The sequence below is a fragment of the Coregonus lavaretus genome, assembly GCF_964263955.1.
Source record: "Coregonus lavaretus genome assembly, contig: HAP1_SCAFFOLD_863, whole genome shotgun sequence".
Classification (NCBI taxonomy): domain Eukaryota; kingdom Metazoa; phylum Chordata; class Actinopteri; order Salmoniformes; family Salmonidae; genus Coregonus; species Coregonus lavaretus.
The window spans coordinates 80001-217956 of NW_028160124.1; the positions used below are offsets into that span (position 1 = coordinate 80001).

The window sequence follows — 137956 nt, forward strand, 5'->3', positions numbered from 1 at the left end:
CCTCAGCTAGAGAAATCATCATCAGCCACCGTGGGGTATTCAAACACCAGCCAAGGGGGTACTTTGATATTCTCCCAATCTCCCTGACACCCTAAGCCCTGCTGATCTCCCAATGAGATGGGTGGAAACCACCGCAGACTTGGCAGAACGAGGAAGTATGCTAGTGGAATAATTGAAGTGGGGGCGGTAAAGGAGGTGGAAGGGGAAGTTAGGGGAATGACTTATTACTTTGACGTCTTACTACCCTACACCTCAGTGTGCCTTTAAGTGCAGTTGATTTGGAGCCGCCTGGGATTCCATTAGAAACATCCAAGCTTCATTCAACATCATTCATATCAAGCCTCTTTTCACAGCAATCTTCAATTCCCACCCAATATCTCCACAGATATGGTTATAAAAATCTAATGGATTCTAATCACAGCAACGGGGAGTTCTAGGTTTGAAGTCATGTCAGTTTTTCCAATTTAATTACATCAGTTTACTACATCTCTCCATCTCTTTCTTTTTCTCTGTCTCTCTATTTCTTTGAGAAAATATTGTTTTTTATTACTTTTATGAGCCACATAGCTAATTAAAAATGGAGATGTCTTTGGTATTGACTGTCTGCACAGCTATATGTGATGTGTGCATACAGTGTATAAATGTACACTGAGCATACCAAACATTAGGAACACCTTCCTAATATTGAGTTGCATGCCCCCCTTTTGCCCTCAGAACAGCCTCAATTCGTCGGGGTGTCGAAAGCATTCCACAGGGATGCTGGCCCATGTTGACTCCAATGCTTCTCACAGTTATGTCAAGTTGGCTGGATGTCCGATGGGGGGTGGACAATTCTTGATACACACAGACAACTGTTGAGAGTGAAAAACCCAGCAGCGTTGCAGTTCTTGACACAAACCGGTGTGCCTGTAACCTTATACACACGCCTTATAACAGTCCTTATAACAGTCCTTATAACAGTCTTATAACAGTCTTATAACACCTACCGTTCATGCCGTTGTAGATGCTCCGGTGATGCGGTGACAGCTCTTCAGCGGTGGCCGGTCTCTTCAGTACCTCTCTCCCAGGGCTGCCGAACTTCATGTGGTCCGGACTCACACTATACTGGTGCCTGTGAGTCTCTGGACTGCCCCCGGCCGACATCACACAGCCCTTCTCATGGTGCTGCTGGAGCTCGGGCGTCCCCAACCCTAGATGTGCCTGTCTGGGCTCGGGGCTTCCACAGCAGCTACTGCCCCCGATGCTCCCCCTGTGGTGCCTCTGGTAGAGCTCCCCGGCGCTGCCGCCCTGACCCGACCCCAGGAGGTGCTGCTGTTTCTGGGAGAGAAGCAGGTCGGAGCCGTGGAGGTAGTGGTGCTTGGTGGATGGGTGCTGGGACTCGGGGCTCCGGCGCCCCAGGTTGCGGCCATACTTCTCGGGGCTGAGCCCCCGCATGGAGCGGCCGCTGTGGGTGTGGTCGGGCACGGAGATGGAGCCGCAGCGGGGCCGGCAGGGCTGGGGCATGGCGTACGGATACTCCAAGCTGGTGCTACGGTGCCTGCCCTGGGGGTGAGGAGGTTCAGGGCTGGAGGGGATCTCACGTTCTCCACTCACACTGCCACCCCGGGGTTTTTGGAGATTCTCCGGGCTCCCAGTTCCACCGCCCCCGAGGCCACCGGCGTGTGTAGCCAGGTGAAGCTGCTTGTGGTGGGGGTGATCGGAGCTGTCGGCGCTCCCCGCGCTAGACGTACTACTCCCATCCCCCACGTCCCTCATCAACAACCCTGTCCCGGGGACCAGCAACAAACTACTCTGGCTATCGATAGAATTCCTACACCCTCCTACCACCCCCACCCCACAACCTCCCCCTCCTCCTCCTCCACCAACCCCCACCCCTCCACCACCTCCTCCTCCTCCTCCTCCAGCTTTCTCCTCGTCGAGTAACAAACAGAGTTCTTTGAGTTCCAGGTTTTCCCGGACCACCTCGTCCTGCCGCACCTCCAGCTCCTTGAGCTTCTGAAGGTACAACGTCACCTCCTTCCTCATGATGGAGGCACTGTAGCGCCCCAGTCGCTGCCACTCCCTGGACACCCGCTTGCCCTTCTGACGGTCGTCATCCAGGAAGCAACACAGGTCCCTCAGCTCCCGGTTGTCCTCCTGTAGTTTCTGGTTGATGTCCTGAGGAGAGGAGAGGGGATGAGAGGAGAGGAGTGGAGTGGAGAAAGAGAGGTGAGAAGTTTTTATTCATTCACTCTTATCTAGGTCCTACTGAGGTAGAAATCTCTTATTCGAGGGAACCTCGTATTAATATCATGTCAGTCAAAGAAGAGTCAAATAAAAATGAAATCCTGACCCCTTCAGCTGCTCATAAACCTCTGCATCACATAAATATGGATGTGAACCTTTTGGATGTAGGAGTGGTAGAGGGCAAATAGGCCGTGAGTGAGCTGAGAGAGGGCGCCAAGGAGGGAGGGCAAGCAAAGCACCAGGCCAGAACATACCTCTCTCTCTCTCTCATTTGAAACATGATGGCATATTTGCCCAAGGTTCTCCAACTCCTCTAATTATCCATAATAACATACCCCTCAGACCCTCCAGCACATGTAGTTTAATTAGGTACCATGGTGCTTCGGTCTGGGCTTTTGGGTCTGCTCTCTGAAGCAGCCAAGGATCCTTCCTCAATCCCCTTGTGCTTCATCTCAGTCTCTCCTATCTCATTTAAATGAAGCTCCGAGTATTGGAGGTGGATGTTAAATCAAGTCTATGTAGCTGGGAGAAACAATAAGATTATGCCAGGATTATTCTTGTTAGTTACACTGCACCAAATAAAGATTTGGAAGAGAGAATACATATATTTGGGGAGTTTAATGAGTATTCTGGGTTAAATAGGTTTACTCTTGTAGCCTAGTAGAATTAGTTGAAGATATTCCAAGAGCAAGCACCAAGGATGTGCCATAGGCCTACACACCAAAGCTTTTGCAATGGGGATGATGACTAAAGACAAAAGGTGAGTGAGAGAGAAAGCAGAAGAATGATGATGCTTGACATTCAGCCCAGATGCCTTCTCACTATGCTTTCTGATGGAAGATGATGGATGCACACAAAAGTAGGCATATGCACGCTCATAGATACATGCACACGGAGAGGGAGAAAGATCTTGTAAAATGAAATTAACTTATATACATCCTGCTTCCATTTCATCATGTGGACAGCGGCGCACTTTAAAGAAAGCTCCAGCTCTACCCCGAACCCCCTCTCATGCTGTGCGCGCTCAGGTGCGCCAGCGCGGCCTCCCCACTGTTAACTATGATATCATATTTTTAGAAATGCCGCGCGCGCCCATTCCTCACCTTCAGCCCTCTGATCTCGTTCAAGTGCAGCTGGAGGCTGCGATTGACCTCGCGGATCAGATTGCTGTGGTCCAGTATCACGCTCATTTTATCGGCTTCAGACCGCCGGAGCCGCCGCACCAAATCCTCTTTGGTCCACTTGAGAAGGTCCTCCTCTGGTATATTTGAGATGTCTTCCGCTGGACTTTCACTCTTTGTTATGGACAGTGAAAGCTGTGGCTGACTAGCTTTCTCCATCGCGACGGTTCCGTTGTCGGGAATACCGGCGACAACAGGCTTGAAATACAACTCAGAGGGAACTGACAGTCAACCTCCGCTCGCATCCGTGGCAAACTGATCCGGAATTACCGTTCGAAATCAAATCGCATAGTTGCCTGACCTCTCTCTGTTGCTCCGAACACTTCAGCCCCCAAATGCAACAGCTGAGGACGCCGCCGACTCCTTAGTCCAACAGTGAAATATAGCCTTAGAAAAGGCTACGTGCAGGTATCTAACATCCCCAAACCCCGGCATGGACTATTTTTTAGTTCATGCAAGTTTGCACCTGAAAGCATCCACATTTAGTCTCTTCCGTCCTGAAGTGGAGAGAGCTTCGTCGGGTAGCGGGTTGCTGATGCGCATCTCCCCGCCTCTTGTAGCTGCACAGTTTAATACATAGGGGAGGAGGAAACGCTGCAGGATCGCCAGGCAAGTGAACTGCACTGGAAAAGAGGGAGAGAGCGTGACTGCAGCGACTAGACGAACCTCCTCTCTCTCTCTCTCTCTCTCTCTCTCTCTCTCGCCATCCAAGTGACTCCATCAAATGATGCGGGAGTGATGGGGATGCTTTGGTACCCAGCGCCATCTACAGATCAAAAGCCATGGGCTACAGCATTTCGTCATCTTTATTATAGGCCTATAATACATTCAGGACTTCATTTCCCATGATCCTCCTGTGCGTGCTTGCGTCCTACGTCATGGACACGAGGGCCAATAGGAAACCGCAGAATATGTAGTAACACGTCATTCTACTGAAGGAGAGGAACACCGGCCGGGAGTTGCCCCCTCAGATTCTTCTCTCTCTCATTCTGTTTGCCCATCGGTATTTACCACCTAAATGCTGATGGGATTTGATTTATTAAAATCTAATATTTTTTTACCTTCGTCTGGATTTCCAACCGGATCTGTATAAAAGGTATGGTTCTCCGTCCGATCTTCCTGCATTAAATTGATGAAAAGTGTCTAGCTAGGCCACATCTGTATCGTTCATTTAGCTTTCATGATCTTGTTTTATATCAAGTTAACATGATGTCGATGGCAGATTGACTTTAGAAACACTCCCGGAATTTGATAAAATTCTAACTAACTAACGTTAACTACCTAAGATTTCAATTTTTCTAGCTAACGTCAGCTAGAGCCTGTCGCTAATTAGCTTGTTAGCTTGTTGCTGCTACTAGCATTCGCTTCCTTTCAGGAAGGCATCTCTACCAGGATCCTAAAATTTAATTTGTGATATCTGTCTCTAACCATTTAACTACTACAACATGCTTGTAGCTAAATGTTGGCAAATTGATCATCATTTAATTCCTAGTAATGGCCAGTAATAGCTAAGATGTGCCTGTAAATAGCATAACTAGAAGAGACCGTTTTAGTCTGTCCATGTAAGCACTCTGTTGTGTAATCAATGGATCAATACTACTTTGAGTTAAGGGTCCTGTAGGTCAGCTGTCAATCACCTGGTAGATTTGTTTGATGCAGAAGGTTCCCCTGAATGAGAGAGTGGAGAGGTGTGTGTGTGTGTGTGTGTGTGTGTGTGTGTGTTCATTTTTGTTCATATCTGGATTAGATATCTGAAGTGAACTAAGATTTGGAACAGACATTTTTACCTTGAAAAGTTTGTCAGAAGACCAATAAGGGGTGGTGGTCTGTTCCATAACATTACATGGAATTACATTACAAGGAAACATCACATTCCATAACTAGTGCCCTGTGTTTTGTGCAATCATGTGACATGCCTGGATTTGAACCTTTATTTAAAAGTATGTGGACACCCCTTCAAATGAGTGGATTCGGCTATTTCAGCCACACCCGTTGCTGACAGGTGTATAAAATCGAGCACACAGCCATGTAATCTCCATAGACAAACATTGGCAGTAGAATGGCCTTACTGAAGAGCTCCGTGACTTTCAACGTGGCATTGTCATAGGATGCCACTTTTCCAACAAGTCAGGTCGTCAAATTTCTGCCCTGCTAGAGCTGTTCCGGTCAACTGTAGGTGCTGTTATTGTGAAGTGGAAACGTCTAGGAGCAACAACGACTCAGCCTGAAGTGGTAGGCCACACCAGCTCACAGAACGGGACCGCCGAGTGCTGAAGCGCGTAAAAATTGTCTGTCCTCGATTGCAACACTCACTACCGAGTTCCAAACTGCCTCTGGACGCAACGTCAGCACAGGAACTGTTAGTCTGGAGCTTCATGAAATGGGTTTTCCTGGCCGAGCAGCCGCACACAAGCCTAAGATCACCATGCGCAATGCCAAGCACTGGACTCTGGAGCAGTGGAAACACGTTCTCTGGAGTGATGAATCACGCTTCACCATCTGGCAGTCCGACGGACGAATCTGGGTTTGGTGGATGCCAGGAGAACGCTACCTGCTAGTGCCAACTGTAAAGTTTGATGGAGGAGGAATAATGGTCTGGGGATGTTTTTCATAGTTTGGGCTAGGCCCCTTACTTCCAGTGAAGTGAAATCTTAACACTACAGCATACAATGACATTCTAGACGATTCTGTGCTTCCAACTTTGTGGCAACGGTTTGGGGAAGGCCCTTTCCTGTTTCAGCATGACAATGCCCCCGTGCACAAAGCGAAGTCCATACAGAAATGGTTGGTTGAGATCGGTGTGGAAGAACTTGACTGGCCTGCACAGAGCCCTGACCTTAACCCCATCTAACACCTTTGGGATGAATTGTAACACAGACTGCAAGCCATGCCTAATTACCCGACCTCACTAATGCTCTTGTGGCTGAATGGAAGTCCTGTGTGGCTCAGTTGGTAGAGCATGGCACTTGCAACGTCAGGGTTGTGGGTTCGATTCCCATGTGGGGACCAGTACGAGTGAAAATGTATGCACTCACTACTGTAAGTCACTCTGGATAAGAGCGTCAGCTAAATGACTAAAATGTAAAGTCCCCGCTGAAATGTTCCAACATCTAGTGGCAAGCCTTCCCAGAAGAGGTAAGGCTGTTATAGCAGCAAAGGGGGGACCAACTCCATATTAATGCCAATGATTTTGGAATGAGATGTTCGACGAGCAGGTGTCCACATACTGTTGGTCATGTAGTGTATATTTTCCGTAAGAAAAAATATTGTATATTCAGCTGTTTGAAGCTTGTGTACAAAACCGAAAGTAAAAGATGCAAAAAAACGAAACTTAAGAACATGAAGCATAGAAGTAGCACACATAGAACAGATCTACTGCTTCTTAGACTTGCTTTCAATGGGAATGACAGATCTATAACTAACATTTTTTATGTGAATTTGGTAGGGTCACCGAAAAAGCTTTGCAGCTTTTAATGCTTTTCCATCAAACTCAAACTCTCCCCTTTTTATTTTTATGTCAGATGTTCCAACACCATCCTCAGACAATTGATTTTATTTTTGGTGTAATTTCACATTTTTGGACAAGGTCAGATAGAATCTTGCTCTGTCACATGATCGTTCAAAACACAGGGCCCTATACTTAAGTTATGTCTTGACTAACATATGTTTGGACTTCCAAGGCTATAGAACTCTAAGACATCTGGTTACTGCTGTTCATACCTACTGAAGCATATAAGCCCAAGTGTCACTCGTCCCTGAAATAGTACATAGTTGAAATTGGTAGGATTCAAAAATAGCTCAGGGATTCCTATTCAGCTTAAGTATTAAAACATGCCAAACAGGTTTTGATGACTAACATCATCGTCATTGATATTCCACACAGGCCTTACCTTACCTACGTAGGAACTGATAACAAAGCAGTGAAGAGCGAGAGTAGCTCACACCGAACTCCAGACTCAAACAGCTCTCGGAGAAGCTAAGACAGACTACCTGTCCTTAGCAAGAGCTAGTTTAGCCATCGAACTAACTTATCTCCATATTTATTTATTTATTTATTTTTATTTAACCAGACGAGTTCATTAAGAATCTCTCTTCACTTTCTTTCCCATTGAAGTTGCCATGGCGACATACCAGGAGTTTATCCAACAGAATGAGGATCGGGACGGGGTGCGTTTTAGCTGGAACCTGTGGCCCTCGAGCAGGCTGGAGGCTACCCGGCTGGTAGTGCCTGTCTCCTGCCTCTTCACCCCACTCAAGGAGAGGCCAGACCTGCCCCCGGTGCAGTACGAACCGGTCCTCTGTAGCAGGGCCAACTGCAAGGCTGTACTAAACCCGCTATGGTGAGTATTTGAGTAGTGGAGGTGAATGTTGTTGTTTAATGAGTGTTTTAATGGTTGCTTGTTGAGTGTTTGCTTTGTTTACGTTTTACAAGCACTTAACTAAAAGCTAACCTATGTCCAACGACTTATATGGCATCTCTTAGTTTTCAGCTTCATCATTTATTCTTCTGAGTATTTACATTTAGGGTAACGGGAAGAGGAGGAGAGGAAAGGAATGTGTCATCAAGAGAATGGGCGTCCATAGTCAACAACGTTTTTAATATCATTAGGAATGATTTGGTGTAGCTATATCACTCAGGGACAGGTGTGGTGGATCAACCCTAACCACACCTAAACAATCCAATGTACATACGCTCTAGAAGCGCTAAAATCCCTAGGCTAGGCTAGGCTAGGTGGCAGGTTTGTTTGACCGTACGTTATGTCCTGTATCTAAGTAGCTCTTTCTTTTCCCCCTTTGTAGCCAAGTTGACTTCAGAGCCAAAATATGGGCTTGCAACTTCTGCTTCCAAAGAAACCCAGTGAGTACGCCACAATGGAATAAACTGAGCTGTAGGGATAATAGGTTATATTCCACCATAGAATACCATAGCCATATCTGTAGGTAGCCTGCCTACAATCCTGTGTTATAATAGTAATATTCCACAAAGGAACACAGCTGATGGTAATAGTAATATCTTCAATGTGCCATCTAGAACAGGAATATCTTTAAAGTGGCCCATCCACATTCCTTTATCAGGTGAAGCTGTTAGCTAACCGGTTTTGTCTTCCTGTTCCCTCTTTCACAGTTCCCCCCATCATACGCCGGCATATCAGACGTTAACCAGCCGGCTGAGCTCATGCCACAGTTCTCAACTATTGAGTACATAGTGCAGGTAAACACATACAGTACTACATAGAAATCACTGTCCTCTGAACTTGGTAATGTACACAGACACTATGTACTGTACACACGCCTGACTTTGTAGTTGTACGTCTCGACCCGCAAAATTGCTTCATCAAATATGAATGTTTCTTTAATCCTCAAGTTGAGTTACCACAGCCACAAAGAATGTATCTTGTATCACCACGTGACATTACCATCACTTTTAAGTTCATGATTGCTTTAGACATTCTTCGTCTTTGCTGTTGTATTGTAATGGTTGTCAATTTACAAAGTGACATCGGGTTACAACAGTCACTTGACCAAAGTGTGTCATGTGACACCTTCCAAACATGGAAGAACTCAAAACACTGCAACATAGAAAAACCATATAAACTAAAAACCAAGCACTTGTTTTTTTCTCTGTAAAATAACCTCTCCAATCCTGTCTTTGCCACCAATGTAGCGCGGCCCCCCGACCCCGCTCATATTCCTGTACGTGGTGGACACGTGTTTGGAGGAGGAGGACCTGCAGGCCCTGAAGGAGTCCCTGCAGATGTCCCTGTCCCTGCTGCCCCCCAACGCCCTGGTGGGCCTCATCACCTTCGGACGCATGGTGCAGGTCCATGAGCTGAGCTGCGAGGGCATTGCAAAGAGCTATGTGTTCAGAGGAACCAAGGAGCTTTCCTCCAAACAGATCCAGGTTAGTTAGTCAGTAACTGCTACATATGGGAAGGCACGTAGTCTTGAAAATGTATTAATTAGTTTTGGGAAAAGGTCTGGATTAGTTGTACTAAGATGACTGCAGGCTACATTTATGACGACAACCGTGGGCCGCATTAAATCTTTCATGGACCGCATTTGGCCCGAGGGCCGTATGTTTGAGACCCCTGATCTAGGTCATAGTCTGCTTTGTCCGTAGAAACGCAATAGGGTCTTTGTTGTGGTTGTTTGTCATACGATCATGTCTAGGTGTCCTTGTATCAATGGGAAATGAAATGACAATGAAACCGTAGAATGGGACAGGATACATGTCAAAGACAGCCAGGTGTCACCAGATAGAATAAGAATATATTATTGACTCTGTTTGGGATGGTTCTGAATGACATAGAATGGGTCTATGCCACTACAGGGGTAGTGTTTCATACAACAACAAAAAAGGCCTATACAGTGGACAGTGGACAGTGAAAACTCCCTTAGGCTGTCATGTAATATTCCAAATCATTGTCAGGTACTCAGAAATAGAGTCTTGTATAGAATATTGTGTACAGTCAAAGAGTGTTAGGCCTATATAGAATACAGTCAAGAGACAGTGGCCAGAACAAGATAACTCTCTTAGGCTGCTATGCAATATTCCACAATAACATTGTGGAAAGTCCTTGAGAGCTCATAGCTATATTTCTCTCTTTCAGGAGATGCTAGGCCTGACCAATCCAGCAGCATCAGGGCCTCAGGGTCGTCCCGTGGCCCCTCAGGATCCAGCCGCCACCTGTAGGTTCCTGCAGCCGGTCCATAAGGTAGACATGAACCTGACAGACCTGTTGGGAGAGCTGCAGAGAGACCCCTGGCCTGTACCACAGGGGAAGAGACCACTGCGGTCTACTGGGATAGCACTGTCCATCGCTGTGGGCCTGCTGGAGGTAATAACACTTACACACACACACACTCACTCTTACAGAAAAACACACACACACACAGTCCTATGTACACATTTTGTGCGGTATACAAATAACCTGTTTCTATGTACTCAGCATACACGTACACAACTGACCTTCAAGACTGAACTGAACCTTACCCTCTCTGACATGTCACAGGTTTCAACTAACCTTTCATACACTTTCTCTCTCTCTCACACACACTGACATTATCTCTTCACTTATGTCTGCCAATAGTACCACTCCTGCTTCCTTAGGTCAAAGGTCAGCTTCTTCTTTTTACCTTATTGCTCTCTCCCTCTCCGCTATCCTCTCTTCCTCTCTCTAGTATTCTACTGTAACGTACTGTACATACGTGTTAGAACAGCTATGTTCCCTACTGTCCTGTCCTCCGGTGCTGATATCTACTGATAATATAATGATTAGAGAAAAGACTTGGGCCCGGTTTCCTAAAAGCATCTTAAGGCTAAGTTAATCGATTTGATGGTTCTAATGATGAACTTAGCCTTACGATGCTTTTGGGAAACTGGGCCCTGGTCTGTATGGTAACATAATTGGATTGAGTTTCTTGAAGGAATACCGGTAGTTTGGTGAATCCTTACCGTGACTGAGGGAGCATTTGCATACAATTTCACAATCAAATCACTTAGGCTAAAACACAGTAGCATGCTATGTCACTGTAATGGGGATATTTAAGATGAATAAAGCTCATATTCAGTTAAGAGTAATTAACACAATACTTAGCATGTGTTTTCCATTATGTAATACAAATGATTTCCAGTGTTCTATTTGGGACAGTCATTGATGGTCACTAGACTTGATAGTGAATGTTCTGGATTGTTCTCATATCTGTTGATGGTGATGCCAGACTGGAGGTACAAGGACACAGGACACTGATTGTTAAGTTCTGTGATTCTGTAGCAGCTGATGTTGTGACTTCCTACAAGCCTCTCGGTGGGTGTTAACAGAACAGTGGTGCTGTGAGATTAGAATGGAAGGGGGCTGCTTAGAGAAGGCCAGTTAGACATTTCCTCTGCTTCTGTGCTGGAGGTGTCTCCCTGTTGCAACTTGTAAAACCGAAGTGATTTAGATTGCTGTTATCAACGATTGCGATCCTTTTTGTTCAGCTGGAAATTCCTGCTACAGTCAGTTATAGCACACTACAGTTAAATCAGACTACAATAGCCTAATGGCAGTTTCTGTGTTGGCAGTCATATCTCAATCAGAAATACCATATTTATGGTTTAATTAATACAATTATATAAATAAAGTCTTACTTAAAAGACATTGAATATCATACTGACCATAGCCACCATCTGTCCACCCCCAGGGTACGTTCCCCAACACAGGGGCCCGTGTGATGATGTTCACGGGCGGACCCCCCACCCAGGGCCCCGGTATGGTGGTGGGAGACGAACTCAAGATCCCCATCCGCTCCTGGCATGACATCACCAAGGACAACGCACGCCATCTGAAGAAAGCCACCAAGGTCAGTACAAGAATAATAGAATGAATAGCATAGAATACAATAGACACTGTGAAAAAGCCAACTTGTATGTGGGTTGGTTATATGTTGTAAAAGTAGTCGTTTTTATAGCTGTTTGTCCTGAGTGGGATAGTTTTAAAGCTGGAATCCTTAATGGTGAAACTGCCACGTTTGTTTAGGATATTACAACAACAATGAAGTTACTGGAAACAGCCAACACGGCTTTTTCTCCTTGGACATCATTGCACGCACCATTGAAGAGCACAGTATGTGGTGCTATTCACAGGAGGCTGGTGGCACCTTCATTGGGGAGGACCGGCTTGTGGTAATGACTGGAGCAGAATAAGTGGAATGGTATGAAATACATCAAACATATGGTTTCCATTTGCTCCGTTCCAGCCATTATTATGAGCCGTCCTCCCCTCAGCAGCCTCCACTGGTGCAATTTTCTTTACCATGCTGCGCGAAGCTCCTTAGCTCGGCAACAAAAACAATAACGGTGCTGGGCCGGCTAGTGGCGCTGTTTCCCACTACTGCGGATTCCATCCTTAAGAGTACGCTAGTTTTTAGAGCTAAGATGGATAAAACAACTTTAAGCGATTTTATCTTAATATAGTTTAGCTTAATTATTTTCTTTCACTCATGTCAAGCTCTCACGATGTGTCAGATATTTCGCTCAAGTTTGCGCTCTCTTCTCTCTTCATACCTCTTCTGTTGAGGTATGTTCATGGACACCAATGCTCCAAAGGGTTCTCAAGGTGTTACACAGCACTGTTTGTATATGTTGCAAACTGTTCCCTTGGTTGTGTTATTCAGTACTACGAAGCTTTGGCGAACCGTGCGGCAGTGAACGGCCACAGTATTGACATCTACGCCTGTGCCCTGGATCAGACCGGGCTGCTGGAGATGAAATGTTTATCCAACCTCACTGGGTTAGTACCAGTCTACACATGTCATTCATATATTATATATTATATATATATATGCTGCATTTACACAGGCAGCCCAATTCTAATGAATTGGTCTTTTGACCAATCACGTCAAATCTTTTCACATCAGATCTTTTTCAGATCTGATTGGTCAAAAGACCAGTTAGTGAAACAAATATCAGAATTGGGCTGCCTGTCTAAAACGCAGCCATAGTCCCTTAGCGTGTCATAATGACATATCTACTACGGTCCTTTCCTTAGTCTACTATACATCCCCATCTACCTACAACTGACCTATATCCTGTCTTCACCTGATATTCATTGTTGTGCTGATTACCTCATGTCCCTGGTGATTGACAGCTGTCTACTGAATATTTTATTATATCTGAATAAGAAGTTATTTATCTTTGTACAATTCCTCTACATTCCATAGAATGATTTTTCCAGAGACTTCATCCTCACTAGCTCAAATTGAAGTTTTGTTTGTATTTATATTAGATTTACCGTATCTACTGTAAAAAAAAAAGTCTGCTTTGCTTTTTTATTTATTCCGCTTTACTTTTGGAATTATGCAGCTAAATATTCATGTTTTTTTTCCTGGTTTCCCTCCTCTCAGAGGTCACATAGCAATGGGCGACTCCTTCAACACCTCTTTGTTCAAGCAGACCTTCCAGAGGGTCTTCAGTAAGGACTACAACGGAGAGTTCCGCATGGCCTTCGGCGGCACGCTGGAAGTCAAGACGTCCAGGGAGCTGAAGGTATCAGGGGCCATCGGGCCCTGTGTCTCCCTCAACGCTAAGGGACCTTGTATATCAGAGAACGTGAGTCTTTCAGGCCCACACAGAATCCAAATAGGGTTACAAAATTCCAGAAACTGTCCCTAAATTCCCAGGTTTTCCAGAATTTCAGGAACGTTTGCGGAATTTTGAAACCCGTTATTCGAATAGCTTTTTTCCCCTCTGGAAGTGAATTGAGTTTTCAATTGACTTCAATGGCCCTTTGTCTCTGTTACAGGAGGTGGGGGTTGGAGGAACAACCCAGTGGAAAATCTGCAGTCTCAGTCCCTCCACTACGTTGGCCATGTACTTCGAGGTCGTCAATCAGGTAAACACACTCCCTTTGATCAAATACATCTAATTTGTTCCTTGTTTTATTCTTACTCAAAGTAGTCATTGATTTGGGTCGACCATATCAATGTAATGTGACAATTCATTATTCTCAACTCAGTGATTACTTAGGACATGGTTTTTAGTATTCAAACAGGATGTTTAGCCATATTAAATGTACTCCTATCCTAACTATTGTAGTTATGTTCTCTGTGTAGCACAACGCCCCAATCCCTCAGGGTGGTAGAGGAGCGATCCAGTTTGTCACCCAGTACCAACACTCCAACACCCAGAAGAGGATCAGGGTCACCACCGTCGCCAGGAAGTAAGTCTTCTCTCGCTTTGAAACAGTAAACAGGAAGTGGGTTTGCAAAACTGCTACATCTTTCTTGACGAAAGTGTGACTGAACTGACAGCCCTTACGTATATGCAAGAGTCTGCGTTTTGTACACGTTGCATTTCTCACATTGTCCTTAAGCAGTGAGTTACCACAAAGTCAATATTGGCTGTACAAAGGAGGATGTCGACATTCGCCCTATCCTGTTAAATGACTGGAAGTGTATGTGTAGCCTACATTTGTGCTGACACACAGGTGCGTCAGTCTTGCCCTTCCCCTAACCTGCTCTCTCCCTCTTTCTCCCTCCACCCAGTTGGGCCGACGCCCAGTCCCAAATCCAGCACATCGAGTCGTCCTTCGACCAGGAGGCGTCTGCAGTCATCATGGCCAGGCTGGGCGTGTTCAGGGCCGAGTCGGAAGAGGGGCCGGACGTCCTGCGCTGGCTGGACAGACAGCTCATTCGCCTGGTGAGTGACAGCTAGGCTGACCAATGTGTGACAGGCTGTCTGTTATGTCATTGGGCATCGGTCCCACCTTGGCTATTTCAAGAGAGTAGCTTGTTGTTCTTCACATAGCTGAATGTACGTAGGAGTTGGTGGTGATTGTGGATAGAAAAATCCTTTGTATTCTTGTGTCTCTTTGCTCTTATTCATGGGAGAAGAATGTAGAATGGAGTCGTCTGGAATGTGTAGCAGTATGACGTCAATACTAATTTATTGACAGCTTAGTGGGTAAGAGCGTTGTGCCAGTAACCGAAAGGTCGCTGGTTCTAATCCCCGAGCTGACTAGGTGAAAAATCTGTCGATGTGCCCTTAAGCAAGGCACTTAACCCTAATTGCTCCTGTAAGTCGCTCTGGATAAGAGCGTCTGCTAAATGACTAAAATGTAAATGTAAAATGTTATATCCCTCTATGACGTTTCGGAAGTTGTTATATAACTAAACTATTATAATATAACACTACTTAACTTAAGTCTTAAGGTATGTATTAATGCCTTAGTTCAAGACGATAACATTTGTCTTGTCTCCTTGGTTACAGTGTCAGAAATTCGGTCAGTTCAACAAAGATGACCCCACCTCCTTCAAGCTCTCGGAGTCCCTCTCACTCTACCCACAGGTAAGACTGACACTTAGTGGTACATTCTGGAACTACATGAGCTATTCAATAAAAGACTGACACCAGGTGGTACACTCTGGAATTACACGAGCTATTCAATAAAATCCCTTCAATACAAATCCTTTTAATAGAGTAGCACTGGAATAGATTTAACTAGCTTGTCGAGATCTGAATCCTTAATTGATTATATACATGCTTACCTATAACTTTAGCAAAAAAACAAGATATTTATGTCAAATGGTATATATGTACATGAAAAACTAGTCAAGGGCTGTATCCCCTAACACCACCCAGCACAGAAGCAGAGAAAAATGTCTAATTGGACCTTCTCTGAGAAGGCCCTTATATGCTAATCAGCAGACAACTTTCAACACCAGCCAGAGGCCAGAGGCTTGTATGACGTTGAAACAAAAGGCAGTGTTACCGTGTAGCTCAGTTGGTAGAGAATGGCGTTTGCAACGCCAGGGTTGTGGGTTCGTTTCCCACTAAATATTCCCATTACACAGATACTCATAACTTTCACTTAGCCTAGTTGATGTCAATGGGATATGTACATGAACATTTGATGATGCTAGAAGCAATATCCCAAATATCTACAAATATTTTTGGGGATCTCAAAAAAAGCATATTTGATTGTAATCATTATAATAACTCCTCCCTCCTCCCTCTAGTTTATGTTCCACCTGCGGCGGTCGCCGTTCCTGCAGGTGTTCAACAACAGTCCAGATGAATGCTCCTACTACAGACACCATTTTGTCCGCCAGGACCTGACCCAGTCTCTCATTATGATCCAACCAATCCTTTATTCCTACTCTTTCCATGGACCACCAGAGGTCAGACTCCTCCCAAATAATATGGACAGACACACTAAATCAAATCAAAATGTATTGGTCACATACACGTGTTTAGCAGATGTTATTGTGGGTGTAGCGAAATGCTTGTGTTTCTAGCTCCGACAGTGCAGTAATATCTAACAATTTCACAACATATACCCAATACACACAAATCTAAGTAAGGAATGGATTAAGAATATATACATATATGGACGAGCGATGTCAGACCGGCATGGACTAAGATACAGTAGAATATTATAGAAGTAGTATCATGACACACACTGTTTCTATATACTATATTTCTATGTACTAGCTGGCGCCGAAAGACATGGTCGCCCTGTTTCTAGCTCCTAGCCAACTCTGCAGTATTTCTTGGGGTGTTATTTCTTACTGATATTTCTTAATTTCTTTCTTTTCATTTTTGGGATTTGTGTGAATTGTTCAGTATTACTGCACTGTTGGAGCTGAAAACATAAGCATTTCGCTGCACCTGTGATATCTGCAAAATATGTGTACGCGACCAATCAATTATTTAGATATTGAATTGAATTCTAATCAATAGTTTGGTCAATTATTCACATGCTCAATGTGTTACACACTACCTTTCTCTGTAAAAATTGGATGTGAGACTTATCCTGTTGTGTCCCGTCTGTCTGTTCTACAGCCTGTTCTCCTGGACAGTGGCAGTATTCTCCCAGACCGGATCCTCCTCATGGACACCTTCTTCCAGCTGGTCATCTACCATGGAGAGGTGAGCGGTCACACAGGACAACAACAGCGCTAGTGGTCTAATGCTAGTTATTAGTAGCTGGAACACCACTACTGTGCTGTAATAATAACAATTATTCATGGTTTCCAACATCACAAACTAAACATCATATAGAGCATAAACAACAATGTAAATCACTAACAATATTACAACTAGAAACAACACGTGTGTATGTACCTGCATGACGTGATGGGTTTGAAGAAATGGGATACATATTTCTAGATGTGTTATGTTAATTCATTCACAATGTCTTATCATTTTCTATTCTCAACATATATTATATATTTTTCTCACAAACAACAAAAAATAGATTAGCCGACAAACAGAGCTGGCACAACTAACACCAGCACACAACATCCTACCATGACCTTAACCCCGTTGTATCTCCATCTCTCCACCAGACCATCGCCCAGTGGCGAAAGGCAGGTTACCAGGAGCAGCCGGAGTACGAGAACTTCAAACATCTACTGGTAGCACCCCTGGATGACGCCCAGGAGATCCTGCAGACCCGCTTCCCCATGCCCCGGTACATCGACACAGAGCACGGAGGGTCCCAGGCCCGCTTCCTCCTGTCCAAGGTCAACCCCTCCCAGACACACAACAACCTCTACGCCTGGGGACAGGTAATAGAACATTTCATTCATTCATTAAATCTTCAAACTGTAAACTGAGAACCAGTTTTTATGCACAATAACAGCTGTGACAAACTGGACTTGATTTGGAAATAGGTGATGTCAAGGCTGGAGTTTCATCATGGGGAATCAATTGTATTTATTTTTAAGGAATTCTAGTCTTAGAAGTGGTAGAGCTTCATGTAACATCTGTCTCTGTTCTACTGGCCATTTTGGATCTGATCCAACGGCAGAAAGCTTTACTCTAGTGTTTCACCCTACTCATCGCGTTTCTATCTCTTCTCATTCTCTAGGAGACCGGAGCCCCCATCCTCACAGACGACGTCAGTCTACAGGTCTTCATGGACCACTTGAAGAAGCTGGCCGTGTCGAGCGCCGCTTAAATTCCCCAGCCAGGGACCAAAGTGATAGCCTCGTAACCAGACGGATATGCCCACTGTTCTGTTTCACTTCACGATACGTCTGGTTTACGAGGCTACCAAAGTGAAGATCGCGAAAGGAGAGACGGATGAGAAAGAGAGACATTCCTGTATTAATATAGGGACCTAGTAACATTTCCATTCCCCACATATGGCGTATGATGGTTTAAAATCCTTTCTGGAATTTTGCATCCCTAATATTGTGATTGACATGAACTTCTCCCCCATACTGGAAAAGCCATACTGCACCTCAGTTGTAGCCTGATCCCAGATCAGTTTTTCATGCCTTGACAATGACCGTAGGAGTTGGCTTATACAGCACAAACAGATCTGGGACCAGGCATCCTCAGTTGAGCCTTCTGGGGATATTTATCACAGTTCTTACATTCCCTCTCACCTGGAATAATAATAATTTGGCTAATGTTTATAATTTGTTGTGCTTGTTTGTCTGTGCTAAGGCATGTAGCTACTGTAGCAGTTTGGTCAATGATTACTGCTCGAGATGCTTTAAATATTTTAATGCGCTTGATAACGTCCTATAGTTTTGTATTTTCCAAGAAAATTCCCCGAAATAATGATTAAATTAAATAATGTTCTGATGAATTTGTCGATCTATCCTTGTAGTGCTACTGTTAATCCTTGTGAATACAGAAAGACTGGAAGTTCAATGAAAAACTTTATTGTATAAAACAAAACGACAATTTCTTTCTAACACGTCTTTTACATAGTCTAATCCACTGACCACTTTTTCCACATATCTGTTTTCGCACCATCTGGCATTTTGTCCTACTTAACCCGAAACCCATCATCACTGTTCTTTCACTCGTCTACTCTAGTCTGTTCCTGATGTTAACACTTGTACTTACTGTAAAAAAGGGAACGTAATTGATTGATTTAGTCTGACTGATTGTTTCTTAATGCTATGCATATAAAGTATGTCAAGACAACCTTATTCACCAGCTGATATGTATTTTATGTGTTTCCCTCATTATTGTTTTTGTATGTGTTTCTGTGTCATAGAAATGTGTCAAATAGATCAGCAATACCAGAGAATCATTAATCCTTCCATTTCTCTGGTCTGTGTAGACGGATACCATATTCACATTTTTTGTCCCTGGCAAGCGAGCCTAGGGTGTAGTTCAGTTGGTAGAGCATGGCGTTTGCAACGCCAGGGTTGTGGGTATGATTCCCACGGGGGGGCAGTATTAAAAAAATTATAATGTATGCACTCACTAACTGTAAGTCGCTCTGGATAAAAGCGTCTGCTAAATGACGTAAATGTAGGGTGTATATGCCTTTAGTGGAAGTGTGAGAACCATAGAATTAGGAATTAGAATACTAGCATTCTGGAACTTCAAGGGTTTATGACATAGGATCTCTATGGTGAGAACATCCTCATTCACACAGATGAGCTAGGGTTCAAAGGGAAGCTGTCTGGTTCATAGTGTAGCTGACCCCTGATTCCTGTATCGGCTCAGAGTTTCCTGGTATCTGGTCTTAATGGTCTGGCTAGTTCATCTCATCCTCATCAATGGTAATGTTCTGGTGATTTACTTAAAAGGGACTTGATGATCAAATCAGTCGCTTCACCGGGCAGTGAGCAAAATTGATCCGCATTCAAGTTTGGAAAAATAACTATCACAAATCCATCCAACAAAAACAATTGCCATTTCCACTGCATTCAAGATTGGAAAAATAACTATCACAAATCCATCCAACAAAAACAATTGCCATTTCCACTCTCACACCCAATGTCCCACAGCACATTAAAACCCCGTACACAATCACATCAAAACACAAAACAACAATAAAGCCTGTGACAAACACACACTGTTCTAGAAGCTGATTCTAAAGTGCCCTGCACACCCAGTCAGACAGTTTGATTTCGAGGGTCTGTGAAGTGCAGATTATACTAATCCGTGGTCTATCTGTTGAGACTAATTCCCCTCCATCTATCAGCTTCAAATGGAAGTCAAACAGCCAAACACAAGTGAAGCCCCATGTCTATGGCTGAGAACCAAAGGGCAATCTATTCCCTATATAGTGCACTGCTTTTGACCAGGACCCATAGGGCTATTTAGGGAATAGGGTGCCATTTGGGATGCATCTCATATCTGTGTTTACAATGTTGATGCTCTTACCTCTTTGGACTTTGGAAGCACATATGCTTTAAAAATGGCAGGGCTGGTGGATAAAAAAATTTCATGCAACATCATGATTTATATGCAGTAATCCGCTTGTGATATAGACACTCCTGCATAACATAACGGCGACCTTTTAAGCTCGTATGTGTGTGTGTGTCTCCATATGTTGGGCTATAAATTGCATGGGTATTTAATGTGAGGTCTCAGGATTGACAGCTTTTGACATGGCTTGAGCATTATTCAACCGAACAATCGTTTTTCATTGTCGAATCTCCCCTGCGTCAATTTATCAATTTTGCAGCATATTTAAGCTTTGCATGTGTTGATGATTGATATTTGCGTGTCTAGGACATTTGATTTCCTGTTTTATCATTCAACTATGTGTGCGTGCGTGGACCATTTCTATCTTTCTTGACAAATTGTATCAAAGCTTAGAGCCAAAGCTGTAAGAAAGTGTTTTTGTCTTATTATATGTGCAGTATATGTGAGCGCAATCAAAATGTGAATCCGTCCTATCTGCCACATACAGTTGGCCATACGTGTGCCATTTCAATGTATATCCTAGACATGTTATGTAAGCATAATGTATGTAATATGGGTTATACAATAATGGCCTATTTGCACTGAGTACAGATGCCTCCTATACAAGGGGAGTCGGGTCACTAATGTGATGGAATACTGACCAAATAAGTTCTGTATGGAAAGAATGACGAGCGCTTTGAACCAGCGGGTGTAGGTAGGACCTACCTACTAAATATAGTCTACGTACAAACCTGTCACTGACTGTCTAGACATTTACTCCACCACAGGAGGTTGGTGGCACCTTAACTGGGGAGGACGGGCTCATGGTAATGGCTGGAGGGGAATGGGTGGAACGGTATCAACTATATTAAACGGATGGTTTCCAGGTGTTTGATGCCATTCCATTTGCTCCGTTCCAGCCATTATTATGAGCTGTCCTCCCCTCAGCAGCCTCCTGTGTACTCCAACCTAACCCCAATCCATGTTTCCTACTGTACATAGTCTATTTATAATACCACGCTAAGCTCTTTGAAACTTTGAAATAATGCCTCATAAGTACTGCAATCAAGATATCTTCCTCTGTCATTAGTGGTGCTGCTTCGTGATCACCATAATGTATCAGAATAACTGTTGAATTCCACCAACGTCATTCACACACACACACACACACACACACACACACACACACACACACACTCTCTCTCTCTCTCTCTCTCTCTCTCTGACACACACACTCTCTGTCACACACAAGCACACACATTTTGGGTGAAGTATCCTGGCTTTATCTGTTGTAGCTTATCCAATCAGTGTCTCATGTGAGCGTGCTATCTCTCAAGAGTAAAAATGAGAAGAGCTGCTGTGCCACTGTTTTTACCAACCCAGTATCACAGATTATTGTGAAAACAAATTGCTTATTGGAAATTTGTGATAGGCACACGAAGAAGGAAGGAAGGAAGGAAGGAAGGAAGGAAGGAAGGAAGGAAGGAAGGAAGGAAGCGTTATGAAGAAAGAAAATCGTGTAATACACACAGTGGACTTTTTCATGTGCCTCACGAATTTCCAATAAGTAATTTGTGTCTATTTCACAATAAACTGTGATAGTGTGTTGGCTTTTACACTGTCAGGGAGGAAAGGGAGATAGAGTGAGAGGTTTGAGTGATTACCCATTGGCTGTGGTTGTGGCACTTCAATTAGAACAGAGCCCTCTTTGCAGAACATTGTGATATACTTTATGGTAACACTTATCAAGTTGAAGACTTAATGGTAACACTGAATAATGGCTATATAGATAGACTTTATGGTAGGCTACGGTAGGCTTGTGTTGTATGTTGTATTGATGTTATAATTCAGGTATTGCCAATGGAATAGTCCCAAAAGTGAAAACCCTGCGTGAAAACCCTGCCCATCTGGCACTCCAACCCAGACAGGCTCAGTCAAAGTACTGTATTTGAAAGATAAGAAATACTTTTGATCAGATTCCCAGTCAGATGCTATGGTTTGATTATTGTTCACACAAACTATAAAATATGCTATCAATAAACTGCAATGTCATCATCTCTGAGAGAGAGAAAAAAAAAAAGAGAGAGAGAGAGAGAGAGAGAGAGAGAGAGAGCGAGAGAGCGAGAGAGAACAGATTGAAGGCGAGCATCACCGACCCAAATCCCACAGATTTTGTGCGAACAAGCTCTTCAAATCTTTTGACAACGTGACAATCCCTCGGGGAATGGATGAGTGTCCTTTCGGGGCACTTCGTGTGAAAGGGATCTAATGGCCAACGACTCGGACAGATGATAATGATAGATTGAAGCTGAATTCAAACTCAGATTTTGCATTTGGTCAAATCGGGTCGGGAGAGTCATTTCAAGTCAACGGTTTGGAGTGCCAAGATGTTTTTGTTTTTTGCAGACATGTTGCACTTCAGTTTAAACTTATTTTCGGTGGAGCTTTTTCGTTACCTGTTTTGTTTCATATTGGATGGATTGTGAATGAGTTATCTAATAAGTTCAGATACCTATGGATGGACAATGAAGACCACTCGCAAGTACAGGGCACTGCTGTCCGTTAGTATGATTCTTTTAGCGCTCTTTTTCTCAATAACTGCTTTCATCACAACATACTGGTGCGTCGGCACGCAGCGCGTCCCCAAGCCGAAGTGCACTAAACTCCGCACGCACAACTGCATCGATTATGGAGTGAACGAGACGGACCCCAAAGTAGTGGTGTACAGTTGGGAAACGGGGGACGACCGTTTCCTATTCAGACAGTTCCACACCGGGATCTGGTTCTCCTGTGCGGAGAATATCCATGATGAAGGTGAGGTGATGAGGTGTTGTTGTTAATGACGTTGTCGCATATTGTTGTCAATTAATTATAGTGATGTCTCTGGAGTGTAAAGACTGAAACTATATGGATATTTATAGGAAGGAGGTTTGCAGGTGTGTGTGTTCAAACTATTCTATCAATACCGGTTTCTAAACAGGCATTCTTGCCATTCGAAAAGAACACCCTGGAAATTCAGAAATAGACAAGGATCTATAAAGGCTTGATTAGATTTTTGCACACACACGCACACACACACACACACACACACACACACACACACACACACACACACACACACACACACACACACACACACACACACACACACACACACACACACACACACACACAATTAAACTCTGAAGTATTGGATAGCCTAAAGAGCAGTTTATTCCTGCATAACAATCATTGGAACATGGGATGGGAGTTTCGAGTTACAGTACAGTGACCCCTTGGGAAGAAGTTTAGGGGACATGAGCTTAGTGCTCTTAGAAAGGGTCCCTACTGGCTCTGCTAGTAGTCTTCCTTAGCAGTCTATCTTCTTACAGGTCTATAGGGTACTAATAGTCTACCCTAGCAGTCTCTCTTCCTACAGGTCTATAGGGTACTAGTAGTCTACCCTAGCAGTCTCTCTCCCTACAGGTCTATAGGGTACTAGTAGTCTACCCTAGCAGTCTCTCTTCCTACAGGTCTATAGGGTACTAGTAGTCTACCCTAGCAGTCTCTCTCCCTACAGGTCTATAGGGTACTAGTAGTCTACCCTAGCAGTCTCTCTCCCTACAGGTCTATAGGGTACTAGTAGTCTACCCTAGCAGTCTCTCTCCCTACAGGTCTATAGGGTACTAGTAGTCTACCCTAGCAGTCTCTCTCCCTACAGGTCTATAGGGTACTAGTAGTCTACCCTAGCAGTCTCTCTCCCTACAGGTCTATAGGGTACTAATAGTCTACCCTAGCAGTCTCTCTCCCTACAGGTCTATAGGGTACTAATAGTCTACCCTAGCAGTCTCCCTCCCTACAGGTCTATAGGGTACTAGTAGTCTACCCTAGCAGTCTCTCTCCCTACAGGTCTATAGGGTACTAGTAGTCTACCCTAGCAGTCTCTCTCCCTACAGGTCTATAGGGTACTAGTAGTCTACCCTAGCAGTCTCTCTCCCTACAGGTCTATAGGGTACTAATAGTCTACCCTAGCAGTCTCCCTCCCTACAGGTCTATAGGGTAAACTGAATGTCTGTACCAAGAAGTAAAAACGTCACACAGCTTTACTCTTGAGTCTAAACAAATGCACAAGGTGAAAGTGCAACATCTGGATCCGATGACATGCGTGCGTAAGCGTTGTTACCATGGGAATGACAACACCATTAAGTCAAAGGTGTCTCAGGAGATTATATAGCTAGATTAGTTACACTGAGTCTGACTCAATCAAGAACATTTTGCAACATTCCCACCTTTAAAACAGGAAAAATGGCAGCTTTCCCATCTCCAAACATCGGTCTGGACTTCCAGGTACTGCATCAGTTATCAGGATCAGAGCTTCTGGTTGAATACAGTAGACCTGGTCTGGTGATAGCATATTAAAGAGACATTAAGAACATAAAGAAAGCACCACAGTTTATGCAAGAATAAAAACTTGGAGCATGTTGTCTCATCAGGTCTGGAACTGTACACATACACAGACGTGCACACACACACACACACACACACACACACACACACACACACACACACACACACACACACACACACACACACACACACACACACACACACACACACACACACACACACACACACACACAGCTTGAGTTAACTAATAAGGATTACATAACGGCCCTTGATGAGTTTTTCCTCTAAACATCTGTCACCATCTTCCTGATACCTGATTATGCATTAGATTTACGACAAATCCAGCAGCCGCGGCGGGCGGCTACAATAGACAGCTGACGGAAATAATAAATCACGCCTGGAAGAGGGGAGGAAAGGAGGGAGGGATGGGTGGATGAATAAGTGCATCATGCTATCAAGTGTTGATCAGGTGACATAAGGTCTTATAGGATCCTAGAAGGTCCCAGTAATGTCCTGGAAGAAGAAGTACCAGAAGGATGTCATTTGGGAAGGATTGAACTGGAAGCTCTGTGGTGATGGTAAAGTCATTGACCTCTGTGAACTCTGGCTTCTTGTCCTTGACCTCGCTGTGCCGTTTCTCATGCAAAGCACGCGATGGTTGAACTTTAACCTTTTTCCTCTAAAATAGCTTCTACCGATGCATTAGACTAGATAGGCTACTCTCAATGTGTTGAACATGATCTTCTGCTTGTTTCTGACCTCTTGATTTGCAGTTTTGTCTCTTTGCTTTGCTCATGCCAAGCACACGTCACTATTTATTTTGAACAACACACATTTCCTCTTAAATACCCACTGGGCACAGATGTCATTTCAAAGTCTAGTTTTGATTGACATTTGGTTGAGTTGTCAACTACTGTGAATTCACCATGAAATCAACAAAACATTTCACCAGGACATTGGATTTAGGTTAAAAGTTGGGTGAAAAAAATGATTAAATTGCCTTACATTGATGACTTTCTGCAAATCCAATCAGTTTTCCACGTTGATTCAACGTCATCACATAGATTTTTTGTTGTTGAAATGACTTCATCACATTTATTTTTTGTTGTTGAAATTACGTGGAAACAATGTTGATTCAATCAGTTTTTGTCCAGTGGGTACAATCAAGTAGACTAAATAATCTGAATGACTTGTGTGTGCCTTGAAGCTGCTTGTAGGCTATTTAATCTATATTGCATGCCAAGCTCGCAGTGTGTCTCTTCTTGAACTTTTGAACCTCACCTAAAATAGATTATTCGTACTATTGTAGGCTAATAGATACTCTGAATGATTTGTGGCTAGAATCCAGTGAACTTTGCTTGTATTTTACTTCTTTCAGTTTTGGGCTTTTCCCTTTCTCCATGCCAAGCATGCAATGTGTCTCTTCTTGAACTTTTGAACTTCCACAAATTTCGAAAATCAAGTCAACTAGACAGGATACTCTGAGTGAATTGTGACCCTGAAGTACCCATGCGATGTATTACAGCTTGATATGAAACTACATTTTCTCCATTCGTTCCAGGTGAGAAATGCAGGAGCTTTATCGATCTGGCTCCGGCTTCGGAGAGAGGTGAGTGATCACTGCATACATCAGGAGGTAAACATATCTGCTATAGAGCTGTACATCCCCCATACCAAGAAGATTACATATAGAGGGAGAGCAGGGGCAGACTGGGACCAGAAATCGGCCCTGGCATTTCTAACACACCGGCCCATTTTTTTCCTTGAGGCCCCCACACCAGGCCATATTTTTCTTCAGGCCCCCATTATTAGCCAGATAATGATCATATTGTGAGAAAAAAAAAAGTTAGACAGACCCACTTGGCAAAAAATGGACCAGCCCATCTGGCATTTGCCAAAAATGCCAGATGGCCAGTCCACCTCTGGGGAAGAGGATGTTTTTATGAATAACAGAATAAACTCATTTTCAATTACATACCTACAGTAGAAAAGAAGAGAATATCTACTTTATTTCTCAACTCCTAATATTGAGCAAATTACACTCCTTGGAGCTAATTACACTCACTGGAGTATCTGATGTAGGCTTTGGAAAAGGCTACCAGTGCAGCAAGTGCCGCAGGCTGATGGTAAGCTTTCTTGACTTGGACATTTACTTTTGCCAACACATGGCTAACCTTTGTTTAATCAGCTAAACAGCTGCTCTTAGTCAAAATAATGAAAAACGATCTACCAAATCTATTCATTAACATTTTTTGAGTACTTGCCCTTCCCATTATCATTCACCTAATGATAAGACAAGACAGCACATTTTTTGCTAACGTATGATGGGGTTCCCTGGGTCGCCGGTTTGCCTGGGAGGGGGTCCCTGGGCAAAAAACAGGTTGAAGACCCCTGGTCTACAGGGTTGCATAAAGTATAAAAGGATGTTGAGCTATACTCTTGCGGTATGAAGGGGTCTGCATCCTGTCTCAACTGCCATCTTGCACTCAAATGTCATCTTTAGCTGCTCAAATGTTATAACAATGGCTGTCATGACACCACCATACAGGAGATGTTTGCAGGGTGCTGTGGCTGCATCAAGTTTTATCTGCCTTCTTATATTTAGTTACTTTGTTGGCCTTTGTTGTTCCAATTGAGGAAATTACATTTTGACACAATCTTTTCCCCCTCATGTATATTAAATATGAACATACCACATCATCAAAGTTTAATTTGATTAACTTTAATTGTGTCTGAATTTGGATATAAAGAACAATATGAAGTATTTAACTGCTACCAATGTTGCAGATTAAAGTAATGCATGGAGCAATAGGATTGGTGTGACTTTCTTAGTTAATATATTAAAAAGGAAGGAAGGAAGGCAGAGTAGATTTAATTGAGCTTCAAAATGAAAAATCCACCCATATGCTTCTACTGATTGTTTTTAATGAACATTCTTGAGAAAGTTCTCCTGTGAGACTTATAACTAAATGCTTTTTACATCAGATCATCTATCTATAAGCTTTGGTTTTACACCAGTTATTACAACTTGTTCTGTATCTCTGGTATACTTTTTTGCATATTCATTAAACTTGAACATTGACATCACAATAGTTGATTGATATATTGACTATATCAGCCTTGATGTACAGGAGGTAATATAAACTCATCCCTATTCCAGACGTACTGTGGCTTATGTTCTCAAACAACCTTGGCATCATCCGCTGTGTTGTCAGGGACACGGGATGTGGGGTTGCTATGGTCACACCCACTCTGTCGAAGGAGAAGGTTATGATGACAGCTGTGAAATGATCCATGAGCAAATTGTACTTTGCATTGTTCGTATAGCCGACTTTGTTGCTATACTCTACTCACAAGAATACTTCTACAGTAATAAGAACGCTGTACAGTGTTCATACTGTCTCCAAAGCTAAGTACCACCAAAGTTAAGTACCACCAAATCACCAAAATTCCATTATGAAACAAGGCACTGTCTCAGTCTTGGTACATTCCATCCCCAACCCCATCCCCGCCAACGCCCCTGACCCTCCGTCCTATCCCGTTGACAGCGTCTCTGGGGAAATACTGGTACCAGCCAATGTTCACTTCCTGCAATGAAGTGTCAAGAAGGATTAATAGCAGACAGGCGAGGTAGGAAGAGATGTCTGACTCCAACCTGTCTCGTAGCGAGACAGCGTGAGGGTTTGACTCGCTGGAAGGCCTGAGAAGATTCCTGATACTTTTAGCTTCAGAGATGAATTACATTAATTGGTTTTGAGTGGCCTTTCGGTCCTGAGATATATTATCAACAGGTCTGTTCTCACTATGGATGTCAGAAATTATGTAAGAGATGTAAGATAGGCAGAGACCAAAAACTAAAACAGACAAACTTGTACCCGAGTTAAGTTAGGACACAATCGTCAGACATCAGGAATTACTTTTTGGGGAATAAAACATTTAGTGTCCATGACAGGACTTCAAATAGGCACCTGTCAAATACAGTCCTATGATTTATGAATGAAACAGATGGGTGAAGTATACACGATCAAAGAAATCAACCCTTTTCTCCACAACCATGAGATATCATTATGAGAATACTATCAGCGATTCAAATTCGACATCATATCATGGTTATAAAAAATTGCTCACTGATTTCCAATACCCTTGTTTGTTGCAGGTGTCCTATGGCTGTCGGTGGTCTCTGAGATGCTGTACATAGTGCTGTTGATAGTGGGCTTCAGCCTTATGTGTCTAGAACTGGTCCACTCCAGCACCAGCAACATGATAGATGGACTGAAACTGAACGCCTTCGCTGCTGTCTTCACCGTCCTCTCAGGTACAGAGGAACAGTTTAAAACAACCTCTTCAAGACGGCACAAACAGATCTGGGACCAGGCTATTGTTTCATGTGTAAGGGCCAGGAGTTGTCCCAGACCACATGACCTGACCAGGAAAAACTCCTGACAACTATAGAGCTCAGATTTCTTTCTGTTCATGACACATTTTGATTTTTGTTGAAATTATATATGTTACGTCACATGGCCAGGCAAAAATGCTATCTGTTGTTGAGTCTGGTCTGGGAAAAACTCCTGGCCCTATTTATGTGAAATCTGTGGAGCAAACTAAACAAACACAGAAATACTTGTATACAGTACTATGCAATTGTTGACACTAGCAGACATGGAAAAAGTATTAGAAGGTGGTGAACATGATGAAAAGTGAAGCTAGCAAGTAGAGAAGTTCATTTTGTACGTCTTGACTTGGAAATAACCTGCAACCTCTCCGAATGTAGAAGCATCAGCTATCAGAGAGGGATTTTGAAAAGTCACCGTCACAGCGGTCACAAGTTCCTGGCATGTGTGTGTGTGTCTGTATGCCTGTGTACATGCATGTATGTGTAAGTGTATGTGTGTGCGCGCCTACATGTACACTAAACATCTAAATGTATTCCGGTATCTGTGTATTTCCAGGTCTCCTGGGTATGGTGGCCCACATGATGTACACACAGGTGTTTCAGGTGACAGTCACCCTGGGCCCTGCAGACTGGAGGCCCTATAACTGGGACTATGGATGGTCCTTCTGGTAGGGTACACACACACAAACACGCAATTCAAATCAAATCCATTTGTATTGGTCACATACACATATTTAGCAGATGTTATTGCGGGTGTAGTGAAATTCTGTGTCTCCCTACGTAGCGTCAATAATGAAAACCCCAAAGCTCTCATGTTACCAGGCGGATTAGGCTTTGGTGTCCCAAAGCCCCAATATATGTATGGTAGATGCGATTGGAAAATTGCAAAAGGGGATCAAGGGTGAAGTGTAGCCCACATAGACATATGTACACTGTTCAGAATGTTAATCTTCCAGGCAGAACATCTTGACCATTGTGACATAGCTCTGGATTATAACATATATAGTAGTGAATGAATATGGGAGCTACAATGTATAGACTACCGTACAGTAGTGGCCTATTACATTGGGATGTATCCATACTGACATACTACCCTATTGGGATGTATCCATACTGACATACTACCCTATTGGGATTGACAGATTGACAGTAATCCTGCAAAGCTATGATCCTTCCATTTTTTACATGGGAATAATCATATTTACAAAAAGTATGCCAAAAATCCCCAAACTCAAAATGATTATATGTTTTCCGCAGTATTTTGCACTGTTTCATCAAAACATCCTATTTCTTTGTGTAATATTTGTCTGAATTACTTGAGCTGTTGTCAAGTGATTGATAACTTTGATATTTAACATTTCTTAGCTTTTAAAGCCATTTGTTTGTTTTAAGCCATTTGTTTGTTTTAAAGTCATTTGTCATTTGTTTCTCATTCAAACAGCTGCCCTATGAACTGACCATGAACAACGATAGGCCTAAATATGCAGATTGCACCTTTAATGGACTCTTCCTTGCTTTTTCCTCTCTATGTCCCCATCATTTTCCTCTCCTCTATCTCTTCCATCTTTTCCATTTCCTGTTTTCCAGCATGGCCTGGGCATCCTTCACCTGCTGCATGGGTGCATCAGTCACTACCCTCAACTCCTACACCAAGACTGTCATCGAGTTCCGACACAAACGCAAGACCTTCGAGCAGAGCATCCGCAAGGAGCAGGCGCGGGAGACGTTGGGATACTACCGCGATCACTCCCTACACTCCATCTCCCAAACTGTGGAGGTGTACACACAGACCCCGTATAGCACTGGTATTATGACACACATACCGGCAGCGTCGTTAGACCTGAGTGAGGTACTAGACACTCTGGGGGAAGACCAGTGCTGAAGGGAGGGATCCCAGCGGGAAAAATTGGTTACAAATGGTTCACATTTTGTCACAATTATGTCATTCTTAACCAGTTTCTGGTTGTGCTGATGTTATTTCAACATCATTTTAACTAGTTTTGCCCGCTGGGATGTGTCAAAAGTAACTGCTGTTCAATTGTGGTCCGTTGTCTGTGTTGGGTCTATTGGGGATTCTGTAGCAACTGAATCAGTTCCATCTGGTTGAATTCATCACTGCCTTAATTGAGCCAGGAAATTCACTCCCTTCTTCCCAGTTTGGGCATTGATAGTCATGGAAAGACAGCCTTGTACACACTGATCATACAACTACATGATCTGACACAAGGATTATTTCCCAGAAACCAGAAAAGGCCAAACTATTAAAGCAGCAATCAGCAGTTGAAACAATAACAAAGTGTGTTCCCCGCCCCTGTTTTGGTAAAAAGCTGAGGCATGGAGCTGGAGAAATGTTACCACTCTCAAATTCATAGACAGAGCTATGGATGCAAGGACTGAATATCCATGATATCAAAATGATAGTTGTAACCATGTTTTGAGGCTATATAGTGTTTGTTTACATTTACTTTGTAAAACAAGCTTATATTTTCGGTTCTGATGAGGTATGACAGTTGAACTAAGCTCATGAGGCATTTATAATTTATATTCTTCAAGAATTAATGATTACATATCATTCATTTATACATCCAAAAATGGATGACGCAACTGCAGATTACCCCTTTAAACAAGATTTGTATTAGAATACCCTCAGATTTACCTGGAACATCATAGGACTGTTTATGTTATGTTTTTGCATGCTATTAGCCTTATTAAATTTGAAATTAGGCAGGGGTGACAGTCGGCTTTTAACTCGTATTTTAAGAATGTGGACTGCAAAATATAGCTACAGTGAGGGAAAAAAGTATTTGATCCCCTGCTGATATTGTACGTTTGCCCACTGACAAAGACATGATCAGTCTATAATTTTAATGGTAGGTTTATTAGAACAGTGAGAGACAGAATAACAACAAAAAAATCCAGAAAAACGCATGTCAAAAATGTTATAAATTGATTTGCATTTTAATGAGGAAAATAAGTATTTGACCCCCTCTCAATCAGAAAGATTTCTGGCTCCCAGGTGTCTTTTATACAGGTAACAAACTGAGATCAGGAGCACACTCTTAAAGGGAGTGCTCCTAATCTCAGCTTGTTACCTGTATAAAAGACACCTGTCCACAGAAGCAATCAATCAGATTCCAACTCTCCACCATGGCCAAGACCAAAGAGCTCTCCAAGGATGTCAGGGACAAGATTGTAGACCTACACAAGGCTGGAATGGGCTACAAGACCATCGCCAAGCAGCTTGGTGAGAAGGTGACAACAGTTGGTGCGATTATTCGCAAATGGAAGAAACACAAAATAACTGTCAATCTCCCTCGGCCTGGGGTTCCATGCAAGATCTCACCTCGTGGAGTTGCAATGATCATGAGAACGGTGAGGAATCAGCCCAGAACTACACGGAAGGATCTTGTCAATGATCTCAAGGCAGCTGGGACCATAGTCACCAAGAAAACAATTGGTAACACTACGCCGTGAAGTACTGAAATCCTGCAGCGCCCGCAAGGTCCCCCTGCTCAAGAAAGCACATATACATGCCCGTCTGAAGTTTGCCAATGAACATCTGAATGATTCAGAGGAGAACTGGGTGAAGTGTTGTGGTCAGATGAGACCAAAATGGAGCTCTTTGGCATCAACTCAACTCGCTGTGTTTGGAGGATGAGGAATGCTGCCTATGACCCCAAGAACACCATCCCCACCGTCAAACATGGAGGTGGAAACATTATGCTTTGGGGGTGTTTTTCTGCTAAGGGGACAGGACAACTTCACCGCATCAAAGGGACGATGGATGGGGCCATGGGTCGTGGATGGGTATTCCAGCATGACAATGACCCAAAACACTCGGCCAAGGCAACAAAGGAGTGGCTCAAGAAGAAGCACATTAAGGTCCTGGAGTGGCCTAGCCAGTCTCCAGACCTTAATCCCATAGAAAATCTGTGGAGGGAGCTGAAGGTTCGAGTTGCCAAACGTCATCCTCGAAACCTTAATGGCTTAGAGAAAATCTGCAAAGAGGAGTGGGACAAAATCCCTCCTGAGATGTGTGCAAACCTGGTGGCCAACTACAAGAAACGTCTGGCCTCTGTGATTGCCAACAAGGGTTTTGCCACCAAGTAGTAAGTCATGTTTTGCAGAGGGGTCTAATACTTATTTCCCTCATTAAAATGCAAATCAATTTATAACAATTTTTGACATGATTTTTTCTGGATTTTGTTATTGTTATTATTCTGTCTCTCACTGTTCAAATAAACCTACCATTAAAATTATAGACTGATAATTTCTTTGTCAGTGGGCAAACGTACAAAAACAGCAGGGGATCAAATACTTTTTTTCCCTCACTGTACAAGTGTTTGCAGAGTATACTGTGCCTATAACACATACCTATACAAATGTAAATAAATGGCGTAAAGTATAATGGTTTTGATCTGTGGAATCACTGTAAAATGTGTATTCTTTTCCTCTTGAAGTTACATAGTTTGTTATGCCTCAGTGATAAGTTTACTGCACATTACTCAAAAACTGGCCACTGGAAACCAATGTTACTTGAGTATCATTACGGCCAATGACTGTGTATGCTATTTAAAGTACTGTATACTTATAGGGATTTAGGATTCTGAAATGAATTACTCAATAAACAAATTATGTTGTCTTCCATAGCAAGCTCAGAACGTTTAATTTTGTACAGAAAATATTTGCTGTAATTTTCTTTCATTATGTTCTATATTTGTTTTTGCTTTGCTCTGAGAACAAAAAAATTACTTGGATGTATTCTCAAAGTATATATTTGATATCTACCCACCTTTAATTGATGAACATCCGGACCAAGTTCATTCCCTACCACTAGAGGACGGTGCTGTTCATGGAAGAACATACAGTATCACAATTTTATAGTATTTACAATTTAGTACAGATCATAATTTTCATACATTTATACAACATTCATTGACATTATTTTACAGGCTAAGCACATATCATGTATACATACAGTACAGAAATATATTAAAACAATTCCTTCCAAAAATGAAAGAACAAAAACAATTTGTTATTTTATTAAAAGGGAATACATTATTAGATGTATCCTTTCACACCCCATTGGCTACCCTCTTTTAGGTCCAATAGAAACAGTCTACATAGAGGTGGTCCTGCCCTCTCTTGATGCCAGTCAGAATCTCTTCTATTTCTCTGCTTTCTACAGCTGGTCACATTTCAATTGTGTCCGCCATCTTTTTTCCCCAAGTGGTTCAGTTCTCGATCATGCTCAGTATCTGTCACCATACTCCTCCTCTACCTGTTGTCGGGCTAGCATGGCCTGTATCAGAGCACTACCAGAGCCTGACGCATCTGGGTGCTGTGAAGAAGCAGGCGCCCGGTAAAACTCGCTCTCCTCCTCCTCTGCTCTCTGCCTGGCTTGCATGACCTGCATCATCGCACTGGACGTTGATGACACTGGGTGTTCAGAATGAACTGGCGCCCGGTAAAACTCGTCCTCTTCCTGCTGTGACTCCGCCCTCTGCCTGGCTTGCATCACCTGTATCATCGTACTGGGTAATGCGTTTACTGGGTTCTGTGACTGAACTGGCGCCCGGTAAAACTCGTCCTCATTCTGTGACTCTGCCATTTGCCTGGCTTGCATGGCCTGTATCAGTGCACTGGAGGACGCAGGTGCTGGGTCTGCAGGAAATGGCACCCCGCGATAACTGGCTACATCCTGGTCCTCTGCGTGTTGTCTGGCTTGCATGGCCTGTATCAGTGCACTGGAGGACGCAGGTGCTGGGTCTGCAGGAAATGGCACCCCGCGATAACTGGCTACATCCTGGTCCTCTGCGTGTTTTCTGGCTAGCATGGCCTGTATCATAGCACTGGATGTGGTGGAGACTGAGTGGTCGGAAGGCATGGGCACACCGAAAGAGCTGCTGCTGTCGACGTCCTCTTGCTCCAACTGCTGTCGGGCGAGCAGAGCCTGGAGCATGCCAGTGGAGGATTCATTTTCCTGTCTTTTCCTGACCTGATAGAGAGAAAGGGTCATAGTTCAAGTATGACATTTGAAATAAGGTATTTAGGTATTTATTGTAAGTTAGATAGTCTCAAAGTTAAGTTAGATAGTCTCAAAGTTAAGTTAGATAGTCTCAAGGTTAAATTACATAGTCTCAAGGTTAAGTTAGATAGTCTGAAAGTTAAATTAGATAGTCTCAAGGTTAAGTTAGATAGTCTCAAGGTTAAGTTAGATAGTCTCAAAGTTAAGTTAGATAGTCTCAAGGTCATTGCTCTTTGATCCTCTCACCTGTTTTTTCTTTTTCGGTTTGTTCTGCTTGGATTTCTGAAGGTTCTGTAGCTTCTCCAACAAGAATGCCTTGTCCTTCCCTTCCTAATAAAGGGAGTGAGCGAGAGAGAGAGAGAGAGAGAGGGAGAGAGAGAGCGATAGACAGACAGACAGAGAGCGAGAGAGAGAGAGAGAGAGAGACAGAGAGAGAGAGAGAGAGCGACAGAGAGAGAGAACGTTCTACACAGTCAACACAATTCATAAAAACAACAAATGAACAACATCAACACTATACATACAAAAGAAATATACATTACACCAGCAAAAACAAAGACAAGCAGTTCTAAATGATTCCTTACACTTCAACAACATCACACAACCACTTCAGACACAACAGCTCTGATGAGCGTGACACACTTCAGACCAGACAGACTCACTAAAACTCACATTAACAATCTGCTGTCTCAGCAGAATGATAAGCAGCTTGCGACCCTGAGTGATCTGCCTGAAGACGTAAATGAAGACACTGTGGAAAGGAGGTCAGTCAGTGACTTCATATTACAGCATGTGAAAGGGCAAAGTTGCCACTTGATGTCATAAAGTGCCACTAGATTGTATTTGAAGGCTTGATCCGGTAGAAAGTGTTATTAAAGCTGATTTTATTGCTTGATAGGACTTCAGTATACTGCTTCAAGGCTGGTAGCCTAGCGGTTAAGAGAGTTGGGCCAGCAACCAAAAGGTCACTGATTTGAATCCCCGAGCTGACTAGGTGAATAATCTGTCGATATGCCGTTGAGCAAGGCACTTAACCCTAATTGCTCCTGTAAGTCGCTCTGGATAAGGTGACTAGCAAATTGTACAAGTCTAGCTTTTATAGTCAAGCTTTTGACAAACAGCTCAAATGACCAATAATTTCAAGTTAAGTTCATGACTTACAGTACCAGTCAAAAGTTTGGACACACCTACCCATTCAAGGGTTTTTCTTTATTTGTACTATTTTCTACATTGTAGAATAATAGTGAAGACATCAAAACTATGAAATAACACATACGGAATGATGTAGTAACCAAAAAAGTGTTAAACAAATGAAAATATATGTTATATTTGAGATTCTTCAAAGTAGCTTTATGAGGTAGTCACCTGGAATGCATTTCAATTAACAGGTGTGCCTTGTTAAAAGTTAATTTGTGGAATTTCTTTCCATCTTAATGCGTTTGAGCCAATCAGTTGTGTTAGGACAAGGTAGGGGTGGTATACAGAAGATAGCCCTATTTGGTAAAAGACCAAGTCCATATTATGGCAACAACAGCTCAAATAAGCAAAGAGAAACGACAGTCCATCATTACTTTAAGACATGAAGGTCAGTCAATACGGAAAAGTTCAAGAACTTTGAAAGTTTCTTCAAGTGCAGTCGCAAAAACCATCATGCGCTATGATGAAACTGGCTATCATGAGGACCGCCACAGGAAAGGAAGACCCAGAGTTACCTCTGCTGCAGAGGATAAGTTAATTAGAGTTAACTGCACCTCAGATTGCAGCCCAAATAAATGCTTCACAGAGTTTAAGTAACAGACACGTCTCAACATCAACTGTTCAAAGGAGACTGCGTTAATCAGGCCTTCATGGTCAAATTGCTGCAAAGAAACCACTGCTAAAGGACACCAATAAGAAGAAGAGACTTGCTTGGGCCAAGAAACACGAGCAATGGACATTAGACCGGTGGAAATCTGTCCTTTGGTCTGATGAATCCAAATTTGAGATTTTGGTTCCAACCACTGTGTCTTTGTGAGACTCAGAGTAGTTATCAACGAACCTACCAGATACAACCCTAAATCCGTAAACATGGGTACCCTCATAGATATCATCCTGACTAACATACCCTCTAAATACACCTCCGCTGTCTTCAACCAGGATCTCAGCGATCACTGCCTTATTGCCTGCGTCCGTAACGGGTCCGCGGTCAAACGACCACCCCTCATCACTGTCAAACGCTCCCTAAAACACTTTAGCGAGCAGGCCTTCCTAATTGACCTGGCCCAGGTATCCTGGATGGATATAGATCTCATTCCGTCAGTAGAGGATGCCTGGTTGTTCCTTAAAAGTAATTTCCTCTCAATCTTAAATAAACATGCCCCATTCAAAAAATACAGAACTAAGAACCGATATAGCCCCTGGTTCTCCTCAGACTTGACTGCCCTTGACCAGCACAAAAACATCCTGTGGCGTACAGCATTAGCATCAAATAGCCCCCGCGATATGCAACTTTTCAGGGAAGTTAGGAACCAATATACACAAGCAGTCAGGAAAGCAAAGGCTAACTTTTTCAAACAGAAATGTGCATCCTGTAGCACTAACTCCAAAAAGTTTTGGGACACTGTAAAGTCCATGGAGAATAAGAGCACTTCCTCCCAGCTGCCCACTGCACTGAGGCTAGGAAACACTATCACCACCGATAAATCTACAATAATCGAGAATTTCAACAAGCATTTTGCTACAGCTGGCCATGCTTTCCATCTGGCTACCACTACCCCGGCCACCAACTCTGCACCCTCTGCTGCAACTTGCCCATGACCCCCCCGCTTCTCCTTCACACAAATTCAGACAGCTGATGTTTTGAAAGCGCTGCAAAATCTGGACCCCTACAAATCAGCTGGGCTAGACAATCTGGACCCTTTCTTTCTAAAACTAGCCGCCGAAATTGTCGCAACCCCTATTACTAGTCTGTTCAACCTCTCTTTCATAACGTCTGAGATCCCCAGAGATTGGAAAGCTGCCGCGGTCATCCCCCTCTTCAAAGGGGGTGACACTCTAGATCCAAACTGCTACAGACCTATATCCATCCTGCCCTGCCTTTCGAAAGTATTTGAAAGCCAAGTTAACAAACAGATCACCGACCATTTCGAATACCACCGTACCTTCTCCGCTATGCAATCCGGTTTCCGAGCTGGTCATGGGTGCACTTCAGCCACGCTCAAGGTCCTAAACAATATTATAACCGCGATTGATAATAGACAGTACTGTGCAGCCGTCTTCATCGACCTGGCCAAGGCTTTCGACTCTGTCAACCACCGCATTCTTATTGGCAGACTAAATAGCCTTGGTTTCTCAAATGACTGCCTCGCCTGGTTCACCAACTACTTCTCAGATAGAGTTCAGTGTGTCAAATCGGAGGGCCTGTTGTCTGGACCTATGGCAGTCTCTATGGGGGTGCCACAGGGTTCAATTCTTGGGCCGACACTTTTCTCCGTGTATATCAATGATGTCGCTCTTGCTGCTGGTGACTCTCAGATCCACCTCTACGCAGACGACACCATTTTGTATACATCTGGCCCTTCATTGGACACTGTGTTAACAAACCTCCAAACGAGCTTCAATGCCATACAACACTCCTTCAGTAGCCTCCAACTGCTCTTAAACACTAGTAAAACTAAATGCATGCTTTTCAATCGAACGCTGCTGGCACCCGCCCACCCGACTAGAATCACCACTCTCGACGGGTCTGACCTAGAGTATGTGGACAACTACAAATACCTAGGTGTCTGGTTAGACTGTAAACTCAACTTCCAGACTCACATAAAGAATCTCCAATCCAAAGTTAAATCTAGAATCGGCTTCCTATTTCGCAACAAAGCCTCCTTCACTCATGCTGCCAAACATGCCCTCGTAAAACGGACTATCCTACCGATCCTTGACTTCGGCGATGTCATTTACAAAATAGCCTCCAACACTACTCAGCAAATTGGATGTAGTCTATCACAGTGCCATCCGTTTTGTCTCCAAAGCCCCATACACTACCCACCACTGTGACCTGTACGCTCTTGTTGGCTGGTCCTCACTACATGTTCGTCGTCAAACCCACTGGCTCCAGGCCATCTATAAATCCCTGCTAGGCAAATCCCCGCCTTATCTTAGCTCATTGGTCACCATAGCAGCACCCACCCGTAGTCTGCGCTCCAGCAGGTATATCTCACTGGTCATTCCCAAAGCCAACACCTCCTTTGGCCGCCATTCCTTCCAGTTCTCTGCTGCCAATGACTGGAACGAATTGCAAAAATCTCTGAAGCTGGAGACTCTTATCTCCCTCAATAACTTTAAGCATCAGTTGTCAGAGCACCTTACCGATCACTGCACCTGTACACAGCCCATCTGAAATTAGCCCACCCAACTACCTCATCCCTATATTGTTATTTATTTTGCTATTTTGCACCCCAGTATCTCTATTTGCACATAATCTCTTGCACATCTAGCATTCCAGTGTTAATACTATTGTAATTATTTTGCACTATAGCCTATTTATTGCCTTACCTCCATAACTTGCTACATTTGCACACACTGTATATATATTTTCTGTTGTATTTTTGACTTTATGTTTTTTACCCCATATGTAACTCTGTATTGTTTTTATTGCACTGCTTTGCTTTATCTTGTCCAGGTCGCAGTTGTAAATGAGAACCTGTTCTCAACTGGCTTACCTGGTTAAATAAAGGTGAAATAAAAAATAAAAAATAAAAAAAGGTGAACGGATGATCTCCGCATGTGTGGTTCCCACTGTGAAGCATGGAGGAGGAGGTGTGATGGTGTGGGGGTGCTTCCTGGAGACACTGTCTGTGATTTATTTAGAATTCAAGGCACACTTAACCAGCATGGCTACCACAGCATTCTGCAGCAATACACCATCCCATCTGGTTTGTGCTTAGTGGGACTATCATTTGTTTTTCAACAGGACAATGACCCAACACACCTCCAGGCTGCGTAAGGGCTATTTGACCAAGAAGGAGAGTGATGGAGTGCTGCATCAGATGACCTGGCCTCCACAATCACCCGACTTCAACCCAATTGAGATGGTTTGGGATGAGTTGGACCGCAGAGTGAAGGAAAAGCTGGTTGAGAGAATGCCAAGAGTGTGCACAGCTGTCATCAAGGCAAAGGGTGGCTACTTTGAAGACACTTTTTTGGTTAATACATTTATTTTTTATTTAACCAGGCAAGTCCATTAAGAACAGATTCTTATTGACAATGACGGCCTACCCCGGCCAAACCCGGATGACGCTGGGCCAATTTTCGCTGCCCTATGGGACTCCCAATCACTGCCGGATTGTGATACAGCCTGGAATTGAACCAGGGTCAACTCTAGCAGTGAGATGCAGTGCCTTAGACCGCTGCGCCACTCGGGAGCCCCGAGAGTTATTCCATAGTTTTGATATCTTCACTATTATTCTACAATGTAGAACATAGTCAAAATAAAGAAAAACCCTTGAATGAGCAGGTGTGTCCAAACCTTTGACTGGTACTGTATATGCCTTATATCACGTTTTCAAGACAACTGTCACTTACCGTAAGACTGTGCTTTAAAACAACTTGTTACTGTCATAAACACAACTTTAACTCAACATATAACCACCACAGTATGAGGGGCAAAGTTGAACTCACAGGGTGATGAGAGAGACCAGGAAGTAGAATATCTCACTCCTGATGACGTGCTGGTAGATCCAGACAGTCCACTGAGACGCAGCCACCCCCTCCAGCCCGTCCATCCAGATCTGTACAGCACTGAAGGTGGTACTGAGGTCCCTGAAGGGCCCACAATCTTTTGAGGGGGGCAGACTGGGGACGGGATCAGGGGAGACATAGCAAGTTGAAATGGTTGGGTCAGTGGAAAGGAGCCAAAGTCAACCAAATTTCAATCAACCAACTTCAACACATTTTCATCTTTCTTACTAATTAAACAACACGATTCAACTGACTATCTCAGCCCTTAAAATGCAACCAAACTGAATCAAGTTTAGCTCTTGGTTATCAATTAATGACAGACTGCAGTTCTTCTGAACAAGGCATATCTATCTAGAACTAGGTGGAATCTGAACTACTCCATATAGCTCCAGGTGTTTGTTTGGCCTTGCCTTCATCTATGACAGCCTTAACATAACTGATTTGATTCTGAGTGCCTAGATTAGCCTTGACCTGACCCCTTCTATACGTACGTCCACACGGTGTAGGCCACCATGGACAGAGCCCCCACGAAGGAAGGGAAGAAGAGGATAGCGATGAAGATAGTCTGCATCTGTGCCGCTCTACCGGCTCGCCTGGGGGGCTGGCAGTTCTGGGTCAGGCTCACCTGGAGGACACAAAGTATAGACAGGGCATTACAGAGCTGGAGAGTGAGATAGAGAGAGAGGAGCCTGTTGATGGTGTCTTGGCAACGGCACAATTGGATGAACGGGTGAATAAACAAAGACCTTTGACAACAAGGGACAACAGAGAGTAATGATTAACCTGCACCTTAACCAGGAATAAAGTAATTATTGATTTGTCAGGGAGGTATCATGTTCTTGTATTTGATCAACTGAATCCTCAATTGCAGACACCTTCCACTTATAGTTTTGAACATGTAATGATTTCCCTGTATATACAGTGAGGGAAAAAAGTATTTGTTCCCCTGCTGATTTTGTACGTTTGCCCACTGACAAAGACATGATCAGTCTATAATTTTAATGGTAGGTTTACTTGAACAGTGAGAGACAGAATAACAACAAAAACATCCAGAAAAACGTATGTCAAAAATGTTATAAATTGATTAGCATTTTAATGAGGGAAATAAGTATTTGAACCCCTCTCAATCAGAAAGATTTCTGGCTCCCAGGTGTCTTTTATACAGGTAACGAGCTGAGATTATTAGGAGCACACTCTTAAAGGGAGTGCTCCTAATCTCAGCTTGTTACCTGTATAAAAGACACCTGTCCACAGAAGCAATCAATCAATCAGATTCCAAACTCTCCACCATGGCCAAGACCAAAGAGCTCTCCAAGGATGTCAGGGACAAGATTGTAGACCTACACAAGGCTGGAATGGGCTACAAGACCATCGCCAAGCAGCTTGGTGAGAAGGTGACAACAGTTGGTGTGATTATTCGCAAATGGAAGAAACACAAAGAACTGTCAATCTCCCTCGGCCTGGGGCTCCATGCAAGATCTCACCTCGTGGAGTTGCAATGATCATGAGAACGGTGAGGAATCAGCCCAGAACTACACGGGAGGATCTTGTCAATGATTTCAAGGCAGCTGGGACCATAGTCACCAAGAAAACAATTGGTAACACACTACACCGTGAAGGACTGAAATCCTGCAGCGCCCGCAAGGTCCCCCTGCTCAAGAAAGCACATATACATGCCCGTCTGAAGTTTGCCAATAAACATCTGAATGATTCAGAGGAGAACTGGGTGAAAGTGTTGTGGTCAGATGAGACCAAAATCGAGCTCTTTGGCATCAACTCAACTCGCCGTGTTTGGAGGAGGAGGAATGCTGCCTATGACCCCAAGAACACCATCCCCACCGTCAAACATGGAGGTGGAAACATTATGCTTTGGGGGTGTTTTTCTGCTAAGGGGACAGGACAACTTCACCGCATCAAAGGGACGATGGACGGGGCCATGTACCGTCAAATCTTGGGTGAGAACCTCCTTCCCTCAGCCAGGGCATTGAAAATGGATCGTGGATGGGTATTCCAGCATGACAATGACCCAAAACACACGGCCAAGGCAACAAAGGAGTGGCTCAAGAAGAAGCACATTAAGGTCCTGGAGTGGCCTACCCAGTCTCCAGACTTTAATCCCATAGAAAATTTGTGGAGGGAGCTGAAGGTTCGAGTTGCCAAACGTCAGCCTCGAAACCTTAATGACTTGGAGAAGATCTGCAAAGAGGAGTGGGACAAAATCCCTCCTGAGATGTGTGCAAACCTAGTGGCCAACTACAAGAAACGTCTGACCTCTGTGATTGCCAACAAGGGTTTTGCCACCAAGTACAAAGTCATGTTTTGCAGAGGGGTCAAATACTTATTTCCCTCATTAAAATGCTAATCAATTTATAACATTTTTGACATGCGTTTTTCTGGATTCTTTTGTTGTTATTCTGTCTCTCACTGTTCAAATGAACCTACCATTAAAATTATAGACTGATCATTTTTTTGTCAGTGGGCAAACGTACAAAATCAGCAGGGGATCAAATACTTTTTCCCTCACTGTACTACAGGGAAAACGTCTATTTTAATTTCCAGGACACTCATATATGTTTCATCATTGTATTGGAAAATCATAGTGACCATCGCTACCATCTATAAATAGAGCTAATTCTATGTCATCCATGAAACATTCAGCACCCTCTTCAGAAGAGAGTAACATGAGCCTGGCCCATTCTGCTATGGCATGGGACCTAGGGCAGTGAATCAACACAAAGGTTCAGCTTACTGTCACTCGAGTCAGCCATGGTCCTGTGTGGCTCAGGTGTGGGTTCAATTTCCACAGGGATCACATACAAAAAATTTATTCACTCTCGGTACTATAAAATACTATTCACTGTACTGAATATGTACTCACTGCTTTGGATAAGAAGTGTCTGCTAAGGGGCCTATATTATCTACCATAGTGAACAGGTTACCTTCTTTAGGTAGATGAAGAACCATACTGAACAGGTTACCTTCTTTAGGTAGATGAAGAACCATACTGAACAGGTTACCTTCTTTATGTAGAAGAGGATGAAGAACCATACTGAACAGGTTACTTTCTTTAGGTAGATGAAGAACCATACTGAACAGGTTACCTTCTTTAGGTAGATGAAGAACCATACTGAATAGGTTACCTTCTTTAGGTAGATGAAGAACCATACTGAACAGGTTACCTTCTTTAGGTAGATGAAGAACCATACTGAACAGGTTACCTTCTTTAGGTAGATGAAGAACCATACTGAACAGGTTACCTTCTTTAGGTAGATGAAGAACCATACTGAATAGGTTACCTTCTTTAGGTAGATGAAGAACCATCCTGAACAGGTTACCTTCTTTAGGTAGATGAAGAACCATACTGAACAGGTTACCTTCTTTAGGTAGATGAAGAACCATACTGAACAGGTTACCTTATTTAGGTAGATGAAGAACCATACTGAACAGGTTACCTTCTTTAGGTAGAAGAACCATACTGAACAGGTTACCTTCTTTAGGTAGAAGAGGATAAAGAACCATACTTAACAGGTTACCTTCTTTAGGTAGAAGAGGATGAAGAACCATACTGAACAGGTTACCTTCTTTAGGTAGATGAAGAACCATACTGAACAGGTTACCTTCTTTAGGTATAATAACCATACTGCACAGGTTAACTTCTTTAGGTAGAATAACCATACTGAACAGGTTACCTTCTTTAGGTAGAAGAACCATACTGAACAGGTTACCTTCTTTAGGTAGAAGAGGATGAAGAACCATACTGAACAGGTTACCTTCTTTAGGTAGAATAACCATACTGAACAGGTTACCTTCTTTAGGTAGAAGAGGATGAAGAACCATACTGAACAGGTTACCTTCTTTAGGTAGATGAAGAACCATACTGAACAGGTTACCTTCTTTAGGTAGAAGAGGATGAAGAACTTGATTATCTGTATCACTGGGAGGAGAGGAGAGAAGTAGATTCCGATCCTGTAGACAGAAAAACATGGTTATAAGAACTGACCATAGCTCATCCACTTTTACAGTACTGTGTTATGTTTTACTATGAAAATAGATGGAGCTATAGATGTACAGAAGATTAGAGTCGAGTACAGTAGAGTAGAGCACAGTTCAGTACAGTAGAGTACATTAGAGTACAGTAGAGTAGAGTACAGTAGAGTCCAGTACAGTACAGTACAGTACAGTAGAGTACAGTAGAGTACATTAGAGGACAGTACAGTGCAGTAGAGTACAGTAGAGTCCAGTACAGTACAGTAGAATACATTAGAGCACAGTACAGTAGATTACAGTAGAGTCCAGTACAGTACAGTACAGTACAGTAGAGTATAATAGAGTAGAGTAGAGTAGAGTAGATTACAGTAGAGTACAGTACAGTAGAGTACAGTACAGTACAGTACAGTACAGTACAGTGCAGTAGAGTACAGTAAAGTAGAGTACAGTACAGTACAGTACAGTAGAGTAGAGTAGAGTAGAGTACAGTACAGTGTAATGAGATAACGTCAGTACCATGCCAGGGTCTGTGCATAGATCAGGTCAAGGACATTCCTGGCAACGTCAAACTCTGGAACTCCCAGGCTCTGTATGCATTTAGTCCCAATGACTCTGGTGGAGAAAAGAACAAAGGAGTTACAGAAGAGCATTTTTCAAATAACCCTTATGTGATGCCTCATTTAATTCAACTTTCCCTCACAACAGACAGATGAGTTACAATATAGAATTCTACTGCATACTGTAGGATTTTTAGCTTTAAGTGAAACCGTTATGGGAAAATGTGTTTTGAAAATGCCACTCACTTGCTCAAGAACTCTCCAAAGAAGGATCCTAACATTATGAAGAGGAAGTCCATAATAACCAGTCTGTACAAGGCTTGTCCTACTCTGGACTCCCAGCACTAAGACAAAAGATTGTAATGACAGAGGTGAATGAACATACAGTAGATATTAGTGACAATCAAAAACATTTTGGAAAGGATGTATGTGATTTGGTTTAAAAGAACTTACTGAAAATGTATTGGCCACATCCTTCATCCAGTAGTGGCACAGAATGCCCAGAATGGACATCTTGAGAATGACATTTCTAAAAAGGAAAAAGGCATTCAAAACAGCATTCAAAACATCAGTCTTCTAAAACATTGTACAGTATATGATATTTCTGTTTTTTCCTGATATTTTATTAAGCATATTTATTCTTTATGCATTACTGTAATATTTAATTCATCTATTGCTTTATATTGATCATTGAGCAAATTGTTTTGATCAATCGCTTTCAATATTTGTATTTTTAAATGTGTTTTGTATCCATCTCTAACCTGACTATCATGGCATAGACCTGCATGCGAGGGTTGGAGTAGTGTTCTATCTTCTTGAACAGAGAGTAGCAGAGAGGGATGACCAGATTGATCAGGGAGACCACGAAGGGGAGGAGGAGAGTAGCGGCCTCATCCAGGAGAGAGCCGGAAGCTTTGTCCGCTGATGGCGTCGTCCGCTGCAAAGATACCATAGTAGGTCAGTTTGTTCTGATCTAAGGTCAGTTTTGTGTTTCCCCCATGTTAAAGAGAGGATTTGGAGAGGGTAAGCTGATCCTAGATCAGTGCTTAGAAGCAACCAACCTGGATCAAAGATAAGACGCTGAAGTCAGGACATAATCAATCACAGCTTTAGCAAGATAAATTGTCCAGTTTCCATTTGAGATTTACCCCGGTGTTTTACCCAAAAGGCTCAGACATTTCTGTTTCCATCTCACTGGGCCATGGCTCCGGGTGACCTGCTCTGACTTGGAGCCAAGGCAAGGCCCTGGGTACTTTTCGGCTGGCATTTACATAACAACGGCTAACTGTGGACTTTAACACCTCACAAAGCAACAGTCTTGATGATGCAGAGGTTGTTGATTCTGCTCGCCCCAAGTTTTTAGTGTCACACTCCTGATGGAAACACAATAACACTAGTTTACATTAACATAAATCACTGGCGACACACTGGTGTGGGGTAAGTCTTAGGTGGAGGTTTAGCAATGATGTCCCAATAACACCTTTATAAAGACTACACCCTGTCCTGCCAGGAAAGTAGTATTGTATTGACGCTATATGAGTCAGATATGTTCAGGTACACTCAGACGCTACGACACACTTTGAATTATTGTACACAAGGGTATGTCTTATACCAAGGTCATCGACACTGGTCTCGGAGCTACACAGTGTGCAGGCATTTGTTCTAGCCCAGCACTAACACACCTGATTCAACATGGTCCTCGTCATACTTAGTTGGATAAAGTGTGTTAGTGCTGGGTCAGCTGATCCCGGGATCATACATTAACAAACACAAGCTTTATAAGGAAGCAACTGGAGTCATCACGTCACAATGTTTATGTAAGGTCTTCCTTGAGAAAGAGGTCTTCTGACCTCAATGGGACTTCCTGGTTATATAAAACTTTGTAAAATGTACCACACCCTTTTGTCATATTGACACAGGAAGTAGACACCGGCGCCACAGCCTAAGGTCACGCCCGTGGAGAGGAGCCAGGTACCCAGGAAGACCCCGTAGTGCTTCAGCCTCTCTGTCAGAGGCAGCAGGGCTACCTGGATCTTCTCTGACAGGGACTCCTGGAGGGGAATGGAAACATTATTTCAAAGTTATTTCACAGTTGGTTATCTGAGAGGTCCTATTTGGTCCCCCTAACAAGTCAGAGTGCAGAGTATTCTATGTATGGAAGAGCAGATAAGTACTGAGTCACAAGTATTGGATATTTATCTAGTCTCGAAAATGTGGGATTTGTTCAGCGATATTATATTATCTTTCTTGTAACAAAGCTACAGTAATGTTATCGCCATGAGGTCAACAAAGCTACAGTAATGATATGGCAATGAGGTCAACAAAGCTATAGTAATGATATGGCCATGAGGTCAACAAAGCTACAGTAATGATATGGCCATGAGGTCAACAAAGCTACAGTAATAGTTTATCAAAAACAGTGAGCCTGATAACTGGCCAGCTCACACGAGATTTGGTTCTGGTTTCCGAGATTACAGTGAAAGTGACCTTGAGTTGGATGCGCAGATTGTTCTTGCGCTGTCGTACGGCTCTCTCGTTGGTCACACTGAAGTCCCAGCTACACAGGAGCTGCCAGGCTCCACCCAAGCCTGAGTCTGCAAGGACATACTTCTTCCTGAACGAGCTGGCCATGCTGCAGAGAGAGAGAGAGAGAGAGAGAGAGAGAGAGAGAGAGAGAGAGAGAGAGAGAGAGAGAGAGAGAGAGAGAGAGAGAGAGAGAGAGAGAGAGAGAGAGAGAGAGAGAGAGAGAGAGAGAGAAGCAGGGTCACTTTACTGAACTATTACAACATGAAGGAAAGGTAATAAATATCATGAGGGTATGATGTGAATGTCAAGCATTGGTGATTTGATTGACATCATACATGTGTGAGCTCAACTGGCTTTGATAAAGTATTTACTGGGGCATGAAAACAATAGCAGCACATTGAAACCAAACGATGCATTACATTCAATGACACTCCTAAGTAGAGTTAATAGTGGTCAATAAAAAAAGTATGATATAGATATAATTAAAAGTTACTGTTATCAAATCAAATCAAATCAAATTTTATTTGCCACATGCGCCGAATACAACAGATGTAGACATTACCGTGAAATGCTTACTTACAGCCCTTAACCAACAATGCATTTATTTTTTAAATAAAAATGTAAAATAAAACAACAACAAAAAAGTGTTGAGAAAAAAAGAGCAGAAGTAAGATAAAATAACAGTAAGGAGGCTATATATACAGGGGGGTACCGGTGCAGAGTCAATGTGCGGGGGCACCGGCTAGTTGAGGTAGTTGAGATAATATGTACATGTGGGTAGAGTTAAAGTGACTATGCATAAATAACTAACAGAGTAGCAGCAGCGTAAAAATATGGGGTGGGGGTGGGGGGGCAGTGCAAATAGTCTGGGTAGCCATGATTAGCTGTTTAGGAGTCTTATGGCTTGGGGGTAGAAGCTGTTGAGAAGTCTTTTGGACCTAGACTTGGCGCTCCGGTACCGCTTGCTGTGCAGTAGCAGAGAGAACAGTCTATGACTAGGGTGGCTGGAGTCTTTGACAATTTTGAGGGCCTTCCTCTGACACCGCCTGGTATAGAGGTCCTGGATGGCAGGAAGCTTGGCCCCAGTGATGTACTGGGCCGTACTCACTACCCTCTGTAGTGCCTTGCGGTCGGAGGTCGAGCAGTTGCCATACCAGGCGGTGATGCAACCAGTCAGGATGCTCTCGATGGTGCATCTGTAGAATTTTTTGAGGATCTGAGGACCCATGCCAAATCTTTTCAGTCTCCTGAGGGGGAATACCCTATAGGCTGTCTCAACATTGTCGGTGATCAGGCCTACCACTGTTGTGTCGTCGGCAAACTTCATGATGGTGTTGGAATCGTGCCTGGCCATGCAGTCATGGATGAACAGGGAGTACAGGAGGGGACTGAGCACACACCCCTGAGGGGCCCCCGTGTTGAGGATCAGCGTGGCAGATGTGTTGTTACCTACCCTTACCACCTGGGGGCGGCCCGTCAGGAAGTCCAGGATCCAGTTGCAGAGGGAGGTGTTTGGTCCCAGGATCCTTAGCTTAGTGATGAGCTTTGAAGGCACTATGGTGTTGAACGCTGAGCTGTAGTCAATGAATAGCATTCTCACGTAGGTGTTCCTCTTGTCCAGGTGGGAAAGGGCAGTGTGGAGTGCAATAGAGATTGCATCGTCTGTGGATCTGTTGGGGCGGTATGCAAATTGGAGTGGGTCTAGGGTTTCTGGGATAATGGTGTTGATGTGAGCCATGACCAGCCTTTCAAAGCACTTCATGGCTACAGACGTCAGTGCTACGGGTCGGTAGTCATTTAGGCAGGTGATCTCAGTGTCCTTGGGCATGGGGACTATGGTGATCTGCTTGAAACATGTTGGTATTCCAAACTCAGTCAGGGACATGTTGAAAATGTCAGTGAAGACACTTGCCAGTTGGTCAGCACATGCTCGGAGTACACGTCCTGGTAATCTGTCTGGCCCTGCGGCCTTGTGAATGTTGACCTGCTTAAAAGTCTTACTCACATCGGCTACGGAGAGCGTGATCACATAGTAATCCGGAACAGCTGGTGCTCTCATGCATGCTTCTGTGTTGTTTGTCTCGAAGCGAGCATAGAAGTGGTTTAGCTCGTCTGGTAGGCTTGTGTCACTGGGCAGCTCGCGGCTGTGCTTCCCTTTGTAGTCTGTAGTAGTTTTCAAGCCCTGCCACATCCGACGAGCGTCAGAGCCGGTGTAGTACGATTCAATCTTAGTCCTGTATTGACTCTTTGCCTGTTTGATGGTTCGTCGGAGGGCATAGCGGGATTTCTTATAAGCGTCTGGGTTAGAGTCCCGCTCCTTGAAAGCGGCAGCTCTACCCTTTAGCTCAGTGCGGATGTTTCCTGTAATCCATGGCTTCTGGTTGGGGTATGTATGTACGGTCACTGTGGGGACGTCGTCATCGATGCACTTATTGATGATGCCAGTGACTGATGTGGTGTACTCCTCAATGCTATCTGAAGAATCCTGGAACATGTTCCAGTCTGTGCTAGCAAAACAGTCCTGTAGCTTAACATCTGCGTCATCTGACCACTTTTTTATTAACCGAGTCACTGGTGCCTTCTGCTTTAGTTTTTGCTTATAAGCAGGAATCAGGAGGATAGAGTTATGGTCAGATTTGCCAAATGGAGGGCGAGGGAGAGGTTTGTATGCGTCTCTGTGTGTGGAGTAAAGGTGGTCTAGAGTTGTTTTTCCTCTGGTTGCACATTTAACATGCTGGTAGAAATTAGGTAGAACGGATTTAGGTTTCCCTGCATTAAAGTCCCCGGCCACTAGGAGCGCTGCCTCTGGATGAGCGTTTTCCTGTTCACTTATGGCCTTATACAACTCATTGAGTGCAATCTTAATGCCAGCATTGGTTTGTGGTGGTAAATAGACAGCTATGAAAAATATAGATGAAAACTCCCTTGGTAAATAGTGTGGTCTACAGCTTATCATAAGATACTCTACCTCAGGCAAGCAAAACCTCGAGACTTCCTTAGTATTTGATTTGATCTGATCACTGTGGACTATGCTTTGCAGTCCCATCCCATACTGACCTGTAGATGAGGGCGGCTCCACACAACACCATGTAGGCTGCTATGGTGAAGAAGTAGGCCAGCTGCATGTTGTACTCAGACCAGCCCTCTGTCCCTTGTGTTTCATTACTGTAGCCACCATAATACATCACTGTGTCGCTGAAATAACCCTGTGGGGAAAATATAGGTACATACAAATATATATATATTTTTTATCACACAGTAACTGTTCACTGTATGCTGACTTTCCAGTATGGGGTGTAGTATAAAAAACATTTTGATCAAATTAGTAGCTTATGCTGCTATGGAATGATTCATTCAAAAGCATCTACTGGAAGTAGTGTGAATAGTAAACAATAGCGATAACAACAACATACCGCTCCGGTCAGTATCTCTAGCCCTTTGAAGCTGACCCTACTGGGGATATCTGGCTTGGTGTCATAGATGAGCTGGGGGATGGTGATGAAACCAAAGTTGACCAGAAAGGAGAAGATGTTGAACATCAGCAGCCATTTTAAGAACTTGAAGTAGGAGAGGACCCCTGTGCCAAATTTACCGCCGACCTCCTTCATGGTACCCCGCCACAGTTCCAGGGTCTGCCTGGCTAGAGTCATGTTAGCACCGCACCTGCGGAAAGACTGAGGGGGAAGACTGATCTGAGAACAGTGGTGGGGCCTTGTATGTCACAAATGCGCTTTCATCGCATAGCTGTCATAGAATAGGTGAAAATGTCAATAGATGAGGTGGATGATGGAACAGTAATAATGTTCAATGTAAGTAGAAAGATATTGTTCTGTAGCCTGCCTGGTGGCAGTCTGTTTCTGCTTTTGCCTAAATTCAAGTGTCGCTGAATGCAGAGACAGATTGTCACCCTGGCAAATTGTATTGCTCATAAAAGGCATAATGATTTAGTAATAGGAGAGCTTCAGTTCAGCCAACCACAGGAAGTGTTGCACTTTGCCAATAGTCTAATAGGGCACTGCTTGTGCAGTACAAGGACACACAGGAAGTAAGGTTGGGCATCAGGACAGGAGGACACAGAGAGACACAAAGATGTCAGAGAGTCAAACCTCTCACCAATGAGACAGTCTTCGAGCAGTCTGCAAAGCAATTCAGTTGCCGGGACTTTTTGAACGATTTGAACGCCAACACTTGGCCCCTAGGAGATATGAGATCAAACAAACATAAAGACTACAGTCTGTTGGAGGTATGTAGCGTATGGTAATAACATACGCGCATCACAGCGTTATCTCTTCATAAAATATATGACCTGTCAAAAGTGGCACAGTGCTCTTGGCTGGCTGTGTGGCTGTGTGGCTGTAAACTTTGGACTTGGCCGATGCAATGCGCTTATGGTAAACACTTCTTCCTTACCCACATACTGCAAGAAGGTGTGTGTGTGTGTGTGTGTGTGTGTGTGTGTGTGTGTGTGTGTGTGTGTGTGTGTGTGTGTGTGTGTGTGTGTGTGTGTGTGTGTGTGTGTGTGTGTGTGTGTGTGTGTGTGTGTGTGTGTGTGTGTGTGTGTGTGTGTGTGTGTGTGTGTGTGCGTGTGTGTGCGTGTGTGTGTGTGTGTGTGTGTGTGTGTGTGTGTGTGTGCCTACATAACTGCACATTCGATAACCTACCTACCGTTGTACATAGTACTTATTTTACTACCCCTAGTAATAAGTTAAACTTTCCATAGTAAAACTGTAAGATAACCTTTTGACCTATGAGGGTGACATGACAACTATACCTGATGTGTTTCTTGTCATCAAAGCTCATAGGGAGGTCTCGGATGGCCTTGATTCTGTCCCTCGTTGACATGGCAACCAGCTCTTTGACCAAGTTCTGTTCCTCTGTTGGACAAAGACATGATAAGACAGATCTGTGAGATTATTCATCATAGTATGCCTTTAAATCAGAATTGTAATGTAATATAATATAATAATATATAATATAATATATGAGTTTGTCATTGTGATTTAATTATAAGAAGTGATGTAGGGTTATGATTGAGTTATAAAGTCATTATATAGTAGGAAACGTAAAATACTTCAATCAGTGAGTGTATCCAGAATATGACTTAAATGGATAACATTGTCCTGAACCGATTGAAAGAAGAAACGTCATATTTCTACAGGGACAATGGACGGGCATTCTCAACAGTGGTTGTGCCCATAGGAATACAATTCTAGTAATTCCATTTCTATGGATGTTTCTAGGCTCTCCCTCCTTCATCCCTCACCATTTTCCATCTCATTCCTGATGTCATCCTCAGAAAGGCCCAGATTGCCCAGAGCTGCCTCTCCTACAGGGAAGAGACTCATCCTCCTCGACCCCCTGAACCTCATCGAAACATGACCTGGGAGACACGAGGACATCAAATTAAACACAGCTGACAGCCTAGCTACTACTGAGGAATTATGAGCTTAATAATGTGTGTTGAGAAATAGAAAGGAATCAATCATAGGCTTACTTTCAGCACTACACAATACAGAGGATATATAATATGTTAAGCTAATAGAAAGTACTGCATTTATTTGTTTCAGGTCGTGTCCACCCATTGACTTGGCAAACACAATTAATTCCCATAATTCCAGTGCAAACAAGTGAACATACAAAGAATGGCATGCACATACAGCTCACAATATATAATGGTTTATTAGTTCACGCACTGACATGGTGCTTGATTGCACAAGGAAGTGGCTTTAGGTGGCTTGAAAAGGGGAGACCCCCGTCACAGTGTATTGGTGTGCCATGAGTCAATATTTACACTGTGTAAATAAGCGTTAGCTGCTGCTGATGAACTTTGATTAAACCAAATCAAATAGAGGTGGTTAAAAAAACGGTTTCAAAAGGGTTCTTAGGTTGTTCCCATAGCAGAACCCTTTTTGGTTCCAGGTAGAAACATTTTTGGTTGCGGTTAGAACCCTTTTGGGTTCCATGTAGAACCTGGAACCAATAAGGGTTCTTCAACACACTGTAGATAACACACTCTAATACAAACTAACTTCTTTAGAGAGTGTGATTGTTTCCTCCCAGCCTTACCTGTCCCATTAGAGTTAGCCATTATAACCATCATGCTAACCGAGTAATGCTGCTACACCTGTGACATATTGTGTGTCTTTGTTAAGGCTGAATCACTGAGAAAGTATAAAAGGCCAAAGAGGCAAAAACTCTTGAGATGTCGGATCTTAATTTTATCACTTTGTTTCAGGAGAACTTTCCTGTAAAACTTGTAGTGCATTTGAAGTTTAAAAAGGCTTCTGAAGTTTGTAATTTTCATTTTGATATTTCAGACAAATGTATCAAACCCTAAAAAAATGTCTGTTAATTATAATCCACATTATAATTCACATTTCCTATTGCTGCAGGATCATTTTCCTGCTGTAGAAAACTGTCTCAAATTAAGATACTACATATGTACATTTCTTGGTTAGTTTTCAGCAAACACCTAATAATCATCAGTCCTTGTGATGAGGCAATATTACCTGGGATATGTTCATTAGACAACAAATGGAAGAAAACAGACTGAAACAGGGAGGGACTACCTGGACTTGTCCAATAAGAAACGCTAACGTTTTGCTACGTTTTGCCCTAATCAATATGACCCTGTAAACCGTTAGCACAATACCAGTTTCCCGGGATGGTATTTATCTGCCAACTTCCTTGTGCTGCCTGTCTACCTTTAGGTAATGTTCTATTAGACATTGGATCGTCATAAACCATCAGAACAATATTGCAAAAGTTAGCTACACGAAATCTGTCATGATTAACAATCTTGATTTTATTTATTTATTTGAGTTGTGTGTCTCTTTAATGATGGCATACTGCAGTGCAACAACCAACTTCAATGGTTCTTATGATCAAATGGACCAACTGAAAGCTGAAGAAGTAAAGTAAGGAAGTAAATAGAGAGTAATATACTGTATGTGCTTTATAAGTGGTTTGAACAGTACCTGAAGTTGCGGATGGAAGTCGTGCAGGAGGGGTTGTGTCATAATGCGTTGCCTGGTCGATCTGGTACCCACTGTGATCTGATCATAGAGAACAGAACACTAGATGAATTAATCCCATCCACCTCATTTTCGACCGTTGCTATGGGCACAGCCAAACAACGGAAGTGATGGATTCGATTTCTGCTTTCTTTCCCTACTGCAGCGCGCCGGTGGCACCTTTGCTAGAGTCAATTATTTGAAGAAGTCAATTTATAGAGTATAAAAGTCAAGTAAACAAGTGTAAGTGTAATTGTATATGTATTTCATTCAAGTTCTCAAAAGGTTAGCTAGACCTACTAGTAGTTCTGTTGTGATAATTACGTTAATTGTGTTGTGTAAGAGATAAGGGCCTCCACAAAGCCAATAACTATAACGATAACTATAATGATAAACTATAGTCTACATAACTATACAACGTTGGTGAGCATCCACACTAGAGGAAAGTTTATCGTGTATTGTTCTACAGTCCTGCACCTGTCAATCAACTGATCAACGCATTTTACTGCACACTGCGTATCACAAGACCATTCATGAGGACTCTAACGCACAGAGACTGGTTCAGACCATTCAGTGCTTTCAGGGTGTGTTCATTGTCATAGTGACTTCAAAAAGAAAAGGAAATCCGCACACTCTAGGAGCTCAGATGCAATAATTGAATATCTTAATAACCAACGTTTCGACAGACAAGCTGTCTTCATAAGGGTATGTTCATTGTCATAGTGACAACTGCAAATAATACTTCAATGTACATGGAGGCCTAATGAAAAATAATATAGTAACTCGTATTTCAATGTAGCAGTTGAACAACAAAAGCCGAGCCTGCACATCTTTTACAGCATGTCATTGCCTCGTTGCTCAAGTGGTTTGCAAGTGATTTCCATTTTTCTAATGGTTGTCAATTCCTTCTGTCTTCTTTTTCACTGTGCTCATCTAGGATATGTCCTGTGTAACTATTTACAATGCATCAGTGCTACAATGTTATAATCATAACCGGCCAAAAGTGATCAATCACACCAATGCACTTTCTCTCCTCAACTTTCCCCGAAATTGATTGTCTATGCTGTAGACCTGTTTTACATTCAGCAATTAGTAAAAGCAAGCCTGCTTCTTTACCCGAATAGGCTATTAAGGTTTAGTATAAAAGAAGTATACAAAATAAATGTCCTATAGCTTTTGTAGCCTATAGCTTTTCCTGGGATTCACGAGAAGAGGAATCGCCTATTGCGGAGAGGCTTGCGTAGCCTATAGTCTGTTGCGCACGGGAACAGCTGGAAGACAGAGGCTAGTGATGTGTAGCTGAAGTAAGAAGCTAAATATTAGCTCGATGTTAGGCCATGCATTAGGTAAATATTAGAGCTATAGGCTAAATATTTACCTGTCAAAGTGCAAGAAAAAAAAGTTACACGATGATGAAATGGCAAATCTGTAGTGCGCTCCTCCAGGCTGCGCTCTGTGGTCCCCGGGCACGCAAAGTTCCACTGTTGATTAGGCATAGGCCTACGTTTTTAGACAATACATTATTGTACCTGGGCTACAACAACACAGTGCAATGAGGAATGTATTATTGTTATCAAGTGAGTACACAATTATTATACATAGGCTGTAAACTGCAGTGATGTAGATCCTCTGTAGCTCAGCTGGTAGAGCACGGCGCATGTAACGCCAGGGTAGTGGGTTCGATCCCCGGGACCACCCATACACAAAAATGTATGCACGCATGACTGTAAGTCGCTTTAGATAAAAGCGTCTGCTAAATGGCATATTATGTAGGCTAATTTCAATAACCACTCAAACATCCTGTTTTGTTTCATTCCGAAATAACTGCATAGGCCTACAGCCTAGGCCTGATTATGCAACCATTTGGATCAGTTTGGATCTATTCTCGACAGTTTAGAAGGACAAGAAAGGTACATTAGCAGGCCACTCATATGGTGTATTTTGTCAGGATGTAGCCCGGTGTTAAGATAGGCCTACTATAAAAAATATGGGCTTCTCCTTTCAAACTCCCCGCCCGTTCTTAATGCTGTAGCCTATTTTACATTCAAGTGCACCTGTCCTCCGATAGGCTGTCGAAATAAGTGTCCAAAATCTGCTTAGGGACAATAAATGTATCCTACCTAGGCTACAACAACACAATGTAATGAATAATGTTATTATTGTTTTCAAGTGAGAACAAAACTGTGCTCCATTCCAGCCATTATTATAAGCCATCCTCCCCTAAGCAACCTCCACTGATGTTGTATCAATAGTTTGAGCGTTTGGCTTACATGTTTTAAAAGCATTCGAAAATGAGGTGGATATGGTACTTATAACAACATTGAGAACACAAATAATTAACCAACCAGGAGGCAGGAAGTAATAGAAGAAATTCAAAGTCACTTAGCAACACAGAATCTGAAGACCTGCCACAAGGAAATACTACTCCATTCCCAACCTGGACTCAGGGGTAGACGTAACATAGTAAAGTAAATCCGGGACACTCCAATTAGTATGATATGTTAGGTTTTGTATGGTCATCCATTTCATATGATGTGTTATGAATGACAATTCGTATGATATGTTAAAAAATTGCAATTCGTACAATATGTTACGAATTGGAAAAGCAATTTTTGGTATGGCTAACGTTAGCTAGGTGGCTAGGCTAGGGGTTAGGGGTTAAGGTTAGGGTTAAAGTCAGGGTTAAAGTTAGGAGTTAGGTTAAAGGGTTAAAGGGATGAACTTGTGGATTCCGTTTTTATGTGTCTGTGTGCAGTTTGAAGGAAGTTGCTAAGTAGCGTTAGCGCAAATGCTAACTAGCGTAAGCGCTAACGCTACTTAGCATTGGCTCGCGAAACTACCTCTAACTTCCTTCATACTAGACTTATGTAAACATACCAAACGTAACATATCATACTAATTTCAGTGTCCTGGATATATATTTACTATGTTACATCTAGTCTATGAGACCAGGCTGCCATTCCAAACAAAATCATGGCCATACTATCATCTCAGAACCCAGAATCAAATCTTGTAGGAGAGACTACCCATACTATAGCACAAGGGATCATATTTCTCTGATCTGTTTACAATACAATCTCCCATCAGAAAACGTTTGTACTGCCATTACATTGGTGTGTGCTGTATATTACTTGTATCTATTGTCTAATTAATCAATGAAATCAAACATCGACTTACTGAGGTCATGCTGCTGCCATTGTGGGCTCTCCGACCGGGGAGGAAGGAGACCCATGGGAATGCTGTCTCTGCCCCTCCAGCTCCCCTCCTGCCACCCGCCCCAGGGCACTCTCCCCTGGGCTTCATCGTAGCTGGACTGGCCCCCTCCTGGGAGCTGCTGGAGGTCGGACCTGCCCCTCTGCCCCACGGCTCCATCATCCCTGGGGTAGGGGTTACCATGGGGGTTACTGTGATGGGATCGGGATTTCCTGGAAGGACTTTGGCGAGGAGGACAGAGGAGATAACATTACTGGTGTGTTGTTGTTTAAACCCTGCATCAGTCAGTTCAACACCTTAACCATTAGACTCATAAGGTTGCTGATGTGGTGCTAAGGATCATGCTACAATATTATTATAAACATGATATGACATCTGTCATAGACAATAATGTTTTTTTCTGAGGCGCTGTAAAGTGAGTCTCTTATAAGAAATACCATTACTTTGGTCACACCACTGAAGGTTCATGACCATCTCTAGTACTTAGCACAACAATAACTTCAAATGACAACAAACTCCTTGTATTGTCACACAACCTTTAACACACAATGGAGGAGGAATGGACCACTTTGACAGTATTTATTTCAGAGATAGCTTCCTGCTACAGTATGTGACGGCACTGGCATTATAAGAAATCTGACACCAATTGAGAGATTAGAGATGATGTGCACAAGTACAATGATGGTCTTCATTTAAATATACAGAACAAAAGACCCTCTCAGAATTATTTTCTAATCCTGGAAAATTAATTTTTTACTTCTCATATTTGTGTTTTTTGTTCCCTCTCATTTAGCCTATATGTGCAAAATAAATGCAAACTTTTTTTTAAAGTGCTGTCCGTCAACATTTCATTCAGGTCCTCTCCCCACTGTGCAGAGGTGTGACTAACTGTACACAGTTAAAGCAGAATTCTAACAAACATCACAACACAATCGTACAAGTTGACACACATACCTCCTATCTATCTCCAAGGTGTCACTGTCATGATAGGCAAGGTTGTTACATCCTCCACTGTTGTTGTAGTGTGACATAGGGATCCTTGGCTTGATCTTCTTCTTCTATAGTGGTTAACCGGGCGGTGGTTTCTGTCTGTCCCTCTCTTCTTCTTTAGTCCCCTGGAGGTCTGAAAGGTCCTCCTACTGTATTTTCAGTAAAACAATTAGTGAGAATCAGCTTGCCATTACATAAAATGAGAACGTGAAACGAGACATAAACGTGCCACTAGCAACAATACCCCCTTTTGGTATAAAGAAGGGGCAAATACAAAACTTCTGAGATCATACCTCGATGCTATTCCATTCTTTTTTTCACAAATAAAGCTGTTCTATCTAATACACATCATATGTTTTGGATTGAATGGCTGTCTTCAGTAAGATATTTAACTCCCCTGTCCTATCCCTGTGTGTATATCATTATTTATTAACACGGGGATATGGTTTCTGGGGAGGGAATGGCCGGCAGAGATGTAGCTCAGTTGGTAGAGCATGGCGTTTGCAACGCCAGGGTTGTGGGTTCGTTTCCCACAGGGGGCCAGTATGAAAAATAAATAATGTATGCACTAACTGAAAGTCGCTCTGGATAAGAGCGTCTGCTAAATGACTAAAATGTAAATGTGTTGCCATGGTCTGTGCCTCACAGTGCTGCCATATAGCAGTAAAGTAGGCAAAGTAGAAATAACAAATTCCCGAGCAACAGAGTCTGGAAAGAGATCTGACCAACAAATACGTTGACATGGTAGTGTATTGTGGGAAAAACACATAGAAGTCATATATGACAGTGAATCTTTGTGTTGTCAAATTAAGAGAATCTCTACAAATATAACCATGTTCCAAATAATAAGAGTATACACTGCTGTTGGACAAGGTAACAATTTAAATCTATTGTATCAAACCATTAAAAAAATAAAATAATCCACAGAGTGTAATTACCTGGTTATTGTGCTGCTTTTTCAGGGAAATCTGATGGCTGCTTGAACAGATGCTGTAGTCCGAGGCTGCCTTCCTTTTTCCTTGTAATCCAGGTTTGAAGTGCTAACTGTGGCAGCTAGAGTGCAGCTCTGAGAGATCTACCTTTGTTGAACTTTCTGACTAAGTGTGTCTGTCAGACTACCCGGAACTGTGCACTTGAAATTAAGGTAAACGTTTCTAAATGCCGTATGCAAATCCAATAGGCTGCTATGGTTGGCATAATGACAAGTATTTCGAAATCTGAAATGACTCCCATAGCACCTGAAAATTAATTGGCGTAATAAGATATGGGATGGCCAAAGGCTCAACTGTGTTATTACTAATGACTGCATGTGCAGTGTGCAATAGGATAGGGAATTGCAATGAAGAGCCATAATGATTAACTTGTGACTTCGACTCTATGTAAAACACAATGTAAAACAAAATGTTGTATTATGTGAATAATAGCATAATAACCAATAAAATTGTTATTTTGACATTTTTATTATTTCATCTTAATATAATATTACCCAATTTTAAGCGTTAATAATAATTGATGCTCCATCATTTAAAACGTTTATGGGTGTGGGATTTGAGGACAGTAGAGCGCGACAAATGTTGTTATAGAAATATAAAAGCTAGCTAACTAGCTAGAACAAATACACGTCAAATTGTTGGTCGGTCGTTTGTCAGTATTGAAATTAGATTAAATTCCAGTCATACATACCATTAAATAAGCTTATTGTTTATAATTGTGGGAAAGCATGCTATGCCGATCTAGTATTTATATATCTAGCCTCCAGAGTTGCGTCGCTTTGGGATTCAGGAAAGCGAATGCTGCTTTGTTTTCCTTCTGCTGACTGTGACAGCCAAAGTCAGCTAGCTACGCTAGTCAGCCAGCTGGCTAACAAAGTTGTTCATTAAACGTTCTTTGATATTAAAAGTGCACGAGGACAACTGAAAATGGAGAGCGACTCAGGTAACTAAGCAAACTCAATTTCATATGGACCTTCTCAGCAAGTAAGTTGGTCAACGTAGCCAGCTATCTAGCTAGATGAGGCAGGTAAACTTTCCTAATGCTAAAAAGCTAGCCAGACAACGTTAGCTAGCGTGTAGCTAAAACTGAGCCAATTGTCGTTGTTATTGTTAGAAAAATTCCCTTACTTTTTGAGTTCCATGACATTAAATAGCAACAGTAACTTGATAGCTGAAGTTATGTTTTGATAGTTGTAATTGTTGAGGTGTGGTTTTTCATGTGTACCTGACTGTTGCAATGACTGTATGGCTACACCACTTCCTGTACATTCACAGCCAAATAATTTAGTGAGTTCAATTATGATATTAATACAGTGTATTGCATTCAAGTATTGCTCTTTAAAACACACATTTTACTCTCACTTCATGAACTTGAACCCCCAGCCTCTTTCCCCAAAACCCATGTTTTTACCATATTTCTCTCTGACAGTGTTCTACACTGACCGTCTGGGAGCACCACGTAACCCACTACTGGACCAGCTCCCCAGCTACCAGTCTCTGCTGTACCGGAGAAAGCCCTCCGCCTCGGGCAGTACCAAGCGCCGTGGTAGCTCACGGACCAGGGTGGGCTCCTCCAACAGCGGGAAATGGGGACAGACCACAGTGGCCAGACAGCATGAGGAGAAACTCAGGACTCAGACCATACAGAGACCGGTCAGGGAACTGCCCAAATCTATGGCGGAGAAACGCAGAGACAAGTGAGATCTCTGACATATAATACAGTGGCTTGCGAAAGTATTCACCCCCTTGGCATTTTTCCTATTTTGTTGCCTTACAACCTGGAATTAAAATGGATTTTGGGGGGGTTTGTATCATTTGATTTACACAACATGCCAACCACTTTGAAGATGCAACATATTTTTTAATGTGAAACAAACAAGAAATAAGACAAAAAACCAGAACTTGAGCATGCATATCTATTTACCCCCCCCAAAGTCAATACTTTGTAGAGCCACCGTTTGCAGCAATTAAAGCTGCAAGTCTCTTGGGGTATGTCTCTATAAGCTTGGCACATCTAGCCACTGTGATTTTTGCCCATTCTTCAAGGCAAAACTGCTCCAGCTCCTTCATATTGGATGGGTTCCGCTGGTGTACAGCAATCTTTAAGTCATACCACAGATTCTCAATTGGATTGAGGTCTGGGCTTTGACTAAACCATTCCAAGACATTTAAAAGTTTTCCCTTAAACCACTCGAGTGTTGCTTTAGCAGTATGCTTAGGGTCATTGTCCTGCTGGAAGGTGACCCTCCATCCCAGTCTCACATCTCTGGAAGACTGAAACAGGTTTCCCTCAAGAATTTCCCTGTATTTAGCTCCATCCATCATTCCTTCAATTCTGACCAGTTTCCCAGTCCCTGCCGATGAAAATGTTCTTGGGGTGATGAGGTGTTGGGTTTGCGCCACACATAGCGTTTTCCTTGATGGCCAAAAAGCTCAATTTTAGTCTCATCTGACCAGAGTACCTTCTTCCATATGTTTGGGGAGTCTCCCACATGCCGTTTGGCGCACACCAAACGTGTTTGCTTATTTCTTTTTTTAAGCATTGGCTTTTGTCTGGCCACTCTTCCATAAAGCCCATCTCTGTGGAGTGTACGGCTTAAAGTGGTCCTATGGACAGATACTCCAATCTCCGCTGTGGAGCTTTGCAGCTCCTTCAGGGTTGTCTTTGGTCTCTTTGTTGCCTCTCTGATTCATGCCCTCCTTGCCTGGTCTGTGAGTTTTGGTGGGCGTCCCTCTCTTCGCAGGTTTGTTGTGGTGCCATATTCTTTCCATTTTTTAATAATGGATTTAATGGTGCTCCGTGGGATGTTCAAAGTTTCAGATATTTTTTTATAACCCAACCCTGATCTGTACTTCTCCACAACATTGTCCCTGACCTGTTTAGCGAGCTCCTTGGTCTTCATGGTGCCCCTTGCTTAGTGGTGTTGCAGATTCTGGGGCCTTTCAGAACAGGTGTATATATACTGAGATCATGTGACAGATCATGTGACACTTAGATTGCACACAGGTGGACTTTATTTAACTAATTATGTGACTCCTGAAGGTAATTGGTTGCACCAGATCTTATTTAGGGGCTTCATAGCAAAGGGGGTAAATACATATGCACGCACCACTTTTCCGTTATTTATTTTTTAGAATTTTTTGAAACAAGTTATTTTTGTCATTTCACTTCACCAATTTTACATGAAATCCAAATAAAAATCCATTTAAATTACAGGTAGGACAAGATAGGAAAAACGCCAAGGGGGATGAATACTTTTGCAAGGCACTGTATGTCATCATACAGTGTTATACTGGTGTAACATGTATTGTAAATATAATATGAAAAGGGTTGCACTGTATAATAAAAACATACAGTGGGGAAAAAAAGTGTTTAGTCAGCCACCAATTGTGCATGTTCTCCCACTTAAAAAGATGAGAGAGGCCTGTAATTTTCATCATAGATACACGTCAACTATGACAGACAAATTGAGATTTTTTTTCTCCAGAAAATCACATTGTAGGATTTTTAATGAATTTATTTGCAAATTATGGTGGAAAATAAGTATTTGGTCACCTACAAACAAGCAAGATTTCTGGCTCTCACAGACCTGTAACTTCTTCTTTAAGAGGCTCCTCTGTCCTCCACTCGTTACCTGTATTAATGGCACCTGTTTGAACTTGTTATCAGTATAAAAGACACCTGTCCACAACCTCAAACAGTCACACTCCAAACTCCACTATGGCCAAGACCAAAGAGCTGTCAAAGGACACCAGAAACAAAATTGTAGACCTGCACCAGGCTGGGAAGACTGAATCTGCAATAGCTTGGTTTGAAGAAATCAACTGTGGGAGCAATTATTAGGAAATGGAAGACATACAAGGCCACTGATAATCTCCCTCGATCTGGGGCTCCACGCAAGATCTCACCCCGTGGGGTCAAAATGATCACAAGAACGGTGAGCAAAAATTCCAGAACCACACGGAGGGACCTAGTGAATGACCTGCAGAGAGCTGGGACCAAAGTAACAAAGCCTACCATCAGTAACACACTACGCCGCCAGGGACTCAAATCCTGCAGTGCCAGACGTGTCCCCCTGCTTAAGCCAGTACATGTCCAGGCCCGTCTGAAGTTTGCTAGAGTGCATTTGGATGATCCAGAAGAGGATTGGGAGAATGTCATATGGTCAGATGAAACCAAAATATAACTTTTTGGTAAAAACTCAACTCGTCGTGTTTGGAGGACAAAGAATGCTGAGTTGCATTTTTTCTGCAAAGGGACCAGGACGACTGATCCGTGTAAAGGAAAGAATGAATGGGGCCATGTATCGTGAGATTTTGAGTGAAAACCTCCTTCCATCAGCAAGGGCATTGAAGATGAAATGTGGCTGGGTCTTTCAGCATGACAATGATCCCAAACACACCGCCCTGGCAACGAAGGAGTGGCTTCGTAAGAAGCATTTCAAGGTCCTGGAGTGGCCTAGCCAGTCTCCAGATCTCAACCCCATAGAAAATCTTTGGAGGGAGTTGAAAGTCCATGTTGCCCAGCGACAGCCCCAAAACATCACTGCTCTAGAGGAGACCTGCATGGAGGAATGGGCCAAAATAACAGCAACAGTGTGTGAAAACCTTGTGAAGACTTACAGAAAACATTTGACCTGTGTCATTGTCAACAAAGGGTATATAACAAAGTATTGAGAAACTTTTGTAGGTGACCAAATACATATTTTCCACCATAATTTGCAAATAAATTCATAAAAAATCCTACAATGTGATTTTCTGGAGAGAAAAAAATCATTAAAATGCAAATCAATTTATAAGTTTTTCTGGATTCTTTTGTTGTTATTCTGTCTCTCACTGTTCAAATAAACCTACCATTAAAATTATAGACTGATCAGTTCTTTGTCAGTGGGCAAACGTACAAAATCAGCAGGGGATCAAATACTTTTTACCCTCACTGTATACTATGTAACTGTATAAGTTACAGGACATCATAGATTTGTATGTTTTTAACTGAGTCTTACTGTGTTGAAATAATTGGTTATCTGCCTTCATTGCCTTCACTCACTGTAGGGGCCAGCAGTGTATAGCTATTGCTGGGCAGGCAGCATTTCATTTTCTCGTATCAATTTGAGACATTACAGGAAGAAAAAAAATGTATGCACTCACTAACTGTAAGTCGCTCTGGATAAGAACGTCTGCTAAATGACTAAAATATAAATATAAAATATAAATATAAAATATTAGTGAAGGAATGCTCTCTGAATCTCTCCCAGATATGGGACTTCTCAAGCCTTAGGCCAATAACAGAGCACAACATTCACTACAAGTAGGCTACAATTTCATGAACATAACCATCGGGCTAGAGATGGTTATGTTCATGGAGGACACTATATTGAGTTTCTGTCAAAGCTCTCTTGGTGGATCCTGGTGTGATGTTAGCATTCTTGAAAAAGGCTTGGTATGTAAACATTGACTGACTGATTGATTGCTTAATATATTGACTGATTGATCATCTGACAGGGACCAGCGTTTGGAGCAGGCCAAGGATCTGAGCAGTTGGAGGCAGTGGAGACAGAGCACCAGACGGACCCTGAGGAGGCTGAAGGAGGATGGGTTTGAGATGCTCAGCAACCTGGAGCTCTGGAGGGGAGACATCCACGTCATTGAGGGTAGGAGAGTAGATGCCAGGGACAAAACAACCTGTTACTCCTATTGACTCCTATTGACATCAATACATGATTTATGTCAAAGGCTGAGTTACACGAACAAAGCTCAAAATTGGATTTGTGAGGGACAAAGGCTAAAGTGTCAACAGAGATTATGTAATATCTCTGATGATAATTGGGCAATTAGAAGTTTTCTTGCTCATTTGTGTGTCTTCTGTTGGAAGCATTGAAATAAATGAGTGCATTGACATTGATCTCTTTAAGATCCAAGATGGTATCTAAATCACTCATCCCTTCCGCTCTCCGTATCCCAACATAGGGATGTTTGGCACAGGGATCCTGTCCTACTTCTCCTTCCTCCGTTTCCTGGTGCTGCTCAACATCGTCATGTTCCTGCTCATGTTCGGCTTCGTCATGCTGCCCATCATCACCGCCCCCCATGCCTCAGGGAACACCACCTTCAACCACGTAGATGGTAACACAGGCCTTTATATGTTATAGTAAAGTAGACCATATTATACATGTAACTGTCAAGAGAAAGGAAACACACACCCTTTAAACCCCCCTATGCTCCTTTGAGACCCCTCTTTCAAAGTCACTTCTTCCAGCCATGGTAGCCAAAATAATGGGCAACTGAGCATTTTTATACATGACCCTAAGCATGATGGGATGTTAATTGCTGAATTAACTCAGGAACCACACCTGTGTGGAAGCACCTGCTTTCAATAGACTTTGTATCGTTCATTTACTGAAGTGTTTCCTTTATTTTGGCAGTTACCTGTACATCACAGGAGGTTGGTGGCACTTTAATTGGGGAGGATGGGCTCGTGGTATGGCTGAAGCGGAACGTGTGTAATGGTATCAAACACATTGTTTCCATGTGTTTGATGCCATTCCATTTACTCCGTTCCAGCCATTATTATGAGCCGTCCTCCCCTCAGCAGCCTCCTCTGCTTTACATGTGTTATATAATATTTATGTAAACTGTAGTTCAGGAAGAGATTGACACCACCTCCAACCCTGTAGATGGTAATAACATGGGCTTTATTTATCATAAAGGTTCAGATAGAGAGTAGAGATATGGGCCATGTAGTCAGTAACTGTTCTGAGACATCAAGAGCATCACGATCATGTTTACATTAGATGATGAATGTTGTATTGTTAATCTCGTCTATATATATTTTTGAATTCAGTGTTAATGGACTTCTAGCTAGATGTCTTACTAGCATTGTATTGTTCCTGTGGGTTGCTTTTGTTGTGTTCCACAGGCAGTGAGTGCAGGAACTACCCCAGCACCTCTCGCCATGGCCTGGTGGTTTTCCACCAGCACATTACAGACCTCCTCTCAGGGACGGTACGGACTACCCTCCTCATATACCACGCTCTATTATTCATGTAATTCAGTCACTCATTGTACGCCTGCATAGAACTGTAGATGATGTTCTGTGACTGAAAATGACTCCCTTGTTTGTTTCACATCTTACAGGGCTTTCTGGAGCAGACCTACCTCTTCTATGGTTACTACAAGGTAGAGGCCATTCACTTCCCTAAGTTCACCTACAACCTGCCTCTGGCCTACCTGCTGGTCACTATAGCCTACCTCTTCCTCAGTCTCATATGGATCGTCAAAAGGTAAAAAAGTGCCCTACCTTACTGTATTCAGACTAGTAATTATACTAGTCTTTTGGATAAACCGGTCCTCAAAAGGCACATTTTCTCAAACATGCACATGCTGTCCAATAGTTTTTCATGGTCATGCAACATACATAGAAGTCATATACAGTTATAGAAATACTTATGTTTTTTTAGTAATAGACTGAACTTTCCAAATCTGCATTTCTTGTCGTTCCCCAAAGGTCTGCGACTGGCTTCAAGCGTAACCTGGTGCAGGACGAGGATCGCTTCCAGAGTTTCTGCAACAAGATCTTTGCCGGATGGGACTTCTGTATCGTCAACGAGAACGCAGCCAGGCTCAAGAGGAGCAGTCTTCTTTATGAACTGAAGGTGAGGTGTCAGTAGTCAGTCGAAAGTAAATGATAGCATAGGTTGACTCAAAACAACAGGGAGCAATGTGATTCAACACTATTGACAAAGTGAATTTACAGTTTTTCTCAATTGTTTACACACAAATACTGGTACTTGAGACACAATGACCACAACATGTAACTCATGCACAAAACCCCTGAACCAATTCTGCTAAACTACAAGCACAATTCCTGCTTTACAATCAAATTGCAGTTCTACAACACACTTTTTTCAAAACACTACACACAAATCTTTGCATTTGGCACAATTTTCATGCAGAAAATCTCTTGTTTTCACAATGAACACACTGCCATTCAAATATGCACACTGACTCATCACATGGGCAAACACCCGTCACACAGTTTTACAATTAGCAATCAGAGCTTTAGCATAAAAGGACAACAGGTGAGCTCTTCTGTTTTGGAGCAATGGATGCCAACATTGGAAACAGAGGCAGAGCCAGAGGAGTGAGAGTAAGAGGAGGAGGACAAGGACGAGGACGAGGACGAGGAAGGCCAAGGACCGTAATCTCTGATGAGATCCGAGCCACTTTGGTTGATCATGTGGTCAACCATGGTCTTACAATGAGGGAGGCTGGGCAAAGAGTACAGCCACATTTGAGCAGGTACACTATAGCATCCATCATCCGGACATTCCGAAATGAGAATAGGTAAGAAATCTACTCTCACTAGAAAATTGCAGTACTGCATATCAATACTGTTCTGTAGGACTGTAAAAATAAAGTATGTTTCAAGTATTTGGGAAATGTATTTCTACTTTGTATTTACAGCATTTTACTATTTGTTTGGCAGAACTGAAAGATTACCAACACAAGGTGGTCGGGAACGTGTTCTGTCTCCTGAACAGGAAACTGAAATCATGAACATGGTCCTAGAAAATAACGCCATAACATTACGGCAAATACAATTTTTTTTTATAGAAAACAATGAGATATTTCAAAATATTGATAGGGTAAGCTTATCAACACTGGACCGTGTCTTGCGCAGAAATAATCTCAGGATGAAGCAGGTCTACAGGGTGCCATTTGAACGCAATTCAGAAAGAGTCAAAGAATTGCGATATAACTATGTGCAAGTGAGTCCTATACAATCCCACAATTGATGCATACTCTCAACACTGTGTGTATACATATTTCAGTATTGTAATCATAATGATTGTGCTTCACAATAGTGACCACTCCATGTCTATTTCTGATATTGTCATGTGTGTTTCAGAGAGTCCTTGAGCTAGAGGTGGCTGCAGTGGAGCACCAGTTCATCTTCATTGATTAGGTTGGATTCAACCTCACAAAAAGACGAAAGAGGGGAAGGAATATCATCGGCCAGTGTGCCATTGTTCAAGTCCCTGGCCAGCGTGGAGGGAACATCACAATGTGTGCAGCGATTACCCACCACGGCGTCATCCATCACCATGCTACCCTTGGCCCCTACAACACCGCCCATCTGATCACATTCCTGGACACACTAAACAACACACTCATTCCACCAGATCAGGTAGATGGCCCAGAGCAGCTCAGGTACGTTGTCATTTGGGACAACGTAAGTTTCCACAGGGCTGCTCTGGTTCGTAACTGGTTCACTGCCCACCCACGCTTTTTAGTTGTTTATCTCCCTCCATATTCTCCATTCCTGGAGATGGAAAGTGTATGACCGAAATCCACAAACGCTTATACCTCTTCTCCAAGCTATGGAAGACGCATGTGGAGATATAGCAGCTGATGCTTTTCATGGCTGGAATCGCCATGCTAGGCGATATTTCCCCCGCTGCTTGGCCAGGGAAAACATTGCTTGTGATGTGGATGAGGTGCTGTGGCCAGACTGCAACAGAAGAGAGGATGCAGCATAGTTTTATTTTTATTTTTATTTTTTTTACTGTAACTGTATACATTAAATTCTTCTGTTTTGTATGTAGACCACTGTATGTGCAACTTTGTGTTGGTTGGGAATGGGATGTACACTGTGTACATTGTTTTTGTGGGAAAAATGAAATATATTTGTTACCGTGTATTTGTGTGTTCTGAGTATAAAAACAATATTCTCAAATATTTTACAACACACTTATGTATGTACTGTCTGTAGTAATGGCAACACTGAACCAAAAAAAGGCCTAAGTCATTATGATGAATGGAGAAGAAGTGTTTTCCATTCATCATAGTGTTTTATATTGAGCACATCAGTGTTCAACTGGTTCTTATAAATGTCTATTCATATGATGGTTTGTGTGTGTCATTTGAAAACAAAATACAATTTTGATAAGAAATAACATTGTTTTGAATGTAAAGTTTCATTTTGCTGGATAATTGAGGGGTTTTGCCCATTGTGTGTGTGTTTTTTGATTTGTGTGTAGAGTTCTGAGAATATAAGGCATGCTTTCAGAAAATGTGTGTAAACAATCGAGAAAAACTGTAAGTCCTCAGTTCACACATTTCGGTTACAGCCATATAATGTAACAGAACCATATCGGTTCACTTATCTTTACCACTCTCGCTTCTCACTGACTGTTCTACTAGTCTTTTCCTTTCAGAAGTAGCTGTGTTTATTTGTTTATTCATATATACAGTATAAATGCTTATAACTGCATATAATAGAGATCCTATATTAATTCCTCCGTCTTCTCTATGTCAACAGACTGATCTGGAAGAGGAGCGGATCAAGCAGAAGATAGCAGACAGGACACGGAAGGAGAAGTGTAGGATCTACGTGATCCGACTGATCCTGAATCTGTTTGTCATCGCTGTACTGGCTGCCTGCTTCTACTCCATCTACATAGCCACCAACTTCTCCCAGAAAGCACAGATGACTAAGGTACTATAGCTAACATGTATTGGAGGATTCTTTTTAAATCACATTGTGATAAACCTTTAAACAGCAATATTAGTTTAGTTCAGTTTAGTTTAATTTCATGTGTACTATAGCAGCTTAAAGCTGAATTGCAGTAGAACATACGAGAATACAAATTTAAATCAATAAATGGAGATGCAAGACGATGAAAAGGTCATGAAGGGAGTTGAAGCAGGAGTGGAGGAGGGAGCATCTTGGTCACAGCCACGGAGGATAGATGGTCAGAGTCAGTCAGAGACAGGTCTGGAGTCTCCTCAGCACACCTTGCTGTCTCTGATGTCCTCAGCCTCTCCTTAGGAGGTACAGTTGAAGTCTGAAGTTTACATACACCTTCGCCAAATACATTTAAACTCAGTTTTTCACAATTCCTGACATTTAATCCTAGTAAAAATTCCCTGTCTTAGGTCAGTTAGGATCACCACTTTATTTTAAGAATGTGAAATGACAGAATAATAGTAGAGAGAGTGATTTATTTCTGAAGTTAGAAGTTTACATACACGCAAAAAATGTTTTGGGGGGTGGATACATACACTCATTTTGGTATTTGGTAGCATTGCCTTTACATTGTTTAACTTGGGTCAAACGTTTTGGGTAGCCTTCCACAAGCTTCCCACAATAAGTTGGGTGAATTTTGGCCCCTTCCTCCTGACAGAGCTGGTGTAACTGAGTCAGGTTTGTAGGCCTCCTTGCTCACACACGCTTTTTCAGTTCTGCCCACACATTTTCTATAGGATTGAGATCAGGGCTTTGTGATGGCCACTCCAATACCTTGACTTTGTTGTCCTTAAGCCATTTTGCCACAACTTTGGAAGTATGCTTGGGGTCATTGTCAATTTGGAAGACACATTTGCAACCAAGCTTTAAATTCCTGACTGATGTCTTGAGATGTTGCTTCAATATATCCACATAATTTTCCTTCCTCATGATGCCATCTATTTTGTGAAGTGCACCAGTCCCTCCTGCAGCAAAGAACCCCCACAGCATGATGCTGCCACCCCCGTGCTTCACGGTTGGGATGGTGTTCTTCGGCTTGCAAGCGTTCCCCTTTTTCCTCCAAACATAACGATGGTCATTATGGCCAAACAGTAATATTTTTGTTTCATCAGACCAGAGGACATTTCTCCAAAAAGTACAATCTTTGTCCCCATGTGCAGTTGCAAAACGTAGTCTGGCTTTTTTATGGCGGTTTCGGAGCAGTGGCTTCTTCCTTGCTGAGCGGCCTTTCCGGTTATGTCGATATAGGACTCGTTTTACTGTGGATATAGATACTTTTGTACCTGTTTCCTCCAGCATCTTCACAAGATCCTTTGCTGTTGTTCTGGGATTGATTTGCACTTTTCGCACCAAGGTACTAGGTCTCTAGGAAACAGAACGTGTCTCCTTCCTGAGCGGTATGACGGCTGCGTGGTCCCATGGGGTTTATACTTGCGTACTATTGTTTGTACAGATGAATGTGGTACCTTCAGGCGTTTGGAAATTGCTCCCAAGGATGAACCAGACTTCTGGGGGTCTACAATTTTTTTTCTGAGGTCTTCTGAGGCTGATTTCCTTTGATTATCCCATGATGTCAAGCAAAGAGGCACTGAGTTTGAAGGTAGGCCTTGAAATACATCCACAGGTACACCTCCAATTAACTCAAATGATGTCAATTAGCCTATCAGAAGCTTCTAAAGCCATGACATCATTTTCTGGAATTTTCCAAGCTGTTTAAAGGCACAGTCAACTTAGTGTATGTAAACTTCTGACCCACTGGAATTGTGAATTATAAGTGAAATAATCTGTGTGTAAACAATTGTTGAAAAATTACTTGTGTCCTAACCGACTTGCCAAAACGATCGTTTGTTAACACGAAATTTGTGGAGTGGTTGAAAAACGAGTTTTAATGACTCCAACCTAAGTGTATGTAAACTTCCGACTTCAACTGTAGCTTGTCAATAGACCTATACTTCTTTTAGGGGTGTCAAACATACGGCACGCAGATGGTTTGAGTAAATATAAAATACATGCATATTAAAAATTCCCCAGGGGGAAACTATCTTAATCGCCATTTAAATTACTAAAACCAAATCTAAACTGTGTAGAAATGATAATGGACCTGCATGTATAGTCTCTTCACTCTGTCCAGCTTGCTAACAGTCATCAAAAGGAAAACTAGACAGTCAGGGAGCATTGAAGAGTGAGGCCCTCCAGACCTCGGTGAAGACCGAATGCGGCCCTTCCTCAGTACTGTATACTTAATGACATATGTATTTTCTGTTTTGCTTCAAACGCGTCATCATAACAGGTGAATTTCATCCTGGACCTGATCTATGAGTACCTACCGTCCATCGTCATCACCCTGGCCAACTTCATCACCCCCCTCATCTTCTCCCTCATCATCCAGTATGAAGACTACTCCCCCGCCTTCGAGATCCGCTTCACTCTCATGAGGTAAACAACAGGACTGGGGTTGTTTTCATTTCAATTCAGGAATTAAAATGAATTTACATTTTTCAGTTTACTTCCTGAATTGATATGAAATTTACCCCAGCCCTGGTAACCAAGCACTTCCTTCTGTGGAAATCAATGAATGATGCTGTTGATGTTTCAATTCGATTCCAGTTTGCATACTGATTTAGTAGTGTTTTTCTAGCATCCTGGTTTGGATAATCTAATTTTTTAAAATGTCAATCTTTCCACAGGTGTGTGTTCATGCGCCTGACCAGTATCTGTGTGCTTCTCGTCTCACTCTGGGGTCAGATCACCTCTTGCCAGGAAGGCGACTGTGTCTGTGGGTACAACCACGTCCTCTACCCGGTGAGTGGGGGTCAAAGGTCACCGTAAATATACAGTACATATTGATGTTGGAAGGTACCATTGCGCAGTGGTGGAAAAAATACCTTATTGTCATACTTGAGTAAAAGTAAAGATACCTTAATAGAAAATTACTCAAGTAAAAGTGAAAGTCACCCAGTAAAATACGACTTGAGTAAAAGTCTAAAAATATTTGGTTTTAAATATACTTAAGTATCAAAGGTAAATGTAATTGCTAAAATATACTTAAGTATCAAAAGTTAAAGTATGAATCATTTCAAATGTCTTATATTAAGCAAACCAGTAGGCACGGATAGCCAGGGGCACACTCAGACATCATTTACAAACGAAGCATTTGTGTTTAGTGAGTCCGCCAGATCAGAGGCAGTAGGGATGATCAGGGATGTTCTCTTGATAAGTGTGTGAATTTGACAATTTTCTGTCCTGCTAAGCATTCAAAATGTAACAAGTACTTTTGGGTGTCAGGGAAAATGTATGGAGTAAAAAGTACATTATTTTCTTTAGGAATGTAGTGAAGTAAAAGTATAAGTTGTAAAAAATATAAATAGTAAAGTAAAGTACAGATACCCCAAAAAACGACTTAAGTAGTACTTTAAAGTATTTTTACTTAAGTACTGTGAGAGATGTATTATTTTTATAATTGATGGGATGACTAACTTAGAAAGAATGCATTCTTGACTGGGCTAATGTAGGTTGTGTCACCTGGCAGGCTGTGATTGATGTGAAGAGCTGTTTTGGGGGGTAAGATGAGATAGGGATTTGTGTCTCCAGATACTGGAATATACTGGTTCTTTGTGATCTGTGAACCTTCCTTGGACGTAGGAATGGTGTCTAAGGGAGCTGGCTCTTCTCACTATGACAGGTTGTTATGATATGGACTTATGCCTGGCAACAGGGGTGCATCAACGGATAGGCTGAGTAAGTCTAAACCACGCTCAAGTCTTTGCTCTGATTGGCCAGCAGAGAGGTGGGAAACTCTCTCTGTCAGAGTATTTGAACAAGAACCTAGAACAATGGGTTAGTTCTCTGGGGTGCCCTGCGAGGTATTTCAGAGAGCCCGTATATACGAAACATCATATTTACCATTGAAGGTTTTTGCATTAATTAAAATAACTAGTATATCTTAGAAGTCGTGTTGACCTCTTTTGTTCCTAATACCAGATTTGAATTGACGCAACTTTGACAGTACTTTACAACACTGCCATTGCGTTACTATGATCTCATATGATTCTGCCTCTGCCTACAGTGTTGGGAGTCTCGTGTGGGCCAGGAGATGTACAAACTCATGATCTTTGATTTCATCATCATCGGTGCCGTCACTGTCTTTGTGGAGTTCCCTAGGAAGTAAGTCATCTTTTCTCTTGTCTTCTCTCCTCTCCTCTCCTCTTCTGACGGTTCTTTCTCTCCCTCTCCCCCCTCCCTCCCCTAGACTCATAGTGAACTACTGTGACTGCGGCCTGGCCAAGTGGTGGGGCCAGCAGGAGTTTGCCATCCCCCAGAACGTCCTGGATATCGTGTATGGCCAGACCATCTGCTGGATCGGGACGTTCTACTGCCCCCTGCTGCCCGCCATCTGCACCATCAAGTACTTCATCATCTTCTACATCAAAAAGGTAATATACCATAGAAAAAGAAATACTAGAACGTGGGCCGGTGGACATAATTGTATTTCTATGTAATACAGCATCAGGAAGGTACTTTATATGAATGACTGTTGGTGTTTTTGGTTGTAGCGTATGGTTTAAGCTGGGTCTAAACATCTGGTTACATACTCTAGGTAACCGTTGTTCCCTGATTGAGTTGAATGAGACATACTGTACCACATAGGTAATAGTATAGGTCAGGATATTTCCTTATCCTAATTCCTTCAGCCAACTGATAGAGAAAAGGACAATCACATACATGTGTGTATTATGTTGACTGAAAGGGAATTCTCACCCACAGATATGTTGATTAATGTATGTATTGTCTACCCTGCAGGTAACCCTGGTGAATAACTGCCGCCCGACCACCCGTCCGTTCCGAGCCTCCAGCTCCAACTTCTTCTTCCTGGCTGTGCTGCTGATTGGCCTGGCCCTGGCCTGTGTACCTGTCACCATTAGCATCGCACAGTAAGTACATGGTTGCAGTTAGCCTAGCATGCATCTTTGCACTGAAACTCACCATGCACCAATCTCATACCTTTTTCACACTGCTGAGCCTAACTGAGCTGTACTGCTTTACTGTTGCTGAAACTGGGCTGGAAAGGAAAATATTTGAGTCAGCACAGTACAGTTTGGCTTGGGACCGTAGTGTGAAATAGTATCAATCTGCTCCTAGATCAGTTGTTGGGGACATAAACGAACCCTCCCTGTCTCTCCCTTATCAGGATCAGCTGTTCCCAGGCCTGTGGTCCCTTTGTTAACTACACCACGTCCTGGGAGGTGCTCCCCCGGGCCGTGTCCCAGCTGCCTGCAGGAGTACGCACATTCCTCCTGGCCATCTCCTCTGAGGCCTTCGCCGTCTCCTTCTTTGTCATCACATGGTACGGGTTCCGGCCAATGATATCACTCCTTGTTTTATTTATCTTAGTTCAATCAGTCTGTCTACGGTTCATTGCCATTTGATATCCAGGCTCATAGATTGTGTTTTCAGCCAATCAATCAATAAAATGTATTTATAAAACCCTTTTTACATCAACACGTCATCACAAAGTGCCATCAAAATTCTGTTTTGTTAACCCTTGTGTCTCTTTCCTTCCTCAGCCTGGCTATGTTTTATGTCATTGCTCTAGCTGGAGCTCACAAGCGAGTTATCAACCAACTGAGGGAACAGCTAGTCATGGTGAGTAGCTACAGTAAGCAGTCTACTTACAGGGCTGCACAGCTCTATACTGTACAGTAGCTACAAAGGAGTTAGGGTTAGGGTTAACACTTTTTTTCCTGACCATATAACCTGACCAGAAAAAAAATTGACGTCCTAGTTATCTGGCATAACATTGTTATAGGGCATAGGGTAAACTTAGGCACTAACCCTCCTCTTCTCCCTGTTCGGGCCAGGATGGGCGAGACAAGCGTTTCCTGATCCAGAAGCTGTGTCAGGCCCAGAGGACCTGTGCTGTTAGATTCCCAGGTTCTGGTTCCCAGTCCCACTCCTCAGACAGAGTCAGCCCCAGCTACCGCTCCAACTCTGGGGTCTTCCTGGTCCATCCACCCCCAGACTCTGCTACTCATGTCTGAAATGCTAGGATTAGGCCCCTGAGTTTTACCTGACCAAAAAACTCAGGGCCCTTGATATTACTTGTAACTGGCTGTCTAAACACTATTACTGGCAGACACTATAGGGGCTGGTTTCCCAGATATAGATTAAGTCAAGCCCTGGACTAAAATGCATGCCCAATGGAGAATCTCCATTAAAGTAGCTTTTTAGTCCAGGAAACCAGCCATATCACTGGCAGACACTAGATTTGAGGAACACTAAGTAACTGGGAGATTAGCTTTGCCAATCAAGACTCTTTGGTTTTGTTCCAACGCAAATTGAGATCTGAGGATGTTCAAACGTTTTACAATATTGGACCAATAGTTTGAACTCAAAGCTGGCAAAATAGCTACTTACTGCCTTTGGTGGGGAATATCTTGTTGTCCTGTTTGTTGTTGACTACTAGAAACACTACTATTTATTTGTGTTGTCATGATGAGAATTCTGCTGACTATCACATTTTCCCTTCCAAGAAGGACTCTTCTTATGACAATAACCACTATAAAGCTTTGAATCTCCCTTTTCAGTAAGTTAATACTATTTTTTCAAAGCTGATCCCATATTGTTCCACGCCTATGAACACAACATTCTTCTTGCACTTTAAGTGTGACCTTACTGGTTTATCTTTTAAAGTTATACTGTATTGATGTGTCAACTTATATTCCTTATTCTCTTGTTTACTATTTCTATTAACTCCCTTTAAGTATTAACTTTTAATGACCATGACAAGCTACATGGGATTCAACATTTCAAAATGTATTTGAGATCTACTGTCCCAACTTCTGCTACATACCAAACTGAACTAATACTTTGTACTGTACTCTGTCTCCACTGCCTATATTCCATAAAGGGGAAGCTTTGTCATTTAAAGTATTGTATCCATTGCAAACCTTTGTTTTTGGGTGAACTGTTACATTTTAATCAACTAAAAAGATATCATTTTGGCAAAAGGTTTTGTTTTGTATCATTCCAAAATATGTGTGTTATTCATCATTGAATTGAGGATGGAAAAGGAAAATAAATAATGGAAGTATTTAAAACGTATGTTATTACTTGTTATATTTTGTGTGAATATAACTTGTTTAATTTGTTCAATACGGAAACCCAAAAGACAAGATTGTGTTCATAGGCACCCATCATTTTCATAAGTACATACTATGTTACCTCCGCACCAGCAGGTGTCGAAACCTCCAGAATAGCTAGCTAGCTACTGCTCCTTCAACGGCTCAGCTGGTACGGAACCGGAGGCAGCGTGCACTGTCAGTTCGGTTATCCAGAAAAATATTCTGCCGAAAGCTCGGAATAACGGAACCGGCAGACATGGCAGCGTTCTGGATATTATTTGGAATCATCTGCTGCCAGTGTATTACAGTGTCAGCGGATGACATTGTGGTGGCATGCGGAGGGTTCGTGAAATCCGACGTTGAAATCAACTACTCGCTGATCGAGGTGAGAGTGCAGAGACGGCCTACCGTAGTAGGCATAGACAGAATATTGTTGGGGGTCTTGGGTGGTGAAATGACAGTTGAGTTTGAATTAAATAACATTAGCCCTAAGGTGGCTAGTAAGATGATCTGTATGACTAGCCACAGTAATCTTACGAGCCATCAAATCTATCTTGCAGGTTTCCCGTGCACAACCATGTCGAATTTCAGAACTTGTTAGCATAGCATTGCACTAGCTAGTTATCCTTACAAAACGCATCAGAAACACCAATAGCTTGCAGCAATTTCAAAGTAGCTAAATGTGTTTCACTGATTTTAAGCCCTTTCTACATTTAAAACTCTTAGCGAATGGTAATTTACGCACTTGCTAGCTAAAGTTAGCCTAACTAGTTGCCAGTCCACTTAAACCCCGCAGTACTGACGAGGTATTGTTGCACCATACACACCCCATTCACAGTTATAATAGGATTAACGTTACTTTTTAGTCAAATCATCTCAGACTGGACAACCCTCACCCTAATGACTGCCGGCGCAAGTCATTCACGTTAGCTAGCTACAGTAGCTAATTTACTTGATTGCAAAAGCATATAGAACTGTTCAGCATGCATTGCATGAAATCATTATTTTGGTTCTGTTTGTGTTGCTAAATAAATATCGTCTTTCTTGTCTCTCACAGATTAAAGTGTACACAAAACAAGGGTCTTTGAAATATCAAACCGACTGTGCTCCCATCAATGGATACTTTATGATTCCCCTCTATGACAAGGTAACGTATTGATCAGAGTAGGCAGGTGGGCTCATTGTAAGGGCTGGAATGTAAATGGAACAGAGTCAAACGTGGTTTCCATACCATTGATGTGTTTGATACCGTTTCATTCATTCCATTCCAGCCATTACAATGAGCTCATCCTATAGCTTCTACAAGCCAGAATGTTGAATACAAAGATATTGAATCGTACTTTACCGGTTGTGAGCGCTGTTGGTCCTTTTGGCGGTATCAGATGTATAAGGTAACCACAGGAAAGTGTTGTTTACCCTACTTATTGCAGTGCTGGTTCTGTTGCTTGTATTTCCCATCTCCTGACACATTTCACATGATGCACAATATGTAAACAGTAGCTGAACGTTGTCGACCAAAGCGCGTTACCTCGCAATCAGCTAGACATGCTTGTGAAATTTGCCAGTTGATTGCGTGGGACAACGTTCAGTCTGTGCTTCGGGTAAACTCGGCCATTGTTGACATATTGTGCAGTGTCCCGTGCGAATTGAGTCAGCATTGAAAATACAAACTGACATACAGACCAGCGTACTGAAAGTTGGGTTAATAACACTACTCTGTGGATATTTTGTCTCAGATTACCTCCTATATAAGGACAAAATCAGTGGACAACAGGCAATGTACTTTCAAATGAAATGTATTCAACAGTTTGAGTTTCATGTTAAAGAGGAGAGAGGAGTCTTCCACTCTCGGATTCATAGAGGCAGTTCTGCTAATATTTGACTCTCTCTTATTCACAGGGAGACTTTATGTTGAAGATTGAGCCTCCTCATGGGTGGAGCTTTGGTAAGGAGAATTTCATGTGTATTTTTACCACTTGTGTATTGCCAGCAGTGCTGTAACATAACACTCTGTATGTCTGTGTTTTTGCAGAGCCCACCAGTGTGGACCTCTATGTGGACGGGGTTAATGATATCTGCACCAAGGAGCAGGACATCAACTTTGTCTTCACTGGCTTCTCTGTCTCTGGAACGGTGAGAGGAACTCTTCTTCTTCAATAAGCCTTGGCCTAGTCCTTGTGGTAATGGTGCTGGCTAAAATACATTTACGTTTTAGTCATTTATCAGACGCTCTTATCCAGAGCCACTTATTGGAACAATTAGGGTTAAGTATCTTGTTCAAGGGCACATCGACAGATTTTTCATCTAGTCGGCCCGGGGATTCGAACCAGCGACCTTTCGGTTACTGGCCCAACACGCTTAACCCCTAGACTACTTGCCACCCTCCCAAAGACTCAATACATAGCTATTTACTGACTAAACAGAATGGCACAGAGATCTACCACTTTTTAAAATGGCTGTTTAGTGTTAATACTTACCGGATATACAGTATGTGCATTTGAGAAATAATTGTTGACTTTTTTGTGACGTTAATGTGTTGTGTGTGTGTGTGTGTCCCTGTCCCAGGTGCTGAGTAAAGGCCAACTCCTGGGCCCAGCTGGGGTGGAGATCAGCCTGACCAGGGAGGGAACAGGAGAGAAGCTGCAGACTGTGCTCTCTCAGCCTGGAGGAAAGTAAGGGACTACAAACTCTTTTAACAGCATTACTTTTTAAACTACAAGGCAATATAACTTTATTTGTCCAATTATTACATCAGAAATGTGTCTCCTGATCAGCTCTTAACTACCCCTTACAACACAAACAAACCCACACACACTGGCTTTTCTTTTAGTGGTGGCAACTCAAGCCATTCATATCAATGCAAATGTTTATGTACACATCCGCTGTTGTTTTGTATCAGGACAATATAAGTGAGGGTGGTACAAGCACTAGGCTTCTAACACAGAATGTTTTGGGTCATTTCACAGGTACACCTTCTCCAAAGTACTTCCTGGAAATTATGACATCATTGCTTCTCATCCATCCTGGACTCTGGAGCAGGTGAGTTTCTTTCCGCATGGCTCATGATCTCAAGACATCTCAAAGTGTAGCTATAGGCGTTATTGGCACCATTTTAGTTGGATGCAATTGGAACTCAACAATCATATTGCGCAAGTAATATAAGCAAACAAAATAAGTGATTAGAGATAGCGTAAACTATGCAAAAGAATTAGAGCAAAAACCTCCAAATAATCCACAATCATTTTGCATTGTCTTTCCACAGAGCACTATGTCGGTGCGTGTGTCCAGTGCCAATGCGGCGGCTGCAGAACATCTAGTGGTGGGAGGGTATGATGTCTCTGGGGAGGTCCGGAGTGATGGGGAGCCCATGAAAGAAGTCACCTTCCTCCTCTACTCTGCCACAGTGAAGAAGGAGGTCAAATATATTTGTATTGAATTGAATGGCAAATCGAATGAGCAGTGGTGTCCAGCCCCCTGTATTTCTATACACATTGTGGTCCACTATAGTGATATTTTATCCTTAATGTTGGCTGTCTATGAAGCTGGGCATTTTACCTCATGATTGGTTGAATTATGATATAGTAACCCAGACGGATACATACCGTTTTTACCCAAAACGGGAATTTCAAGTTTCAAATATATTTATGCTTATCTTACATGTATTTCTTGTGTTTCCCAGGACATCAGGGGCTGTAACACATCCCCAGTGGAGGGAGCCGTGTCTGGAGATGACTCCTTGGTCTACCTGTGTAGCGCCCTGTCCCGCGAGGACGGCACTTTCTCCTTCCCCTCACTGGCCAGCGGAGAATACACTGTGGTAAGATGGCCGCCACAACACAACACACCCGAGTTGTTCACACTGCATTTAGCCCATGGCAAAATAGCCCTGGAATAAGAAAATGCTCTGTGAAAAGGCCTTCTGAAGACCACATATTCAGCACATATCCCTTCCAGCTAATGTGTGTTGCTGATATAGCACAGTTGGTGTTCTTATGTTGTTTTTAATGTGTAAAATGTCCTTGGGATCTGGAAGGCTCTATACAAAAATCTGGATGGCTCTATACAAATCTAATGTATTATGTACTTTTTCTGGTTTCTTGTCCTTCACTTTGTTTGACTATTTTGGACAAATTTGTCTGTGTTTCAGATTCCCTTCTACAGGGGAGAGAGGATCACGTTTGACGTGGCTCCTTCCAGAATGGACTTCAGGGTGGAGCACAACAGCTTGAAGCTGGAGGTAAGTTTACAGTGCTCCAGCTTCCTGGTTGGCTGTTAATTATGGGTTCAAATCATACAGCATTGTCCCTTGTCATGTGATAAACAGTGGTTATGGTACTGTACATGACCCTGGAGGTGTTGTGTAAATAATGATGTGTTTTGTGTTTCTCTCCGTAGCCCATCTTCCGTGTCATGGGTTTCTCTGTGACCGGCAGGGTTCTCAACAGCCTGGAGGGGGAGGGGGTACCTGACGCCACGGTAACCCTCAACAACCAGATCAAAGGTAACCATAATGACATCATCCACCACCCCATTTCCCTTCCATTATCTGTGTTCAAATTCGGAGGAGAAATATCAGAGCATTGTTTGATTAATGTGTAGACAGTATCAGGGCGATGCTATGTCCATTTGCGTTGGGATTGTTCTTCTGCTGAACCCTTTCTTTCTCCCACGCTCTCCTTCCCCTCTAACAGTTCTGACCAAAGAGGACGGCTCCTACCGCCTGGAGAATATGACCACCGGTACCTACACCCTCCGCACGCACAAGGACCTCATGTTTTTTGTGCCAATCACGGTGAAGATAGCTCCCAACACACCTCAACTTCCTGACATTATCACTGCTGGGTGAGTTTAGACTTTTGACCTTAGAAGGACTGTGAAAAAGCATCACCAATGTGTCCTATTGTTGCCTCCATAGGCAATTCATACATCTATAATCATACCATACATCTGTCATAACAGCTACGTAGTTGTTCTGTTGAGGCATTATAAATGCTTATGTCATGTTCATTCCCCTCTCCAGGTTCAGCGTGTGTGGTCAGATCGCCATCACCCATCTGCCAGAGGGCATGAAGCAGCAGGGGCGTTACAAGGTGACCCTTACTCCTCTTGGACAGGACAACACCGCCACCCGCACAACCGACTCAGACCAGCAGGGGGCCTTTTGCTTCCAGGCCAAACCTGGAGACTACAGTGTTACCGTATGTTACAGAAATACAGCTTGTTCTGACTATGAAATGAATTGTCTGTATTTTGGTAGTATTGAGCGAAGTTGCTCTTAGGCACTTATCTAGGATCAGCTTACCTGCTCTGAATCATGTCCCTATAAGTGTGAAGAAAGCATACTAAAGTGGCAATTTCATCCTACTTCCAGTCCTATTTATGTGAGATCAGCTCTTATGGATGTTCCCGTCAAAATACAACCAAACAGGATTTTTCCATTTACCATGGCTGTACATAGGCTAATGTTTCACCCTGTCTTCCATCCTTCCCTGTAGGTGTCTCTTCCTGAGGTGGAGGTGAAGGCTGGCCTGGCCCTGCAGCCTGCTGCTCTGGAGGTCTCCCTGGTGGACAGGCCCCTCTCCGACCTCCTCTTCACCCAGTTCATGGCCTCGGTCTCGGGCAAGGTCTACTGTCTGGGTAAGCCTGCCCTGGAGCTCTCTCCCATTAGGCCTGTTTAGATGTCAAGTAGGAATAATTCAAGGTTAACAATTACCCCTTGGGGAGAAATAACTCTTATTCAACAGGGGAAAGTAGGGGGCACTTTCTGTTGAATGAAACAGTCATGGTTAAAAGTGCTTTTCTATTAGACAGACTGAGTGTGTTTTGATGCCTAACTGGGTCCTTGACAAACACTGAAAACACAGTCAACCTGAATACTCTATTAGTCCTAACATCCTCGTTAGACAGCCAATCATCGACGGTCTCATTTTCACGTCTTCACCACTTTGAATAACCTTTGACCTCTTGACTCCCAGCGAACTGTGATGACCTGTCGGTAACCCTGCAGCCGGTGAGTCGTCAGGGGGAGAGGAGGAGCGTGCTCCTCTCAGGGAGCAGTGACACCCTGGAGATCTCCTTCGACAACGTCCTGCCTGGCAAATACAAAGGTACAGACCTCCTGGGTCATGTTCATTGGGGCAAAAGGTTTTTAAAAAATGTTGCTACAGAAAACAAAAATGTCTTATTGGACAATATATTTTTAGTACCTCCTTGTTTCGCTCAGTTTTCTTCCGTTATGTGCCTACTGAAAAGTAGGTTATAGTATGGTCAATGTTGTAAGTGAAGAAATCCATACACTAAAGCCATGCTGTACTCCAATCTCTCAGGCTAGGTTATGTATTGTCCTTATGTCAATATTGTAGCAATGTCTGACTTACTGCTCTCCTCCTCCCAGTGAGTATCTCCCATGAGGAGTGGTGCTGGAAGCTCAAGTCAGTGGAGTTGGAGGTGCTGGACTCAGACGTGCTGGGAGTTGAGTTCAGACAGATAGGATACATCCTCCGCTGCTCCCTGTCCCACGCCATCACCCTGGTCAGTAGTAACACAGGGGAGGGCTGTGTGTGTGGCTTTAGGTTTGTTCATATGTGTTGTTGTGTGCATGTGTACTGTAATGTGTTCCTGTGTGTATTTATGTTTGTGCTTGTAATACATACACTACACGGCCGAAAGTATGTGGACACCCCTTCAAAGTAGTGGATTCGGCTATTTCAGCCACACCCGTTGCTGACAGGTGTATAAAATTGAGCACACAGCCATGCAATCTTCATAGACAAACATTGGCAGTAGAATGGCCTTACTGAAGAGTTCAGTGAATTTCAACGTGGCACCGTCATAGGATGCCACCTTTCCAACAAGTCAGTTTGTCAAATTTCTGCCCTGCTAGAGCTGCCCCGGTAAGTGCTGTTATTGTAAAGTGGAAACGTCTAGGAGCAACAACGGCTCAGCCGCGAAGTGGTAGGCCACACAAGCTCACAGAACGGGACCGCTGAGTACTGACACGCATAGCGCGTAAAAATCGTCTGTCTGCGGTTGCAACACTCACTACGCTACCTGCCCCAATGCATAGTGCCAACTGTAAAGTTTGGTGGAGGAGGAATAATGGTCTGGGGCTGATTTTCATGGATCGGGCTAGGCCTCTTAGTTCTAGTGAACGGAAATGTTAACGCTTCAGTATACAAAGACATTCTAGACGAGGTCCATACAGAAATGGTTTGTCAAGATCGGTGCGGAAGAACTTGACTGGCCTGCACAGAGCCCTGACCTCAACCTTATCGAACACCTTTGGGATTAATTGGAACGCCGACTGCGAGCCAGGCCTAATAGCCCAACATCAGTGCCCAACCTCACTAATGCTCGTGGCTGAATGGAAGCAAGTCCTCGCAGCAATGTTCCAACAGCTAGTGGAAAGCCTTCCCAGAAGAGTGGAGGCTGTTATAGCAGCAAAGGGGGACCAACTCCATATTAATGCCCATGATTTTGGAATGAGATGTTCAAACTTTTGGCCATGTAGTGTATATGCTCTAATAAGAAGAGTATGAGTGAATTGCTGAGCGTTATGGTTCATAAATAGCTCATAAGTTATTTAACATACTCGTGGTTGCTGGTGTGAAGTCTAAATGAGTGTGTATGTATCTTGGCAGGAGTTCTTCCAGGATGGCAGCAAGCCTGAGAACGTTGGCGTCTATAACCTCTCCAAGGGGGTCAACCGCTTCTGTCTCTCCAAGCCTGGTAGGAGAAACTCCTCCTCTCCTCTCCTCTCCTCTCCTCTCCTCTCCTCTCCTCTCCTCTCCTCTCCTCTCCTCTCCTCTCCTCTTTTTCTTTACTTCTCTTCTCTTCAATATCCTTACTGAAAGATCTCTCTTTGAAAAAGCAAATGTATCTCAGTGAGACTAACCTAGGTTAATATAGGTTACCGTTAGGTAAATGAGTAAAATATATATGCTTATTAACCATCTAACCTTGTCTTTGCCAGGTGTGTACAAAGTGACTCCTCGATCTTGCCACCAATTCGAGCAGGACTATTATACCTACGACACGTAAGTATGTTCTATTGGATCCATTTCTATGTTTTCCTTTATATAGCCACACCAAAGTGAATGACTCTACTTGTCTAAATGTCTCCTTCAGGTCAGCCCCCACTATACTGACCCTGACTGCAGTGAGACATCACATGACTGGCCTAATCACCACCGATAAGATCCTGGATGTCACTGTGACCATCAAGTAAGACCACACCACCTGTTAAGACCTGCTGTCATTCCCCTATCACTCTACCATCACTCTACCTTCACTCTACCTTCACTCTACCATGTCCAAACAACCTGGCACAATGTGGACTGATGGCATTGTCGTTGTTTGTAAGATGAATATTTGAAATTCTGTGTAAGATTTTCTGAGCAGTACTGTATTCAGAATATATGTTGAACTCAAAGGAGTGAATCTGTGTGCATAATTTGATTCAACCACCTCCTATTTACATAGAACAGTACAGTGTACATCATTCATAAAAAGGTTGGAGTTTTGCATGCATATCCAGAATTAGGGTTTAAACATGAATTACTTGATTGTTTTCTGAATATGACGACTCAAAAAACCTGATTATCACTGTGTTCCTCCTGTAGGTCGTTCATAGTCTGGTCCAGCTCTGGTCCTGCTGTATAAACCTAAACAATGTTTGTGTCCTGCATCAGATCTTCGATAGAGTCTGAGCCAGCTCTGGTCCTAGGCCCTCTGAGGAGCCAGGAGGAGCAGAGACAGGAGCAGCAGCTGCAGGAGATGGAGCTGCGGCGCCAGGAGAGGGAGAGACGTGCCCAAGAGGCTGAGCATGGTGGAGACAGTCAGCCCCCCGTCCAGGAGAGAGCTGACGAGCTCACCGGACCCTTCCACTACGAGTTTTCTTACTGGGCCAGGGCTGGGGAGAGGATCACTGTGATTCCCTCCTCCAAGGAACTGCTCTTTTATCCGCCGGAGGTCGAGGCTACTATCACTGGAGGTCAGAGTTCACTTCCTTGTGATCCTCTTCTTTTGTGTATGTTATTGTCTTTGTGTGTGTCTTGTCTGTCTGCATATCACTGTGGCTGTGGTGTAAAACCTGTTTTTGTCTGTCTGCCTGTGTTTATATGTGGGGTAACTCTATTCTCTGGTCCACCCAGCACCCGTCCACAGAGATCTGTCCAGGCCGTGTGGTGGACATCACCGGCCATGCAGCTCGTGTCTGTCTGTAGCGGTTATCTATAGAACTCTTATTCTGTCCCCTCCTCACAGAGTCTTGTCCAGGGCGGGTGGTGGACATCGCAGGGCGTGCTGGTCTGTTCCTGGAGGGCCAGGTGACTCCAGAGCTGCAGGGGGTAGAGATCTCCATCACAGAGAGAGGAGCCCAGGCACCCCTCATCACCGTCGCCACCAACGAGAACGGGGCTTACAGGTATACCTGACTATCCCCTAACCGTAACCTCAGTCACTGCTGTGTTAGTCGTGAGGCTAGCATGGCCTAGTACCTTGCCCTAGTCATCAGGTAAAACATCTTGCAAGCTGGGGTTGCTAGTTTAAATCATGCTCTTGTTGTTTTTTAACAATACATTTGACCACTTTGCATTTAATCTAGCCAAATGAAATATACACCATGTAACATATTTGTTGCTTTAGATTCGCTTCAGGCAGGTGTTTGGTAAATGCTCCTTGATTGTGACATTGTAGGAAACAAACGGTAATACAAGTCAATCTGAATAACTTTCTATTGGTTGTTTCTCCCTCCCCAGTGTTGGTCCCCTGCACAGTGACCGTCAGTATGACATCAGTGCCAGTAAGGAGGGCTTCATCCTCAGCCCTGTAGAGGGACACCAGGGAGACTTCAAGGCCTTTGCCCTGGCTGGAGTCACCTTCAAGGTACAGAACACACACACATGCTACTAGCTAGCTCAGGGGAAAACAATCCTTTTATTAGCATTTGGCTTAGAGCTAGCTTGTTGTTTAATTAGTAACATTATCCCTCCTCGGTAGGGTGAGGGTTGTTTTAATAAATATTTGATGAGTCTGCTCTCAGAATGTATTGCCATTCAACAGTGTTCTTTGGAATTTGTCTTGGTGTCGAACTACAACTTAAATGTAGTTTTGGCTGCAGCAGGGTTTGATATGTATAGTCTTATGCAGTGTGTTTATGTTCATTCTCATATCTCATATCTTTCTCTGTGTGTCGTAGATCAAGTCAGAGGATGGTCAGGCTCTGTCTGGAGTCCTGCTGTCTCTCAGTGGAGGATCGTTCCGATCCAACCTGCTCACCCAGGACACTGGTGTCCTCACCTTCAACAACCTGGTAAGGACCTCAACGTTCTTTACTGAACTCAACACCTACTTCATATCTGTATTCTCCTCCTCCTGAATGATTGATTAGCAAACACACCGGGCTACTAGTTGGAAGTCTATATGCTGTGTGATGTGAACTGGTGCTGTGTGGATTGGTGCATCTACACTGCAGGTGCCATTTATTGATCACATCTCTTCTATTCTTCCTTCTCTCCATCCCTCCCCTCAGAGCCCAGGTCAGTACTACTTCAAGCCCATGATGAAGGAGTTCAGGTTTGAGCCAGCCTCTCAGATGATCACCGTAGACGAGGGACAGAGCCTCAGCATCGACATCACCGGATTCAAAACAGCATACAGGTATTGGAGACGGGCCTATCAAATCAATCTTTATCTATATAGCACATTTCATGCAAAGTGAGTGAAATCCAATGAGCGTTAAACTAAATGAAAAAATTTACTAAACAAGGTAGAATGAAGTTCAATTCCCCCCCCAACCATCTTTAGCCACTTATTTTTATTGTAACAAATCTTATTCAGGCATGTTCTTGCTTACTTACTTGGCAAGGAAGGTACAGTCCCATCCCCGAAATGACGGTGTGTGTAATTATTTTCCTGTGTCCTATCAATCCCCAAAATGGCTGCCTGTCTGACCAGTTTCCTGATTTACTGCGTCCTATCTAGCTGCTACGGGGCTGTTCAGTCCCTGAGTGGGGATGCTGAGAGGGACGTGTCAGTGGAGGCAGTGGGACAGGCAGAGTGTAGTATCTACAGTGAGGACACAGTCACTGACGAGGAGGGACGCTTCAGGCTCAGGGGCCTGCTGGTGAGTCGGGCCTTTTTGAGGCTTCATAAGGGCTACATAAAGCCATTATAAAGCCTGTATACAAGCACATAAAGTAGTTATGAAGCCTACATAGACAACAGATACAACACATTTGTAAGAGATACTTTGTGCGGAATGGGTCATAGCATGCTCACGTTGCGTTTGATACCCCAAACACTGCTGTGGCAATTGCTAATAGCTCTGCGATTATTTTTGTGTTGCTAACTTTGAGATTCTCTCACAGCCGGGCTGTAGATACCTGATCCAGCTGAGAGCAGAGGGCAATGATCACATTGAAAGAGCCCTGCCTCAGCACCGCTCCATAGAGGTTGGGAGCACCGACATCGTGGGAGTCAACATCATCGCCTTCAGGCAGATCAACCAGTTTGACCTGAGTGGGAACATCATCACCTCACCAGAACACCTGCCCACTCTCTCTGTAAGATCCCCTCGTTAAAATACCCATAAAATCACCTCATAACTACCTATTTACTTTTAAGTATCTCAGTCATAAAACATTTTCAATGTTATTTCTATGTTAATTCATCATATTTGTTTGCAAATGTGTCATAAGGAACTAATTCATAGATAAAGCCTAAATATAGCTGTTAGATATCCCATGTAATGTTGTGATGGTATGATGCCACTTTGAGCAACACCTTTATGTGCTCATACATAAGAGTTAGATAGAGGAAGAATGTCAATGCTAAAATGGATTATATCCATCTAGAGTCCTCTATCTATTTCTATGGCTCCATATAATCTTATTTTTCCTCCTGTCCCCTGCAGGTGAAGCTTTATAAGAGTGACAACCTGGACAACCCCATCAACAGTGTTTCTCTGGGGCAGTCCCTCTTCTTCCACTTCCCGCCTCTGGACAGGGACGGAGAGGTATGGACCTGCTACAGAAATGTACTATCATTCAGTATGTAATGTGGTATAAGGCTGGCTAGAAATGAGTGTGTAGCAGATAGCCAAGGAAGCATCACTACTGCCTTCCTGAGAGCTGAAGTACTGTTGTACCCAACCCAGAAATGGCTCTTCTAGGTCAATAATAATAATAATAATATTATTATTATTATTATTTAAATTAAATCACAATTTATTTAAATGATATTTAACAAATTCACAATACACTTTACAGAAAGAAAAAAATCTAAATGATAATAATTTACAAATTTAAAGCAAGAGACAACGGAGAAATCAAGAACAAAATTAATCAGTTTATTTTGGGATTGCCACCTTTTTTTTTTTTTTACAATGTAAAACATATACAAATAAATTTTCTCAAGTTAACCTCTACAGGATCGGTTTCCCGTATACGGGACGGTTGAGCTAACGTGCAGTAATGTGATTAGCATGACTGTTGTAAGTAACAGCAAACTTTCCAGGACATAGACACGTCTTATATGGGCAGAAAGCTTAAATTCTTGTTAATCTAACTGCACTGTCCAATTTACAGTAGCTATTACAGTGAAAAAATACCATGCTATTGTTTGAGGAGAGTGCACAACAACAAAAAACTTATCACGGCAACTGGTTTGATACATTCACCTCTGAAGGTAAATAATGTACTTACATTCAGTAATCTTGCTCTGATTTGTCATCCTAAGGGTCCCAGAGATAAAATGTAGCATAGTTTTGTTTGATAAAATCAATTTTTATATTCAAATGTAGGAACTGGGTTCTACAGTTTGAACCCCTGCTGTCTCTGGCTCCACATCCACTCCTCCTGGCCATCTAGATGTGTGAACGTCTATAAGCTTGATCCATCATGTATGACATTCCTGGGAGTGTGTAAACTTACATTTTGTATTACCATATAATTTTTGTATGTTCTCTATAGTTATGTACTTGAAAATGTATCAATTGACCAATTCGGCACATTTGGGCAGACTTGATACAAAATAGTCCAGTATTGCAATACTTCACTGGATCAATCTGAAACTTTGCACATACACTGCTGCCATCTAGTGGCAAAAATCTAAATTGCGCCTAAACTGCAATATTATAATGTGGCATTTCTCTTGCATTTCGAAGATGATGGAACAAAAAAATATATAGAAAACGCGTTTTTTTGTTTGTATAATCTTTTACAAGATCTAATGTGTTATATTCTCCTACATTAATTTCACATTTCCACAAACTTCAAAGTGTTTCCTTTCAAATGGTATCAAGAATATGCATATCCTTGCTTCAGGTCCTGAGCTACAGGCAGTTAGATTTAGGTATGTCATTTTAGGCAAAAATTGGGGGGGGGGGGGGGAAAGGGTCCGATTCTTTAAGAGGTTAAATTGTAGTTTTTTCAAGATATAACATTCAATTGGAAAGGTCTTCTCTCTATGAAAATTCATAATATATTTTTTTCTTAGAGTAATACCAGCTCAGATTTCATCCTGTGTAGAGGTTGAACTCCATCTATGCTGTAGATAAATGTATCTATAGAGAAATAAAAAGGAATGTTCATCAGAGTTTTTTTTGCATAGAAAAGTCTTGGGCGGCCTCCTAAGTGTATTTTTGGGCCACATATGTCAAAAAAATTAAAAGTAAGTTATTTTCGGGATGGAAAAACATTTTCAGTGTGAACTTAAATTACTAACACCAGATATTAACTATGTAGAAAAAGATAATGGACCTAAACTCAGCAAAAAAAGAAACTGCCTCTCACTGTCAACTGTGTTTATTTTCAGCAAACTTAACATGTGTAAATATTTGTATGAACATAAGATTCAACAACTGAGACATAAACTGAACAAGTTCCACAGACATGTGACTAACAGAAATGGAATAATGTGTCCCTGAACAAAGGGGGAGGGGGGTCAAAATAAAAAATAACAGCCAGTATCTGGTGTGACCACCAGCTGCATTAAGTACTGCAGTGCATCTCCTCCTCATGGACTGCACCAGATTTGCCAGTTCTTGCTGGGAGATATTACCCCACTCTTACACCAAGGCACCTGCAAGTTCCCAGACATTTCTGGGGGGAATGGCCCTAGCCCTCACCCTCCGATCCAACAGGTCCCAGACGTGCTCAATGGGATTGAGATCAGGGCTCTTCGCTGGCCATGGCAGAACACTGACATTCCTATCTTGCAGGAAATCACGCACAGAACGAGCAGTATGGCTGGTGGCATTTTCATTTTCATGTCAGGATGAGCCTGTAACGCACAGCGTTGAGATTGCCTGCAATGACAACAAGCTCAGTCCGATGATGCTGGGACACACCTCCAAATTGATCCCGCTCCGGAGTACAGGCCTCTGTGTAACGCTCATTCCTTCGAACGATAATCACGAATCCAACCATCACCCCTGGTGAGACAAAACCGCGACTCGTCAGTGAAGAGCACTTTTTGCCAGTCCTGTCTGGTCCAGCGACGGTGGGTTTGTGCCCATAGGCGACGTTGTTGCCGGGGATGTCTGGTGAGGACCTGGCTTATAACAGGCCTACAAGCCCTCAGTCCAGCCTCTCTCAGCCAATTGCGGACAGTCTAAGCACTGATGGAGGGATTGTGCGTTCCTGGTGTAACTCGGGCAGTTGTTGTTGCCATCCTGTACCTGTCTCGCAGGTGTTGTTACACGTGGTCTGCCACTGCGAGGATGATCAGCTGTCCGTCCTGTCTCCCTGTAGCGCTGTCTTAGGCGTCTCACAGTATGGACATTGCAATATATTGCCCTGGCCACATCTGCAGTCCTCATACCTCCTTGCAGCATGCCTAAGGCACGTTCACGCAGATGAGCAGGGACCCTGGGCATCTTTCTTTTGGTGTTTTTCAGAGTCAGTAGAAAGGCCTCTTTAGTGTCCTAAGTTTTCATAACTGTGACCTTAATTGCCTACCGTCTGTAAGCTGTTAGTGTCTTAACGACCGTTCCACAGGTGCATGTTCATTAATTGTTTATGGTTCATTGAACAAGCATGGGAAACAGTGTTTAAACCTTTTACAATGAAGATCTGTGAAGTTATTTGATAGACAGGATCCTGATAAAGGGACGTTTCTTTTTTTTGCTGAGTTTATATATATATTTTTAGAATATAATCTTTGAGAACTAACAATCACCAAAATAAAAGCTAGACAGTTGGTGAGAATCAGGAATGTCCACCAGAGCTGTTGCCAGAGAATTTAATGATAATTTCTCTACCATAAGCCGCCTCCAACGTCATTTTAGAGAATTTGTCAGTACATTCAACTGCCCTCACAACCACAGACCACGTGTAACCACGCCAGCCCAGGACTGACACATCCGGCTTCTTCACCCATGGGATAATCTGAGACCAGCCACCCGGACAGCTGATGAAATTTAGGAGTATTTCTGTCTGTAATAAAGCCCTTTTGTGGGGAAAAACTCATTCTGATTGGCTGGGCCTAGCTTCCCAGTGTGTGGGCCTGGCTCAGTATAGTTTAAAGTATGTGTGTGCGTGCATGTGTTTGAGAGGGAAGGAAGAAGTTGCGTGCACATTACGTTACAGTAGACAATGGTGTTATGGTATTAATAAACCACTTTCTCACAAATCCCTTGGAATTTCACGTCACACCCGAAGTCATTCCATGCGTGTAGATTAATATGTTGTACACCTTCATACATCATAGCACAGTCTTCCTCTCCAACTTCTCAATCTGGTTTTGACCACCACCAGTACGCTATGGTCAGTGCTGTGCCGTCAACCCATTTCCAGGTCCCTTCCGTCTCTCTGTCAGTCAGACCAATCCAGATCCATCGGTCAAATGTAGTGAGAAATACCTGTTCCTCTTGGCTGTTTATGATCACCAGGTCTGCTTTTCTCGCCAGACAGTCATGTCTGCTCTCATTCCAGGATTTCTGTTCAGTAGTAACAGCTGCAGTAAAACTTCAGCCATCCTTCGGGACAGGCTTTCGCACAAAGCAAATTACGAAAGTAGTCTCTCTCCCCCTGTAGGTTGGCTGTATAAATGTGGTAGTGGACAGATGCCGACGATCCCAGCCAGTAGGAGAAAGAACAGCAGGCCCAGACACACTGTAGCAACAACAAAGGGTCTCCTCCCTGAGCTCTCAGAATCGGAGTGTTCAGGTTGTATTGTGCTCCCTGGGGTAGCATCCTCAGTCTTGGTTCTCAAGTCAGGACACGTGTCTGGAGTTTCATAGTAGGGCTGTTTCTAGACCTCTTCATAGGCGTCGGCTCCATTACCAAACAGGTCCTCTGAGTGTTCAGCTTGTGGTGTGTTCCTTTGGGTCACTGCATCCTCAGTCTCGTTTCTCAAGTTAGGAGCCATGTCTGGAGTTTCATAGTAGGGCTCTTCATAGACATCGTCATAGTTGTCGGCGCCATTATCTTCATTGGTAAAAACAGTGGCCCGAGACATCTCCATGGTCTACCACTGTCCAGTCTGAGACTTGCTATTTTAACTGTCATACCAGGAAGATATATGGAGGGAAAATGGAAAACAAAGGCTAGCTGTTGACATAATTTAAATGTCATTTCTGTCAGCCCCAAGCAATTTCAGGGAGTTTCCCGCTCCTTCCTTTTCACCTTTCTGCAGATGTGTACCCTCTGTTTACTCCCAAATATACACTACATGACCAAAGGTATGTGGTCACCTGCTCGTCGAACAACTCATTCTAAAATCATGGGCATTAATATGTAGTTGGTCCCCCCTTTGCTGCTATAACTGCCTCCACTCTTCTGGGAAGGCTTTCCACTAGATGTTGGAACGTTGCTGCGGGGACTTGCTTCCATTCAGCCACAAGCATTTGTGAGGTCGGCCACTGATGTTGGGCGATTAGGCCTGGCTCGCAGTCGGCGTTCCAATTCATTCCAAAGGTGTTTGATGGGTTGAGGTCAGGGCTCTGTGCAGGCCAGTCAAGTTTTTCCACACCAATCTCAACAAACCATTTATGTATGCACAGGGGCATTGTGATGCTGAAACAGGAAAGGACCTTCCCCAAACTGTTGCCACAAAGTTGGAAGCACAAAGTAAGGGGCCTAGCCCGAACCATGAAAAACAGCCCCAGACCATTATTCCTCCTCCACCAAACTTTACAGTTGGCACTATTCATTGGGGCAGGTAGCGTTCTCCTGGCATCCACCAAACCCAGATTAGTCCGTTGGACTGCCAGATGGTGAAGCGTGATTCATCACTCCAGAGAACGCGTTTCCACTGCTCCAGAGTCCAATAGCGGCGAGCTTTACACCACTCCAGCCGACGGTTGGCATTGCGCATGGTGATCTTAGGCTTGTGTGCGGCTGCTCGGCCATGGAAACCCATTTCATGAAGCTCCCGACAAACAGTTATTGTGCTGACGTTGCTTCCAGAGGCAGTTTGGAACTCGGTAGTGAGTGTTGCAACGGACTACAGACAATTTTTACCCGCTGTGCACTTCAGCACTCAGCGGTCCCGTTCTGTGCAGAAATGTGACTAACTGACTTGTTGGAAAGGTGGCATTCTGTGACGGTGCCACGTTGAAAGTCACTAAGCTCTTCAGTAAGGCCATTCTGCTGCCAATGTTTGTCTATGGAGATTGCATGGCGGTGTGTTTGATTTTATACACCTGTCAGCAACGGCGTGGCTGAAATAGCCGAATCCACTCATTTGAAGGGGCGTCCACATACCTTTTGTATATATAGTGTACATCAACATGTTCAGGGCTCAGGTCCAGGGCTACAAACATGGGTCATTATAATATTCATAACATTGATTTGACTCTACAAACTTGCTCTAAGTGGACATTGAGGGTGGGTGGGCTTGACCAGTAGGATGAGATGTAACAGGAACGGCTGGGGCTCTCTTACTCTCTTAATGAACCTGATTAGTCGAGATGTCAAATACAAATAAAACAATTTTTCCAAACCGTCGTGGTGCAGCCGCTCCCCCCTCCCCCATAGAAATGAAACTAATGGGTCATACAATAGTGATGGAATGATACATTTTGTTGAACCGTCTCTCCAAGTGTATTGACCAACTGTTACCGATCTAGTTCTCCCCCCTTCTAACCCCCACGTGAACATTGGTTGAGAAATGTCTGAGGAAAAGTTGCAAACAAAGCAGAGCAGATTTTAAATGACACAAACATATTCAATTTAGGAAAAAAATGTATTTAGTTTCCTTATTTATCATTGATATCGTTGCTTTTTGTCTTGCAATGCTTTTTGATTCGTTTTTGTTTACAATGTTGACATTTTTGCTTACAATATGTATTTTTCTCCTCAACTTTTTGGGAGAAAAAAAAAATACATTTTACGACATAGGAAAAATAACTCACAATTGAATTTTAATCAAATGTAATGCCATAGATATGTAACCTGAAAACTTGCTGTTATTGGCAGAGAGGTTTGAAACTCTCTTTGTTATTGGTCCATTAACTTAAACTTCACCCATGCAAAACCTGCTGATTAGAATGTCCTGTGTAAATTGTATTTTTCACCATCAACTATCAGGAAATTACACTGCTCACATTTGTCACACTTTTACAGTGTTTGTTTCATCAGCTGTTGTAAAATATGATACAAAACACAGGAAAAACAGAATTTTGACTGCACTGATAATAGAAAGTAGTATAGGTTCATCCAGTGATTCTGGGTCAGTGGTATTAACAGAGCTTTGCAGAGTAAGTTGTCATCACCATAATTCTACTGTTTTTGTGTCATCTCCCCCAATACAGAGCTATGTGTTGATGCTGTACTCCACACTGTCTCGCTCCCAGTACGACTTCTCTCTGCCACAAGTCTCCTTCACCTCTACAGGCTACCACAAGCACATCACTTTGACCTTCAACCCCAATGTAAGTACACAGTACCTACTCTGCCAGGGCTGAATGCTCCGGATAGTTGTCCGCAGCCACAGATCTAAGATCAGCTTATCCTGTCCACATTCTGACCTTATCCATTATGTGGGAAAGCACAAAAACTATTTTAGATCAGCTTCTACAGGCAACTTCATCCTACTTCGGAAATAACTGTCATGTAATATATTTACAATATTCTCATTACAGTGATAAAAAAAAAAAAATGCCTTGTGTGTGTGTCTTCTGAATATTGAATGAGAACCACATTTGATGTTCTTCATCACAGCGTAAAGTGCCTGACCAGGACGTAGCCCAGGGTTCGTACATAGCTCTACCCCTCACTCTACTGCTCCTGCTGGCAGCCTACAACCATGAGAAGGTACACTGCCTCAACTCCTATTGCATAGCCATGTATCATTATTCCAATGTACTGTAATTGAGTGGTCTGGTAAATGTTCAAGCAGACGACCTATTGCCTCTGTATTATGGGATAAGTGCTCAAGTATACAGACTTTGTATTGAAAAACAACAACATTCTATTGGTCTCTGGGATCTTCTTGGCATTTTAGTACACAGAAGACAATCGAAAGTGGCATCTCATCCTTCAATGCCCTATCTCTCCTCAGGTGATCCCCCTGCTGCTGCAGCTGGTGAGCCGTCTCCAGGGGGTGCGTAGCCTGAGCCAGGCCAGTGGGGACAACACTGCCCTGGACGAGGCCAAACGCCAGGCCAAGAGACAGAAGACCCGACGCACATGATCCACAGACCTAACTTCTAGCATGTAAACTACCCCAACAGGAACCACAGACATACTGTGTCTGAAATGGCACCCAGTTCCATATATAGTGCACTACTTTTGACCAGAACCCTATGAGACTTGGTCAAAAGTAGTGCACTATGTTGGGGATGGTGCCATTTCTGGGGCAGCCATACTGTGCAATAGCATACTTTACCATACTATACCCATAGCAACCCTGCTTCAGCCAACCAGGCTCTATCTATGGACTGATGTCACTAGCATGGGTTCTATGGAAGGTTCTATGGACGACTGGCTGTGTAGTTCTGTTCTGTGGGACTCCTTCGTTTTGTAGAACACTCTCATCAGAAATATTAAGAAGAATCCATTTTGTCGATATGTATATGAGCCATTGTTGCTTTTTTAAAACATTTGTAATTAATGAATTGTCGATTGAGATCAAAAAAACTATCGAGGTCTTATGGGAGATGGTTACGTCTGTGGGTTTCATGGGGATTTTGGGGTTCAGGGTCACACTTTGTGATAACGATGCATCATGAAAGCTTTATAACTCATTATGAAAGTGACAAACTGTTCATGACAATTTATTTACTATGACGTGCAGTGGCACTAATTTTAAACACTGCCAATTAAGCCAACTGTTCAAATCCCTGCATGTGTCATAAGGAGGGCCAGGAGTTTTTTCCTGACCACATGACCTGACCAGAAAAACATGTGTTGGTCTATAAATGGTTCCTGGTCAGATTACATGGTCAGAAAAAACTCCTGACCCTAGTATGGAATGGTTTGTCATAATGGTCATTAATTTTTATGTCATATTTATAATGGGTTCTACAGGCTTTGGTAGTTTGAAGTAAGATGGATTTTATGTGTTGGTCTGTCAGTTTGCTCAGGGAGAGTGGGTGGGTTGAGGGTGGGGGGGGGTCTAAGGGTTTGAAAGGGTTAGGGTTAATAATTACAGTAACAAGATAAGAAATTAAGATTTTGGTAGGGAGCTGTAGGGGTATAACTTGTCAGTGATAATTATTAATTTATTAACATTTATTTGTCTGATGTGAATGATGAACAGTTTGTTTGGTAGCTAATTTCTTTTACGGTGTGTTTGTTTTTGAGAAAATAAGCGGTCAGATTTCAAAGTATGCAAGCTATCTGAAGGCAAAGGGAACCAGTGTAAATGTATCAGACAAGCATCTACTACTTACGAGGAGATCGTTTCTCAACAAATTCCGGGACGAATCCTAACTTTCACTTTAAATGTCAAATCTTTATATGTTTTCCCATTGACATCAATGACTAAGTGAACATTCACCCTAAATGTAAATTAGGATTTGCGGTACAATGTTTGTCTTGACCTCACGTTGCGTTAACCTAATATAAAATGTGATAATCTTAAATAATAACTGAAGAAAATGTAATTGGTTCATCCAAGTTTCTACTCATAATATTAATGCATTGTGAAATGTTGAATGTGAAATGGAACCAACTGAACCAATCTCTTTTTGTATGTGGGATGCTGTTCTTCTGAGTTAGTTATGGCCAATTTGAAAGAAAAAGATGAACATGCCAATGGCTATTTACGGAGTTGAAAGATATTCCAATTAGGTTATGGTTGCCGGGGTGAATCGGGTCGTGTTGAAGAGTCTGATCTGTGTGAAATTAATGATGAATAAAGTCTGACGTGGAAAAATGCACTCCTGTTTGATTCAGTTGGTAGAGCTGTGTGCAACTCTCCTGGGTTCGATTCCCCCTGGCCCATGCCAAACATTTATGTAGCTTTGGATAAGATTGCTAACGGTTAGTGTTGGGCCAGTAACCAAAAGGTCGCTGGTTTGAATACCCGAGCCGACAAGGTGAAAAATCTGTCGATGTGCCCTTGAGCAAGGTACTTAACCTTAATTTGCTCCAGGGGTGGCATACTAATAGGGCTGACCCTGTAAAACAACACATTTCACTGCACCTACCAAATTGTTGTATTCACAGTGTACAAAACATTAGGAACAGCTTCCTAATATTGAGTTGCACCCCCTTTTGCTCACAGAACAACCTCAATTCGTCGGAGCATGGATTCTACAAGGTGTTGAAAGCGTTCCCGAGTGGCGCAGTGGTCTAAGGCACTGCATCGCAGTACTAGCTGTGCCACTAGAGATCCTGGTTCGAATCCAGGCTCTGTCGTAGCCGGCCGCGACCGGGAGACCCATGGGGCGGCGCACAATTGGCCCAGCGTCGTCCAGGGTAGGGGAGGGAATGGCCGGCAGGGATGTAGCTCAGTTGGTAGAGCATGGCTTTTGCAACGCCAGGGTTGTGGGTTCGCTTCCCACGGGGGGCCAGTATGAAAAATAAAAAATAATGTATGCACTCACTAACTTAAGTCGCTCTGGATAAGAGCGTCTGCTAAATGACTGTAATGTAATGAGACTGGCCCATGTTGACTCCAATGCTTCCTACGGTTGTGTCAAGTTGGCTGGATGTCCTTTGGGTGGTGGACCATTCTTGATACACACGGGAAACTGTTGAGTGTGAAAAACCCAGTAGCGTTGCAGTTCTTGACACAAACCGGTGCGCTTGGCACCTACTACCATACCCTGTTCAAAGGCACTTAAATATTTTGTCTTACCCATTCACCCTCTGAATGGCACACATACACAATCCATGTCTCAAGGCTTGAAAATCCTTCTTTAACCGTTCTCCTCCACTTCATCTACACTGATTGAAGTGGATTTAACAGGTGACATCAATAAGGGATCATAGCTTTCACCTGGTCAGTCTATGTCAATGAAAGATGTTCCTAATGTTTTGAAACACTCAGTGTATATACGTTGTGGTGGTGTTGTGTCATGACCATGTCTCCGGGGGGCAGTGTTGGGTAAGGAAACAATTGTTTGATGATACAGTCAAGGCTTCTATTCTACGCTATGAGAATCATGTCCATTGTTGAGTTGTGCTTTCAAGTATGGAGACATAAGAAGAGAAGAGTTCCAGGTGACCTTGGGAACTTTGTAATTACACATACAAATAAACCTTAGGATTTCATATCTTATGTGTGCTGTATGTATGTAGGCCTATGTCATGTACAGTGACTTCAGAAAGTATTCACACCGCTTTACTTTTTCCACATTTTGTTGTGTTACAGCCTGAATTAAAAAATTGATACAATGTAGATGTTGTGTCACTGATTCACACACAATACCCCATAATGTCAAAGTGGAATTATGTTTTTACAAATTAATAAAAAATGAAAAGCTGAAATGTTTTGAGTCACTAAGTATCCAACCCCTTTGTTATGGCAAGCCTAAATAAGTTCAGGAGTAAAAATGTGCTTAACAAGTCACATAATAAGTTGCATGGGCTCACTGTGTGCAATAATAGTGACATGATTTTAGAATGACTAACTAATCTCTGTACCCCCCAAATACAATTATCTGTAAGGTCCCTCAGTCGAGCAGTGAATTTCAAGCACAGATTAACCACAAAGACCAGGGAGGTTTTCCAATGCCTCGCAAAGAAGGACACCTATTGGTAGATATAAAAACAAAAAATACATGAATATTCCTTTGTGCATGGTGAAGTTATTAATTACACTTTGGATGTTGTATCAATACACCCAGTCACTACAAATATACAGGCGTCCTTCCTAACTCAGTTGCCGGAGAGGAAGGAAACCGCTCAGGGATTTCACCATGAGGTCAATGGTGTGATTTTAAACCAGTTACAGTTAAATGGATGTGATAGGAGAAAACTGAGGATGGATCAACAACATTGTAGTTACTCCACAATACTAACCTAAATGACAGAGTGAAAAGAACAGGTACAGCATGTGTTCGTTCCATCCCTACCATGACCAGCCTTCTCACTGGCCCCAGCACTGCTGACCTCTCCCCCCAGCTTACAGTTTCCTCACTGAGGCTAGAGCTCATAGCCCTCAGCCCGACCTGGCTTCAAATAGCATTCAAAATGTTTAAAATGCTGTTGAATGTTTGATTAAGCTTGCCCGGCACAATGGAACCAATGGAATAGCCCCAGAAGTGCAAAACCAAACCCTGCCCATCTGTCCAGGCAGGCTGGAGCAAACGCTAAGTCACAGTACATACAATATTTTGAATACTATTTGGACCCAGGTCTGTCTGATGGTCCTCAGCCTGTGAAAATGATGGCTGGTGTCTGAGAGCTCTCTCATTGCTCCACTCCGTCCCAGACTGTGTTCGAAATTGCACCCTATTCCCTATATAGTGCACTACTTTTGATCAGAACGCATAGGCTTGCCCATAGGTCTCTGGTCAAAATAGTGCACAATGTAGGGAATAGGATTCCATTTGGGATGTAACTCCAGTCTGCAGGGCTTTAATGGTTTGGTGGGCTAAACTGCTCTCCTCTCCTCTGTGGACTACTGTAATTCCCCTCTGAAATATAGCCTATTAGCCGCCGTGGGCAACTCCACTCCCTCTCTGTCTGTCTGTGTCTCAAATGACATCCTATTCCCTTTATAGTACACTACTTTTGACCTGGGGCCATAGGGCTCTGGTCAAACGTAGTGCGCTAAATAGGTAATAGGCTGCCATTTGGGCCGCACACTCCGTCTGTGTCAGAGCAGGAGAGGAGATACAAACCGCCCCTGGGTTAGTGCTGAGAGTAAACACTGGTGGCAGTGGTGGGATCCGGTGATGTCATCATGTCATGTAAGTCTACAGCAGCCCAGAGTAGGACACGAGCTAAACACTGTTTCAATTCTGCTATGTTTTTGTTACTTTGATTAAAATTGCGTACTAAATTAAAGAATAATAGCCTTTTTCGTGTATCTATTTATCTATTTCATTTTCATGCATTTACAGTGCTGAGAGGAAGCATGTTGGTGGGAGCGGTGGGATCTGATGATGTCATCATGCCAAGTCTGTGGCAGCCTAGAGTATGATGTGAGGAGAGGTAAGAGCTGTTTCTGTTCTGCACAGTTTCCTTTTATTAAACTTACACAGATGTTTTTATACAGATGTGTACACGCTGGTGGCAGAAGTGGGATCCGATGATGTCATCGTGTCATGTACAGTGAGGGAAAAAAGTATTTGATCCCCTGCTGATTTTGTACGTTTGCCCACTGACAAAGACATGATCAGTCTATAATTTTAATGGTAGGTTTATTTGAACAGTGAGAGACAGAATAACAACAAAAAAATCCAGAAAAACGCATGTCAAAAATGTTATAAATTGATTAGCATTTTAATGAGGGAAATAAGTATTTGACCCCCTCTCAATCAGAAAGATTTCTGGCTCCCAGGTGTCTTTTTTACAGGTAACGAGCTGAGATTAGGAGCACACTCTTAAAGGGAGTGCTCCTAATCTCAGTTTGTTACCTGTATAAAAGACACCTGTCCACAGAAGCAATCAATCAATCAGATTCCAAACTCTCCACCATGGCCAAGACCAAAGAGCTCTCCAAGGATGTCAGGGACAAGATTGTAGACCTACACAAGGCTGGAATGGGCTACAAGACCATCGCCAAGCAGCTAGGTGAGAAGGTGACAACAGTTGGTGTGATTATTCGCAAATGGAAGAAACACAAAGAACTGTCAATCTCCCTCGGCCTGGGGCTCCATGCAAGATCTCACCTCGTGGAGTTGCAATGATCATGAGAACGGTGAGGAATCAGCCCAGAACTACACGGGAGGATCTTGTCAATGATCTCAAGGCAGCTGGGACCATAGTCACCAAGAAAACATTTTACATTTACATTTTAGTAGACGCTCTTATCCAGAGCGACTTACAGGAGCAGTTAGGGTTAAGTGCCTTGCTCAAGGGCACATCGACAGATTTTTCACCTAGTCGGCTCGGGGATTAGAACCAGCGACCTTTCGGTTACTGGCACAACGCTCTTAACCACTAAGCTACCTGCCGCCCTGGTAACACACTACGCCATGAAGGACTGAAATCCTGCAGCACCCGCAAGGTCCCCCTGCTCAAGAAAGCACATATACAGGGCAGTCTGAAGTTTGCCAATGAACATCTGAATGATTCAGAGGAGAACTGGGTGAAAGTGTTGTGGTCAGATGAGACCAAAATGGAGCTCTTTGGCATCAACTCAACTCGCCGTGTTTGGAGGAGGAGGAATGCTACCTATGACCCCAAGAACACCATCCCCACCGTCAAACATGGAGGAGGAAACATTATGCTTTGGGAGTGTTTTTCTGCTAAGGGGACAGGACAACTTCACCGCATCAAAGGGACGATGGACAGGGCCAAATCTTGGGTGAGAACCTCCTTCCTTCAGCCAAGGCATTGAAAATGGGTCGTGGATGGATATTCCAGCATGACAATGACCCAAAACACTCGGCCAAGGCAACAAAGGAGTGGCTCAAGAAGAAGCACATTAAGGTCCTGGAGTGGCCTAGCCAGTCTCCAGACCTTAATCCCATAGAACATCTGTGGAGGGAGCTGAAGGTTCGAGTTGCCAAACGTCAGCCTCGAAACCTTAATGACTTGGAAAAGAGGAGTGGGACAAAATCCCTCCTGAGATGTATGCAAACCTGGTGGCCAACTACAAGAAACGTCTGACCTCTGTGATTGCCAACAAGGGTTTTGCCACCAAGTACTAAGTCATGTTTTGCAGAAGGGTCAAATACTTATTTCCCTCATTAAAATGCAAATCAATTTATAACATTTTTGACATGCATTTTTCTGGATTTTTTTGTTGTTATTCTGTCTCGCACTGTTCAAATAAACCTACCGTTAAAATTATAGACTGATCATGTCTTTGTCAGTGGGCAAACGTACAAAATCAGCAGGGGATCAAATACTTTTTTCCCTCACTGTAAGTCCAATTCTGTTCTGCGCAGTGTGTTTTTATTACTCTGATTAAGCTAGTAGTCTGGGTGGAAAATAACATGGCGTATTAAAGAAGAGTAGCATTTATCACCATTTGCTCTTCATCTATTTACATACATAATTGCATGATGGTGACACTTTTCAAATTGCACTGGGTAATTTTGAACATCTGTTACTCCCATTACCTCATTGTTTTTGCCAAAGTGTTACATGACATGCATGCCTCAGACGACCCCTACACGCACGCACACACACACACACACGCACAAACACACACACACACACACGCACAAACACACACAGAAACCAGCCCTCTGTGCCTCAGACGACCCCTATACCCGCTGCCAGCCGGCATTCAGTGCTCTGTCACACTCTGCCTCACACCCTCCTACACACACACACACACACACACACACACACACACACACACACACACACACACACACACACACACACACACACACCAGCTGCCTCTCTCTCTCACTGACTCACTCAGTCCCAGTCAGTCACAACACGTTCACCCAGACACAAGTCATGGCAGGGAAAGGGAGGGGGACACAAAACACTGTGACACATTAATACCAAACCACCAGACTCTTGACTAGAGAGCCGTGGAGAGTGGAGTGGAGACATTGGTAGCATCCCAAATGGCACCCTGTTCCCTACAATTGCACTAACAGCTCTGGTCAAAAGTAGTGGACTATATAGGGAATAGGGTGCCACTTGGAAAGAAGACATTAAATATTCATAGAAGGATGATGACAGACAGACAGACATGACTTGTAGAGGGGTTGATCATGGAAGGAAGGGTAATGGTATCTACTGCAAGGCTGACTGGATGGCTTGCTAGAGTCAGAGGAGGGCGGAGAGAGTGTGTGTGAGTGTGTGAGTGCATGTGCATACATGTGGGTGTGCGCCTGCGTGTGTGTCCCTCTGTGTGTGTCCGTCTGTGCGTGCACTCGCTCATGTGTTGTGCGTGTGTGTGCGTGCGTGTGTGTGTATGTGTGTGTGTGTGTGTCTGTGTGTGCAGATGAGACAGAGCTAAGTGTCAGTCCAGATCAAGGGTAGTAGGAAATGTGTCCTGTCACCCAGATTAAACCCAAAGCCTTTCTTTCCGTGACTGATGTGGTTATGTCATTACTGGTAGCAGACATAGTTTGCATCCCAAATGGCACCCTATTCCCTATATAGTGCACTACTTTTAACAATGGCTCTGGTCAAAAGTAGTGCACTAAATGGGGAATAGGGTTCAATTTGGGGTGCTATTTGGGATGCAGCCAGTTGTGGCCGACAGCTTCCTGGTGTTACTGTAGACTGTGTGGTTTCTGTTGTGCATCGCTCATTGTTATAAAAGACACGTTTCTTTTCAATGTTTGACTTTATCAGTTACACAAGGTAATTGTAGATGTAGTCGTCTTATCTAGCTATTTTAAGATGAATCCACTAACTGGACAAGAGGGTCTGCTAAATGTGTTAATGTAAAATGTATACATGAGCTAAGCGACAGGAGAGGAATGGAGAAAGGACACTTTTCAGTGTGATGTCTGGATATCATTCCATTGCTCTCTGACAGTTTATTCAGATGGGTGGCCTAGCTGGGATTAAAATGAAGTTTATCCCAGTCAGAGTCCTTCTGCTAGAGACTATACAGCCAGACAGCAACCATTTCATACTGATTATTTTCTCACTCTCTCTCTCTCTCTCTCTCTCTCTCTCTCTCTCTCTCTCTCTCTCTCTCTCTCTCTCTCTCTCTCTCTCTCTCTCTCTCTCTCTCTCTCTCTCTCTCTCTCTCTCTCTCTCTCTCTCTTTTTTTTTCTCTCTATTTCTCCAGTATCGACTTTGAGCCGACACACTCCTCTTCTCCTGCCCACACAAAACCATGCAGGCCCATCATCCTCTCTGTTTGAGAGAGTCAGGCTGCTCCTTAGCCTACTGTGTCAGGTGAAGAACCTCCTGCACACCCCCCTCTCCTCCTCCTCATCCCCCTCTCCCCCATTATCTTTCCTCCGGCATGGCTGACCCCGACCATCACACCCAGCCGCGGGGCCACACCGCCCCGCCTCACCGGCTCAGCATCCCAGCTTCGCCTCACCATTCCTGGGGTCAGCCAGGTGAGCGTTGCCCCTCTCTCCATCCCTCCAACCCTCCATCCTGCCCATCATGCTCTGCTAACTAAACCCCGTTCCCCGGCACAGCCTGGTCGGATCAGATAAGGGTTCAGCCCCCGCTCTCTTTCTTTCTGTGTGTGTGTGTGTGTGTGTGTGTGTGTGTGTGTGTGTGTGTGTGTGTGTGTGTGTGTGTGTGTGTGTGTGTGTGTGCGTGCCCTGTGCACAGCCTAAGCCTCATGCTTCTCTCTCCCCAGAACACTTGATGACTGGCTGGATGGATGTCATCTGTATGGTCAGCAGGGCCTGGCTGACTGGCTGGCTGACTGACTGACTGGCTGACTGGATAACTGTCTGACTGTCTGTCATTGTATGGTCGGTGGGGCCTGACGAAGAGCAGAGAGAGAAAGAAAGAGAGACAGAGAGACAGAGGTGTGTGGCTAAGTTCATCAAGTTGGATGTCCTTGAGCAAAGTCAGGACAGTAGTTCATTGCCCTGCAGGCAGAGCCCAGAGGACTCAAACAGTAAGACCCCACGCTTGATGTGTCTATGAGCCTGGAATACCAAGGTCAGAGGCTGATTACAGAGGCAGCCTAATTCTGATATTTTTTCCACTAATTGGTCTCTTGACCAATCAGATCAGCTCTTTTGGCAATAATTGTGTAAACGTAGCCATAGTCACACCATGGTATAGAATATATAGGGCCATGTAAGCAGGTGTAAACGTATCTCTCTTGTGCTACATTAAAGCATGTTAAGATTGATGCACTCAACAAAACAATGTTTAATATGCAAAACTAAAATAACAGAACATTTATTTATTTACTTGTTCTTTACGGCCCTTAGTTACAGTAATATAGTCCTTTACATGGGCAGGCATAAGAAACAGTGGGGTGATCAACAGAATCAGAGTGTGAATTATGCCATGACATTCGGGGGTATCCATTTTTTTTCACGGGACCTCCTATGTGTGTGCACTAAATATTTAATGGGCCCAATAGTTAAGACTTTATTTTTTATTTTTTTGTACCTTTTAACTTAGCATGAACACAACCAGTCATGATGTTTTCATTTTATTGTCAAACAAATCACTTCAAAAAGTAGACTACCTGTGCATGTTCGTCCACTCCAAAATAATTCCAGCATCCAAACAGTGCACTGTGCACGCCATTTGATGAACGGAAAGAGACATCTGTTACAAAACACCCAAAAGTGTAATGACATTCAGCAATTGTCATTGGGTCTACACTCTTGAAGCCTGAATTAATTAATGTGTCTTGCTGACAAAATGACATACAGTACCAGTCAAAAGTTTGGACACACCTACTCATTCCAGGGTTTTTCTTTATTTTTACTATTTTCTACATTGTAGAATAACACTTTTTGGTTACTACATCATTCCATATGTGTTATTTCATAGTTTTGATGTCTTCACTATTATTCTACAATGTAAAATACAAGAAAAACCCTTGAATGAGTAGGTGTGTCCAAACTTTTCACTGGTACTGTATAATAATAATAAGCCATTTAACAGATGCTTTTATCCAAAGCGACTTACAGTCATGCGTGCATACATTATTTTTTGTGTGTGTATGGGTGGTCCCAGGGATCGAACCCACTACCTTGGTGTTACAAGCGCCGTGCTCTACCAGCTGAGCTACAGAGGACCACATATATATATATATATATATATATATATATTGTTTTACATCAAGTTTTTATTATTTCAATCGTAGGATTGATACAATACATTTGTAGATATATTTTTTAAGATCCCCCCCCCACACCCCCCCACCTGCAATCTGATAGCATGTCAAATGTATCATGAGATAAAAACTAATAAATTAATATTATATCTACTGAACAATACCTTATATAGCCTCAGAACTAGTGACAAAGTATTGATACACATTATAATAATAAATAATATAATATGCCATTTAGCAGACGCTTTTATCCAAAGCGACTTACAGTCATGCGTGCATACATTTTTGTGTATGGGTGGTCCCGGGGATCGAACCCACTACCTTGGCGTTACAAGCGCCGTGCTCTACCAGCTGAGCTACAGAGGACCACATTCATGGGTGTAAAGGCCCGTTGAGTTCAGAAATGTCCGCTGCTGCTTTTTTCCATGTGTCCAGAGTGGACACCTTGGCCCTGTGGATCCTGGCTGTGGAGAGCTCCATAAGTACAATTTCCTTACATTTCAGAAGCCAATGTTGCAATGGTAACTGATTAGGTGGAATCCACCTTTGTACAATCATTTCCTTAGTAGCTGTGGTTCCTGCCAACCACACTCTCCATTGAGGTTCTGACTAGTGCAAATCAGAGTCATCACAAAGCAACATCACTATTGGATCTAATGTCAGTATTTTATAAGTACAGAGATTACATCCTTGACTTTCCCCCATAATTCAACCACCCCCAGGCATTTCCACAGCACATGCTGAAAAATACCAAGGTCCCCTGTGGTGCAGAACTCACATAATGGCGATGGACTAATACCCATGTGATGTCTTTTTTGAGGTGTTAGATAGGTTCAATGGCAATTTTTTTTATTAATTAACTGGTGATTGGGGTTTCTAAATGATCCAAATTAATTTTCCAGACTGTCTCCCAATTTATTTGTCTGTCAGCAAGTGTAAAATATTTTTCCTGTACAGTGGATAGAGTTAATGGCTTTCATGCTGCTAGAATTAATTGACTATAGATATCAGAAACAACTCCTTTTGAGGGGCGTCTGTCCGTTAGAAGTTTGACCAATGTGGACTGCTAATTCTGCTCCCCAGGGGACCCCATAGGCTCACATGGATAGGTGGAGTTGAAGGTGAAGACAAAATGATAAACCTGGGACATTAAAACACTGGCGTATTTCCTGGAAACTGAGGAGTCCATTCACATTGAATATGTCTTTGAAAGTATAAATACCCTTCTTAGACCAAGAATCTGATATAAATGGTTTCTTACACGCTAAGAATTCTTTATTAGGCCATATTGGAGAGTATGAATGCCATTTAAGATTAGATCTCATCTGCTTCTCTGTAGCTTTCCACACATTTACTGAGTATGCTATAATGGGTCCAAACAATAATGCACATTTTTTAGGAGTCAATCCAGAAAATAATATATATTGTAATCTAATAGGAGAAACTATTGACTCTTCTATAGCACGCCAAGAAACAGAAGCCTCTGGGTTTAACCAGGTCTTCAGGAAATTCATTTGGAATGATAGGTGATACAATTTTAGATTTGGAACTGCAGGTCCACCTGATGTTTTTGTTCTCTGGAGTGTTGCATATTTCATCTGTGGTCTCTTTCTCCCCCAAATGAACTTCTTTATGACAGAGTCAAGTTTAGACCAATAGTCTATAGGAGGAGGCAGTGGTAACATGGATCTCATAAAATTGATATGAGGGAGGACATTCATTTTAATAATTGAGATTCTAGCATGCAAAGAAGTGGCCATAACGGACCATCTTTGAATGTATTTTTGGATCTTTTGAAAGGTTTCTAAGTAGTTCTTCCTGCAAGTAATGTGAATAGAGGGGAAATGGTAATGCCTATGTAGGTGATTTGTTTCTTCACTGGGATTATGGGTGGTAGTTGCACGCTTCCCATAGCTGAGTTAAGAGGTAGTAGAGCTGATTTGGACCAGTTGATCAGACAAAATAGACATTGGCTGGAGGGATTTCTGAGCGTTTGCGACGTAGAGTAGTATGTCATCTGAGAAATTGCTTGTTCAATTTGTTTGATTTTTATATGTGAGGAAGCCGAATTTTGACGTATGCTTTGTGCCAGCGGTTCAAGAGAGAGAGCAAATAGCATAGGGGAGGCGGGACAACCTTGTTTACATCCTGGTTGTCTGGTAAATGGATTAGAATGGGTAGTGCCAGTACATATTATAGAAGAAGGATTCACATACATGGTGCGGATCATATGGATAATTCGAACCAAAAAACCAAAATGTTCAAGAACAAGCCATAAATATTCCCACTCTAAGCGGTCAAATGCTTTCTCTGCATCTACTGATAACACAGCACACGGGGTATCCAGATTGGAAGCCTCAGCAACCACATGAAACAGGCGGCGCATGTTATCGGCTGCCTGCCCACCCTTAATAAACCCTGTTTGGTCAGGATGTATGAGCTTGTTAATAACTTTCTCAAGGCATATGGCTAGAACTTTGGCATACATCTTCATTTCTGTTCCGATTAAACTGATTGGCTGAAAATGAGCATGATTTGTGAGGTATTTTCCTTTCTTAGGGATTAGGGATATAATAGCTTTTTATTTTCATGAAACAGAGGTGGGGGTTGTTTGTTTAATTTGGAATAAGCATAATTTTTTATATTTACCATTGTAGCAGTAGAAATAGCATTTTAAACAAATAGGAGAATAGTTAAATTAGCATTATTTAGAGACCTCCATGAAGTTGAACTATGTTGCGTTTAGGGGGACTCATGCCTCATTCAGGGGGCCCCCTGTAATTTGCACTGAACAGAATGTAGTCAAACACAATAACATTATTTCATTGACCACAAGTCCCTCAAACAGTAGCCTACTGCCGCATAATCAGAACAGGCTATCATGCTTTGTGATACAATTCTCTGATACTAGTCATATGTCACTGTGATTGGAGATAATCACATGAGGAAAAAAAGCATTTAGGCCTCATCTCCCCTCTCTCTCTCACACACCACACACACACACTCGCCCTTCACAGCCCGGTGAGCGTGGGTGTATGATGGGTAATGATGATATTGTGAGACGCAGCGACACATTGTGGTGATTATGATTAGATGTGTATACCTTTTCTGATTGATTGAATTAATTAGCGAGGACAGGGACATGAATATTCAGTCGAGTGGTAGGGTAAGAAAGCTGTGTGTGTGTTTTTCATATGGTGTGTGTGTGTGTGTATGTGTGTGTGTGTGTGTGTGTGTGTGTGTGTGTGTGTGTGCATCCATGTGTGTGTGTGCGTGACCTCACTAACCTCCACTGTCCGATAGCCTGGGGGAGATAATGATGACGTAGTGGGGATGGCTTGGCCAGTGTGAGTGGAGGGCAGTGCAAAGCAAATGACTGAAAGTAGAAAAGAGTTGGAGTGGAAATGCCAGGATTGTCTTGAAAATGGGCTTGTGTGTGTGTGTGTGTGTGTGTGGTGTGTGATAAGGTAGCTACCAAAGTTATATAGGTATTGAAGTCAAAGGTACATCCTCTGTCTAGCTTTGCTCTCTCACCTGGCTCTCTGTCCCTCCCTCCTCTCTCTCTCCCTCCCCATCCATCCCTCCCTCTCAATCTCCCTCTCTCGCCATCCCTCACGACCTCCCTACCTCCCCCTCTCTCTCTCTCTCCCTATCTCTCTCTCTCCCTACCTCCCTCTCGCTCTCTCTCCGTACCTAACTCTCCCTCCCTCTCTCTCGCCCTACCTCTCTCTCTCTCGCCCTACCTCCCTCTCTCTCTCACTCTCCCTTCCTAACTCTCTCTCCCTACCTCTCTCTCTCTCCTTACCTCTCTCTCTCTCTCCGTACCTCCCTCTTTCTCCCTCCCTCTTCATGCCATCTCTCACAGTGAGCAGTGTATCGCTTGGCTCAGACTCCTGGTGGTGAATAATACATCAGGAGACCGGAGAGAGAGAGAGAGAGAGAGAGAGAGAGAGAGAGAGAGAGAGAGAGAGAGAGAGAGAGAGAGAGAGAGAGAGAGAGAGAGAGAGAGAGAGAGAGAGAGAGAGAGAGAGAGAGAGAGAGAGAGAGAGAGAGAGAGAGAGAGAGAGAGAGAGAGAGAGAGAGAGAGAGAGAGAGAGAGAGAGAGAGAGAGACGTGAAGAGAGAGATGGAGAAAGAGATGGTGAGAGAGAGAGAATGGTGTAGAGAGAGAGGGTGATGAAAGAGAGAGGGATCTTGAAAGAGATGGTGAGAGAGAGAATGGAGAGAGTGCGAGAAGGGGGTAGAGAGAGAGGGGGATTAAGAGAGAGAGAGATGGAGATGGTGATCTCTGGCCTGCTCCTCTCCTTCCAGGCCCGCGGGCTCTCAGCAGCATCTGGGTGGGGGCTGAGCAGAATACTGACTACACATATGCCCTGTGTAGCTCAGTTGGTAGAGCATGGCGCTTGCAACGCCAGGGTTGTGGGTTCGATTCCACGGGGGGCCAGTATGAAAATGTATGCACTCACTAACTGTAAGTCGCTCTGGATAAGAGCGTCTGCTAAATGACTAAAATGTAAATGTGAACATATGTGCATAACATACACACTCTCCTAAATGTGCGTCTGGACAGAATACAGTACGTCATTTTGGTCTAGTGAGTGGGGTGTAGTGTGTGGTGGTGTGGTGTGGTGTGGTGTGGTGTGGTGGTGGTGGTGGGGGGGGTGAAGAAACAAAGGAAGAAAGATAGATCACAGATAAATAACTAAGAGCACGATAAATACTTGTTTAAAGATAGATTTAAATACAGACGATTTACAGAACGTTAAGATTTTTATTTTTTTCACCCCAGAACCAAGAATCAATTACTTTAGCTGGTTCCATAATCCATTTAACTTTGTGCTTCTTTTCAAAGCTGGAACACAGGGTAGGTAGGAGGTGTGGAATTCTGCTGCAAGGTTTGATAACGTCTTATCTTCTGCTGAATGCTTGTACTCCTGCACGATGGATTCCCAAATTTCTCTACTTTAGAATACAAATGCTCTCACTGGATATGGTGTGTCTGTATATTTAGTTGAGAGTAATTCTAGTGACCGTTTGAAGTAACTGGAACAAACAGAGTAGGCCTATGCAATGCCACAGAAACTCAATTCAATAGCTCAGTGAATAGCCAGCCATGGCTCTCATCAGAAACATCCCAAATCAGTTCCAGCTTCTAAACTAATCGCCTCTTTATTCACATCCCCTTCTTTCTCTCTCTTTACCCCCTCCCCCTTTTCTCCCTCCCTCTCTATTTCTTTTTTCCCCACCCTTGCTCTCTCTCCCCTCCTGTGCTCTCTCTCTCTCTCTCTCTCTCTCTCTCTCTCTCTCTCTCTCTCTCTCTCTCTCTCTCTCTCTCCTCTCTCTCTCCCTCCTCCCCTCTCTTTTATTGCAGCTTCCAGCGTTTTAAGAACATCATAATCTCAATAAATGACAGCCAACCTTGTTTTAATTGATAACCTCATTGCCTGTGTCCACCAGGTCATTAACGGCAGTCAGACAGTCAGCTCTCCGTTGCCGTAGTAGCACCAGAGGTCACCGTGGCTACTGACCGACGGGATTAGCATGCAAGAGCAATGAGCATTAAATTTGTACCAGCTTGCTGGCCTCCCCGCGTTACCGCCATTATGCAGTTAAATTGGTCCGACAGCCAGCCACTGCTCTACAGGGGGATTCATTTTCTGTTTCTTATTCCCTCCCAGGATTGTGTGTGTGTGTGTGTGTGTGTGTGTGTGTGTGTGTGTGTGTTACATAGTACAGAACATGGGAAGGGGGTTGTCAAGGTTCATGCTGCCTCAGGGAGATTCTCAATTGGGAGGAGAGGAAGAGGAAGAAGCAGAGGACGCGAGGAGTTGAACAAAACCAATTGAGATTCTCCTTCAGATTTTTATCAACAAAGGTGACTTGACACTTCCTATGTGGTGAGGTGATTCACCTTTGGGGAGGTTTTGTTAGATTTGCTTTTCCTGAGGGAATGGAAGATAAAGTAGTCCCTAATGTATTGTTGTGCTTACCAAATTAGGAGTTGTTTTATTGGGAAAGTGTTGTCTGATGACAATCCAATTATTTTGGTTAAATAATAGCTTATTTCACAGTTTATTACACTTACAAATGTGTATTTGAGGAGGTGTTAGATTGGCTTTGCATGACTTATTGTGTTTCACATGGTGGTGATGTGATGGTGGTATGCAATTCACAGGGAGTGTTTATGATATGAAGATTCAACTTGAAATTGTTCTCAGAGGAAATGAGACGTCATCATGGAGAAGATAGAGGCAGTTCCCAGACTGATGGTATTGTGATGTACTTTAGCTACTCTCAGACTTTAGAGATGCAATCATAGCTGAGAGAGTATTTGGCAGTGTGGAGTGGAGTTGAGGTCAGGTGAGGAAATATTTACTATTTTCTACCTGAAAGTGTTGTTGTTGTCCCAAACTGAACGTGTTGGACCATACATTGACATGCTATCACGTTGCAAAATGAATCAAGGGTATGTTTCTGCTTCTATTCAACTAGAACATACCTATATTATTATTGGAAAGTGCATTAAGGATTTTTACAGTTTTTTAGAGTGGATCATCAAATACTCAAATAAGACATGTCTTGCCAATTAGCCATTTTCCTCAGTAAAAAATGAGGTAAAAGTAGATACAAAGCATTGTGGGATTCCTCCAGATCAGCTAAATGTCTTCACACAGTTCTCTTCCCTGTCACTGACAGCCTCATGACAGCTGTTTAATCAGCTCTGATCTTCCTAGAAGCTGACAGCTTATTGGTTCTCCTCAAAGACCTTATCACAAAGCCTCCTGGGTATTGATCAATGTCAACGCCTGTCGATGCTGACAACCACCATATTGTAGTGTGTATGCGTTTGTGTGTTTGTGCGTGTTTGTGTGTGTGTGTGCGTGCATGTGTGTCTGTCTGCAGCCCACTCAAAAACGTTCATTTGCTCAACTTTATCCAAATGCAACTTTACTTTCCTATCTGTTAGGCTGATAGTCTTTTGAAATAAATTCATAGATATCAACAGAAGGCTATATCGGTCCGCTAATACAAGACTAGTAAAGGCCCATTGCACTACTTTTGTATGGGGTGAATACTTTTGTGAATACGTTTTTGTTTTAAATAATATATACAGTATATTTTTGTATTACTTTATTTTTTATTTTTTTATCCGATTTTTCAGGGGGTGCTGCAGCACCCTCAGCACCCCTACGTCCTGGCGCACGAAAAAAAAGTGTCAAGGGAAGCCAGTTTGGATTTGGCTTCACACCAATCAAATCACATCATGCCAAATGTCATTTGACAGAAAAAAACTTGAATTGTTGCTAGCTAAAATTGTCACTTTCCTAAATTAGCCATGGACGGAGATAGGGTTTTGGACTTGTGGTTTTACTCAATTAACCGTACTGGCCAATGATTCTAACGGCGATTCTGATCCAACCATAAATTCATACATTGTGCCTCTGGCCTGAGAGGATGGAAGTTCAACATGTAGATAGATGTAGTAGGCTGATGTTAACTAGCTGGCAAATCGTTGCCCATAAAAGGAAGTTAGGCTAGCGAGCATGCATTTTAGCCAGGTAGCCTAGGACAACAAAAACTAAAGGCGTGTACTGTATGACAGGGTCATAAACCATTTCGTCAACATGAAATAGATGAGGATGGCATTGGCGTTTCTCTACAAGTAGGGTGAGTCAACATGTTTTTTCTACTTACGCACACACACACACACAGAAATCAGTACCATGGATAGCCACATGATATTTAGCTTACGTTGATTGGACTAAATTGTTTTTGGATCTTTTAGTTGTCATTGTATTAGACTTAGCATAGGTGATTTAATAATGTTGAAGTTGAAATGGTGCTGGAGTAGTGGAGGCAGGTCCTGTTTTCTTAGCAATTTGCGTTAACTCTCCAGTGTTCTAAATCAATAGTTTAACTTGATTGACCATGCTGTAGGTCATGTAACTGTTTGTTACGTGCAATATGTTTTGTGGACTTCACCGGACAGAGGTTGCTCTCCGGTTTTGTGATGAAACAAAGGTGTGGTTGAATTTATTCTGCCACTGTGTCTTATTGTCTCGGCCTTAGGCCTATATATCACGGTGTCAAGGCATATGAACTAACAGGTTTTAGAGCAAACAACCTAATTATCACAACACATAGGTTGTAATATGGCTTTTTGTTCTGGCTTGGCTTCCCCAGTGATTTTACCCACGCCCTGCTACTGCTATAAGCTACAATATGAGGTCCTAAACCTAGCATGAAAGTGCTTCCTTGTAGCTGTGTGGGCTAATATAGTCAAAATGTTTGCCTTGGGGTAAGTTGAGGCAATGTCCACCATACCCCATACAAATGATGATTACGTTGCCAGTTTTATGCATAATATGCAATGTATTTTTTCAATGTTCATGCATATGAACTCAATATGCATTTCTTATTGTTACATAGCAGACATAGTCATGGCCTGTGTATACAAATGTAAAACAAGCAGAGGTCTAGCCCATCTTGAGGTTCTTAAGAGCGCAGCCAAGGAAGTGAGAGAATGGAAGAAGTCTAATGGAGCAGCAGCAAGAGATGAACAAATAGACTGAATGACACTGAAGAGGTCCATTGACAAAAAGGAACACGAACATGTACCTGTGTGAAAGAGAGGCTATGACAGAGTAGCAGAGGCACACAAGGTCTTATCTGATGACATGGAGTCTGAGCTTGCGAAACATATCAAGAATCTTGCAGACCAGTTTCATGGGCTTAGTAGCCTCAAATGCAGAGAACTTGCCTACGAATTGGCACACCAAAACAACATCCCTGTCCCAAACAACTGGTCAAGAAATGGAGGAGTAAGTGAAATTGAACAGAGAGATCTTAATCTGAATGTAGGCATACATTTAAAATATATACAATAAACCACACCCCTATTCCATTAATTAAACACCATCACCCACTGTCACAGGACACCGTCACCCACTGTCACAGGACACCGTCACCCACTGTCACAGGACACCGTCACCCACTGTCACAGGACACCGTCACCCACTGTCACAGGACACCGTCACCCACTGTCACAGGACACCGTCACCCACTGTCACAGGACACCGTCACCCACTGTCACAGGACACCGTCACCCACTTCCCCCAAGGCGGTTCAACTTCCCTATGCTCAACTACATGAATTTGGATTATTTCCAGGGATACACAACATCCTGAAATATATGTAGATATCTTTGTTAGAAAGAATACTATATTTCCCTTGACGTGTTATTGTTCAACTTTTGTAGGCTTTACAAACTACACTCTTGAGTTTAACTAACCAAACTGGACTACAATATCTGCCCAAAGTCCTGAAGGACATTTACATATTTGTCACGCAACGTTTATCTATAATTATAAGCTTTCTTTACATGGTCAATGCCAAAGCCTTTTGAAATCACTAAATACACCAATACAGTGTACATGTGAGAGATTAAATCCTATATTGGCATTTCTACAGTCAAATTGATCAGTCTCTGACCTGCCAGAGAGAGAGAAAGCAGTTATCCTTCTATCTAGCCAAACTAAAAACACGCCATTTTGGAACTGAGTCAGTCAGGGCTTTAGGAGGGATATACAAATAAGCTGATCAATGGTTGCTGCTTAGTGAGTGTTTCCTAATGCAGCCCGCACACGCCCACACACACACACACACACACACACACACAAAACCTTTCCCTAACCCTCCCACCCCAAACCCTCACACACACACACAGCCCCAGGCAGCCAGTGGTTGTGCAGCTAGGAGCTAGGAGGTTGCGTTGCAAGGTTGGATTGGCAGTTTATTGGCAGATCAATCATGGCCCTGACAGGAGGGAGGTGCTCTGACATCCTGCTCAGCCCTAGGAGGACAACCCCTGTCTTCTTAATGAGGCTCTGGGGGACAGGTGATGTGGTCGGTGAGGTATGTGTGTTTGGGAGAGAAAGAGAGAGAGTGTGTTTGTGTGTCCGTGCCCTTGTGTGCATGAGAGCGAGAGAGAGAGAGAGAGCGAGAGAGAGAGAGAGAGAGAGGGAGAGAGAGAGCGAGAGAGAGCGAGAGAGAGAGAGCGTGTGTGGCAGTGTTGATCAGGTGCCTCGCTAGCCCACCCACATATACATATGAGGAGTCTTTCATTCGTGTCTCGTCTGTACGGTGTTTCTTTCCCGACCTTTAAGAAAAGCCCCAACATTGAGTATATAAACAGTCTCCTCTATCTGACCTTGTTCTTATTATTTAGTTGTTTCCTCTTAAAACATAAATAATTCCTCCCTTACGTATTTAGGCCTTAACCATTAGACTACTCCTGTCACCATGGCCCAGAACACAAACCCGAACCTGAACTCCCTGAGAGAAAAGGAGAAAAGACTTCCCCCTCCTCTCATTGGTTCTCACTCCCTTTTTTTCTTCCCTCCCTCCTTTACCCTTCTACTCCCTTGCTTTCTGCTTCCATTCTTCCTCCTGCGACTTCTACTCTTTCATCAGCAGTTCTTCTTCAGCTCCAAACCACCCATCACTCTCTCTCTCTCTCTCTCTCTCTCTCTCGCTCTCTCTATCTCCATCGTTCTTAGTCCCCACTTTCCTTCTCTACCTTCCCCACCTCTCTCTTCCTCCCTCGTCTGCTCCTACTTCTCCAGCAGTTTTCCTTCCGTTCCAAATCACCCATCTCTCTCTCTCCCTCTCTCTATCCATCCCTCCACCTACCATCTCTCTCCCCATCTCCCCCCCACCCTCCTTCCCCAGGGCAGGGTATTAAGTTCACACCATCCATGATAGATGAAGGTACATGAAAGCTGCCTATTGATTTCTCTACCCGCACCACAACCTCCAGAAGTAATAAACGGCGTTGCGTTACCTCTCCCCTCCCAAACCGCCCAGCCTCATATTTCTTGGAAGCCTGAAATCGAAGAAGCCGCACGAAGATGAAATCGGACCGGTAGCAGGGAGCAGACTCACATGATTGCAATGATGCCTTGATGCTGTGTCTTCCCAGTGTGTGTGGGGGGGTTGAATTGTACCGAGTTAGTTACTGTTATTTACTTACAGTAAGTAATTTCATTGAAATGACATGGAAACAACGTTGATTCAACCAGTGTGTGCCCAGTGGGTAGTTTATTAAAATGATGCATAAACCTTCAAATGCTGTTGATAAATCCTTTCTTAATGGTCCCTGGGCGTAAAACGCCACCACTGTTGTACTAATACGGTCACCAGAATGATTTAAAAGTCTGCTACGGCAATTTCACACAGATTGGAGGTGATTTAAGCCCATAGTAGACGGATGGACTGCCTGAGGAGAAGTTGGCCATTTTGGATCAGCAAGGGGCTGATTTCTATAGAACCGTAATGGCTGAGCGGTAACAGACTGGAGGACTTAATTACTAGGGCTAACTGAGCGACTGCGGAGCTACTTGTTCGAATTATGTTAGAGCCACTTTTAATTGTTAACCATTTCTTCGCTTTCTCTTCATCTCCCCATCTCTCTCTCTCTCTCTCTCCCTCTCTCTCTCTATCTCTCTCTCTCTCTCTCTCTCTCTCTCTCTCTCTCTCTCTCTCTCTCTCTCTCTCTCTCTCTCTCTCTCTCTCTCTCTCTCTCTCTCTCTCTCTCTCTCTCTCTCTCTCTCTCTCTCTCTCTTACTCTCTCGCTCTCTCTCTCTCTATCAATTCAATTCAAAGGGCTTTATCTCTCTCTCTTTCTCTCTCGCTCTCTCTCTCTTTCTCTTCTTTCTCCAGGAAAAAAAGTGCTTGGATTGAAGGAAAGGAAGAAGGAAGAGTTAGAAAGGAAGAACAATGGGTGGATAGAACGTAAGGAAGAATGAATGATAAAGAAATAATTAAAAAAGCAATCAATGAGGTCCATTCTTTTCATTAAAATAAATAATCCTATTAGCACAAATGATCTAAAGATCTATGAAGGCACTCGATGTGATCATTGTCTTTTGTTGATGTAGACGTCTTATTAAGTACATTGGATTGTGTTTGTGACATGAAAGATATTCAATGGTGTTTCCCTATTGACTGGATGTGTACAGTGTCAAATAGCATGTATGCTTAAACTTGTTGTGCCCGCATTGATTTTAGCATGAATCTGAGAGAGAATATTGAACTATTTAGATTATGTTGGTGTGGATGCTGTTCCTCTATCTCTTTCGGTCTTTCAATCTATCTTTCTTTCACCCCTCTCCCTCTACATCCCTCCTTTCTCTCTCTCTCTCTCTCTTCTTCTTTCGTTCACTCTCTATCTATCGCTCTCGCTCCTTCCCCCCCTCTCACTTTGTCTCCATCCTCCCTTCTATGCAGCACCAGAGGGCCTGGTGGTTTCTACGGTGATGAGGGAGACGGTTGCTATGGGAACATGACAAGCAGCAGCCGCCCGGTGCTTTGGGGAGTGATTGGTGGCGGCTCCTCCAGTCCTGAACTCTTGTCCTTTTTACTGTGACTCTCCCTCACCACACAGACACGCCAGATGAGTAGAGAGAGAGATGGAGGGGAGAGATGGAGGAATGAGATGGAGGGATGAGATGGAGGGTTGAGATTCATGACAAAGAGCAGGTTCCTGTCATTTTCATTGTGGTGCAGAACCCCAGAATCATTTTATTCCATCCCTTGAAAATAGTATTTGATAAAGCAAGAACATAAGAGGAAATTGTATTCTTAAAGAATGGGAGAAAAGATTTGTACAATAATTTCAGAGTTGTGAGTTGTTTTGTTGAGTTGGTTTGAATGGTAGAAATTGGGTCTCTGAAATGATGCAATCACTTGAAAGGTTGTGCACAAATGTAATAGCTTGTATAAGCTTTAACATTGATTACAGATATTCAACTCCTCCAGTACAGGGTAAAATAGCTTTAACATTTGATTACAGATATTCAACTCCTCCAGTACAGGGTAAAATAGCTTTAACATGTGATTACAGATATTCAACTCCTCCAGTACAGGGTAAAATAGCTTTAACATTTGATTACAGATATTCAACTCCTCCAGTACAGGGTAAAATAGCTTTAACATTTGATTACATATATTCAACTCCTCCAGTACAGGGTAAAATAGCTTTAACATTTGATTACAGATATTCAACTCCTCCAGTACAGGGTAAAATAGCTTTAACATTTGATTACAGATATTCAACTCCTCCAGTACAGGGTAAAATAGCTTTAACATTTGATTACAGATATTCAACTCCTCCAGTACAGGGTAAAATAGCTTTAACATTTCATTACAGATATTCAACTCCTCCAGTACAAGGTAAAATAGCTTTAACATTTCATTACAGATATTCAACTCCTCCAGTACAGGGTAAAATAGCTTTAACATTTCATTACAGATATTCAACTCCTCCAGTACAGGGTAAAATAGCTTTAACATTGATTACAGATATTCAACTCCTCCAGTACAGGGTAAAATAGCTTTAACATTTGATTACAGATATTCAACTCCTCCAGTACAGGGTAAAATAGCTTTAACATTTGATTACAGATATTCAACTCCTCCAGTACAGAGTAAAATAGCTTTAACATTTGATTACATATATTCAACTCCTCCAGTACAGGGTAAAATAGCTTTAACATTGATTACAGATATTAAACTCCTCCAGTACAGGGTAAAATAGCTTTAACATTGATTACATATATTAAACTCCTCCAGTACAGGGTAAAAAAGCTTTAACATTTGATTACAGATATTCAACTCCTCCAGTACAGGGTAAAATAGCTTTAACATTTGATTACAGATATTCAACTCCTCCAGTACAGGGTAAAATAGCTTTAACATTGAATACAGATATTCAACTCCTCCAGTACAGGGTAAAATAGCTTTAACATTTGATTACAGATATTCAACTCCTCCAGTACAGGGTAAAATAGCTTTAACATTTGATTACAGATATTCAACTCCTCCAGTACAGGGTAAAATAGCTTTAACATTTGATTACAGATATTCAACTCCTCCAGTACAGGGTAAAATTGCTTTAACATTGATTACAGATATTCAACTCCTCCAGTACAGAGTAAAATAGCTTTAACATTTGATTACAGATATTCAACTCCTCCAGTACAGTGTAAAATAGCTTTAACATGTGATTACAGATATTCAACTCCTCCAGTACAGGGTAAAATAGCTTTAACATTTGATTACAGATATTCAACTCTTCCAGTACAGGGTAAAATAGCTTTAACATCTGATTACAGATATTCAACTCCTCCAGTACAGGGTAAAATACAGGCTTATGGTAAATGTTGTTTAACTATTTTGCTGAACATTAATCTGGTTCATTTTTGCAGAGGGAAGAGGAATCAATCAATATAATTAATTCAGCCGAATACCAGACCTGAAATTACACATTAACCCCCCATACTGTAAATGCACCATGACCCGAGTTGAACCACGATGCAGTGTCAGCAAATGAACCCCTCGTTGCATTTACAAATTAAACTCTACTCCCTGCTCCCCTTGACACCATTTAGTGGGTCTCTTAGTAGGATCAGGGTGTTTAGGCACTTATTGAGTTAACCCTGTTTAGAACAGTCAGTCCATTAGTTTAAGGAGAGGGCACAGCCTCACTACAGTACAGTGGTCTCTGCATGACTCTACACGGACACTTCAATGTAATTAGTCGGGAATAATGAGACCAGTGTCAGGTTTTGGCCATGACTGTTCGGGTTTTGGTCACTAGATGTCCCCATTGCACCTTTTTTGTACCTTTTGTTTTTTCTTGATCTAATTATTGTTTGCACCTGTAGGTCATTCCCTTGTTAGTATTTAAACCCTGTGTGTTCCTCAGTTCCTTGCTCAGTGTTTGTAAGTTAGCACCCAGCCCCAGCCCAAGCCTTGTGTTATATGGATATTTCTCTGGTGGGTTTTTTACCACTTTGTGGAGTTTCTTTGTTTTTTGGAGGTTTTCCTCTTTGTGCCTCTTGGTTTTATTTTTGGACAGTGTGGATTTAGTTTCTTTGCCTGAGGATTTTTGTTCTTTATTAAACCACCATCTCTAGTACTGCTGTGTCTGCCTCATCTTCTGGGTTCTGACAATTATTAGTGACTGTTTCTCGCACCGGGTCCTGACAGAAACACTGAGCCATTATTATGAACCCAGAGGCAGCCAGTACCCAGGATTTTTTTCCCATGCTGTCCCACCATGAGGGGACTGTCCAACGCCACGAAGCTGCTCTGGTTCAGCAAGAGGCCTTAATGGCTAGACATTCTCAACTTCTGTCAGAGATGCTGACTTCAATAAAGCAGATTTCGGATCGACTTTCCCCGGCAACCGCTTCTGCTCCAGTTCATCCGATTCAAGGTTCCCCTGGCAGTTAATCCCCTGGCGGAACCTCGTCTGCCGCCTCCCCAACGGTTCTCAGGGGATCCAAGTGTTTGTAAGGGGTTTTTCACCCAATGTTCTCTCTCCTTTGAGCTGCAACCATCGTCGTTTCCCACCGACCGGTCCAAGATAGCATATATCATCACCCTGCTGTCGGAAAAGGCTCTAGCCTGGGCTACTGCTGTGTGGGATGCCCAAAGTCCCTGCTGTGCCAGCTACTCTGCCTTTGCTGAAGAATTCAAGCGAGTGTTTCAAGGTCCTACCAACGGCCCTGACTCAGCCAAACAGCTCCTGACTCTCCGCCAAGGTCGGCGCAGCGTGACGGACTATGCCATCCAGTTCCGCACTGTGGCAGCAGCAAGTGGCTGGAACGACGAGGCGCTCACAGTGTGTTTTTTTGAAGGGTCTTTCTGACACCATCCAAGATGAACTGGCCACTCGGGAACCACCGGACAACCTCGAGTCCCTTATCAAGTTGGCTTCACGCATAGACCAGCGTCTGAGAGAGAGAGAACAAAACCATAGACCGCTCACCCTAGTTCCTATCGGTTCCAACTCCGAGTCTCCACCTTTATCCTCGCTGGCTCCACCAGAACCCATGCAGGTTGGACGCATCTCCCAGGCTGAGAGAGACCGCCGGATGAGGGAGCGATGCTGTCTATATTGCGGCAAACCGGGCCATTTCCGCTCCACGTGTCCCGGGCTCCAGGGAAACGCACTCTCCCGTGCAGGCCTGGGAGGACTGTAACGGGAAACATAACCTCCTCCCATCCATCCAACTCCCGCCTGCTCATTCCTGTTACCCTTTCCTGGGACGACCACGAGGTTTCTCTTCAAGCCTTGGTAGACTCTGGAGCCGCAGGTAACTTCATGGATGGGATCTGGGCGAAGGAGAATGGCGTTCCTTCTGAACCTCTAAGTGACCCCATAAGGGTTACTACGTTGGATAGAAGTCCTTTGGGATCTGGACTTGTCACTCGTGCCACTACCCCCTTACGACTTTCAGTTTCCCAACACAAGGAAGTGATGAACTTTCATCTGATCGCCTGTTCCGAGTTTCCTCTCGTCCTTGGCTATCCCTGGCTTCACAGCCATAACCCTCACATCGACTGGTCTGTGGGCACTATCAAGCAGTGGGGTCCCACGTGCCAAGCCACTTGTATCTTCCCGAGTTCCCAGAGTTCTCCTTCCGAGTCTCTAGAATCCATCGACTTGTCCCGAGTTCCCGAGTGTTACCATGACCTCAAACTGGTATTTAGCAAACAGAGGGCCACCAAACTACCACCCCATAGACCTTACGATTGCACCATCGACCTGTTGCCGGGGACCTGCCCTCCCAGGGGTCGGATCTTTTCCCTTTCTCCACCCGAACGAGCTGCTATGGATACCTACATCAAGGACGCTCTGACAGCAGGCCTCATGCGTCCATCTACCTCGCCGGCGGGAGCAGGGTTTTTCTTTGTGGCCAAGAAAGACGGCGGATTACGACCTTGCATCGACTACCGGGGACTCAATGCCATAACTGTCCGTAACCGCTACCCGCTACCTCTTATGGCCACAGCCTTTGAGCTGCTCCAGGAAGCAGTTGTCTTCACTAAGCTTGACCTTCGGAACGCATACCATCTTGTGCGGATCAAACCCGGGGACGAGTGGAAGACCGCTTTCAACACGCCTACTGGTCACTACGAATACTCGGTGATGCCCTTCGGCCTGACCAACGCTCCGGCTGTGTTCCAAGCGCTCATAAACGATGTGCTTAGGGATATGCTTAACATCTTCGTGTTTGTGTACTTGGATGACATCCTCATCTTTTCGAGCTCCCTTCAAGAACACACTAAGCATGTCAGACAAGTGCTCAAACGCCTCCTAGACAGCCATTTGTACGTTAAGCCGGAGAAGTGTGAATTCCATTCCTCTCGAGTACAATTCCTGGGATTTATTGTGGAACCCGGACGAGTCCAGATGGACCCCAAGAAGGTAGAGGCGGTAGCGGATTGGCCCACCCCCAAGTCCGTTAAGGAAGTTCAACGTTTCCTGGGCTTCACCAACTTTTACCGCAAGTTCATCAAGAACTTCAGCTCGGTGGCAGCCCCTCTCTCGGCGGTAACCAAGGGTGGCAACACAAGGTTTCTGTGGGGGAGAGAAGCTGAGACGGCCTTCCAAGGACTCAAGCAGCGCATCCTCTCTGCTCCCATCCTGACACTACCAACGGCGGAGGAACCTTTTGTGGTGGAGGTAGACGCATCAGAGGTTGGGGTTGGAGCTGTCCTGTCTCAGAGGGGTGAAGACAAGAAGCTTCATCCTTGCGCCTTCTTCTCTCACCGGCTTACCCCGGCCGAGAGGAATTACGATGTGGGGGACCGTGAACTCCTAGCGGTTAAGATGGCATTGAAGGAATGGAGACACTGGCTCGAGGGGGCTTCTCAACCGTTTCAAGTGCTTACGGACCACAAGAATCTGGAGTATATCCAGCAGGCGAAGCGGTTGAACGCCAGACAAGCTCGATGGTCTCTTTTCTTCAGCCGATTTCAGTTTATCCTCACCTATAGACCCGGGTCGAAGAATCTCAAACCGGACGCCTTGTCACGAATCTACTCTCCTGCCATTCGAGAGGATACTGACATGACTGTCCTTCCGGCCGCTAAGATCGTGGCTCCGATCTCGTGGCAAGTGGAGGATACCGTGAAACAAGCTCAAGCCATCGAACCGGGCCCTGGTGGAGGTCCTGCTAATCGGTTGTTTGTTCCCAAGGCAGCAAGGTCCCAAGTCCTTCGGTGGGGGCACTCCTCTCGCCTCACCTGTCACCCGGGCATAGGCCGGACCTTGGAGTTCATCCAGCGTAAGTTCTGGTGGCCCACCATGAAGGAAGACGTTGCCACTTTCATCAAGGCCTGTTCCGTGTGCTGCCAGGGAAAATCTTCTCACCTTCGCCCTCAAGGACTCCTTCACCCTCTATCTATTCCCCACCGACCCTGGTCCCATATCTCATTGGACTTTATTACTGGCCTTCCTCCGTCCCATGGTAATACTACGATCCTAGTCATCATCGACAGGTTTTCTAAGGCGGCCAGGTTTGTTCCTTTGACCAAATTACCTTCTGCCAAGGAAACAGCTGAGTTGGTGATTAACCATGTGTTCCGAGTCTTTGGGATCCCGCAAGATATGGTTTCCGACAGAGGTCCCCAGTTCGCCTCAAGGTTTTGGAAGGCCTTCTGCCAACTCATAGGGGCCACGGCCAGTTTATCTTCCGGGTACCATCCGGAGTCCAATGGCCAAACTGAGAGGATGAATCAGGAGCTGGAAACCACCCTCAGATGCATGGTTTCCAACAACCCGTCCACTTGGTCATCCTTCATTGTTTGGGCCGAGTACGCGCACAACACCTTGTGCTCCTCCTCCACTGGTATGTCCCCGCATGAGTGTCAGTTTGGCTATGCACCTCTATTGTTCCCGGACCAGGAGGCAGAAGTCAGAGTGCCTTCAGCCTCGAGGTTCATCAGACGCTGTCGGCTTACGTGGAAGAAGGCACGTCTTAATCTTCTGCGTTCCTCTCAGCAGTACCAACGACAAGCTAACAGAGGTCGCCGTCCCGGTCCTACCCTGTACCCCGGCCAGAGAGTATGGCTCTCAACTAAGAACCTACCGCTACGGGTGGAGTCTCGCAAGCTGTCCCAGAGGTTCATCGGTCCCTTTAAGATTGCCAGGAGAGTCAATCCCGTTACTTTTCGCCTGCACTTACCCAGATCCCTTAAGATCAATCCAACATTTCACATTTCTTTATTAAAACCTGTTGTTTTTTCTCCCCTTATTCCGGCAGGCAGACCTCCCCCTCCGCCCCGTGTCATCGGTGGCCAGTCGGCTTATACCGTCCACCGGATACTGGATTCCCGCCGGGTGCAGCGGTCCTGGCAGTATCTGGTGGACTGGGAAGGCTACGGTCCCGAGGAGCGCTCCTGGGTTCCTGCCAAGGACATACTGGACCCTGACCTCATTCGTCAGTTCAGGGCCCTCCACCCTGAGAAGGCTGGTAGGAACGTCAGGAGCCGTTCCTAGGAGGGGGATTCTGTCAGGTTTTGGCCATGACTGTTCGGGTTTTGGTCACTAGATGTCCCCATTGCACCTTTTTTGTACCTTTTGTTTTTTCTTGATCTAATTATTGTTTGCACCTGTAGGTCATTCCCTTGTTAGTATTTAAACCCTGTGTGTTCCTCAGTTCCTTGCTCAGTGTTTGTAAGTTAGCACCCAGCCCCAGCCCAAGCCTTGTGTTATATGGATATTTCTCTGGTGGGTTTTTTACCACTTTGTGGAGTTTCTTTGTTTTTTGGAGGTTTTCCTCTTTGTGCCTCTTGGTTTTATTTTTGGACAGTGTGGATTTAGTTTCTTTGCCTGAGGATTTTTGTTCTTTATTAAACCACCATCTCTAGTACTGCTGTGTCTGCCTCATCTTCTGGGTTCTGACAATTATTAGTGACTGTTTCTCGCACCGGGTCCTGACAACCAGGGATGGGGAGTAAGGAACACCCCTAGTTCTTCAGTCCTCTATGGTCCTCAATCATGTAACCATAACATTAGAATTACTGTTCAATAGTAGAACTGTCTGTCTGTCTGTGGGGACAACCAGTACAGTGCAATGCTTGGTTTATAGTCGATCGTACCACAGACGTGAGGTCTGCTACGACATAGTGCATAATACTGATTCGATTTACAGATGGTATGATATGTGATCATTAGAAACTAGTTGAGATGACAGACTCAGTGGGTTTCACCAGTATTAAAATGATGAGAAATTACTTGAGAAGACAGTGAGGAAAGGGAACTTGTCTGTAGAAGTTTCTCCTTACTCTTTATTCCTCTTCTATCACTGTCTACTCTCTCTGTCTACTCCCACTCTTCCCTCTGGATGTCTATGGGGCAATATAACAAAGTAGAGAGATGTTTGAGTGCCTAGTTCTTAAAGTTTTAGCTTCTGTCAAACTGCTCATTAGAAACCAGACCATGGCACCTTTCATATCAAAGACTATGCTAAGCCTCCCGTAATGTCAGGTCCAATACGTCCCGGACGTGTGTGCGTGTGTGTGAGTGTGCATGCGTGTTTTTTGAGTGTGTGTGTGTGCGCGCATCTGTGTGCAGGATTTCGCTCAGAGGTTCGACTGGCATTTCTCTAAAGGTCACAGTGAGCTCTTATCAATGTTCCGTCATGTGACACATGCTTCCATTATTTTCTGATGGGCGACGGCGGTGGGCCCTTGATGTGGGCTGACTGAGCCCCCTGTGTACTGAGAAGAATAGTAGAGGCTTCATTGGGACACATGTAGAAGCTCATATCTACATGTGTGATATTTGATTTGAGGATGTCATTGGGTTCATCCCAAACAGCACCCTATTCCCTATGTAGTGCATCCATTTTACCATAGGGTGCCATTTGGTCTCAGTCATTGGTTGTATTGAGCAAAAATGTCCACCATAGGTAGAAATTGTCACTCTTCCCTAAAAGGTAACCTTAGGAGGGGAAATGTGAGATAGAGCACGGCCTTACACACACACACACACACACACACACACAAACACTTTCTAAATTGGCACCCTCCCCTAAAACCTAACCTTTATCATTTGGAAGGAAAATGTCAATCTGACCTTAGATCAGCCACTAGGGATAACGTCATCCTGTTTCCCATTAATTTGGCTGATGTACTCTGCAGGGCCAATGACACTTAGTAATGGTTTTCTACCCAAAGCCTCAAGAAGCTCTCAAACTGCCACAAACCTTTCCTTAATTACCCAACACTACCAAGTATCCACAGTATGTGTGAGGGATGGAGAATTAGAGTGTGTGTGTGTGTGTGTGCGTGCGTGCGTGCGTGCTCATGCTCGCTCTTTCAGCGTGTGTGTTTGATCGACCGTGTTGAATGTGTGTGTGTGTTAGCACGAGAAAGTAATTGGTCCTCTCACACACACTCTGAATTTTAGTTGGTTTACTATTCTTGTCAGGACTTCTGGTACTCACAAGTAAGTAAAACGTGTACACACACACACACACACACACACACACACACACACACACACACACACACACACACGCACACACACACACACAGAGTCACCAGTGAAACCGTCGAGAGACGAGACATAGAGATGATGCTTAGCTCCAGCTCATTAACTGAGGCCTGTTAGGTAGGAAGTAAATTGGGTGAGATTCCACATTGCAACACACGCACACACACCCTCCGTCCCAAACACAAACACACACACAGTGGACTAGAAGCTGATTAGTCCATTTTTCTTTCTTTTTTCCCTCCACCCCAATCCATCCATCCATCGTGGGTGTAGTGAGGTGAGGCCCCTATCCCCACAGCCTGAGCCAGGGGCCCCTGGAGGCCCTGTGGGGCCCCGCAGCAGATGTCAATGGGACAGGTGTCAGACGGCTAGCAGGCTGGCAGCCAGCTACAGCACAGAGGTCACCTGGCAGAGGAGGTAAATAGTCGGAGATCCACTCATTGTTTAATTGAGGTAATATAATACAGAGCAAGGGTTTTGATATAAATCAAATCAAATCAAATGTTATTTGTCACATGCGCCGAATACAACAGGTGTAGACCTTACCGTGAAATGCTTACTTACAAGCCCTTAACCAAAAATGCAGTTCAAGAAATAGAGTTTAAAAAATATTTACTAAATAAACTAAAGTAAAACAAAAAAATATATATATATAAAAAGTAACACAATAAAATAACGAGGCTATATACAGGGGGTAGAATGTGCGTGGGTACAGGTTAGTCGAAGTAATTTGTACATGCATAGTGACTAATAATAATAATAATAAACAGCGAGTAGCAGCAGTGTAAAAACAAAGGGGGGGGGGGGGGGGGGGGTGTCAATGTAAATAGTCCGAGTGGCCATTTGATTAAGTGTTCAGCAGTCCTATGGCTTGGGGGTAGAAGCTGTTAAGGAGCCTTTTGGTCCTAGACCTGGCGCTCCGGTACCGCTTGCCGTGCGGTAGCAGAGAGAGCAGTCTATGACTTGGGTGACTGGAATCTTTGACAATTTCTTGGGCCTTCCTCTGATATAGTGGTAGCAAGACATGTTGGTATGGGTAAATGTGCATGCATGATAACAAACCCACACCTGTAGGGTGGCAGGTAGCCTAGTGGTTAAGAGCGTTGGGCCAGTAATCCAAAGGTTCTCTGAGCCGACTAGGTGAAAAATCTGTCGATGTGCCCTTGAGCAAGGTACTTTACCCTAATTGCTCCTGTAAGTCGCTCTAGATTTACTGAAATGTAAAAAATTTAAATGTGGGCACACTTTCTCCCACACCCATGTAAGGATACATCCATCCAAGCGTACACAGACAGATGCTATAAAAACAGCACACACACTCACGCAATAGCTACTTGAATTGAATTCAAATCAAATCAAATTTTATTTGTCACATACACGTGTTTAGCAGATGTTATTGCGGGTGTAGCGAAATGCTTGTGCTTCTAGCTCCGACAGTGCAATAATATCTAACAAGTAATATCTAACAATTTCACGACATATACCCAATACACACAAATCTAAGTAAGGAATGGAATTAAGAAGATATACATATATGGACAAGCAATGACAGAGTGGCATGGACTAAGATACAGTAGAATATTATAGAATACAGTATATACATACGAGATGAATCATGCAAGATATGTAAACTTATTAAAATGACTAGTGTTCTGTGACGACCCTCCCACTCTGTCTGCCGTATTCTCTCTCTTTGCTCTTGTTTCCTTATTAGGATGCCGGTGGGCGGAGTTGGGAGGGTCGTCAGCTACATGGGAAACACCTGGGCCCGGGTGTGTCCCAGGATAAATTGACCTCTTCTACATTCATTGGGGAGACTCTCTCCATGCAGACACCTTGATTGATTTTTGTTGTGGTAGTTTTGTGGTTTTTGGTTTTGCTTTGGCACCTTTCAACACCTTGCATTATTACATTTATGCATGCATAACACTCACTTTTACTACTGATTACACACACAATTGTTAAGTTTATTTAGTTTACTTTAGTTAATAAATATATATTTTGGTATTCCTTGTCTCCAACTTGAGCCGGTTCGTGACAGTTCCATTTCTTAAAGTGGCCAGTGATTTCAATAGGCAGCAGCAGCCTCTAATGTGCTAGTGATGGCTATTTAACAGTCTGTTGGCCTTGAGATAGAAGCTGTTTTTCATTCTCTCTGTCCCAGCTTTGATGCACCTGTACTGATCTCGCCTTCTGGATGATAGCGGGGTGAACAGGCAGTGGCTCGGGTGGTTGATGTCCTTGATGATCTTTTTGGCCTTCCTGTGACATCGGCTGCTGTAGGTGTCCTGGCGGGTGGGTAGTTTGACCCCGGTAATGCGTTCGGCAGACCGCACCACCCTATGGAGAGCCCTGCGGTTGCGGGCAGTGCAGTTGCCGTACAATGCGGTGATACAGCCCGACAGAATGCTCTCAATTGTGCATCTGTAAAAGTTTGTGAGGGTTTTAGGTGCCAAGCCAAATTTCTTCAGCCTCCTGAGGTTGAAGAGGCTCTGTTGTGCCTTCTTCACCACACAGTCTGCGTGGGTGGACCATTTCAGATTGTCAGTGATGTGTACGCCAAGGAACTTGAAGCTTTCCACCTTCTCCACTGCGGTCCCGTTGATGTGGATAGGGGGTGCACCCTCTGCTGTTTCCTGAAGTCCATGATCATCTCCTTTGTTTTGTTGACGTTGAGCGAGTGATTATTTTCCTGGCATCACACTCCCAGAGCCCTCACCACCTCCCTGTAGGCTGTCTCGTCATTGTTGGTAATCAAGCCTACTACTGTTGTGTCGTCTACAAACTTGATGATTGAGTTGGAGGTGTGCTTGGCCATGTAGTCATGGGTGAACAGGGAGTACAGGAGGGGGCTGAGCACGCATCCTTGTGGGGCCCCAGTGTTGAGGATCAGCGAAGTGGAGATGTTGTTTCCTAACTTCACCACCTGGGGGGCGGCCCGTCAGGAAGTCCAGGACCCAGTTGCACAGGGTGGGGTTCAGACCCAGGGCCTCGAGCTTAATGATGAGCTTGGAGGGTACTATGGTGTTGAATGTTGAGCTATAGTCAATGAACAGCATTCTTACATAGGTATTCCTCTTGTCCAGATGGGATAGGGCAGTGTGCAGTGTGATGGCGATTGCATCATCTGTGGATCTATTGGGGCGGTAAGCAAATTGAAGTGGGTCTAGGGTGACAGGTAAGGTAGAGGTGATATGATCCTTGACTAGTCTCTCAAAGCACTTCATGATGACAGAGGTGAGTGCTACGGGGCGATAGTCATTTAGTTCAGTTACCTTTGCTTTCTTGGGTACAGGAACAATGGTGGCCATCTTGAAGCATGTGGGGACAGCAGACTGAGATATGGAGTGATTGAATATGTCCATAAACACACCAGCCAGCTGGTCTGCGCATGCTCTGAGGACGCAGCTAGGGATGCCGTCTGGGCCGGCAGCCTTGCGGGGTTAACATGCTTAAATGTCTTACTCACGTCGGCCACTGAGAAGGAGAGCCCACAGTCCTTGATAGTGGGCCATGTCGGTGTGTGTGTGTGTGGGGTGGGGACCATGGAGGTGCAGCACTGCAGTGTGTGTTTGAAGACTTTCTGTGTCTGAGGGGAGCTGGGAGAGTTCAAGGTGACTGTGTACAGGGCCAGTTGCAGGGAGCATACTGCTGAAAGCACACAGCCACAGAGCTATGGAAAGCACCTCCTGTGGTACATCCATCACTGGTAAGACAGAAAGAAGGGAGGAGGAAGGAGATAGGGGGAGGGAGGTGAGAGACACAGGCGGAGGGGGAAGTTTGAGATGGGGGAGAGTCTGAGAGATGGATTTTCTAAGTCTGTGTTTACTGTTTCTGTTTCTCTTTCCAAACAGCCTGTCTATGAATCTGGAGACACTTGAGGTGTTTGGAGAGGATGGTGGACTTAGTGGAGGACATCCCAGCCACTTGGCAGTGTTGGCACTGCTACTTCCTACCTGACGGGTAAGACGACATCACTTCTACTTATACAATCAATCAATCAAATGTAATTTACATACATGGCACCACTGCTCCAGCCATCTCTTTCTCCCTTTGTGATGTCATATCCTGGCCAGCCGAATGCAGGTGGGCTCGCCGTCAACATGAGGCTCTTGCTGGTCCCGCTCCAAAAACATACAGGTACACACACACACACACACACACACACACACACACACACACACACACACACACACACACACACACACACACGCACACACACACTTTTAGGAGTGTTCCCCTATTTACATGTTTGGGTGTATGTGTGTCAGAGGTGAGGGATGATTAGCCAGTGTTTGAGAAGAGGTGTCTGGTGTGTTAGGAGGACATGCAGATGCAATCCAATTTCCTGGACAGAAAGATGACATATTAAGTCTTTCCCAACACCCTACCTACCCATTACCCCCTACTCTCACCCTGGTCTAGCCCCTTACTCTCAAACCACTAACCCCTTAGTTTCCAACATGACCTGTTCTCTCTGCTAACGCACGGCAAGCGGTACCGGAGTGCCAAGTCTAGGTCCAAAAGGCTCCTTAACAGCTTCTACCCCCAAGCCATAAGACTGCTAAACAGTTAATCAAATGGCTACCCGGACTATTTCCATTAACCCCCTTTTTTACGCTTCTGCTACTTGCTGTTTATTATCTGTGCATAGTCACTTTACCCCTACCTACATGTCCATTTGACCTCAGTTACCTCGACTAACCTGCACCCCCGCACATTGACTCGGTACCAGTACCCCCTGTATATAGCCTCGTTATTGTTATTTTATTGTGTTACTTTTTTAAACTTCAGTTTATTTAGTAAATATTTTCTTAACTCTATTTTCTTAAAACTGCATTGTTGGTTAAGGGCTTGTAAGTAAGCATTTCACGGTAAGGTCTACACCTGTTGAATTCAGCGCATGTGACAAATACAATTTGTTTTGATTTGAATAGTCTGGTAGCTTCCTCTCACAAGCACTTTAGTGAGGACAATCCTGGTTAGCAGTTGACACTAGTATGTACAGTGTCCCTCGATCTAGAATATTGATGAAATATGAATGCTTTTATGGATGTTTAGTTTATTATTTTGTGATACTGTTTTTACTGTTTTTGTCTGCATGAGCTGTATTGAAACGAATTCCAATCAACTCCGTTGCTATGGCAATCGCAAGAGTTCCAGTTATGTCAGTTAGTGTGAATGAAAAGTACATGTGTTATTTAATGTCTTGTATGTATCCCATGCTTAACATCTGTTAATCACTTTATCCTCTAGTGAGAATTCCATTAATTGCTACTTTGCTGTGGCTCTGATGTGATTAATCCATGCATTTGTAAGAATAAAGTTATAAATGAAATGATGCTCATGCTCATCTGACTCAACAAGTAATGCTATTGTTTGTATAACTTTGCTGCCCAGATATCCTAGGAATGTGACAGCCTTTGAATAGCACAATTATGTGTGAATTAACTCTCCAGATCATCTTGCAAGGCAGACTGAGTCACCATTGACTTTCCAGTGTATTAATTATCCAGATCATCTTGCAAGGCAGACTGAGTCACCATTGACTTTCCAGTGTATTCATTCTCCAGATCATCTTGCAAGGCAGACTGAGTCACCATTGACTTTCCATACCAAACTGTGTCTGCTTCTCTTATTTCCCCCCATATAGAATAGTAGAAAGACAAAATGGTCTTTGAGAGCTTTTATTGGAAGGTAGAGGAAACATATCAAACCATTTGAGTGCGAATGAAAAGCAACATTTCATCCATGTGCATGTACTGACGCACTGCCACTCCATGCACTTAAAAAGCAGGGTGGGGATTGGTCAGGATGGTGAGCACACACCAGATACAGCATGATTACACACTTGCACTATATATTTTCTACATGCTTTAGTTTCAGTTTTAGGGAATGTATTATGACCTAAAAACAAGGGAAGGAGACCTGAGTCAGAATGTACTGTAGCCTACATCAAAGTCTGATGAACCGTTGTCTTTTTGATTTGGTGTGTTCAGTCTTCAACAACACCTTTATGATTTGATGAATTAAAAGGATTACAGTTCCCAGAGTACACCTGATGTTACCAAGCTACGGCTGCTTGAAGTCGTGGTTGTGGTGATTGCGTTGTGTTAAACAGAAAATATATCATACAACTGTCTCCTGAGTTGCACATATAGAGCAAGCTAGAGCACAGTCTTCTAAGTCCTGAATAACTTACTTGCATACACAACATTTTCTTAATGTTTCCAGTGGTTGTGTCAGGGTTGTGTGTTGGTGCTTTGTGCCTGCATATTTCCCGTCTCTCACTAATCAAGCTCCACATCCCCTCTCCTGCAGGCGCTGGTCTCAGGCTATGCTCCAGTGCTAGTGCACATGTCTTAATGGGCTCTTGAAACCGGAACTAGCAAGATGTCAGCCCCCACGAATCGACGTATGCGACCATGAGTAGATTAAGTTGAAAACAACGGTCGGCCATCTTGGAGGCGGTCTCTAGATCTTATTATAGCTCAGTATTTGATGCAAGTCATTTCGGTCTGCTCTAAATTGCTTGTAAATATTTTGCTGTGTGACCTAGACAAAAATCACCCACATAATAATTGTTGTGATGATAGGCTTCGATGCTGTACCGCAGCCTCTGAGTGCCATAGAGAGAATAAACTGAGAGCTGATTCATGATCATGACAGTTATATTTTCACCATTACTACAGAGAAAACAGCTTGTTTCTAGCTAACAAGCTAACAAGATATGACCCATATTACCGGCGCAACGTTTTTTTCAGATTGACGGGCCGCATTTTACACATAAACCACGTTGTGGGCTAAAGCCGATGCGAATGTACAGTCGTGGTCGAAAGTTTTGAGAATGACACAAATATTAATTTTCACAAAGTCTGCTGCCTCAGTTTTGATGATGGCAATTTGCATATACTCCAGAATGTCATGAAGAGTGATCAGATGAATTGCAATTAATTGCAAAGTCCCTCTTTGCCATGAAAATGAACTTAATCCCCAAAAAACATTTCCACTGCATTTCAGCCCTGCCACAAAAGGACCAGCTGCCATCAAGTCAGTGACTCTCTCGTTAACACAGGTGAGAGTATTGACGAGGACAAGGCTGGAGATCACTCTGTCATGCTGATTGAGTTAGAATAACAGACTGGAAGGTTTAAAAGGAGGGTGGTGCTTGAAATCATTGTTCTTCCTCTGTTAACCATGGTTACCTGCAAGGAAACGAGTGCCGTCATCATTGCTTTGCACAAAAAGGGCTTCACAGGCAAGGATATTGCTGCTAGTAAGACCTAAATCAACCATTTATCGGATCATCAAGAACTTAAAGGAGAGAGGTTCAATTGTTGTGGGCGCCCAAGAAAGTCCAGCAAGCGCCAGGACCGTCTCCTAAAGTTGATTCAGCTGTGGGATCGGGGCATCACCAGTGCAGAGCTTGCTCAGGAATGGCAGCAGGCAGGTGTGAGTGCATCTGCACAGTGAGGCGAATACTTTTGGAGGATGGCCTGGTGTCAAGAAGGGCAGCAAAGAAGCCACTTCTCTCCAGGAAAAAAATCAGGGACAGACTGATATTCTGCAAAAGGTACAGGGATTGGACTGCTGAGGACTGGGGTAAAGTCATTTTCTCTGATGAATCCCCTTTCCGATTGTTTGGGGCATCCGGAAAACACCTTGTTCGGAGAAGACAAGGTGAGCGCTACCATCAGTCCTGTGTCTTGCCAACAGTAAAGCATCCTGAGGCCATTCATGTGTGGGGTTGCTTCTCAGCCAAGGGAGTGGGCTCACTCACAATTTTGCCTAAGAACACAGCCATGAATAAAGAATGGTACCAACACATCCTCCGAGAGCAACTTCTCCCAACCATCCAAGAACAGTTTGGTGACGACCAATGCCTTTTCCAGCATGATGGAGCACCTTGCCATAAGACAAAAGTGATAACTAAGTGGCTCGGAGAACAAAACATCGACATTTTGGGTCCATGGCCAGGAAACTCCCCAGACCGTAATCCCATTGAGAACTTGTGGTCGATCCTCAAGAGGCGGGTGGACAAACAACTCCAAGCATTGATTATGCACGAATGGGCTGCCATCAGTCAGGATGTGGCCCAGAAGTTAATTGACAGCATGCCAGGGCGGATTGCAGAGGTCTTGAAAAAGAAGGGTCAACACTGCAAATATTGACTCTTTGCATAAACGTAATGCAATTGTCAATAAAAGCCTTTGACACTTATGGAATGCTTGTAATTATACTTCAAGTATAATTACAAGCATTCCATAAGTGTCAAAGGCTTTTATTGAAAATATCTCATAACACTGAAGCAGCGAACTTTGTGAAGACCAATACTTGTGTTATTCTCAAAACCTTTGACCACAACTGTACAGTGCACGGGTGTTGTATGAGATGCCTGCCGACCTAAGGTGCTTGCCACTGGGCAGCTGTAACACAGTGTCGCCAGCGGTGGCTAGTAACGTGGCCAATTTTTTTATTCTCCCAGGATTATATATCAAGTAGGATATTTATATTTCAAGTAGGATAGCAGCCTACACAAGAAATAACTAATATTGGTAGCCGTCTAGATGTCACTGTGATACAGTCTACTCAATGGGGAGAGCATGAACGGCAACAACACCGGGACACAGTGTCCTCTTTGTAGCTGTCACAACCCTGTGTGATTCGGTTCACTCAGCGAACATGGCTAGAAGGGATCCAACGTTTGTCACATTTTACGTCAGATTTGACTTTTCAAAGCAGGTTAGGAGAATTAATGTAGCAGGTTAGGAGAATTAGGTTAAGGTTAGGATAATTAGGTTAAGGTTAGGAACAGGGTTATGGTTAGCTTAAAATCCACTTTT

General features: G+C 43.4%; 6 protein-coding genes across 6 annotated transcripts in view; 4 read left to right on the forward strand and 2 right to left on the reverse strand.

Moving 5' to 3' along the window:
- LOC311122118 (uncharacterized protein) overlaps positions 1-3566 on the reverse strand; it is a gene marked incomplete at both ends in the record, with an annotated part of 29618 nt that extends 26052 nt beyond the window's left edge. The window contains 2 exons of the mRNA XM_084196524.1: positions 987-2157; positions 3330-3566. Coding sequence (XP_084052650.1) covers positions 987-2157; positions 3330-3566 — 1408 coding nt within the window. The remainder of the gene's footprint in view (positions 1-986; positions 2158-3329) is intronic.
- Positions 3567-4328: 762 nt separating this feature from the next.
- On the forward strand, positions 4329-18839 carry LOC311122117 (protein transport protein Sec23A-like). Its single transcript, XM_084196523.1, has 17 exons — positions 4329-4503; positions 7522-7747; positions 8208-8265; positions 8533-8619; positions 9073-9309; positions 10019-10246; positions 11592-11750; positions 12564-12679; positions 13293-13497; positions 13691-13780; positions 14001-14107; positions 14433-14586; positions 15157-15234; positions 15906-16067; positions 16732-16818; positions 17238-17459; positions 17762-18839. Exons 2-17 carry the CDS (start codon positions 7527-7529, stop codon positions 17849-17851), a joined length of 2301 nt encoding a protein of 766 aa, XP_084052649.1. The 5' UTR covers positions 4329-4503; positions 7522-7526; the 3' UTR covers positions 17852-18839.
- A 3738-nt stretch (positions 18840-22577) lies between these two features.
- Positions 22578-30713, forward strand: LOC311122114 (germ cell-specific gene 1-like protein; the record flags this gene model as incomplete). Its single annotated transcript, XM_084196520.1, has 5 exons — positions 22578-22866; positions 26000-26047; positions 28595-28753; positions 29388-29499; positions 30419-30713. The coding sequence occupies 5 exons, from the start codon at positions 22578-22580 to the stop codon at positions 30711-30713; spliced, it is 903 nt and encodes a 300-aa protein (XP_084052646.1).
- Positions 30714-33171: 2458 nt separating this feature from the next.
- On the reverse strand, positions 33172-60071 carry LOC311122113 (transmembrane channel-like protein 5). The gene is made up of 21 exons (XM_084196519.1): positions 59799-60071; positions 58825-59009; positions 57835-58091; positions 54622-54699; positions 52908-53024; positions 52416-52518; positions 51758-51839; positions 51058-51318; positions 50702-50850; positions 47606-47750; positions 47017-47169; positions 45880-46055; positions 45572-45647; positions 45365-45462; positions 45078-45173; positions 44465-44540; positions 41066-41199; positions 40515-40688; positions 35532-35610; positions 35106-35189; positions 33172-34829 (listed from the first exon to the last, which is right to left on the reverse strand). Exons 2-21 carry the CDS (start codon positions 58899-58901, stop codon positions 34083-34085), a joined length of 3162 nt encoding a protein of 1053 aa, XP_084052645.1. The 5' UTR covers positions 58902-59009; positions 59799-60071; the 3' UTR covers positions 33172-34082.
- Positions 60072-60660: 589 nt separating this feature from the next.
- Positions 60661-77480, forward strand: LOC311122115 (transmembrane channel-like protein 7). The gene is made up of 16 exons (XM_084196521.1): positions 60661-60795; positions 61282-61549; positions 65355-65503; positions 65820-65975; positions 66769-66854; positions 66987-67132; positions 67357-67504; positions 70174-70350; positions 72671-72816; positions 73068-73182; positions 74447-74544; positions 74630-74813; positions 75181-75311; positions 75569-75724; positions 75945-76023; positions 76239-77480. The coding sequence occupies exons 1-16, from the start codon at positions 60780-60782 to the stop codon at positions 76416-76418; spliced, it is 2235 nt and encodes a 744-aa protein (XP_084052647.1). The 5' UTR covers positions 60661-60779; the 3' UTR covers positions 76419-77480.
- A 198-nt stretch (positions 77481-77678) lies between these two features.
- Positions 77679-98827, forward strand: LOC311122116 (BOS complex subunit NOMO1-like). The gene is made up of 29 exons (XM_084196522.1): positions 77679-77886; positions 78559-78648; positions 79401-79446; positions 79534-79634; positions 80067-80173; positions 80468-80540; positions 80764-80916; positions 81181-81318; positions 81649-81738; positions 81897-82002; positions 82193-82343; positions 82522-82699; positions 82997-83138; positions 83477-83608; positions 83896-84032; positions 85142-85229; positions 85474-85537; positions 85629-85724; positions 86192-86493; positions 86766-86925; positions 87260-87386; positions 87700-87813; positions 88033-88160; positions 88485-88626; positions 88871-89065; positions 89416-89517; positions 96259-96378; positions 96668-96760; positions 97008-98827. The coding sequence occupies exons 1-29, from the start codon at positions 77758-77760 to the stop codon at positions 97137-97139; spliced, it is 3636 nt and encodes a 1211-aa protein (XP_084052648.1). The 5' UTR covers positions 77679-77757; the 3' UTR covers positions 97140-98827.
- Positions 98828-137956: the final 39129 nt, after the last annotated feature.

Coding starts and splice junctions, on each gene's coding strand:
- LOC311122113 (XM_084196519.1), bottom strand. CDS start 58,901: ATGTCACACTACAACAACAGTGGAGGATGTAACAACCTTGCCTATCAT. Junction 52,519..52,907: donor CAGGAATGAGATGGAAAATG/GTGAGGGATGAA, acceptor TTTGTCCAACAG/AGGAACAGAACTTGGTCAAA. Junction 47,170..47,605: donor ATCTGCGCATCCAACTCAAG/GTCACTTTCACT, acceptor ATTCCCCTCCAG/GAGTCCCTGTCAGAGAAGAT.
- LOC311122115 (XM_084196521.1), top strand. Junction 65,976..66,768: donor CACCTTCAACCACGTAGATG/GTAACACAGGCC, acceptor TGTGTTCCACAG/GCAGTGAGTGCAGGAACTAC. Junction 67,505..70,173: donor GTCTTCTTTATGAACTGAAG/GTGAGGTGTCAG, acceptor CTATGTCAACAG/ACTGATCTGGAAGAGGAGCG.
- LOC311122116 (XM_084196522.1), top strand. CDS start 77,758: ATGGCAGCGTTCTGGATATTATTTGGAATCATCTGCTGCCAGTGTATT. Junction 81,319..81,648: donor CCAGCGGAGAATACACTGTG/GTAAGATGGCCG, acceptor TCTGTGTTTCAG/ATTCCCTTCTACAGGGGAGA. Junction 82,700..82,996: donor CTGGAGACTACAGTGTTACC/GTATGTTACAGA, acceptor CCTTCCCTGTAG/GTGTCTCTTCCTGAGGTGGA.
- LOC311122117 (XM_084196523.1), top strand. CDS start 7,527: ATGGCGACATACCAGGAGTTTATCCAACAGAATGAGGATCGGGACGGG. Junction 9,310..10,018: donor TTTCCTCCAAACAGATCCAG/GTTAGTTAGTCA, acceptor TCTCTCTTTCAG/GAGATGCTAGGCCTGACCAA. Junction 16,819..17,237: donor TGGTCATCTACCATGGAGAG/GTGAGCGGTCAC, acceptor TCTCTCCACCAG/ACCATCGCCCAGTGGCGAAA.